Source organism: Hirundo rustica, chromosome 6 (assembly GCF_015227805.2).
Source record: "Hirundo rustica isolate bHirRus1 chromosome 6, bHirRus1.pri.v3, whole genome shotgun sequence".
Lineage (NCBI taxonomy): Eukaryota > Metazoa > Chordata > Aves > Passeriformes > Hirundinidae > Hirundo > Hirundo rustica.
Genome location: NC_053455.1, coordinates 7,946,710 through 8,090,888, shown reverse-complemented (window position 1 = coordinate 8,090,888; position 144,179 = coordinate 7,946,710). Strand labels below are relative to the sequence as shown.

General features: G+C 44.0%; 1 protein-coding gene across 1 annotated transcript; it reads right to left on the bottom strand.

Annotated features, from left to right (window-relative positions):
- Positions 1-58,327: 58,327 nt before the first annotated feature.
- On the bottom strand, positions 58,328-127,201 carry JAG2 (jagged canonical Notch ligand 2). Its single transcript, XM_040067815.1, has 26 exons — positions 126,842-127,201; positions 126,234-126,557; positions 101,297-101,351; positions 94,383-94,637; positions 93,376-93,436; positions 82,482-82,612; positions 81,976-82,095; positions 79,919-80,032; positions 78,971-79,084; positions 78,301-78,414; positions 77,691-77,737; positions 77,241-77,414; positions 74,728-74,878; positions 74,294-74,458; positions 73,620-73,733; positions 72,490-72,603; positions 72,000-72,113; positions 70,941-71,057; positions 70,254-70,281; positions 69,307-69,392; positions 66,999-67,112; positions 66,695-66,810; positions 65,256-65,501; positions 64,688-64,819; positions 63,515-63,671; positions 58,328-60,634 (listed from the first exon to the last, which is right to left on the bottom strand). The coding sequence occupies exons 1-26, from the start codon at positions 127,184-127,186 to the stop codon at positions 60,162-60,164; spliced, it is 3,981 nt and encodes a 1,326-aa protein (XP_039923749.1). The 5' UTR covers positions 127,187-127,201; the 3' UTR covers positions 58,328-60,161.
- Positions 127,202-144,179: the final 16,978 nt, after the last annotated feature.

Genomic DNA, 144,179 nt, shown 5'->3' with positions numbered 1-144,179 from the left:
AGTTTGGAGGTACAGTATTTTCCTCTGGCTCTATTTGGCTCAGCTTGAGTCTGAGTATCCCTGGTTAAAAACAAGCCTGGCATCTGCAGCGATAACTTTGAGCAGAAAGGGGGTGTTGCTCCAAGATGCCTTTGGTGGGAAAAATGATGGTGTCAGTGGAGTTATCTCCTCTCTCACATTCACAGAGCTCTTCCTCAACAGAAGGCAAAGCACCCTGAGCTGTCCTGCAGCACACAACCCAGGGAGCACAGAGGGCCAAAACACCTGCAGCAGACGGGGGGTGGTTTTCCCACTCACAGCACTTCACATTTTGCTCTCTCCAGTGTTAGGAAGGCAGCCACATGCCCAGCAAAGCCTTTGGCTGGGAGGAACGGTGTGGTTGCTCCTAACACAGCTGCACGATGGTTCCAGCCTTGCTGAGAAACCAGGCTGGGGTTAAAAGTGAGGGCTGAAAAAACAGTTCCAGGGAAGGGTTAAGGCAGAAGAGTGGCTGGTCACCAAGGGCAGTTTTGGGTTAAAAATCCCTAACCCAAAAAACTACTTTGCACAGAAAATGCCCATGTCCAAACAAGGCAGCATCCTTACCAGTATTAAAGTCACATTTAGAGCAATAAAACTCCTCACTCTGCCTCTGAAGAAGCAGCAGCAGAAATCTCTGATAAGTGAGAAGGGAGGAGAAGAGCATTTTACATTCTCATGGTTCCTTGGCTCGCTCCAGCACTGTTTGATTAACTGGGAGCAAGATTTATGTGCTATAAAGTGCTCTGGGGAGGTTGCTGATGCCAAACCTCTGCACCTGGGTTTTGAAATCCTCTCTAAAGTTATGAGAATATCTGTGTATTCTCATCTAGGAAAAGAAAGCCCCCCTGAAAACCAAAAGTAACTACTGCTTTTTTGGCAGGACAGCAGAGTGCAATTTCACCTAGGAGGGAGATTTGCAAAGATACTGGCAACCACTAAATGGCCTGGTCCTGCAGAAATTGGATGTGAGTGAGCATTTCATGGCCATTTACCCCTGGGGAGAGGTGTCCCCTTACCCCTGATTAGTTTGGATTCTTCCATACAAGGAAGATTAAAGAAACATCCCATTAAATTATTTCAGGATTGTTATTGTTTTTCAGTCTTAAGTTATTCTACCCAGTATAATCCCATGGAAACTTGCTTCAGAAGACAAAAGAGCTCAGTGTCTCTTAATGGTGAGTGGAGTCACATTCTTGTGTGACATCTGCCTCTAATGTGATTACTTGGGAATGAGCACGCCAGCAGGATGAGCAGTGCAACCAGGGATGTTATCAGCTCTCAACCAACTTGGAAATTGATTTTCATCAACTATTGTTTAAAACTATTGTGCTGAGCATTGAAATTGGCCCATTTTGTGAATAATTATGCTGTGCTGATGATGTTTTCAACTCCTTTTGGAAGCCATCAACAGTCTGCAATATTTGGGTGTTGTGCAGGCTTTGTCTGGAAATGGCATCCAGGCTTCAGCAAGCTCTGACCAGGTGGAAGCTGCTCAAGGGGATGTGATAACACCAATTTCCACCAAGCAAGGTTTCTTTCAGAAATGTGCTGCTGTTTATCACCAGATGGTCGGAGCCCTCATTTGGTTTGATTCTTGTTTCAGGGTTGAACGTCTTGAAATGGGACAAACTTTACAGCCTGCAAGAGCTGTGGTGGCTTCAGAGTGTCCATGAACACAATGGGAGAAGAGAGAAGGTGTCTGCACTTCAACAAAGATGGAGAAGCAGCAGAAGCAAAACAGCCTTGAGGAGGGGAAGTTGAGGTAAACTGGATGCTTAGAGACCAAGATTTTGATAAATCTCAGAGGTGAGTGGCCTTGGGCAGAGAGAAGAAAGGAGTGAGATGATACTTTAAATGGAAAAGAGCCCAAGGAATTTCTTTGTCTCATGCCTCCACACCAGTGTTCAGTGGTACAACCTTAGAGGCCCATGCCTGGATGGCCATGGAGCACAGCTGTCTGCTCACAGGGAGGACAGGGCTCTGACTCTCATCCTCATGCACTCCAGGAGTGAGGGTGACAGACAAGAAGGTGGTGGGTGAGAGGCAAAATACTGGGAGAGAAAGAGAGTTTGAGGTGTGAGAAGATGCCTTGGAAGAAGCTGAAGGTCTTTGAAATCGAAGTGGAAAAAAATTGCTTTTTCAAAATCATTTGGGGTCGCACATCTGGCGCACACTGAGGAACCTGAAGTGTTGGAGGCAGTCCCTGCATCATTACAAGAAAACCTGAATTGCAACCAGCAGGACTTTTATCTTCTAGTTTTTTGTGGCTAGGTGCTGCCATTACTTGCTGCTGATCCCTCAGACAGGCAGGCAGCAGTGCCCTCTGCACCTCCCACCTCTGTACTCACGCCAAGCCCTTCAACCACACAAGGTACAAGAACAAAATTTGCATTTACTCTTTGAAGCAAAAACAGTATCTCCAGGGCTTCACGTGGATTAGGTCATTATTTCCCTCCTGTTGGACAGGAGCTCCCTGCAGGAATGCAAGGAAGTAAGAACTGTTTTGTCTTTGAAAGAAATCAAGAGCCATGGTTTTAACTCCCACTTGATATTTCCAGTTATGCAGCCTGGTTCAGATCTAGAGAAGACTCAAGGAAAAGGGAAGCCATGGATCTGTATGCAATTTGAAGACACTCGCAGTTCCAATTAAGCAGCATTTGGCTCTGACAACAAGCTGGTCTGCAGGCACCCACACTGCCTGGCTTGTTTCTGGGTGTCCAGGCTCCCTGGGACTTAATGTTCATGTGAACAATAAGTGCATAAATTATCCAAATGTCAGGCACTTCCTGGCACTTGCATGTACTGGATGTCTTGTACTCACTGTTCACTGCACAGAGCTCCCTGCTGGATGATGCTGATGCCCTTGGAACTGGCTGCAGCCATCTCCAGCCTGTTATCTAAAGGCCTTGTGGTCACCTCATGTGTCCTCTGAAAGCTTTTCCTGGCCTGCTGGAGGAGAAAGGTAAACCAGGTTTACCTCCATTGTGTCCAGACCTTTGCAAGTTCTCCTCGCAGGAGCAGGGCTCACTGGCAGCAGGATGACGAGTGCTGGTAGATCCCTTGGAAAAATCACCCTTGCTAGCACAGGCATCTGTTCTGTTTTCTTTCCAAAAGGGTGCAGAGCACAGAGTTTGTTCAGAAGGTCTGCAGGCATCAGCTGTCCTCTTTCTGGGGCTGAAGAAAGGCTGATTTTTAAAATGTCTTATGGTCCTGCAGGTATACTTCAAGAAAATTTTTGCAGATAAGTGGCCCATCTAATTTTGAAATGCAAAATGGTAACGGTACATACAGAAGGACTTTTCCAGCTAAACAAGTAACCAGCTGATAAGTTGGAGTGAAACAATCCAACACTCTCCCACAGCCATGAAATGTGAGGAGTTAAATGGGCTTTAAGAGATTAATCTAGAAAAGAGATATTTCAGCTGGTGAGTTGATGGGGCCAGTAGTGCAGTCTGGGCCTGTGACAATCCTGTTAAAATGCTAGCTATAAAATTGCAACCACATCCATAAACACATTTATGCATATGTATCTATATTAATCTCCTAATTGGTCTGTAAATTAGATGTTGGTATTTTCCAAAAATGAGACATAGAGCACAGTAAGAAATGCAAGGATTTTATCTGTGGGCTTATTTGGCAAATGCTGACATTTAAATACAATGCACTTCTAATTTTTGGTAATCTGGATGCCCAGGTGGAGTAAAATTGTGATGGTGTTTCTGATGGAGCTGCAGCAGCACAGCTCAACAGAGGACCCAACCCATGCAGAACAGTAGGAACATCAGTTCCTCCTGTTTCCTTGTGAAAACTGGTGTGATTCCTCTCACTGATGAAGTGGCAAAACCGTCTTCCAGGATTCCAGCTGGCATGGTATAAGTCTGCACACTGTTCTCCATTGATGGTAATTTATGAAATTTTAACAAGAGGGGGTTTAACTGGTGCGAGAGAGCTCGATTTCTTGAACCTCAGGCCGAATGTATGCAGAGAAGTTCGGCTATAAATAATTCCTGTGCTGTTTTATAAACTATTCTAAGTAGCAAATTTCATCTGTTAACCTTATTTGCAATTGGTACATGCAGCTAAAGGAAACAAATGAACTGCTGCTGAATTAATTTGCAGCCCATCCAGAAACTTTTTTGCACTTTGTCTGGAAAGTTTCCAGGCAGCAGAGCATCTGGTATGCAAAAAGTGGGTGGCTTCCTAGGAAAGGGGGTTGGCTTTTATTTTTTTTTTTTTAAATACAATTGGTTTACAAAAATATCCACCTTTCGCCAGATTTAATTCTGCCAACCTGCCTGAAGTAGCTCATTTTAAGGAGAGTGTGTTGGTTCAGACAGGATTTTGTTACTGACAGAAGCTATAAGCCAGTGAGAAGACACAGCCCTCTCCTCTCAATAATCCTTTTAGGGTGAGAAAACCTCTTGGTGGTGTCCACCTCTCTCCTCTGCTGCAGATGGGACTAAAACAACTCCTCTAAATGAAGCACTGAAGTTTTTTGTGATCCCTGGGAGGGCAGGGAGACAGTGTGATGGTTTTGAGGGCTGCCAGTGCCTGAAGGTAAAGGAGCTCTCAGTGTGTGCCTCTCACATGGATTAGCAGGCAGATCTCTGCTGGGCTGCAGGTAGCTTCTGTCTAGGGAAGAGCTTTATAAATAATCCCTCTTTTCTAGGAGCATGCCCAATTTCTTATGTCAGTTGTCCCACTGTGTTTGCAGTGAGAGAGAAACAATAAAAGGAATTTCTAAAAGCTCCTGCTCAAGAAACAAAACAAAACAAAACAAAACACTCATCCCAGAAATGCAGCTACAAAAATTCTCCTTCATCTCTTCTGTACAAGTTTGGTTGTGGTTTTTTTGGTGGTTTTTTTTTTTTTTTTTTTGCATGTCTATGTCAGGCCTCCCATGGTGCGTGCTGCAGGGCGTGCAGGATGTGGCCCGGAGCCCTCTTGTTTCCATGGCCCTGAGCTCACACTTGTTCCAGCACTAATAACAACACAGCTAATAAGGATAATGACTGCGAAGAGTATATCTGATGCTTTCACAGGTGATGTAACTTTTCTTGACATGGAGATGCCTCTCAAACCCCTTCAGCTATACTTTTTATTACACTCCATTTTCTTTTATCTTTTTTTTTTTTCCTCTGAGTACACTTTTGATTCTGGTATAAAACAGCTGATGCGCTCATAGACAGATGAGTTCACACAAGTAATTAAATTTTGGGTGCAGACATTGGTGTCCTATAAATGACATTTCTTTGGAGGGAGGGAAGAAACACAATGGAAACGTAACTATTTTATTTTATAAACAACAACAATAAAAACTTGAAGTAATTTCCTAGAAGAGAAAATAATTAAGAGCCAAATCGCAACTTTAAGTACAATATGAAGCCTTAATCAGTAATAAAATTCTAACGAAATCTCTTGGAAACCCTGCAAGGCTAAAGAGACCATTAGCTGAAAGTGGCACTGGAGGGAATATGGTACACTTGCCATGCCTGGTCCTCTCCCAGTGGCAAAGGACACAGTGGTGTTGCTAGTGAGGTTGTTTGGAGAAGTTTTAAGCCAAAGGGAGATCTCAGTTACTGTGTCTGGAGCAGCTCCACTAACTTCATCTAGAAATGCTACTCCAAACTTTGTCATGCTTGTGGATAGTGGGAGTCTGTTTTCCCTGGAGTCACCCTGCAGGCAATGCCTTTCCCTTTCCTGCAGGAGCACGTCCTGACCCACTGTAATGCATCGCCTGCTGCTGCTACAGAAGCGAGGGGAAGATTGCACTTGTGATTAGTGCCTGAAGTTTTTGTGCATGTTCATAATACATCACTTTCTGTGACCACAGGAATTCAAAGCTAAGTCAAGCTATTAGATCTCAAATATTTTCACTGAGATATTTTGCTTTTGAAAACAGAAACAAAGAAAAATCCTTATGCTTTTATCTGCTCCAAGAAATATACTCCTGAGCATCTACAGGAGGGTGTAAAACAGAGTAGATTCCCTTCCCATCCCAACCCAGGGGCAAAGCTGAAGTTGCCACTCTGGGTTGGCTCCACATCATCCTGGGATGAAGGAGAGACAGTTTGGAGCTGCGGCCTGCCACGATGTCCACTGGGAATGCTGCCCTTGGATACGCACCTCTGAGCCTCCTCGGGGACATGCCACGGAGCTTTCCAGAGCTCCCAGGGGATGGCACCCTCTGCTTGGCTCCATTGTTAGTGCTTACAGGAGACACTGGAGACGGCATGGGAAGCATGGGCTGGCACAGGAGGGAAGGCACGACCACCGTGAGCGGGGCTGGAAGGTGCCCAGCACGCCAGGCCTGGGCACACTGCCAGGCTGGGGCTCACTGGGGGCCATGGGGCTGCCTGGGAAAACCCGTGGGAAGTGCTACAACATCACATGGGGATGGACCAAAGTAGCCCCACATTCAGTCCCCGCCTTGCCTTGGAGGGGGACATTCAACAGCTTCGCTTGGTGCTGTGCCCACCTACCAAAGCCCAGCTCATTCTGCGCAGGGCAGCAATTAAAAGCCAAGAGAGGAAGCCATGACCCTGCCTTGCTGGGGGACCCTGTGGTCCTCCCTTGGCCATCATGCCACCCCTCAGGAGTATGTGGGTGAGCATTGCTTGGATTTCACCCAGAGCAGCCAAATCTGTGCCCTGAGGGAGACCATTCCTGCTGCCCCCTGTACTCCAGCCAGCTGAGTAACCCTGCAGGAATCGGGCACCGCGATGCCGGCGGAGCACCCTGGTGCGCAGGGCCCCTCCCCGTCACCCAGCAGCCGTGGAGAGCGTATTCCTGCCTGGGCCAAGAGTGAATACCAGAGGCATGAATCCTGCCCTAACAGCTCATGGTTTGCAGAGCTAAATTAAAATGATAAAGCAGCGGCAAGGCCAGGCAGGCTCGCTGGCACAGCGCTGGCGGCAGCGGCGGGGCCATCGGCTCCGCTGGGTTCTCGCCGCCTAGGTGTTTGAGCCGGGCAAGGGCTGCTCATGTCCGCTCCTCTGCCGCTCCTGGTGCCTTGGGAAGGTCTCATGTGCCAGGACAGAGAGGGATTCAGCTGGTGCTCAGGTCCCGCCCTTGCCCAGAGCTTGGCTGAACAGCTGTGGTGGGTTGAGCCCTGTTTCTGTACAGACACTCAAGCACACCCTTTCAGAAGACCCATGGTGGTCTGCACCAAGGGACACGGTTGGCATTTTTCTCTTCACCTTGCCTTCCTCTTCAACTTTTGATGCTGAAGGTTCAGGCTGTTGTCGTGAAGGGCAAAACATTTGAGGGATCTGCCCTTTTCCAACACTCACCACTGCGCTGACTGGAGGGGTCCAGCTCATCCTCCCTTGGTTTAGGAAAGCTTCAAGATTCACCTCTTCCCTTCAACCTAACCCAATTTCAACCCATGCAGCGGTCCCATGCAGAAACACATTGTGTTTCTGGTCTACCAGGAGAAACACTTTCCCTTCCCTTGGCTTCCACAGCCAGAGACATTTCCTGTGAAATCTGATGATTTTCCTACACCTCAGCTTAAACTGATAGGTTGCTGCATGTGCAAATACTTGTGTCCACACACAATTTCCTCAAAGTAGTCCCTAGGATAAGAAACCTGTCACAAATCTGGTTGTACCTCACCACCAGCGCTCCTCTTCCATCTTTCCCGCAAGAGCTCCCCTCCCCTCTTGCCATCCACACCCATTTGTGGGTTTGGGTAATCAGGAGTAAATGCCATAGGAAGCATGTTCTTGTGGTTGGAATATCCCAGTGATCCCTGGACAACTTCTCTCTTTGCTGCCTGTCTGTAGGAATAAATGCTATTAAAATGCAAATGGTTTTCAAAGGGCCTGAATTCTTATTTATTTTGTATCAGGATCCTTTGCTCTTCTTAGAAACTTTTTGTCTTTCCAACCTCCAGCAAGATGTCACAGGAACCACAAAAGCCTAAGATAAACACATTTATGTTTCCTGGAACTCGCTGGCTGTTACATTGCCCTGAGACATTCTCGCTGCTCTTCCTCCTCAGGGCCATAGCTGAGCTGCTTCAAGGACAAATATTCCGATTACAGACAAAGCAGGGAGCTCTCAGAGGCAGGTGTTAGCATTCAACTTACTGCTCCAGCTTTTCCAGTGCCTCCTTTGAGGTTTCCAGGTGACAAATGCAATCCCCTCTGCTTCCCTTTCTGTCCACAGCTCTCACTGTTCTCTGAGTTCACATCACTGTCATCTCCTGGTAAGAAGGGAAATGTCTGAACAGCATCTCTGCAATAGGAGAGCAGGGATGGAGACATGACATGTGTGGAGCACCGTGAGTTCATGGGAGAGCATGAGTGGTCACCCCAAAACCCACCACCAGATGAACTAAGGGTAGGGTTGCAAAGCTGATGTCTGAGGAGAGCAGTGGAGGACTCACTCTTCAACCTCACTCAGCTGATGGAGACATCCCTGCATCACCCACCTCCCCTCTGCCACAGATGAGTTGGAATATCATGGATATGTCACTTGTGCCCACAGGACCATAGTAGGATCTGTATCAAGCAATGAACGTCCCATCCTATCTTCTCCTACCCTAAACTACCATTTCTCAGTGGAAGAAGAGAGAAAATAAAAACGGTGTCAAAGAAAACCAACGGGTTTTTTTATGGACCATGGAATCCCAGGGATTATTTCCTCTGTAATAATTATCCTGTAAATAGGTACCAGGTAAAAGCCCCTGTCATTCATTGGTAATATTCTGTTCTGCCATATTTTTCAGTTAACTTTTTCCATCACCAGGGATAGCAGTGTCAGAATTGAATGGACAAAATACCTAACAGGGAATGGGGCATGAGGAGAAACAAATACCAGTTTTAATACTGTGAGCTAGGACAAATCTCTTATTTGCTCCACTGTTACGCTTGCACATTTCATGTGTCTTTTCTGTCCAGACTACAGGTGCTTTGGGACAGACACCATCTCCCAAAATTTGTTTGCAGCAATTTCCCTGGGATGGCAAAGAAAAACATAATAAGTGCTTAGTGTACCATAAAATTATTTAGTAAATAACAGGCAGTTGTGAGTCACTGCCCTGTAACTCCATGTCTGGTTCTTGGTGAGTATTTTTATACACAACTAAGAGATGGGAGGACTGACGCCCTATCTTCAAAAGGAGGAACCTGAGGATTTGACTCACATGGAGTTAAAAATGCAATGGCTGAGGCAGGCAGATGTCCTGCCTCTCTGGATGGGCAACATGAAGAGGACAGCTGAGACCAGTCCCTGACTTCAGCTGTCCCACTCTGTAGTGGCAACCACAACTGAGCTCCCTTTACCTCAATCGTTTTAGTCCCTTCTGAAAACAGCTTCATTTCTTGACACTTAAAAACTTACTGCTCTTTTGGCACTAAAATATCTGTTTATTTTCTTGTGTTTGTTTTGCCTTTGTTATTTTTTCTGGCCTCTGAGCAGGATTTTGTCATCTGTATGATACAGTTCCATGATATAAAAAGATTTCTTGAGGAACAGCTGTGAGTGAGTCTGCAGAGCACTTGCGAAGCAGCCAGCTGTGGGGACAGTTTCATCTGTGGTCACCTTGTGAGTGATGTCTCCCACTACACCCCTTCCTTTCTTCGCCTGTTCAACTTCATTCAGACTTTGTGATAGCTTGGTGAAAATTATTGGGTAATCCTGTCAAATGCACACCACAGGAAGTGAGATTTTTCTACCCAAGAGCCATTTCCACACCTGATAATGTTGGTGGGTCTCAAGCTCATGCTTGCAGGTCTCTTCCACTGGCTGTTTCAGCAGTGCAAGCGTAACTGCTGCCAGGTGAGCTGGTTGCAGCAGGTGGGATAAAGTGTGTTTGTCTTGGTGAACAGGAAGATCTGGTAAGTGTGGCAGCTGGATCAGCCAGATGTTTCACCAGGTTCTGAGGATTGTTTGAAGAGATGAGACGTGGAACCAGCATGTTCTTTCTCTCATCAAACAGCTTTGCATGTATCCCCACGGATAAGGGAGCAATCTTGTGTTTTCCTGTGATAATCTTGTCTGACCAATTAAACCAACCTCTGGATTTTGTGCCCTGTATCGAAATGAGTACGTCTGTGCAGCGGTGCCAGCCAGAGGACAAATCAGAAATTGGAAATGCACAGAAACATATCTTACAGTGAAAAAATGGGGGATACTCAGAAGGGGGCTGTGTCCAAGAGAAAGCAAGTGCTTCCTAGGTCAGACCCATTCCTTATCCTCCACATATCCATGCCATCAAAGCAGCATCACAACCTGACTGGTAGGGCTCTGCTTCTATGTTGCTACCCTGCAAAAACCCTTTGCAGATAAAACTAGAAGTCCCAGGCTATCAAGTGCATTTTATTCTGGCAAAACCCACAGGGCTGTTCATCCTGGGTCCCAGTGCATTCCTCCTGCCACTTCTCCTTAAAAGGCATCGCCCACCTGGCCCGATTACGAACATGAACTCAGCAGCCCCACGCTCACCCTTGCGTAGCAACTGCTGGGTAGTGACAGATTTTCAGGGAATTGGTGGTTATCTGATACATAGTTGAGCAGCCACGTTCAAGGCTATAATTGATCCTTACTCTCTTTTCTTTGCCACAGGCCCACCTGCTAACTGCAGCTCTTTCCATCAGGTTGTCCTCTAAAAAAACCAAGGGATTAATCTCGTGGCATAGCTCAAATTACACCGGAGTTATTTGGCAGAATAATATCTGTACACTGAGCTAAAGAACCAACCTGGGAGTAAAAAAACCAAACAAGGCTGTTCTCTTAATGTTTAAAACCTAGAGAGATGGTGTGACAGGCAACCGAGAGGGCAGATTTGCATTTTTATTTTCATTTTGAGGAGGTTTTCTTGTGCTGTGACATGCGCTCCAGGCTAATGCTGCTTTACCTTAAACTGCTCCCCTTGGGTGAATTCTAACAGCTAACAGCTCTCATGTTATTCCAGCTGTAGGCAGAATGTGTGGCACTGTGCTTTTTTATTTGAAAAAGAAAGTCACACTGGTGCAAATAAATGAGACTGGAATCACTGATGCTGTGGATTATTTGCAGCTTGGGAAGCACATGAGGTTGAAAAAATACCTCATTTATGGGCAGGTCACTATGGAGGTTAAGACCTGAAATGGAGTCATTACCCATGTTCTATAGCTATGTTTGGTAATGTTTCTTAAATTATTCTTTCTACAGAGATAAAATCACTGCTTTCTTTTCTCCCTTTTCTGGTTTTACGATCGCAGAATACATCAACATATATTCATTTTTTTGCACTTTTATAATTGCCTTCACATGTTTATGAACACGAACGAATTTAGCACAGAGGCACTTGGACACAGGCAGCATTTCACCAACTTAAAGGTGAGGAAAAAGACCTGGGGGTAACTAGCAGGGAGGCAGAAAGCAGCTGGAGGCAGCTGAGAATGCCAAGGAGAATCCAACATGCTCCGCAAAACTGCCACCTGGATCTGCTGGTCACCAGCACGCGACCCTGAACTCAGACATCAGCACAAGGGAAATTCCTTAGGGAAGAAAGGACCATGGAAGCATGGCCTGGGAGTTGCAATTACTGCTTGACTTCTAGTTCTGCCAAACACCGATGACCGGACAACACAATGAAGGGGAAAACCCCCACTGTCCCTGCTGGCACTTCGTGCCTCTCTCTCCCCATGTGCAGAATCCCTCTTTTCACAGGTCTCTGTACATCTCAGGGAATTCTCATAAGGGGAACAAGTCTGCAATGATGGTGTCCCATCTACATCACAGGGATAGTGCTTTTATAAAAGTGGTTTTATTCTGACAGCCCTACCCACAAATTCACTGACAAAAGGAGCCATTTGTTGGACAGGAGGTTGCAAACATTAAAGCCTGACCTCAGCCACGATTACACTGCTGCAGTTGATATCACCTCAGTTCACAGCAATTGGGAGCTAAATTAAATCTCTCTTTGCAGAAGAGGCTGTGCATTCATATGCCCCTATAAGCCAGGGACATATTGATTTTCCAGCTGGGGTAATTTCCAGTTTAATGAATTACTACTAAAACAAGAAGAAAGAAGGTGTCTCCCACTTATTGCAATCACACACCAACGTTGGGTCTCAGCTGGCCAGCCAGAATCTGCGAGATGCTGTTAAACAGAGCAGCCCTCCAATTATACAGGGGAGTTCTCCAGATTTTGAGGAGATTTGTTGCAGATCAGGTCTTCTCAGGACAAAGCAGAAAGGTGCATGGCCTGAAACCCCAGTCTGAGCACCTTATCAAACCACCTCCAGTCCACACCTCCCTGCAATGGCACATGAAAATAGCTGTGCACAGAAGTCCTTGGAAGGGCCAGAGTGACTGCATAGGCTCTAGGCAGCAGAGCACTCCCGTGGCGTCAAAATCCACCTGGCATTAGTAACATTTATTCCTTAGCCATCAATTGTGAATTATTTGGGGTTTTATTGAATATTCTCATGTTCTTTCCTTTCCCCCAGCCCCTCCAAGTTTATGAAGTAATTTATGCGTGTGTGGAGACAATGACATGTAATAGGATGTTGGAAAAATGGAATTAAAAATTTCAGGAAAGAAAATCAGTTGGAAAATGACATTTGATCTCTTAATTGAGACAACTAGGGACCAATGAAGAGACGTCAAGGGATGATTTGGGGCTGACAGGGAAGTGTAGATAGAGACACTTAAATATCACATTAAGTTCTGCAGATTTGTTTTACTCTGAAAAAGAATAAAATACTGGAACTTTCTTCAAGTTTTAGGCAATTTTCTAATAAATTTAATACGTGGTTTGGCTTTATGTTTTTTTGTAGACAGTACGCCAGGGCTCCAGATAAAATGTGTTTCTGATCCATGTGTTGGGTTCCCCTGTTGTCATTGCAACATCTGTCAGATCACAGAACACATCTGCTCCCTGGTCAATGACAAATCTGCTCATAGCTGCTACAGGATTGTTCTTGCTTAAAACATTTCATGCTTAAAACCTTTCACATTTTTTCTTGCTCTCATCTTTCATGAAGTATTCAACTACATGATGGAGAGGTTTGGAGAAATAATGTCTACAATTTTTCTTAATCTGGTTTGTACTTTTCTACTTAAAATGCCCTTTTTGCCCTAAGTTTGGAATATACGTGAAAAGTTATGGGTTTTTCTAAACACAGCATTTCATTTAAAAAAATCTCCTTTTTTGGCAAGTGGAGAAGTTTGATTTTCTACACTTTTCCCCCTTCCAAATTACAGCACATCTTTGTTTTATTCCTCCTTTTAAGTCCTTGCAAGCCCAGCACTATGTAGTTATTGGGAAGTCACAGATGACAGGTCTTGTCATCCTCTGTCTCAGATTTAGATGTCCAGTGAAAGCTAAGCTCAGCCTTTTGCCCCTTCCTAGAGAGCGTGGGATAAACTGCCAGCTGGGTCTCCCTCTGCCCACTGTAAAACGAGCCCAGAAGATCAGCCCCAGTGAGTACCTGACCCTCAGATGGCTGAAATTGCGTCAGATGATTTGCACCCAGAGCGACTGGAAGAGAAATGAGACACGGGCAAACAGATGATTGCAAGAAAGCTGAAAAGAAAATGCAGATTATCACAAAATCTATGTGACATTGAGTGACAAGTGAGGAACAAAGGAACTTGGAATGAAGAGTAAAAGGGGAAAGATAAAGAGGAGAATTGCAATTTCAAGTGTTTTAATAGATCAATATCAATAGCTTAAATTATTGATACATTTTGGTAAAAAAAATTCATGATTTCTCACGAGTCTACCTTCATCATTTTAGGATTCTTTTCTGTTTTTTTCCCAGTTTCTGATAGATGTTGCAAAATAAATGAAACCCCAGCATCTACCAAAATAGGTTCTGGCATCACTAACAGCTTCCTCTGTCATTCTCCGTTTCTCCTTTCCAGCTTCAGCTGTTGTCATCTGCCTTCACACACGCTCTGTGCTGCTTTCCCTGGCTCCAGATGGCCAGAGAGAGGACGTTCAGCCAACACAGTGCAGGCACTACTGAGCAGCCCCAGACGCCTGTAGAAGAGAGAATCTATTTTTCCCTTTCTGGGATCATCCTGTTGCATGTTTCCTGACTATGCAGGACATGGTGTAGCTGATGTACTGGCCCTTTTATAAGTGATCATATGGCTAAGCCTGTCCAGCTGCTTGTTCCTGCTGTTCCTGGCCCTTTGCACTTCCATCTTCCCAGAGCTTCTCTCCAGGGCACACAATGCAAACCCTCCATTTTAACCACTCTGACTGGTGACAGGATGGCCTCAGTGCTCCTTTCAGCTGTAATAATAGATGAAAAACTATTCCTGTTGGATGATCACCCCATGGGGCCCAATGAAGACCTGCTCTCAAGTACTATGGAGCATGGACACAGTCAATTTGTGTCATTTGGTGCCCACATCTCATCATTCTCAAGGCCAAGAATTTCTTCCCAATGTCTAATCTAAACCTGCCTTCTATCAGTGTCAAGCCGTTATCTCTTGTCCTATCACAGAACCCTGTAAAAAGTCCCTCTCCAGCTTTCTTGTAGCCCCCTTTAGGCACTGTAAGCTGTGACTGCAATCACTGCTTCACTGGTTCGCATTCTTGGTTTTCCCAAGGTTGTAGTAGATTTTCAGGAAGTTGCATCATTTTAAAGCGTCCCTGGATGGAAGGTTCAACTTGTAGATGCATATTCAAATCTGGAAGACTAAGTGCAAAGCAGACCCCTAGACCTGTAAGGAAAATGTGGGCAATATATACATGATTTCAGGCTGTGCCAACAAAAAAATCAATCCCTGTCAGCATTATGACTTGCCATCCTTCATAGTACTATGAATTTGGAAGCTGAAAGAAAAATAGGGAACTTTGGAAGTCACAAGTAGCTATTACGGGAAGTGGTATAGCTGTAGTCAAATAAATGTGTCCCACTTCCAACATTCTAATATATTTTGTCATTTTTCTGGAAGAGGCGAGAGAATGTAATGGAAATTAGGTTTCATTTTCCATTGTTCGTTTCTAGCAGTTCTAGTAATATCTGCAGAAAACCTGCTAATCCCAGCTACACACCCACAGGGAGACTCATATTAGAAGCACATCTAAAAATATTTCAAACTAACCCACAGGTTGTATTAACATTATGATACCTCCTACAGATTCTAAGATTGGGCACTTTAGGGTAGTCCTTGAATAAGCATATGGTGAGAAATGGTACTTGTGCCACACCACTGACAGACCCAGTCCCAGGAGAGTCTAAAGTTGGGAAAGAATCAAGAAGCAGTGCCCAAGCTGGAGTCAGACTCCTTAGAGTTGAAAATAAAATCCAGTTCTAAATACACTTTTTCTCTGGCGCACTGGGCCGAGTTGCCTACTCTCTTACATTCATAAATGCTTTACGTCAGTCAGCCATAAAGTGCTTCACCCATATCTTCTTCCCTTTGAAATGGATATAAACCCAAACACCAGTGGATCCCTGCAAAGGCTCTTTGGCCATTTCTGCTGGCTTTGTAGCTTCTGATGTCCCGCTGAGATCAGCCATGACCAATTTGATTTGGTGCTAACACGCAGCGTTGCCATGACTCTTCCTTTTGCAAACTCTTTTCTTCTTTTCCCAAAGTCAAATATGGAAAAGCTGTGACAGCAGCATGAGCAAAAGGATATTGGAAATAATCCTCTTCATTCAGCCTGCATGCGAGATTTAGTGGTGCAGTAGCATTGCAAGGATGATTTCCACGCATCTGATAACACTGTGACACCCTATAATAAAACATATACCTTCTGTTTCATTTTATCCATTTAAGCCCTTTGAGCAACCAGCAGTTGTTGAGTTCCCCACTCCTGCTATTAATAGTCGGGGCAGACCACTCTGCCTACTTAGATTTATTACATTTTAACTAATCTTGATTGAAGTCTTCACATGTAAGGGCTCCAGGGCAGTCACTCACCAAGGTTACACACAACACACACACATACAGTTTACCCTGAAATTAGCTCATTAGATGTCACATAATAACCATTTAATGTGAAAAAAAAAAACCCCAAAAAAGTTTGGGTTTGCCCCTTTCCTTATGAAACCTGCACAACTAAACACAAGGATCCCTTCTTTCAGCATGATGGATGTTATTCCGGATTTTACCCGTGCAAAAATCCCTCTGAAGTCTGTGGGGAGATTTCCCTGAACAGGAAACTTGTGCAACTCCACAAGTTTTTCCTATAGTGGGTAGCCATGATTCAAAAGATATCACACACAAGGAAGCAGAGAAATTCCTCCCCATTACTCCATATTCTTTGCTGAATATTTTCTACGATCGATTTTATGTGACATGTGAAAACCTGCTCAGGGGAAAATTTGTGGTGCAGTTTCTCAGCTGCAAGATGAGATCAAACAAGCCCCACGTGCTTATTGCACAAGGATGATGAAAAGGGTGATGCTTTCCCCATGGCAAAGGGGGTTTGGAGGCTGCCATAGCCCTCTGTCACTCCTTCATCCCCCAGGACAGCCCGAGTAAGCTGAGTGCCTGGCTGAGAAAGGACTTCTAAAGACACTCTGAACACTTTGCTTTAAATGCAGCCCTGCAGTTACTGAAGACAAAATATTTTGTTGAATGTTCACGTTTCAGTTTCTATTACTCATGAAGTCATTCATGCTCATTTTCTAGGTGATGTATCAGTGTTAAATGTGTCTCTGAGAAGCATCTGAAACCTTAAAGTAAAATAAAATAAAATAAAATAAAATAAAATAAAATAAAATAAAATAAAAATACCTCCAATTCTGTGCAGGAACATAACCATTCTAAGTTCAACCCACCACAAGTGTTTCTAAGAGCTGAATTTGCTGATGAACAAGCAACACACCAGCAATGCACCCTGACTGCCCACAGCCCTCTCTGGGTGAGCTAGGCATCCTTGGGAGCCCCTGCTCCAGGAGAATAGGCTGCCAGCCTTTAAAAACCCTCAAGATGCAGTTTATTTTGTCTGAAGCTGATTTCCTCTGGATCCCTGCTGCAACTGGTGCTGGGGGAAGGTGTAGATGTGGCGGTATCGAGGCTGGGTTAGTAAATGCTCCTATTGCAAGAATAGGATAAATCTCTTGGGTTCTTAAAGACTGGCTTCAAAGTGCCTGCAGCTGGTGATCTGCAGCTCAGGCAGGGCAGTGGGTTTGTCCCAGCTGAGAACATGCAGGTGTTTGGGCAAGATGCAGTGGGTATGGACTGAGAAATTGCGCAGTGCAGGGAGGTGCAGCAGCAGATGGAGTCAGCTCCTGGAAAAGGCACTGTACAGGAATTCTGATGGGTTCAGAACACATGGAACTTCCTGGCCACAAAAAAACCTCCTCCACCACTGGTGCACAGCAAGTCTGAGGCATTCAGGGTGTATTAAATGCATTCACCAGGTGCTGCATGTACTGCTTGAAGGTGACCAAGGCCGAACTGTGAGATTTGGGGATGCTGTCAGCACTCTGCAGGCCCCTGTGAGAGAGCGCACATGAACTGCAGAGACCTTCCCACGTGTTCCTGGACACTGTGAAGAAACTTGGCTATTGCCAAAACTCTGCATTTCGGGAAGGGGTGGCAAGAAGCTGATAAGAAACTGTTTTCTTGACAGTTCTGCAAAAATCCCTGGGGGAATGATAACCAGGGAGGGGCTTGTTCTGTCTGAGGTTTGGCAATGGGTTTTGGCTCAAAAGGGGACTTTGAACCTATAAAGCCCTCCTACTCTGTTGGCCCAGCACAGAGGTGACAGCTTGTTTCCTCTTTCTTCCTCTGGCACACTGTGATTTCTGGCTTTTCACCGGAAATTTTCGGCGTTGAGCACAACCCTGATCCTGCACTGCATGGTGGTGGCATGCAGAGGCAACACCGGAGAGCTGAGTGATGCTCACAGGATTGGTGGGGCTGGACTGGATGTCCCCAGAGGTCTTCCCATCCTGCTTTGGGTGACATCTTCTGCTTTGAACCACGGATTTGACCCACGAGCTGAAGGGTGGTCATTCGTGCTGCTCTAATGTGGGAAACAGGCAGAAAATTCACCCTTTTACTGATCTTTCTGTGTCCCTGGTTGTGCATCATGCCTCTGCCTGCCTGGTCAGAGAAGGAGCCTTTCATGGACAGCTGGTAACTGGCGGCTTTTGTTGTCAAGAACAAAGGTGAAGGAAGGTGTAGGAGTCAGTGTTAGGTGTGCAAAGGTGATGTGGACGCTGCTTCACTGCTTGCACAGATGCTTTAAATAGAGCAAACTGAGTGTTTCAGTGATGTCTGTCGGGAGTAGCACAGTGTGTTTGGTTTGTGGCACTGGCACACACCAGACACGGCTAAAGGGACCTCTGCACACCCGCTTGAATCGTAAAAACATCAGCTGCAGGGGATTTGCATCTAACGTCTTTCTTGGCACAAACAGGACCTCCCCACCCCCAGCATCCAAATAATCCATCCCCTATCAGCTCTTGCCACAAGATGTAATGCAGATCAGCATTGCCATCAGGGAAACCTGAACGCTTTTATAAGCAATTCCATAAAGAGGTGCTTCCCTGAGCCCTCATAAAGCAGAAGCTGGAGCAAGAGATACAACACAGAGATGAATCCATCCATCACCAGCAATGTTTTTGGGAAATTTTATGTATTTTTCTGTTTCACCTATTGTAAAACTCTGTAGCTTATCTGTTGCTCTAAACGGTGTCCAGATTTCCTTTGTAAATAATTTTAAATTCACAGCCATCACTTTGTGACTGTTAATGACACTGTTCACAAGGCATTTTTACAGTTACCAGCAGATTGATATTTGTATGTATTCCAGTGAAAAAAAAAAAAATTGAGCAGCCAAGCAAAGCACGAAGATTAAAATGTTGTTTTAAGGCTACTGAGGAACAACAGGAATGGAAGAAAGTTTTGATGGGAGAAAGAAAGAAATTTCAGTTGGCATTTTGGAGCAAAGACCTGAAGGCATGACCGTGGTTTCTGCTCTTTTCTGCCAGCTGGGAAACCCTCTCCTTTTCCCTGGATGCAGATTTTCCTTAAACATCGTGGCTGTAATGTGTTTTCCCAGGGTTTTGCATAGAAGGCAGAAGCCCATGGAGCAGTGCTGGGGCAGCAGCCACTGTTGCTGCACCCCTTCCCCTGCTGATGGGGTGCCCTGGTCTGGGATGGAGCACTTATCCCCATCCCAGCCGGCAGGGACTCACCAGCTGTGCTGAACCCACACGAAAACCAGACCTTGCCAAGGGTTGAGTGCAGCAAAAACCCTCCCTGAGGTTCATTCCTGGGCTGACCTCAGCATAAAGTTGGGCCATAGCAAGGAAATGTGTGGGGGGACAGCAGGCAGCAAAGGGAAGCACAGCTGTGAGGAGGGGAGAGGCTGGGATGGAATATCCATGATCATCAAAAGCCCAAAGGAAAAGCTCCAGGGGTAAGCAGTGGGTACTGAGGCTGGATTGAATCCTCCAAATGCTGGGGGAAGGCTTTTGCAATTCAGGAGAAAGAGCAATCAAGACCTGGCAGAAGTTTCTGTTCAAGCCGTGCTTCTTCGATGCTGCTGTGGCCAAAGTACATTGAAAAGAAAATCCCTGTTTAAAAGAAAATAAAGGGCTTAACTGAGCGTATCAATTATATAATGACAATACTTATAAAACCATCTGCTGGTCTCCGATGCCTCACTTAGTCACGAGCAATTACTTGGTGTATTTCACTTCCTAAAGGACAAGAAGGTCCCTGCAGACAGCAAACTCAGAGCTGCTTCTTGGGAGAAGCTGCTGTGAAGTGAAGTAACATTCCAGTTGCTGAAACCCCTGCTCTAAGCCAGCACATCAAGAAAAGAGAGCATTTCACTCAGCTTTTCCTCATGGGAACCATTCTGGAGGAAGTCTTCACCATGAAGACAGAGAATGCCCCCGGCTCTGGCTAACTCTTTTAAACGTCACTCCAGGATTTGCAGCGGGCTCGGGTAGGCTCAGCCAAGTCTGGCATGACAGGAATTCCTTAAAAAATTATCTGCATGTCCCCCTTGAGCCTCCTCATGCTTGTGCTCCCCCCGCTCTGGGGAGGCAAGAGGACTTTGTGGGGCTGCTGTGGTCCAGACAGACTCGAAGCAGCCCCACGGGGGTGATTGATGGGCACTGTGCTGGGGAGAGCACTGAAAATAATCCCAACACATGTTTCCCAGTAGCACCTGGCAGCCAACCAGAAGACAGCTCTAGCATTTCCTAAATACTGGAAAAATGACTGTCACTGCAGATGCCTCGCTAAATATAACCCTGGTGATGTGGCGGCCTGTGAGAGGCTGGAGAGGGCCAGCTACCCAGGACATACCCACAGCTCTGGTCCCATCTGAGCCCTGGCTGCCATCCCTGTGCTGCAAGATCTCCAACACTGCTTGTGGAACCGGCTTTGAAGCCACAGACCTGCTGAGGAAGTGTCACTCAAGGCGTAGGTGACAATAAGACACTGGAAATTAGAAACACAGAGCTATCTGAGCAAAGCAGGCTCTCACTGTCTGTGGGTGGGAGGGATGATTTATGGTGTCTCTCTGTGTTTTGGTCTCTCTGGGAGGGGTTTTTCCTCCAGTGGGACCATGGGGTCCTCCATGGTGCTGCCATGGGGTGCTCCTCTGTGCTGCCCAGGGGTGCAGTTCTGAGCCTTGTATTAAGTGCCAGTCAGCTCTCTTCACAGAGCAGGGAGACAAAACAAATCCTTCTCCTGCTGAAGATCAAGGACAACTTTCAGGCCCAAAAGCGCAAACAACTGTGGATTGAAGGGAGGAACAAGAAGGACAGGACCTCACAACCTCAAGCTGTTTTTCGACAGTTAAACCCCAATATGCAAATGGACCAAAACTTATAAAAGTGTAAGACATTGTGAAGGGTTTGGCATTTTGTGACCATTCTTAGTCCACCTTGGGTGTAGCCCTGGTCAGGCTCTTGTCCTGCCCAAGATGGATCTTGGAGGCCTTTCAATAAGTATCTACTTTATTCTCTAGCTCTGTTCCAGGTCAGCCTTCCCAAGGAATCACCTGCACAGGATGCAGGCAAGACACTACATGAAGCACCCAGCTGAGAGCTGGGCAGCTCTTCATGCCTAAAATTTCCTGGCTCTTGTGAGTGTTTTCACAGGGCAAAGTGCTACCCAGTGCTGGAGCAGTGGAACATGGTGTTTAATTTTTAAAGGAGGTGGGGATTATCCTCCTCAATGTGTCCCTGTCCCCTTTGCCCCCTGGACTCACCACAAGGATTACTTTACCAGCAGAGTCCAGGAGTTCCTCAGGTGCCAGCACAGTCAGGCATCAGTTCTGGGAGCTGCTCTGTATTGTGTTACAGGACAAGCTAAGGGGCAACACTGCCAGTGTTTTCTTTAGCGGCTCCTGGGCCACCAGATGCATCCAAATCTGTGGTTCTGATTCTGACACCTGACTCTCATTTTCCCAAGCTGGGAGGGAGTAGAGTTGAAGGGACCTCTTGGGTCATTAGTGAAATCTGGGCTCTGGGACAAGCCCTGGTCAAAGGTGTTTCATGCTTCTGAGACTCAGAGGTATCACCTTAACAGCCAAAATGTTAAATAACATGCCTAGGTTTGTGCTGCTAAGACAGAAGAGTGTGTTTGCAGAGTTTTCATTTGCCCTCCAGCCTGCTGTCATCCCTCAGCAAGAAGTGTCAGCCCTGGGCTGCTCAGCTGCAGACACAGCCCTAAGTAGCTGTGTCATGAACCCTACCAGGTGAGAGCCAAGGGGCAGAAACCAGAATTTTAAATTAATGGTATTTTTCTTTGCTCTTTCCTCGCTCCATGAGACTCATGAGGGGTGACAAGAAAGGAGAGCCTTGCAGTATGGGAGCACAGAAAGCCCCAGTAAGGAGGAGTTTCCAGCCAAGAGATGAAAGAGGGTGAGGCTGCAGAGCAAGGTGGTGACTGTAAAGTGTCCAATCTGCCTTCATCTAACTCACAATGGGACACTAAAAACATCATGATCCTGCTTTCACCTGACTTACTCAGGTCCCCAGCAGGGTTGTTCTCCTGTTACTTGTGCTTGATTAAGCTCATGTCATGGCATCCTTCTAGAGATGTGCTAGCCATGTTCTAACATGCGGAAAATGCCACAAACAAGGGAAAAAAAATTAAAAGTATTTTCCTGGTTTTGTACTCTAGGAAATTATGGAAATGTCTTTTGGCCTCACTTTCGTTTCAGCAATGCAGAAGGAACATCTCAGTGGGAGATTTGTTTTTCTGGATTTGGCCTTGTCACGGAATCACAGAATCTGAGCTGTGTGAAGCGGCAAGTCGCCTTTTAGCAGCTCTTATTAATGAGAAAAAAAAAAAAAAAAGGAATGAAAATGTAAACTCTGGGCTATTGGACTATGTCCTTTCTATATGTTTGCAGAGTGCCTGCTAGAGCAAGCTCAGGGATCTTGAAAACTTATCATCAGGCAGTTAAGAAAGGAAGGCAACTGCAAAAGTCCATCTCAAATCCATCACCTAATAAACTGGTAGAGGGTAATTTTGGAAATCATCTGAAGCTGCCATCATTTAGATGCAGCTCCTCATATGTAGTTCCAACCATTCTTTGGAAATTCTCACTTGTCCCCTTTTTTAAATGATTCAGGCTTCACCCCATAGAGATGAACAATTAATTTCCAAGCCAAGGGGCACAGGGTTTCAGACTTGCAGGTGTTCTCTCTAACAGGAGCTGTCATAGGAACAGTTCCTACAGCAGAGTAGGTAAACAAACGGATATAGAACACAGTCCTCCAAAGGACAGCTGGTGAGAAAAGCTGTAAGGGCAGAAGTGTCATTTAAACAAAAATAACCAATTTGGGATCTCCTGTACAGGATCCTTCTGAGCTGCCAGTGTTTGACCTTATATGAGCATATGGTTATGGCTGATCCATTTTTGTCTCCAGCGTTATCTCTACAGCCCAGAATGCGGCACGTGAATTTTTTGATACAATGAATTGCAAAAGCAATCTCAATACAGGGATGTGCAGCTTCATAAGCGCCTCCTGAGGTTTTGGGTTTCCTTTTTTGCCATGTACTTCCCTCCAGCCTGGCTGTCTGTGCTCACCTGTTGCCTCTGTTCTTACATTTCGACTGTAAGTTGAAATGGGATGGGAAGAGTTATCTTCATGAGGGGCACTTGGGCAGGGTCTTAAAGCACTGATATTATATGTAGTGGTCTCCTATTGCACCATGGGAAAGTTTAGGAGCTTTCTGGATTGATAAACCTGTAAAACTCTGTCTGCAGGTACATAAAAACCCTGTGCTCACACACAGGCGCAGACTGCCTGGTGTGGCATTTTGTGACCCCTGGAAGATGGGAAGTCTTGGAGTGTGACCAGCAGACACAGAGCTGAATGTGGGGGCAGCTGAGCCACCTGCATTCCAGCTGAGGGCAAGGACACATCCTGTCCACAGTAACACCTCCTGGCTGTCCTGGGGCTCAGCTGTGTGTCCATCCCTGGAGCTTGGTAGGGTGCTCCTGAGCAGGGTCTCGCTGTGTGGGGCAGCAAGGGCTGCTCTATGGAGTCAGCAGCTCCTGATCCAGTGGGGAGAGTAGAGCTTTTGGGAGTGAAGGACTCAGCTGAAGTGTGAGTGATGAAATTCTGTCCTCTTCCCAGCATGTCATAGACCCCCTCAGGGCCTTTCTCCCACACTCACATTTGTCCTGCCATCCTCCACCTCATCTCCTGCCAGTCTGTATCCTGCAGAGCAATTTGTGTTTCACACCCCTCTTTATGGCATGTGGTGGAGTTAAACTCTATCCTTGCAGGTCCCTTTCAGCTCAGGAGATCCTGTGGTGGAGCAATGAGCACAGAAATGGGTCCTTCAGCCCACATTTCTGGTTTCTCCCTGCCTCCTGCACTGCTGTCCTGCAGGCAGTGGGAACAAAGATCTCCTGGCAAACCAGCCAATCTGGGCTCTTTGAGACTTCATTGCTGCAAATCTCATATCCTATCAAGAGATTTCCCAGGATTTCCCCTCCCTCACTTCAGCATATTTAAGGATGCTCTCAGGTGGTTTTGGTGAGCAGCCTTCCATGGCTGAGACTCACAGCTCTGGGTCTCTGCTTCTGCTCCCCTCCAGTGGGATGCTGGCTCCCGAGAGGCATTAAAGGGCATGAAGCAAAATCAGCTGACAAAAAAATTTCCCTTTATCTTCATGCTCATCTTCTTCAGGAAGGCCCATTCTGTGTCTTCCCTTGCATTCAGGCTTTAGCAAAGTTAACAGGCACCTCAGGAGCCATTAGGATTTTAATATTCATACACTTTCCTAATTGTTCGCTTCCCAGTGCCTTCTCTTCCTGCCAGGAGATGGAAATGTTCCTTGCCTAGAGCCAGATTCCTCCAGCTCCCTGACTAATTTTCCTACAAATTTTGCAGCCAAGGCAGTTGGCTGGTAGACCGGTTCAACACTTAAATTGTACCTAGGGTGAAATTCATCTCCCTGGCTCCAGGTACCTCCTTCTATCTGGTTACCATCTAACCTGCTGTTATCTTTTTAGAATCAATGGCTTCAAAAAGGATCTATCTCATGCTGAAATATGTGCCCAAAATTAGTACAGCCATCCTTTAGTCTGTGTTACACGGCTTGGAGGGAGCTCTGATAAGACAGCAGTGGTGTGGACATCTAAAACACTGTGAGGTGAATCCTACTCTCATGACACAAGTGCTGTTCTCTGGTAATTCAAACTGCTTAAAAAGAACATAAGGAATTATGAAAAATCCCCAGCTGCACTGAGAAAAGTCATCAAAAGACCTCTCTTCTTTCTTTTCGCTCTGATTGACGAGTTCCTATTTCCTTCTAAATCCAAACATCCTCTTGAAACTCACAATTCCATTGGCAGCCCCAAGAAATTTATATGGAGTTTCTGTATCCATTTTTCTGCGGGGTATGCACACAGATCGTTATCTATAATGAAGTGTCTCTTTCTCTAGCAGAACTGCAGGTTTGGATGCCTGAAACAGCAGATTTGACATCTGTAGCTGTGAAATCTGGGCAGGCTGATGAGCCGTACCTGTGCTTTGCACAGCCATGTCCACACCAGGACAAACACTGGCAAAAAGGGCATCAAAGAGTCACAGAATGCTTTGGGTTGTAGGGAAGCTTAGAGTTTATCCAGCTCCAACTCCCCTGCCATGGGCAGGGACACCTTCCACCAGACCAGGCCCCATCCAGCCTGGCCTTGGACACTTACAGGGATGGAGCAGCCAAAGCTGCTCTGGGCAACCTGTGCCAGGGCTCCCCATCCTCACAGAGAAGAATTTCTTTCTAATATCTAATATAAACCTGCCCTCTGTCAGCTTAAGGCCATTCTCCCTTGTCTCCCTTTTCCTACCGCTCCATATCCTGGTTTCTCCTGAATGCCTCCAGGTGGCGAGGAGAGAAAACATCACTTTGGTCATGAATCCTGCATTTTCAGTCTTCTCAGTGTCTATAAAACCTCGAGGAGTCTTTAATTTAGTGGGACTTTGGCACATGTTAAAAGACAGCCACTAGTGAACCTCCCTCCTGTATGAGACACTAAACACCAGGGACCTTTGGATGGAGCATTAGTGTTTATTTTAGGTCTTCAGGTTATGGTCTTGCTGCATGGCTGTCCAGTGGACTGGAGACTGCGAGTCTGCAGATGCACATGTGCACAGACACACAACTGGTCCCCAAACTATCAATTACAGCACTAAAAAAGAAAGTTTGATATCTGCTAAGACACTCAGCTGAAGAGGAAAACAATAGAAGGAAAAAAAAAAAATAAGAAAAAAAAAAAAAAAAAGAAAAGAAAAAAAAGAAAGCATAGAAATGGCTAGAGAACCATCCAGAAGTAATAAGTGAAGTTTCTAAGCTAAGTTTGAAGACTAGCTGCAACTTGCCACACAGGAAAAAACAGAAGACAAAAGCACCATTATGCTTTCTTAAAAATGTAAGAGTAGAGCGCACACATTCCCTGACAAGGTCATTAAACATGGGTTCAGAGACCCACAGCAGCATATGCCCAGGCACAATGGGTGTTTACTCTCTGACTGAGCGAGGTGCTGGTATGCATAGGGGTTACTGTCGCCTGAAGAATATCGTTTTTGGCTCCGTGTGGATCATAACCGCTTGGTTTGGTTAGTGCACAGAAGTGCAGCTAAACCCTCCCCTTCAGATATCTAATTTGTTTGGAATGACAGGCATGTCCTGACTAAAAATTAATTCTGCCAGGTGATACAACTTGTTTGAATTTGCAGGAATTTGCCATTTGGAAAAAGGAAAAAGGAAAGACGTTTAATTAGGGATGGAGCTAAGGCAGCTAATTTGATCTTTCTATGGAAAAAAAAAAATAAATTACAGGTTAAATATGAAAACTGTGTGCTCTGGGTGAAGCATGCTCCCTGCTTGCAGGTATGCTTTGATGAGGCTTCTCCTGCTAAGGAACGCAGCGCACGTTTCTGTTGAAGGAATAACTTTATCTTGCTGCTTGTTGTCTTCCTGCCTCTGACTCTGAGCAGATGGCCCAGCCATGCCAGGTGTTTATCCACAGGGCTTCACCCTGGCATTGGGCTGTTCGTGGCATGTGGCACAGCACCCACAGGGAGGGGAAAGAAAGCTGGCTGCTGTGGCAAGAGGAGCCCACCCGCCTCTCCAGAGCTTCCCGCCCTATGCACTGCCTCAGCTCAGCCTGTCCCCTCACCTTTCCAGGGGAAGGAGACTCCCTGCTCCCTTTCCTTTTCCCTTGAGCTGAGCAATCCCTTTTACCCACAGTGTTTGATCACGCCAAAACCCTGTGGCACAGCTCCTGTGACAGAAACGGTGTGGTGGGGAGTTAAAGGCAGGTGGGCACAGTGCCACCATGGTCAGGGCTGGCCTGAGCACGGCCAGGTGACCACTGCCCAGAGCTTTGCTGTGCCCTGGAGAGCCCCAGGGCAGCCTCAAAGGAGCATCTGTGCTCCCCACATCCTCAAGGATGTCTCAGCCCCGGCCCAGACGCAGAATAAGCCTTGCAGATTGGTTTGACCTCCTGCCGACAGAAACACAGGAAAATTTCCTGCCGACTTCCAGCACTGCAGATCATTAACAGCACCAAGGACATATTGCAGAAGCAATGGCTTTTGGGCTTCCTCCTCCTCAGGGAGGTCTAGTACCCCACTGCTCCTCCTGCCTCTCCTGGGACACTCAGTCCAGGAGCATGACTCGAGAGCTTTGTCACATCGGAGTGTTTCTAATGCAGATGGCTTCTGACTCACCCTTCCCCTGGCCATGAGAAGATGGTCTAGACCACTAAAACCACATTTTATGGAAGTAGGTTCTCAGATGGAGTCACTTCCTGACAGGGCTCTTTGTCTTTTATCAGGAGGAGCAAAATCAGAAAGAAAAGCTAATTATTTACTGGAGGGAGATTTTTTAATCTAAATCTTTTCTCTTTTCTTATTAGTGTCCTTCCAGATTATTACTCATCTGTGGCTTTTTTACCAGTTGTCTTTCAGGTGAGGCGCAGTGAAGTGGTGTTACATTCCATACATGTAGGGGCTTAGCTGCAGTTTCATTGTGTATTCAACCCTGTAATTAAGACTCAGATGGAAGACTTTATGCCTCTAAAGCAAAGAAATTCTAGGTTTCTTGGCAAAACATTTGGCTGAGTACATAGAGAGCACCTTAAGTACTTAAATGGTCTCTACGTGAGGAAACCTGATGCCAGAAATGATGTACCTTAAAGGCAGGCTGTTGGGAAAAGGCAAACAAACCAGCGCTAAAACGCTTGATGTCTCAAGATACATTCTTCCTGAGTATTATTTTTCCCTTGGAAGATGCTCTGTGAGAGGAATAGTATTCTCAAAAATGACTTGTTGCTGGCACCGGGTTAATGTGAGCCACATCAGGCGTGGGAGTCAGCAAAAAGCACCCGGCTGGTTCTCAATAAATTATGAGGGGCTCCATTGCCGCCTTTAAGCAAATCCATACAGCGTTGCTGTGGAGTGCCAACAACCAGGAATACTCCGTGGGAGGAAGCCAGAATCTTTCTTAGGGCATGCCCACGCATGGCTGCTGTGCCTGGTCCCTTCAAGGGGGAGGAGGAGGGCCGTGGGATTGCAGGATGAGGTGCATGGCAGGGTGGGCGTTTCAGCGAGTGTGGGGCGTTGGCACAGGAGGGCTTTACCCAGAGAAAACCCCCACAGGAAAAGGGGAAGTGTGTTTCCTTCAGCCTAAAGCTCTGCACCGGGCAGCCAAGGGCTGTGCTCCTGCCTGGGTATGAGCTGGGGAAGTCACAGGGGGGAGGAGATGCTCTGCTCTTGCCAGTGGTGTTTTCCACCATCATATTCCCCTGCCTCTCCTCTCTGCATGCCACCCTGCAGCCTTCCTGCATCCCCCAGGGGCCTGCTGATGTGCAAACCACTGCTGGAAGAAAGGCTTTGGAGATGGGGGTCAGCACAGCAGCCCTGCCACCCACCTCTCCAATAAACCTGCTCTTTTATTTGTTGTCTCCTGCTGGAAGGCAGTGCCCCTCAGTGCAAACTGAGAAGCTGGAATTGTTAGGTAGAAAAAAGGGCACAGACTCAGGAGTATCACCCACCTTGTGCTCAGACTCCTGGGTAGAGCAATATGAGCTCACAGCCTTAGAAGCCACCACTGGGGTAATAAAAGGCAGCAAGAATATTAATGCTAACAGTGATGGTGTCTGGTTCACAGAGATCTTCTTCCAGCTGTTGGTCCCAAAATACTACAAAAAGGGATCAATAACTTTTTTTAATAGATGGAGTGGCACGGAGCAGTGACCTTGACGCTGTCATCCAGCTGGCTGCCAGCAGAGCCAGAAGCAGAATTAAATTCTTAGCCCATGCTTTCCTCAGCCTAAAACCAACTCAGCTTTGCCAAACCAACTTTTCACAGTGCCATTCTAAAATCTGGCAGAGAGAGGACCACGTATCCTCCACTCACCTCCCCTGTGTTTGAAGCCTATCAAATGCTAAATGAAACAGCAAAACCAGAGCAATAAAGATTTCTATCAACAGGGACCTCCCACTGCACGAGGAATGTATTTAGTTTGACCTTCAAAAGTAAGCATTTTGCCAAAAGTCTGCTTGAGTTTTTTAGAGGTATCTGTGCTTCTTTCAAGGAGGTGATCCATGTATCAGATGAGCCAGAATTTTTTGGGATGTGCAAATCACAACAGCTTTTTTTTTTAAAAAAAAAAAATTATTATTATTATTAGGCATCAGAGTAAATAAGTATAAGTCCTACACAGAGCATCTTGTTGGGGCATACAATGTATATGCTCCAGGGCGCAAATATTTTACACACCCTCCCCTTTGATTTTTTTTTTTTTTCTAATGGAATATGCAAATTGTGCATGTTTCAGCTGGGATTGTCTCGCTTTGATCTGACTGTTCTCCATCCTGGAATTCCTCGCGGCAGGGAGAAACTGAACTGAGATATAAAGCTACAGGGCATTTCACCCTGCACTTTCTCCAAGCCTGTGGGAAGCAGCAAACTCACTACAGAGACCTTGGAGGGTGGGAAGAGGTTCAAAATAAAGCCTCTGCAAAGGAATGACCAGAGAGCACTGCTCCAGGTCATTGCAAAGGATGGGAAAGAGGGCTTAGGTACCATCCATTTGAGGGCTCACCAACAAATGGGACAGTTACAGGACAAAAAGCCATGATTTAATTTGAATTGCAATACCTGTTTGCAGCATGAGGTGGTAGAGGCACTGATAGCAGGTCATGATGTGTGCAGCAGGGTGGAGAGCCGCATTTGCCTCTCCTACCCAAGCCAAGACCTACACCAGTCAAATCCCTGTCAGCACCTGCTCTTAGTGCTGTTATATGTGGATGTTAATGGCTCAGTTTGCTGCCTTTGCCCAGCACGCTTGGCTCCACAGGGTCTTAAAAATAATTCATGGTGCTGTGGTAACACCTTGGGGTCTCCTGCTCAGCAGGGCAGGAGCTGCTCCGTCCACAAGTGAGTCACAGGTAAATGGTTTTAGGAAGCATAGCAGGGGGAAAGGCTGGGGTGAGAGCCGCCTGCAGCCAGCCAGGAGGGCAGGAGGGGCCGCAGAGGAGAGGTCAGCCAGAGCAAGGAGCAGTGCCTTGGCTACGCTGCCAAAACAGCTCCTGCCAGGGCTTGAGTTACCGCCTTTGTGCAAACACCCGCGCGGCCACCGCCACCAGCTCCCGGCTTTGATGGAGCAGATAGGGCTGCAGGGAAAACAGAACACGCAGAGAAAGCAATATATGGCCACATGGGAGGATTTGCTGGGTGAAACCTGCTCCTGCTCCCACTGCAGACAGGGGAAGTTCTGCCTCTGACCACGGCGACAGCAAAAGTGGAGCTCAGGGGACAGGACTGCAGGGGTGTTTCGGCACACAGGGAAATGTGTGATGAAGGGACATATCCATGGCCAGGATGATCATCCACCTGTATTCCAGGCAGCAAACCAAGCAGCTTCAGGAATTTAGAAGTTTTCAGAGATAACTATTTGAGTTGTCTGCAGAAAAATCTACTTATAGTGGGGAAAGAAGGGTGGGAGGGAGGGAGGATGCCCTTCCTGAATTTGGAAAGCATTTCTGATTATTTCTGCCTGCCTGTGAGGGAGAGGGAAGCTCAATGAATCATCCCAACCGCATAAAGAGCACAACTAAGGTTTTACCTGAGAGAGGAGAAAGCTTTTTCATGGCTCATAAATGCTTATTGATTTGTCCTTTTCTATTTGTGTGCCTCTGCATTTCCAGGAGCACAAGTGGAAAGAAAACATCCCCGAAAGAAACCTCACAACACACTTAGCAGAGGTCTGACCCTCAGCCCCTTGACAGAGATGTAGCCACTTGCCTCCAGCAATGGGTTTGGTCCATCCTGTGCTGACAAAAACAAACCAGCCCTGTCATGTGGAGTCCCTGGCGAGTGGAGCCCCTGGCCTGCAGCAGTGCCCTCCTGTGCTCCCCACTGCCTCTCCCCTGCACACATTTGCCTTTCAGGCAAGTGCAGGACACTGCCAGGGGTCAGCTGGGGGGTAGCCAGGAGTTTGGCCTGCAGTGTCTTGGGGCTTATCAATGGGCTGTTGTTCAGCTTGGGATTCCTGAGCTCCTTAGTCACATCTTTGCAGGTAACTATAAATCACCCTGTGCAGAACCTGGAGTTTTGCAATACTTGGCCCTCTGCAATTTTGCCTCTTCTGCAAATAACAAGGGTGGCCATTTTTGCTCTCCTTCAGACAGGCCTTCTAGTGACTAGCTGTGGGTTCACAAAAATTAGTTGGGCTGATTCCGCTTCCTTGCTGAAGTCACTAAATTTCATTAAAAGCAGCTAGAAACACTCTATGCTCTTGTTTTTCCATATAAGGAATAGTTGCCAGTGGGCTGGAAAACTGGCAAAAGCATCCATAAAAGCATCACTAAACAAGCTCAGGGAAAGACTGGGATGAGATTGCATAGCTGCCCAGATGTACATGTCTGGTCCAGGCCTTTCCTCTCAGGTGGGCTCAGTGGCGGTTGTTGGTTGAAGCCCTCCTGCTGTTGCTGTGGCACTAATCAGTGGTGCAGAAGCAGGTGAATTCTGGGGTTCTCCCTTTTGCCCCACATCAGATCCCATCCACCTCTAGGGGTGAATTCTAGGGTTCTCCCTTTCACCCCACATCAGTTCCCATCCACCTCTAGGGGTGAATTCTGGGGTTCTCCCTTTCACCCCACATCAGTTCCCATCCACCTCTAGGGGTGAATTCTGGGGTTCTCCCTTTTGCTCCACATCAGATCCCATCCACCTCTAGGGGTGAATTCTGGGGTTCTCCCTTTCACCCCACATCAGATCCCGTCCACCTCTAGGGGTGATGGAGCCCCAGAGGGCACCCCTTGCATCCACACTCTTCCTCTGTGCCTCATGCTGTGCAGTTCCACAGGGCAGCAGTTTGGCTGGGAGCAGGGCTGCACAGCTAAAGGCGTATCCCAGGCGGTTTCACCAGATGGTTTAGGAGTGCTGCGGCCACGGAAGGGCTCTGCCAGGGGCAGAAGCCCTGCCACCCTTCCCACATGTGCTTTGGGACCAAGGGGATGTGCCGACCAGCCGTGGTGTCCAGCAGCCTAGGGTGAAGCAGTGCCACCCCATGTCTGTGGGGTTTGGCTCTGGGGCAGCTCATCCAAGGGCAAAGTATTCCCGCTCCCTCAGCACCCAGCAAATTCGGACAGAAGAAAGTGCGCCGCAGACTTGGACATTTACTGCCATGTTTTTCACACAGGCTCCTTCCCTGTCTACAGGTTGGCTAAAAACCATGGAAAAACCCCACGCCACTGCAGCAAACCATCAGCATGGGTGTCATGTCTTCGTGCCGGGCCTGCTCTGCCCATGGGAGCAGCCGCCGCGCCGGCTGCTGGGGCTGGATTTATTTCTGAATTTATTTATTTATTTGTTTGTTTTATTACGGGGAATAAGCTCTGACTTTTCCACTTTTCAGGTTCACCCACCCTCTCGTGGGTGTCCCTGCCTCTCTCAGCTCACTTAATAATGCATGGCCAGGGCTCGGCCCGCCGCAGCGGCAATAATGCAGCGCGTCCCCGCTCCGTGCGGGCTCGGGTTTCTGCCGCTCGGGAATTCGACAGATGGAAACGCTGGGATTCTTTCCATGGCCCTCCTGCCTCCCAGGCCCCCAGGATAGCAGAAGATTATCGAGGGCATATCCCAGCACAGTCGCAGGCATGGGAGAGGGAGGACCTGTGGCGAGGGTGGTGGGGAGGAAGAGGGGGTATGAGTCATTATTTTAATGAACTGGTGAAGATGAGAACCTTTCCTATGCCTGGGAAGGCAGCGCACTCCTAATCATATTGCTAATTAAATCTGTTTGCCTTCTTTAAACTGATTTTCTTTCACTCTCATGACTCAACTAACTAAAAAACTCAGACACAAGGCCCCGTCACCTCCATCCCCAAAATGATGCTGGTGTTTCCTTTCCTTTGTCTTTCCTTCATCACATCAGAAGCAGTCCTCTGTTCCAAGGGAGTCTGAAGATGATGACCAACGTCTCACCCAGCAGGGATGAGGCTGTTGTGAGAAGCTCCAGTGCTTCTGCAGAACATTTTGCTGCCAACCCTGAGTCACTGCTGCTTTCAGATACCCACTTCTAGGGATGCAGGGACTGGTCCACATGAGCAGGTTCTTCCCCTGTCTATACAGGGGTTGCTGCTTTCACATCAGTCCTTTTTGTGTCAGCTGCCCCAGAGGTGCCAGCCTGATGCAGCAGAGGAGGAAAGAATTTCAGAAGCTGGTGGTAGAGCAATGCGTACCTTATTTCCCTAACCTGTGCTGACTGTGAGAACAGGAGTCTTCAGGTGATAGAATACAGGACAGAAAAAGGCAGATTAGGAAAAGCAAAAATGCACATGAGGTCACTGAAGAGAGGAGCAACTGGGAGGAGATCAAGAAAGACAGCTCACTTGGACAGGTTTGTCATACAAAACCAAAGCACTAATGGTAATTTTCTGTCATATGTCCTTGTTTTTTTACACTGAGAAGTATCAAGGGAGCAGCAGCATGCACAGGCCAGGGATATTGGGATTTAGGGATAAAGTGTCAGCACATGCTTGAGTATGCACAGGTGAGACCATCCTGAAACATGGGTTGAAGCTACACTTACCCTTCAGCCCTGAGGCTGTTTCCCATCACCTCTCACATTCACTGACATTGGGACATGATGGTTTCTGACTTCATCCCCAATCCTTTCTATATGTGGGAAGACTTGGGCTTCTTTTTCCCCAGAATTCCAGACTGAATTCATTCCAGATTGAAGAGTGCTCGTTTCAGCTAGAGTTGCCTGCACAGTAACAAAAATATTCATCTTCATTTTAGAGCAGGAGATGTTGCAAAAGCCAAAGCTGGTTATACTTTTTGGTTATGTCAGCTGGCTGAAGCAGTCTCACAAAAATAATGTTGCTGTCAGAAATGATTGCTGGGATATGGGAACACCAGTGCATCAGACTGTGGAGTTTTGGGGACCATTCCACTGCCTGTGCAGCTGCTTTCAGTGGAGAAAGGGTTGAACAGGAACCCATTAGTCAGTTCCATGCAGCACCAGTGCCTACCTGGGATGCCCAGTTATGGCTAGGGGAGCACAAGGACAGCAGGTTGCTGCCTAGGCTGGGTGCATTCCCTCAGCCTTCTGCAGCTGCAACTCACATTTTACCACCTAATGCTGCCCCACACTGCAACAAAGCTGTTAAACATGGGGCTTAGACACACCCATAGTGTGAATTCATTAATTTTTGTCTTGGCCAAGACAGGCACGATGCTCTGGCAGCTGTGGGAGCTGAGCATGCAGGAGCAGGAGCAGTGATGCTGTGCACAGTGGTGTAGCCCTGGTGCTCCGTGGCCAGCAAAGCTGGGAGGGGAAGGAGGATATGTGCTGAATTTTCACACCCCCAGGTCCCAGTCAGCACTTGAGGTGGCAGGGGGGACGTGATGTATCACAGCAGGGCTGTTTCAGTGCCTCTGGCTGGAGAGGGACAGCTGGCTGCTGGCAGGGACATCAACACAGGGCACGGTGACCCTCCCCTCAGCTCCAGGAGGGTATGACATGGAACATCAAGCAGCCATATCATCTGACTTTATCCCTTCACGAGGCCGCTTTGTGGTCTCTGTCAATCCTGGATGACAAGATATGTAGATGGAAGCCAGCATTTGCTCCATGTCTCAGTTTGCCTGCTCCAGCCAGGCTTAAAGTGCCTTGAGAACAGGGACAGAGACAGGTCCTGCACCGAAATATGTCACTGCTGGCTGACGCAATCCAGGCAAGAGACAAGGGGACTTAAGACAGCTCATGAAAAATATGCCATGAGACTCTCCTTTAAACCTTGCCTTCGGGCTTTTGGACGTAAAAATAACACACGCACCGTTGGGGCCATTTATGTTTAGCTCACTGGGGGCTTTCTTTCCTGCAGGAATGCAAGGATTAGATGGTCTCCTCCACCTGTGCGGTGACTCCAGCAGCGTCCCGCAAGGCGATCATGTTCTTCTCTCCTAAAGCCGGGGCTGGGTTGGCAGCAGCGGTGCAACAGCAGATGCATGAATGAGATTCCAGCGCTCCCAGTCCCATCCCGGCGGGAAGGAGAGCACTGCTGTGCAGGACAGGCTCCGGGGAGGGCTGGAGCAGGGTCTGCGAGCCAAGGGAAGGCTCCAAGAAGAATGGGGGTGACATTCAGATCTGTTTTGTAGGCAACAAACCCCACTGATTGCAACCCCCCGATTTCTGAGGGTCAGACTGGCTGAAATCGGCAACAAGCTGCCAGGAGGTTTCAATGCACTAAAGTGGGAATGAGGGAGGGAAGTGGCTACAGAGTTTTGTTACTCAGGGAAGGGTTAGGTACTTAACAGGATGCAGAAAAATCATCTGAGTAGAGAGTGTAGCGCTGGTTGGAATATTGGCTGTGGCTGGGGGATGTTGCGGGCTCATAAACCTTAGTCTGCCCTCAGAGATGAGCCGTCTTCAATACATCAAAACAGTACGTGAGGTAAAACAAACAACGGGTCCAGTGCTGGCTCAGCTCCAGTTTCCTCGATTAAGCACTTTTTTGGTCATGTGACAATTGTGGGTGGTGGGGAAGATAGAAATAAAGGAGTTTTACTAGGAGAGGCCTATAATGAGCATCCACACAACCCGAGAGCAGGTTTACACCTCAGAGCACACGTGAGATGTGGGCTCTGCATCACAGCAGAAGACAATTTTTTCACAGGAAGACACACTTTTGTCTCCATCCCTTGGGGCACAGATGAGTGATGGAATAGTGTACCAAAGCAAGTCTGTCTTGCCTGGCGATTGTCTTGCAGATAAAGGGAGGCAAATCTTGTTCAGAAGGAATTTCATCATCAGGGACAGTGAGGTTGGGCCAGGTGCTGGCTGCCATGCTAGGTGTTGATGTGCTTTCCCAGCCCTACATCCTCCCTCAGGAGTAATCCAGCCATCCAGCCAGAGGGATGTGGCGGCAGGCAGTGCTGAGCTCTGGGCTGTGCCCCTCAGAAAATAATTCACAGAGGAGCTGGGGAAGTTGCTTAAGCCTGGATAACACAACATTTCCTCATCCCTTCACATCAGCTCAGGGAATCAGTGCTGCCTGTCAGAGGCTGTTCAGATTGCCATGACTTTTTCCTGCAGTTTCAGGCCTTCCTAGTGCCTCCTTCTCGTGTCAGTTCACCCATTTTGGGGTCTAGTCAAAACTCCTTCACGCTAGTGCCTCTTGACACATTTCACCTCCAACAGAGGCAAGAGCTGCTGCTGTTCCTTTGGGTCACAGGCCTCCTAAGGCACTGCTTTTGGAGTCTGTGTCATAGTATCACCCCTACACATGGGGAATAGCCTTCTCCAGCTCACTGGACTGCATTGAGATAAGCAACCTTCCTCCAAACTGCTTCAGCCTCCCATGATCTTTATGGAGCAATTTGTTACGTCAAAATGTAGGACGCAGCACGGGACACCAGGGCCAGTAGTCCTTAAAATGTGCTTGGAGAAGGAACACTTTGCAAAGGTGAACTTGAGGTGAGAGGAACGCATAGCTCACCTGTCAAATGCCATGCTGAAGAAGTGTTTGGTGATAAAATAAAGATCAGTAAACCCTGTTGTGGTGGCTGGTTTGAGAGATCAAGTATTGCCTTTGGGCTAACTGTAAAAATGTGGAGAATCTAAAGGCACATGGAGATGGGGAAAGAGAAAAGTGCTAGATGATCATTCATACCAATCTAATAAGGCTGGAAATAATTTGAAACAAATTAGAGGTGGAAAACAAAGAGTCAAATTTAAAAAAAAAGGAAGGAAGGAGAGAACTGCCTGTAGGTATCGCTAATATTTCTTGTCCTGTATGAGAGAAGAAACTTCCTTGTGGATAATTGGACTCTCCAGCCAAGTAAGAATGTGTAATTGTAATTCATGTGGAGAAGAAATTGTTGGTTGTCATCATTAGTGATAATATATTAGTACTGGATGTTCTGATGAGGGCCCTCTGTGGTCAAGTAAACATGCCTGCAAGGCTTAGCAATAGCCCCTTCCTTTGAGAGAGCACTTAATTACCTCTAGAGAGACCTATTGCACCTTCAAACATGATAAATTACCATTGCTAAGCTTCTGACACTAGAGCTGCCTATCTGCTGAGTAGTGGTAGGGATCAGGAGACTCGGTAGGTGGTTCCTCAGTAAAGTAGAAATCATTGCCACCATCTGAGTCTATCCTTAACGTGTTTTATTCCCACACACCTCCTCGTCTTCTGGGTCTGAGCAAGCCAAAAGACACACATGATTTTCTTCTCTTCTGACCTCCCAGCCCCTTGCCAAGGTGCAATTCCCAAGAGACAAAACATCAGGAGAAGGTCTACCACAATTGTTGACCCAGCTCTCGGGACGAAAGGAGGTAGCTCACCCAGCAGGTGTTCGCAGGACCAAGCAACCCATGAAGTTTCATGAAAAAACCTGTGTTCAACCATTTCACCTCAGGACAGCTGCAGAGGTATTTACTAAAGAACTTTCACTGCTTCTGAGGGGAAGAGATTGTCTCTGCCTCATGAGTCCCTTGCAGAAGTCAGCATGAACGACAGCAGAAACCTCTGGTGATCCCTCTGTATTTATGCAAATCAGCCCTTAATGGGGGCAAAAATAACTTCAGAGTGTTTTTTTCTGGTCACCTTTCTGACTTGCAGAGTTTTACCCAGTGGTTCCTATTAAAACATTCCTGGGGAGCCATTGTGGTGGCACTGTTCAGGCAGGCCAGGGAGAGTTCAGAGGAACAAAGGGGCTCTCCTGATGCAAATGAGCCCTCTGAGATAGCTGGAAAGCTCTTTCTTGTGGGCTTTGCTAAATACCGTGGTCTAACAGGCCCTTGTTTGCTCCTTTGTCCTGGCTGCACGTACAGGATGAACACCCTGGCATGACCTGGTGCTGCTTGTCCAGGCTGCAGGTTGGGCACTCGAATTAAATCAGCATAGACCCACTGAGCCTGTGAAAACCAGAGGTTCATAAACCACTTCCAGCTGCACACCGAGTCACACGGGCATGGGCCTTGTTTGGGCTGCATTTGCCTCAGTTTCATAAAGTCGTAAAATCATTAAAGTTGGCAAAATCTAATTTAAGGTCATCAAGTCCAACCATTAATCCAGCACTGCCAAGGCCACCACAAAAATATTCCCAGCTGCCACATCTGCATGTCTTTTAAATTCCTTCAGGGATGGTGACTCCACTGCTTCCCTGGGCAGCCTGTTCCAGTGCTTGACTGCCTTTTAAGTGAAGAAATTTTCCCTAATATCCAATGTAAACCTTCCGTGTGCAACTTGAGGCCGTGTCTTCTCATCCTATCAATTGCTGAATAGGAGGGGAGACTCTCCCCCCATCTACAACCTTTCAGGTAGTGGTAGAGAGCAATAAGGTCCCCTTTAGCCTTCTTTTCTTCAGGTTGAACAACCCCAGATTCTTCAGCTCCTCCCCATCAGACTGACTTAGGCCTGATGGCTTCACTGCCATATAAACATGATAAGGATCCCATGGTGAGTGTCTGTGTGCTTACATTAGGGCTTGGATATACAACAGTGGCACAGCAGGTCTGCTCCCAAAACCAGATCAGGCACAGTCCTGAGCAGGTCTGGAGCTCTCTGCTTCAGTCTGCTGCTGGGACAGGAGCTAAGGACGCTGTGAAGTACCAGAAACCCTTGGGATCACTTAAAAGGAGAGTGATGATTTCCCACAATGACTCAAGAGAAATCAGGCAGGTGAAACCCTGTGAGTGAAGTCCTAATTCATCAAAGTCTTTCCCCACAGGTCAGCATATGATCTACCCTAAGATACCAATATCAGCCTAATAATATTGTGTCTAATGTTGAGTATTTTCCAAGCTCAGCGCCCATGCAAATGGACAGTCCCATGAGAAAACATCACTGAGAGCTCCCCAGCCTTGCTCGTCCTGAGACAGCAGGGACTGCAGTGACAGAGCTTGATCCAGTTTTCCTGACAGGCTTTTGTTTCCCTGGCAGCCAAGCCAACAAAGCCCACAGCACATGTGCAAACCTGCAGAGAGCTTTTCTGGACTAGGTGGTCAGGCCATAGTGGTTTGGAGCTACTTGGAGTGTGCTGGGGCACCCCAATGGTGCAGTCAGGGCATCCCATGGAGTGAAGGACATTTGGATTGCTGTGAGCCTCAGCTCCCCTGTGGCACCCAGCTGCAAACTGCCACAAGCAGAGAGAAACTGCTGCTGTGTAATCTTAAGTTGTTTTTTGTCATACTTTCCGCGTTGGTTCACATCCTGTTCTCTTTTCTCTGTAGCTCTCCTCTCCCTGTCTCTTTCCAAGCCTGATGCCCTGCCAGGATATTTCCACTGGAAATCTCCCTGCCTGAGTCCCTGGGTCTGCACCCTGCCAGGGATGAGGGTACACCGTGACGTTTGTTTGCCACAGGGCATCAGGGCTCGCGGCTCTGGTTTGCTCCTGCTTGCCTGCGCATTCCCTCCTGGGATAACAGTATTGTCTCAAGGAGCGGCTGGCGTAGGTATGGGATCAGGAAACTTGTTTGGTCATGCTGTAATCAGAACAGGAACTCTCTTATCTGCTCTTATCACGCAGGGCTGCAGTGCAGCTTCCCGAACACAGCGGATCCTCCGGGACCCTGCCAGTGTGGGACCAGGGACTCCGGCACAGCATCCAGAGATGGATCAGGCTGGCCTCCCTGTGCTGACAGCCGTGTTCTGCTTTCCTGAGGATCCCATAAAAGCGTGGAGAGAAGGGAGAAGTGCAGGGGAAAACCCGTGCATTGGTTGCAGCTCCAAATCTGTGGCCAGCTGCTCCCTTCAAACAGTGCTGCATACGAAAACTGGACCTGGTCATGTTGTAAACCCCAGAGAAGCGGGTTTTGGCTACACAGGAGCTTGCCCAGGGTGCATCAAAATAACATGGGGCATTTTGGAGAGCACCCATCAGCCAGGATCTGCCTGTGTTGCCTTATCCTATTGCCAGCCTTCCTGAGCTCATGTCATCTGCTTAAGAGTGAGCTTGGAGAAAGCTGAGCCAAAGTTTTGGTCTGCTTGAGGGATCCAAGATAAGATACAAACTTCACCACAGTGTTTTCTACCCCTCCAAATCCTGCCTGATGCTGCCTGCTCAGTTTCTGATCAGGAGTGAAGGCGAGTGCCAGATCTGCTCTGTACTGCAGCCTTTGGCACAGAGGGTGGCCTGTTCCAGGCAGTGGCAACCAGGAGCAGCTAATTAACCCTGGCCATATTTGAAAAAATTGCTATGCAAAACAGAGGCACACCAGGCTGGTCAATGCATGCCCCTCTCTGTGGTCAGTTGTCCCCTGGTGCTCCTGGGCAGCCAGAGTTTGGTGGTGCTTCATCTGGACCTCTCCTTTTCCATATGGAGGGGTGGTGAAGGTGAAAACTCCCACTCTGAGATATGCCCAACGCTTCCCTGCTGTCAGCTCCACGCACGTGTGACATGATCAGGCAAGAAAATGAAACAGGAGTGGGAATTTCTGATGGCATTTGAGCAGAAGGAGAGCTTGGTCTTTAGAAACTCTGGGTTCAGACTTGTTTCTGCACTGCCTCTTCAGAGGAAATGTTTCCAGATTTTTCCAAGCTTCTTGGAAAAAAAGCTGATGAGTTCAGCAAATATATTTCAGTGTTTTGCCTCAGACCTTGCTCATCCTGAAAATACAGTGATATTCAAAAATACAGGGACAAGCCAGCAGTTGCAAGCTTTGTGCTGGGTTCAAGTTGGGCAAAATGACCTGGGACTGTTGCTGTCATAGCACCAATTGTGTCTTCCTCTCTTTGGTACTCCTGAGGCTGCTGTGGCTGACAGCATCTTTATGGACCTCCCCCAAATCCAAGAACAGAGTTTTCCATCATGTGAGGATGCTGTGATTTATTGCAGAATAGTCTATTGAAAACGGGTGGAAGAACTGTCAGGATGAGGAGAGGTGGTCACAGTGTCCTGGACAGGGACTGAAAACAAAAGGGGCAGGAGGTTTTAGTGCAGAGCTGGGACATTGAAACTGTACAGATGCAAGGACTGAGCCTTAGGTTCAGCAGAGCAAGCTGCTGGCTTCACGTTTGGGCTGCAGGATTGAACCCAGTAAGACAAATAAAATATTGCAAAGGAGCAAGCAAAGGCTGTCACGTAAAGGAAAGCACCAGTGCTTGTTTGCCTTCCTCTCAGTGTACTGCAAGGAGCACCAACAGCTAAGCTGCATCTCACGGGCTGGTCCTGCGTGTGAGGCATTGCCAGCATCCACAGGTCCATCTTGTCTATTATTTTACAAGAAATCACAGCAGCTTTCCCCCTGATGGAAACTCTCTGTTTGCTCTTGGATTTAGGGGCAGAGGAGTGCTGAGGGCTGGTAGGGCCAAGATGGAATGTGTTTGCACATTCCCTCCCCTTGTAGGATTGAATCCCTGTCAGCCCAGTGATGGATGCACTGCTGAGCCAGTGTATCTGATAGCCACAATCATTAACTAAATTGTTGGAGGGTCAGGGGTTGGAGGGCCAAACACCATCCCTGCTCCAGCTTTTATAAGATTCCTTTGTGGCATTTTGTATGAGCACAGGCTGTGTGGGCAGGGAAAGCCACTGCCAGGCCCTGCCATAGTGGCTGAGGGACGTGGTGAGCAAGGGACAAGCTGTTTGCACAAGGATGGGGAGAAAACTGCAGGGCTTGGGTTGCTCAGGCACTGGATCTCTCCTGTCTGTGGGAATGAATGCAGGGTTTCCTCACACTCACATCTTCGTTTGCCTCTCCTCTCTGCAGAAGGAGAAAAGGCACTTTGGTTGAACTGGCTTCCACTCCTCTTATCCGCTGCCCTCCCCCTCCTCCTTCTCTGGAAAAGGTCATCCATGGGCCTCTCTCCTCGTTTCATCAGGGCCTCCCTGCAATGTCTTTCTCTCACACACATGCCCAGGATCTTTTCTGGAGAATTGCCCTCCATTGACTTACATCCGATGCACAAACACGTGCAGATCCCAGGGAGGCAGTCACTTTCCCAGGCAGATGTCTCCAAGTGTTAAAAAAATAATCAGCTGCAAGCTGGGATGCTCCTATTCATCCTGGAGGGAAAACTGCAGCGGAAAGAAAGGGAAGTGACAGTCCCCTGGCTCTTTATGGAGGGTCTGTTTCTTAAGAGGCTATTGAACCAGATTCAATGCACCACTGAGGCATCTAAGAGGGGATTTAGGGACTTAAAATTTGCCTGTGGGCACCAATACGCACTTTGTGAACAAATGACTGGGATCCTGAAAAGGTTATCAGGTTGACAAAAGAGGGGGAAGAAGCAATCAACTCGCACTGGGGCAGGAAAGGGAGAATGAGAATAGGACAATATGGCAGCAGGATGCTCAGGTGGGCCCAAGCCTGAGAGAAAAAAACCCTGTGATGAAATTCCTGAACAGAGACATGTGCTGCCCAGCAGCTTGGGGAAATACGCTGGGAAAAGTGTAGAGGGAAAATGTGTGATATTAAGTACATCCACTTCAGTGACTAAAAATACTTTTGCCCATTCTTCAGTGTCACAAGAAGACATTTTTGTCATAGCTTATTTAGACAGCTGCCTGCAAATAATCAGGTTGAGTCCTATTCCATCAGTAACATAAAAAAGAAAAAGAAAAGAAAATGCCATTCCTTAAATAAATTCAAATTTTCTGTGGGAACATGCAGCTTTCAACCAAAAGTGATTTTGCTAGAAGTTGCACTGGCACTTCCTTGCCAAGGTCAAGATATTCCCTCAGCCTTTTCTAACAGCCTTCTTCCTTTTTTTTCTTTTCTTTTTTTTCTTTTATTTTTTTTTTCTTTTTTTTTTTCTTTTTTTTTTTCCTTCTTTTTTTTAACAAATCTTCATTAATTTTTAATGCATATTCTATTACAAACTGCAGTGTACTTCAGAAAACACTAAGCCTGGAATAAGGAGCATTGATTGTATTGATGGAAAAGGTTCTTCTGTCATCTGAAGTCCCATTTGTACCTTTCCAAGGACATTTCAATTTTTTTTTTTTTTAATTATATTTTGGTTTGGAAACCATATTTCAGACTCAGATAGGCTTAAAAATCACATAAATTTGTGCCCCTCTACATCGTCAGCAAAGGAAATTCTCATCCTGGGTAATTTTATTAATTTCTCTCAGAGACCAGTGTAATTTTACTCATTTCTCTCTTGTCATCACCAGCACTGCTGCTGGGCAGAGGGACAAGGAGTGGCAGAGCTGGCAGAAAGGCACTTGTGGGCCATGAGGAATGGGAAAACCTGAGAGAAAAAAACGAACCCCAGTCATGGACATCCTTAAACTAAAAAGCCACAGGTATCCAAACTGAGGACACAGGGCTCTTGTCCCTGCTGGAAATATATCAATATCCATGTGGCTTATCATCATTATGATTGCAGAGAGAATTCCTTGGGGAACATGTGTGAGAAGAGTGGGAGGCAGCAGCGTGCAGAGACCCTGTGAACATCCCTTGGTGAGGGGGGGTCTGCAGGAAGCACAGTCCCCAAGTTCTCTCCCAACAGTGCCCCAGGCTGTCTGTGGTCTGGGCTCTGGCTCAGGAGGGCTGTGCTACAGAGCTGTGGCTGTATTAACCCTGCTGCTTGGTGACCTTTGACAGGAGACAACCTGGCTGCAGTCCCTGGGGAGGAGCAGGCAGAAATGGAAGTGGAAGATGGCTGGAGAGGGACCCAGGGGATATCAATTTTCATGGCACAGCACAGTAGGGAAAAAAAAAAACTGCTGAAAAGCAGAATATTCAGAGGTACCTTTCTTCAGCTGCTCCTGGAGTGACTCCACTCCCAGAAATGTCAGACTGACACTGGGAAGCCTCACTGCAGGCTGCAGCACAGTCACAGATTGGAAGGAAGGAGGTTCTGCAGAGAGGATAGCAGCTGAAGGACCAGTACAGGGACACAGGGGAGCCCAGATTAGAAGGGATCCAAATTCCTGGGCCATGGAACACTTGCCAGACAGGTTCTCTCATTTGCACCTCCAAAATTTGAGGGCTTGCCATGAATACGGTGCCTGCACACCACAATGTTTGTGGAAAGTGATGCCCGTGCCCAGGGCTGGTCCTCAGCAGCAGCACAGAGCTGGGGTGCTGGGCATGCCCTGAGGCCAAAGGCAGGCTGGCCATCCCTCCCTGACAGCTGTCTCCAGAGCCAAACACGAGCCCAGGCCCAGGGAGCAAGCCTGGGAACATTTCTGTGTATGGGCAGAAGCCAAGCAGGTGCTCTCAGAAGCTCTCATTAATGCTCCATCAAGAACTCAGCTTCTGGATAAAATGGGGAAAGCAGAAGAAAGAAACTGTGCTAAAAGCTGGCCTTATGCAGTAAGTTTTTAACACATGCTCCTCTCCTGTGCCTTTCTGTCCTGCACAAAGAGCCCTTTGGCCCTTACTCAGCAGCTGGATGTTGTCCCAGTCCCACTGCAGATGTGTGGGCTCCAAATCCTCCGCACTTGACTCCTCATTTGGGAAACCACTCTGAGGTCACTTGGGAAACTTGGCACCCGGAGGTTTCAAAACTGTGTCTGAGTCAGAGGCGCAGGAACTGCTGCCATGAGCTGGGTCTGTGAGATGACTGCACACAGCATCTCTGACATGAGAGCTGATTAATGCCACCCAGGCCACTGCTGAAGTGTTTGCTGAATCACCTCTCGCCTTCACCCAAGATGGCTATTTTTGTTATTGTTTATTACTCATAAGGAAGACAAGTTTGTCATGTCTGTAAGCCATGGGCTGCTCTGTGGCACCCAAACAGCTTTGCAGGAGAAGGCTTCTTGATCTTCTGTTCAGACTGAAAGCAAAAAATATTAAATGTTTCTTGTTCTGAAGACCAAAGGATTCACAGCAAGGTAAGTGTGAGTATTCCTGTACAAAGACTTTTTATTTTAAAGGAGGAATGGTTTGCTAACCTAACAGACTCCTGGCAATGCCCCCTTTCTGTGACATTATTTTGTGGATTGGTGGTTGAAATGGTGAAATGTTCCTCACTGGAGTCAGCCAGCTGTGGGCAGAAGATTCTTAAATTGCCACCTGAGACCCAACACCGCACAGAGGGCAACAAAGCACTTCCAGCCAAGCTAATAATTCCCAGGAAGGAATGTGTTTGTTTGGTGAATGTGAGCAAGGTGCCGAAGAATTCCTTGGAGTTATCAACTATGGTCTTGGGTTTTTCCTGGCAAGTTGTGGGTGAAGAAGTGAAGAGGTTTTTTTGGTTGTCTTTGTTTGTTTGTTTGTTTGTTTGGGTGGGTTTTTTGTTTGTTTGTTTGTTTGTTTGGGGTTTTTTGTTTTGTTTTGTTTTTGGTTTTTTTTTTGTTATTGTGAGAATTTCGGGTGCATTCTGATGAGAAATTCAGGATGTTTTGAACTGAATAAAACCTCACACAGGACCTGAATTGAGAATTTGTGTAGCAGGAAGGACAATTCAGTGAAGATCAATAGTTGTGTCCAGGGAATAGAAATGGGAGATGAACTGAGTTGCTAATTTTTCTGTCCTAGTAGATACCAGGCCAGGAAGTAGCTGGCCAGGGAGCAAGGGGGTTTTCTCCCTGTCCCTGGTGCAAACCAACCACCAGTGTTCCTGGTTCTTCTCCACCCCGGGCAAAGCCAAAGGCAGAGCGAGGTGGGCGTAGCACCTGGGTTTTTCTCGGGATGGAAGGGAGCTGGAAGGAGTCTGCCCACTCTGCACACTATACTGAACGCAGAACGAAGGCTGCATGGGGGGATTCCTTTTGGTGTTGAGCTAAGAAACACATGGAAAGGAGGCCTCTTTCTCCAGCGAGCAGCACAGGCTGTCAAGTCCTCCCTCTTGAACTTTCTCACCCCTGTCTTCTCTCAGAGATTTAGGCCCTAAAAGCACTAACATAACTATGCGTAAATAGTCAGATTCTAGATGGCAAGACATTGTTCCTCCAGCATTCAGGTGCTGTTGGTGTTTTTATCCTTTTCCTTTTTAATGGCATTAGAAAACCCCTACACTAACGCTTAGACCCCGCTCCACCTTCAGTGTTGAGGCAATACCTCTCCTTCCAGCGTGGACTCGAAACACCACAGACTGCTCCCCACAGCACTGTCAGCAAACCTGTCCTGGCTGCTCAGGGATAACCTCTGAGATGCCAACACCCATATCCAGAGCAGTACTGGGCCCTGAGTTGTTTCTCTGCCCCCATGTTGTATTTTCATCACATTTATCAACTCATGCCATCTCTGAACAGCACATGGGTATTTTGTCAGGTTCCACATAGATAAAAAAAACTATCTTTTCTTTCCATCATTTAAAACCGGTTGTTTGTTCTTTACTCATTTCCTTTTGCTGATTGAATCTGCTGCAGAAATGAGCCATTGCCTGGTGGCTCCTCCGAGCTCCTGGAGGAACCCTGCACTTGGGCACCATCCCACAGAAACCATCAGCTCCTTGTCCAGGGTGGAAACCTCCCCTGGAGGTAGGTGTTTGTTCAGCACCTGCTGCCCATAGGATCTCAGCCACAGGAGGGTCTTATCCCAAAGTTTGGTCACAGGCCCTTTCCAGAGCCTGAGGAAAGGATGAAACGTCCTGAGTTTTGGAAATCATTCGTGGGAGACCAGGTTTCTGATGCTGATTGGCAGGGATATGTGCTATCCATCACGGATGCAAGAGGCAGGGGAGAAGGGCAGATCTTAGGGCTTAGAGCCTCCTTAATTTTAGCAAAGAGGATTGAGAGACAGCCTGATACATATGCTTTGAAGAGGTGAATATATTCAACTCTTCTGGGATCTGCACTATTACCAGGGCATAGAAGGACAAGGATTTTTGAACCAGAAGGAAAGCACATGAGTGAACAATGATGGTGACCAGTTTCTGGGACAAAGAGAAAGAGGTGCCCCATCTCCCAGTGTCTTCAGAGCAGCATGAGCTTCCAGTGAAACAAGATACTGGGTTCAAGTGACTGAGCTCAGTGATCTCTGTAAATCCAGATTTAGCAATTCCTTCTGGCCATAAACGCTCCGACCCTACTGGTTCTCACAATTTACCAGTGGGAAAGGGCCGAATTTGGTAAACTCAGACATAAATGTCACGTGCTATATTTATAAAAACCAGAGCAGCTCTCTCCTTGTAGGGGAGCAGCCCTGTCCCCATGTGGCAGCAGTCACTCATCAAAGGCTAGCAGCAAGTCTGGGATGGGGGGACAATCCCTGGGAGGGTGGCTGGAAGCTGTCCACAGCTGTCTGGTGGTAGTGGTGGTGCTGGCATCCCAGACTGGCCTCTCCACTCCCAAGGAAGCTCAGAGGAAGAGGGGGAAGATTCTGTGCTCCCAGAAAGGCACTTGCAAGAGGTCCAGAGTTGGCAGCATCCCGAAGCATCCGGCCAGGAGTCTAACACAGAGGGCAGTGCTGTTTCTGAAGACTGTAGATAAACAGAATTCACACAGCTGTGACCAGATCTGATGTTGCTCTGCTTCATCTCACATTCATATAAATGCAGTTCTTAGAAAGCCCAGAGAGACCTAAGCTTCACCAGCCCACTGATCCCTGAAATAACAAAAAAAAACCCTGCAAGAAATATAAACTGTGTAACTCCCTAAACCCACTTTGGTTCCAGACTGTTGCTCTTGCAAGACAGAAGAGAATTTCTGGCTTTTGTCTGGAATTCAGCCTCACCTCCTGTGCAGGAATCCTGGGCAGCAGCCCTCTCTCTGTTCCCTGCAGGTAACACATGTGTGAAGCCAGAAATGCTGCTAACCCACCTGAGTTTCAGCACTAGTTTTTTTGTGAGACTCATGGTATTAACCAGGCCTCCTCTGGAGGGATCTCGAGTGTGGAGGGTAATGCAGGAGCGGTGTGAGACCCATGGGGGAGAGTAACCAGAGCAGCAGCATCGCTATGGCAATGAGATAAGGGGCAGCTCTCACACCACAGCTGATGAGTGACATGGTTTCTAGCCCTTTCAATGCCTTGAAGTGTTTTCCTCCTTGACTCAAACTAGAAGTACCACAACTTAAAAACAATTAATGTCCCCTTGGAGGAAAGAAAAAAAAAAAAAAAGAAAAGAAAAAGTAGCAATTTTTCCTTCTATTTTTAAGTCTCACTTTACCACAATAGCTCCAATATTTCACTCCTGACTCAAAGGCAAAGTCTGAGGGAGCAGGATATGCTGTAGGGTATCTCTCTTGCCACACTATTCGTGTTATTTTCAAGTTCCTCTCTCCAGGGTTGATCTTGGCAGCAGATCACAGCGCCAGCGCAGCACAATGTAAACTGGAGCCATTGTTACTCCATCTCCCACTCCTCATCGCTGCAACAACATTTCCCCACACGCCTCCCTGCAAATTGTTGCGTGTCCCGTCCTGCTTCCCACCCCCTTCCAAAATCCATTAGGCTGCTGCAGTTCAGCTATTCATCTAGCCCCCTCGGAGGCACTGAAATAAAGTGGTTTCTCTTTGCTGGCTGACATCGTGCAGGGTTTTGAGAACGGGTCTCAGTGACAGCAGTTGGTGGCTGTGCTGCTGGGCTGCCCAATGTTCCATGTTATGTGCACCAAGCAGGCAGAAGAGGGTAGTAGGGAAGTGGGCAGCTGTCAAAATGGCCTTAAATGGCTTCATTTTCTTCCATCACCTGGTGAAGGCACAGCTGTGGGTCCAGTACGGGGCCGAGGAGGCGACCCCTCCACATGGGATCAGCCTGTTGTGCTGTCTGAGGAGCCTACCAGGGTTTGGATCAATACAGCCAGGTGGCTTTGGCTGATGGAGCCAGAACCGAGGATGAGTTGCAATACCAACGGAGAGCTCAGGGCCTCAGTCTTCATCCCTGGGACTGGAAAATGGCAGCTGTTGCTGGGACTCTTCCTTACAACTTTGAGGCCCTGATACACATAAATACAGTGTATACACGTGTGTGCTCCCTCTGCCAACAGCACAAAGCCAAAGGGCACTGCACAGAACCAGCACGATGCTGAACCTCAGCTGACCCGCGTGGCTTCACGTGGGTGCTGAGACCCTGGCCCCAGCAGCTGCAGCAGGAGGAGGCTCCACCAGCAAACCCAACCCCACAGACCTCCTCAGGGCCACGCTCTGCCCACACTCTGCCCAGGCTGCTGGTGGATGGCACCCAAGATGGGCTGGGAGCAGCGATAAAAGTGATGTCCGTGGGAGTTCACCGCCAGCTTCAGTGAAAGGGGATCAAGTCTTCAGTCACTTGGCAACCTGCTTTATCAACCTGAACTTGTATCTCTCTCTGCTGTTGTTTTCCCAAGTGCTATTCATGGTTCAAAGCTGTAGACAATGCTGTTCCTTGCTTCACTCACTGCCACCTAGTTATCTCTGGCAGAGTGTGACTCTGGAGAGAAGCAATTTGAGAGAGGAAATACATTGGAGATGGAAATAGCATGGAAGATACAACAAGAGCTTGACTTTCTTGTTTCTATTTTATTCAAGATTATGTTTCCTGACTGAATCCCTGAAGACATTCGAGTTGTTCTAAAAATTATGAAAGGAACAAAAGATTTTTTTTCGTGCACATTGCAGAGAATCCAGAATGATTCTGCTGATTTCCAAAGTGTAGAAGTGGGAAATGGGGGTTGGCACATGGTCCATGGCTAAAGCATGAAATATAGGGAAGGCTCAGGGGCCTGGAGGAAACAAATGTGTGTCCCAGTCAGATACATACATGGGAACATTTCTATCAGCATCCCAGTCCATAGCCCTATGGAAAATTCATCTTGGTCTCTCCATTCCGTAAAAATTCTGTAGGTGGAAAAAAAAAAGTTATAGAAACGGACAATTCTACAAAAAATACCATGACAGGACAGGGTTTTGTTGAAAGAAATGACTGATGAAACCCAAAGCCATAGGTTTCAAACCATGGGTGTGCTCCTGTTCCTTGGAAGCGTGCTGGATCAGCTCATCTGCAGGGTGAGGAAGTTTGTCTTCTCGTCCCGGGCTTACCCCGAGTTTCCTACGTTTACACCAGAATCTGGCTCAGGAGCTCTCACATGCTTCATTCATGGAAAGGAGCAGCAAAACAAGTGCACACAAACGCAACACAATTTTTTTATAGCAAGGGTTTTGCAATCTTGAAAAAACTTTTCTTGTAAGACTAAAGTCACCCTCCCATGGGTGAATCTGATCGGACTGATTTGATATTCTGAAAAAAGGTGTACATAGACATCAGTTATATGATAAGTTTGCAATGAGTTAACAAAACTAATGAAGAATGAACAGAATAAAAAAGAATACAGGAAAATTTTTAAAACAATAACCTTGAGGAAAAAAAAAAACAAAAAATCCTGTTCTTCTGTACTTAGCTGACCTGCAGAAATTAAAGCAAAAATGTCACATATATCCCAGTGGAATGGTCCAGTGGCTCTGCTTGGAGCAGTTCCCTGAGGATGGAGGGTCCTCAGGGAAGCATCCCATGGGCAGAGCTCCTGCCCTGCCCCACCTTCTGAGACATTTGCACCGGCCAGGAGAGTGGGGTACAAAGTGGCACCAGGACATGAACCTCTCTCCTCCATACCACTGGGGCTGTGTGCTGGAAAGCCTCACTGAGAGTAGCTCTGAAGAGATCCAGAGCTGCCAAAATGCCCAAACTGAAATTTTCTGTCTATTTTAATCTAATCCAGCGTGATTGCAAAGCTTTTTCCTGCCTGATCCCAAATGGATTTTCAGGCAGGGAAATTTAAGAGAAGTAAACAGCTAGAGTTAAATAAACACTTGCAGGCCTCTGGTTATCCTGGAAGGCAACAGAAAAAAAAAAAAAAAATAAAAAAAAAAAAAAGAAAAAGAAACTTGACAGCAAATATTAATAACAGATTTTTAACAGGTGGAGGAATTATCGTATGTATCTAGGAAAGAAAACAAAACAGGCACTCCTAAATCACCAGCGCTGATTTAAACATCAGCTTTTAAAATAGTGTGTGAGCAGCAAATGAGTTCTAATTGAGGAAAGCTTGTAAACAAACAACAGCTTTCATCTGCAGCATCACGCGCGATACGGGCGCTGTGCTGGGGCTGGACTCTGCTGCCACAGCCCAGGCCTGGCAGTGGAGATGGGAATGAGCTCTGATCTCCTTAAGGAATGTCAAGGCATCATGGAGCAATGAGGAATAACAAACCTGAGCTCACACTTCTCAGGGTCTGGATGGGCGAAAGGAGCAGTGCCAGGTCAGTGGTCCAAGCATGTGCCAGGATCCTGGGGCTGCTCCTCGTCCCGGTGCTGCAGGGACCCAGAACGTTTGGGAGCAATCAGCCTGACATGAGGGTCACTCACCTTTGAGAGACCTCATTTCTCTTGAAATAAGGGAGGTGAGGGCCCTTTCCAGCACCTGTGTGGGCACCTGATCTGTGCCACAGTCACATCATCTCCTGCTCTGGAGTAAGATCTGCTTCAAGGTCTGTCGAGCACCATGAAGTGTCTGAGGAGCAATGTGGGAGTGAGACAAAGGAGGGAACGTGGCTGGGGAGCAAGCCTGTGAAAGACAGCTGGGGCTGTGGTCAGAAAGGAAAGGTCTGCTGCAGCAAAGCATGCACAGCTCATGCTCAGCCTGTGATGCAAGAGCGGGGGAGATACAGCATGTCAGGAAACATCTACACAGTGCAGATACAATCAGGCTGAAAACACACAGAGCATGCCAAGGAAGTAACCTTGAATGTCTGCTGGTATTTTTCTCTGGAAAGCAACAACAGGATATTACAAAAGGACAGAAGCATGGACATGGTTGCCAGTTTCTTACCAAGATACATAAATTACCTGCCCTGGAAATGAGCATGAAAGGGAAAATTGTTTATGCCCATTCCCAGACCAAGGCTCCTTAAAAGGCCAGCCCCAGGTCCACTTGTAGCCATGCCCCACTGAGCTGTCACAGTCACCTGGAGGTTTTGGTAGTGGGGTGGTCACATCCAGCATTAGAGCTCAGCCTTTCCACTGGGTGTGCAGGGAACACAGGCCTCGGAAAAATGCTCCACTGAAAAAGGGATGTCCTGCACCAGCCACACTGTGTGTGTCAGGCATCTGCTGCTGGGAAGAAGCAGCAAGCCTGTACTCAGATTTTATTTCTAGAAGTTTTAATCTCTCTCTGCTCTGATAAAAGATTAATCTCACAGATGAGTCAAACCAGAAACTGGCAAATCAAAGCCAGCCTTGTTTTGAAAACACGTTGCCCACAAACCCCAGGTTAGCACCATGCCCCACAGCAGGAGAAACACAAACCCCAGCAGAATATAGCACCCGCAGCTCCCAACCTTTAGTACCCAAATTTAGGCATGTAGATGGAGCAGCTTAACCCCGAGGATTGCTAGGACCCATATAGACCACCAGAGTCAATGGAAGCTAGCAGGTGCTTGGAAACACTGCGAATCAAAGCATCCGTTTAGGGCACTAAATATAGAGCAAAATCCAAACACCCGTGCTGGAAAATGTTGGCCATGTGCTCCCTCCACTGCCCTGTGGGTCCCACACATCCAGGCTGCTGCCACACGATGCCCGTAGAAGGTGCTGGGTCTCTGCTCCCACCACCACTGCCCATTAACAGGTTTTTATCCATGGTGCAAAGAGGGTTCCCCCCCTCACCTCTCCAGGGGATATTGCTGCACTTGAGATAACCTCGCTGGTTTATCTGCCCTGGAAGCCAAGTCAGCAGACTGTCGGAGCTCCTCCCTGGGGACCTGCCGTGTCCGTGGGGCCACGAGGGCTGTCTCTGTGCCACCACCCAGGGAGCCTCACCAGGCTGAGGGTGGCATCCAGACACATCCCAGTGCATGCTACAAGAACGTCCTGAGAGAGCAGAGCTCTTTACCGTTGAATTTTTTCTCTTCTTTCATTTTTTAGTTATCATTAAAAAAAAAAAAAAAAAAAAAAAAAAAAAAAAAAAAAAAAGGTTGACAAGAAATAGGGAGGAGAGCCTGTTGATCCACGCTCGCATTTTAACTTGCCCAAGTGTTCAACTCCAGCAGTTTTACCTCCCATTGAGAAGCTGCTGCACTCGCCATTTCCATTTTCTTTTGGGAAGTGGGGATGAGAAAACGCTGCAGCAGTTGAAGCTGCGGTGCTCTGTGGAGGGAACGGCCCTGTCTGGGGGTGTCTGACCCTAGAGAAGGCAGAGCAGGTCAGGGATATCACCTCAGCCAGAAAAAGGGCTGGTTGGCACATTCCCTGCACAGGCTGACTGGGGGATTCAGCACTGAGCAGCCCTTTCTCTCACCCCTTTGCACCTCCTCGTAAGTAACACATGGAGGATTCTGGAGTGGAGCCCAGTCATGCAGACACACATCAGTGGGGGGACCACCAAAGAGGGAAGCACTTAGATAAGCCACATGGCAAAAGGAGAAACAGATATAAACTGTCCCATAATTTCTAACCCATGGAGAGGTCAGGCCCTGGGTCCTCAGCTGAAAAGGGTGCAAAAGGAGGGAACACTACCTTCTCCTCCACATCTACTATACATTATTTTGAAATGGTGCTAGACCTACATGTTTATTTAACACTATAACTCCCAGATACACAAAACTAATTTTGAGCTGCTTTTTTCCAGCACTTGCAGGTATTAGGACCTAGAAAAACCCTGCCAGAGGATTTCTTCTGCTCCTAAAACAACGAGCTGTCTGAAGCAGTTGTCAGACACAGGTAAGTTTTTCACAAGAGGCAGCCCAGTGATGAACCAGAGCTGATGCTCTCTGATAGATAATGGTGGGGAGAAGCCTCCTGGGCTGCTCTCCTCACAGTTTGAGCAGCCACATGTCTGCCCAGGGCTGGGCACAGGGCAATGGCCACCAGCCACCCACCCCTTCCTCCTTCTCCCTTCTTCTTCTCCAGAAGGAAACCACAAGTAGTGGTGGTGCAGCATTAAGGTGGCCCTTTTGGCCTCACCTTGAAGAGTTCAGAGCTGTGGATACACCACTTTTGAGACAGACTGTGCCAGTGTGAATTGTGGCACAGCTCTTCAGCAGCAGAGAAATTGAAGAGGGATGAACCACTGCAATGTGGCTCCTACATAACCTTCCCACCTAGATCTTACTGATGCAGCACTCCCCAAAACACAGTCTTCTTCCACACTCACTGATGCCCACATCCTTTTCAGCCTCCTCACTGCTGGGAAGGCTGCAGGGCTTGTTCCTGTACTGCCCGGTGTGCACAAATCATTGGCATATCCACCCACTCCAACCCTGCCCCAAATAAACAGGATCACAGTGCTCAGGTCCACTGTGGACCCCCACACACCCCAGTGCTGCTCCTTGCAGACACTCATGGTAGAGTGAGCTTCTTGAGGGACCCCAGCACCCAGAACAGTGGGATTCAGACAGCTTTGCTCTAACAAGAACCAGGAGTGTGCAGAGCCAAGGCATGAAAAAACCACCTCTTCTTTCTCATCAGTCTTGGAACCAACATGGGTCAAAAAGAAGTCAGTGCACCAGGGATGGTCAAGAAAGGATCTGAACAGAGTATAGAACAGTGCCCACAAACCAGGATGCTGTTCAGTTTGGTCAGCCTGATTCCAAAGGGACAGAGAACAATTTGGAAAGACACAGAGGTCATATAGGAAAACCAGCTGGAGACCTGGAACAGGTCTGTAAGTGGAAAGAGAAGAGAAGAGACTGTGAATTTGGACTCAGGCTTAGGGAAAAAGTGGTGTCTTCACAGTAAATCCCAGATGTTGTGGAGGTGGAGAGGGAACAACTGCTCACTGCTTTTACATCACCTTATTGAGGAGCAGGTTCACAACAAACAAAGAGCTTTCCCACCCGATCTATGGTGCAGTTGTGGAACTCATTGCCACACGATGTAGTGGAGGCTAAAGCACATAAAGGATGATACGATGCTTCAGAGGAGAGGTGCCTATCAAACATGACCCTAAACTGCTGACTGAAAGAGTTGGATGGGTGCGAGAAGGGCTCATGCTGCAATTTGCTGCTCTCTTGCACTTTCTGTAAGCATCTTCCACCGGCCACTGCAGGACAGAGGATGCTGCAGTAGATGGACCTTTGATCTGCACCAGTACAGCTGTTGGCTGAGCAACTTCCACCCACAGGTGGGGCTCCATTAATGAATAGGTGGGGTTATGCCCAGAGTTATGCCTGCAGGCAGATGGCCAAGCCTTCAAAGGGCCTTCTGTAGGCCTCTGCCACAGCAGTTTCCAAACCTGCTCCACAGCTCCCTGCCCAACCTCCTCTCACAGCCTATCAGCACAGCAAATCTGCCACAGGGAGAAGTCCCCTCCAACCCAAGCCTCCTTCAGATGGGTGGGAGAAAAGATAGGATAGCAGCTGAGAAAGACCCACAAGTTAACAAGTCTCTCCCCACCTAACAGCGCTGAAGGATTTGCATTTGGCTGGCTCTGTGGTTCTTTTATTTGCCAGAACATTGGAAAGTGACAGCTTCTCTTGGGAACCCAAAGGTCAGAAAACATCATGCCTCCGTAATCATGGTCTTGCATCCTTACAGATTGTCACATTTACACTTGCAAAGTGATCCTTCTGCCTTATCCACCACTGGAAACCAAAAAATCTTAGTTTGACTTCAGCAAAGCACGTTTATTCCTTGCGTCTCAGTGGTCATAAAGAGTAACATGGATGGAGTACATTAATATGAGCGAAAACATGACATCTCCTCAATATTGCATAAGTTTTCCAAGATTTTTTTTCCCATCTAGAAAAAAAGTGAAGCAGCTTTGTTGCCAGGGAAAAAAATTAAATGGAGATTTTCTTCTGAGCTTCTAAAGACTGGCTCACTGGTCCCTCAAGGTAGCTGATTTATGTACTCCTTCCACAAAGATAGTGCGAACTATCCTTTGAGAAGGATTTCTACAAAATCATGCTGATTGTCTGCAGAAAAAGCCCAGATCATTAACTTTGAAGCAGGACAGGTGGATCTCTGTTCAGCTCATTTATAATGTACACTGCCCTGTACATTGTCAGTTTCTTCTTGCTCTAGAAATAGTAAGTACAATATAAAAAAGAGATTTGGATAAACCATCCAGATTTCCTAGACAGATGCAATCTATCTTTTCTAAGGGAAAAGGTGACGCAGAGAACCATAAAACTTAATGATTCTCATAAAAAAAACCCCAAAACTTCCTACTTAGGAATATTACCTATGACATTAATTTATAAACTTGATTGCGAGCACATGCTTACTATCAAGTGGTTGAAGAAGAGATATTTTTGCACTTAGACTAAGTCCCTGTCACACTGAAAAATTATACAGAGCGTAATGCATACAGAGCAAAAGCAAAAAGTTCCACATATTCATAGAGAAGCAAGGATGGACTTGGGAAGGATTCAGCCATCTCTCATTCTCAAGGGGACCTTTTGTTCCTTTACTGTTTTATAAGCACATTTTTTATCCCACTACTTGTGACGAAATAAGAACATGGGGCTAATCAGGGACTGCTTTGCAGCACTGAACAGAGCAAATCAGAGAGTCACATAATTTTTTCACAGCAAGAGCAACATTCTAAGCTTGATAAAAGCACCAGCCTTCATGTTGAGAATGGAGGAAGAGCAAAGACAACCTCTACTCCCCTCACCCACAAGAAACCTCCTAAAGGTCACTACAGGACTGCCTAAGGGATGCGAGCTGTCCAGGACAGCTCACAAGCTACTTGAGCTGTTCTTCAGGCTCATCCTTTCTCCAGTGCATCCAAAGCAGTAGGATGGCCCACCAGCACTCAGTAACAATGAGGGAGTTTAATTCAGTCACACACACCATGTGTCTAACAAATTCCTCTGCAAATTTGTTACACACCAACCCCATCCTTTTTGTCCAAGTTTCCTCACAACTAGAACAGCAACTGGTGTCCTCTGCAGCTTTCAAGGCAGTGACTGAAATGCCTCTCAACCCTTAGCTTGGTCTTAAAAAGGTATGGGCAGAGTGAGTTATTTTGCTGGATACATTAACTTTCCATCCAGGCACAGTTTGATCTGAAGAGCAGTAATTACCTGGCCTGCTGGAGAACAAACCAGACAACAGAAAATGGCCAAAAAAACAATTGAGCTCAGCAGGTGTTTCAGGTTAACATCAGGTCTTGGAAAGAGCATTAGGGAAGAAAAATTACCCCAGAACTACTCATTGCTTAGAAAAACCACAAGAGTCTATTTATTAGTTTGCCTCATTATGTAGTTCTTGTAACAGAGAGGATTCTGGCAGCACCATAATGCTTAGCACATGTGCATCAGCAAGAAGTCAAGATGCAGGAGTTCAACATCTCCTGTAAAAATAAATCAAGAGGAAACAAAACTACTGAACAAGGTGAGATGAGGCATGTGGAGACACACAAGTAATTTAAGAGCAGCATAGAAATAAGATCTGTGTAAAATCAAGCAAGGTTAATATGTGCAAGTCAGAAAGTTTACTTTTTGTTTATCCTTCTAACCTTATTCATCTTTTTTGACGTATCTCGGTGTACATTACTCCCTCATCACATGAAGGAGGCATCAAATAATTCTTAGTTTTGGCAGGGAAAGAGCACTACAAAATTGAACATTTGCCTGTGACAGACTTGTGAATCCACAGGGGAACAACTTCTGGACACAGGATCAGTCCCTTTGTTTGGAACAGTGGGTGATGACCGCTGGTGTGCCCCCTTTACTTTATGTGCTGCTTCAGTCTTAGGAAGAAGCAGAATTAGCACCTTTGGGAGCAGTGAGCCAGCTCACGACTACACCACTGAACAGCAGTGACCTTACTCCAAACATATACAAACCTATTGTCTCTCCTTTTGAGAAAGATAACAGAATTAGATTTTGAGAACTGACTCAGCTAAGAGTTGTTTCCTTCACGACAAAGACAAGCAAATATTCCAAGAAAAGCAATGAAGAGTAGCTGTATGATGACCAGAATAAAAGCTCTGCTAGAATATGGAATTCCGCTTCAGATGCTGATAGCTACTAGGAAATATCCAACTTTTACAGGAATGCATCTTTTACTGTGTAAAATATCTATAAAGGAACCGTTACAGAAACAGACCTCAGCTGAGATGGGAGCATGACACGTAAAAGCTCTGAATGGCTGCAGAGTAGAGAAAGGTATTACTTGAAAATCCAGCTCAACAGGGAAAGGACACCTCCTCAGGCCCTTGCATGCTCAGCCAGCCCTCTTCTCACCCCAGAAAGCCAAACTTTGCTCAGACAAGGCTTCACTGAGCAGCCAGGAGGAGCAGCACTGCAAAACAGGCACATGGAAAGCACAGAACATCCCGAGCTCTGTGGGACCCACAGGGATCATCCAGCCCAACTCCTGGCAGCTAAACACAGCCCCAGTGCTTTCCCAGTTTGGGAGCTGGAGGTGGCTCTAAGGCACACGTGGACAGCACCTCCTCTGCAGCACGGGACAGGGTGGCTCAGGAAGCGTCGGTGCTGCATGCTCGGGTTACGGGAAGTACCAGAATTAAACCTGGGCTTTCACTCCTCCTCTGTTCAGCCTGGTCATATCATCCAAGCTCCAAGCGCTTAGAAAGCAAACAACAATCTGAAGTATCTTACACACAATGAGGGAATCATTTTATTAGATTATGGAAGACAGCAGCATTACAGTACAAAAAGTTACAAGAGTAGCAGAAAAAAAGTGGTTTTGGTTTAAATACTCAGGATTATACTGGGGAACATGAGAAGGATAGTACCCTTTTCTAAACTAACTTCTAACCAGGTTATCAAAATAAGTTTTGAATATTTAGCACAAGTAAAAAAGTTACAACAAACATCATTATAAAATGCTTTAATAAATAGTTTCTTTTCTGAAAGGTTTCTTTTTTTTAAAGAACATGTCAAAAAAATGTACTAAAACAGATGATCCTGCAAAGCAAATCCTGCATTCCTGTATAAAATAACTGGTTTCAAAACATTCATGTTTACATTGTCCGTGGGCCAGAGTTTACACTCTCAGACATCTGTTCCTCTCAGTGGTAGGGTTACTAGGTGTATGTAGTGTTATGCTTCTTCAGTAATTAAAATAAACTTATAGTCTGCCCAGTTAACAGCAATAATAAAAGCCTTAAAAAAAAAAAAAAAAAGCATAAGCCTTCCATAATATTTAACCATTTCTACTGAGGTACTCCCATCCTCTCTGAGCTTGCCAGCCTTTTTCCTTTAGAGCGAAAGATGAATAAAGCACAACAGAAACAAGACTGAGGAAAATATTGTTCCCTTCATTAGGCCTGTATTTAAACGCAAAAAAAGTAATACCACATGTAATTAACATATTCACAAAAGAAAAAAACAATGCCTCTCTATGTTGGTACTGTACAGTAGATGCACCCGTTAGTGTTCTTGAGATGGGCTGAACATGGGGATAAACAAACATTTCTGGATCTATTTACACATAAGTGGTTATGTTCCTATGTAAATACAAATGACCAACAGATTTCTAACATTGATTGTATTAACATTTTCTAATCCAGACATAATACCCAAAAAAGTCTTATAAACTGCCATAGAACCTCCTTTTCTGCAACATAAATTAAAAGGAATGACATGTAAAAAAAAAAAAAAAACCCAAAATATTTAACTTATTAAATCAAATATACAGAGTGATTCATTTAATATGTACATATTTACAAAAAAAGCACTTTCACTATTAGAAAATAAACTGTGTCAGTTGGGGAACCTAGAGTTCTCACAATTTTACTATATTGATATGGCAGTCTTTGACAGTTGCTATAGAAAAAGTTTAATCTCAAGGCACTTGTCACATGCTTCAATACTGCAATTCTAAAGTAATTAAACAGAAATAAAAAGGCCACTTTTAAACCACAGTTGAAAGATCTCTATATTTTTTTTGTTCCTATTACAAAGTGTGTAAGGCAAATTTGGAAAAAATCTTACAGAAGCTACTAACGTAACAAGTGCAGTGAGCTGCCATTAATAGAGATTCAAAGTCAAGAAAGCAGTTTAAAGTTCACACAATTTCCTCAACCAGGAGGTTTTAAAGCCACCATTAAATTAGAGCAAGTAATAAAAAGAAATACATTCTGTAAACAGTGTACAGTCTTTTGTAATAAACTTTACACATATTGAAAATACAACCTCTCCTCTGCCACATAGCGAGTGTATTATAAGTAAACTTTACAAAAATAGCAACTATCAAAGATTACTCATTTTTTTTTTTCATCTGACAGTCATTGAATAATTTATACAAGGCTAAAGAAACAAAATAAATTTTATTTATTATTTTTATTTATTTTTTTACGCAAAATAAAGAAACTATGAACATTTGACTCCAGATATTTTTAGTCCTTGATGCAAAGTGGAGATGTCAATTTTTCCCCTCCCCAGCAAGCGCAGGCATGGTCTGCCTACATCCCAAATACAGGTTAGTCTCTACTGCCTTCAAAGTTTGATGCATTCACATTTTTTACAGATCTGTTGTCCATTTTGCCTATTTGATGAGATTTCTTTACTGGACTGCTCTCTGACGTGTCGGACACCTTTGTCGGCAAAGGCTTTGCGAGTTTGTGAGATAGGAATTTGTCCATTTCCTCATCTCTTTCCTCCTCTTCATCCTCCTCTTCCTCATACTCTACATACTCCTCTACCGCATCACAAGTTCTCTTTTGAGGAGATATGAAGTTTTTGCATTCATAACGAATGTCTTTGTTACTGTAAGATCTGTCTATAGGATTTCTTATGGGATTTAAAGGTGCCCACTGGTTATTGGCACCCTCTTCTCTGGGAGGACGGCTTCTCTCTCTCTCTTTTCTTCTCTTCCGAGTCCACCACACGCAGATGATTATACAAGTCAGCCACACAATGCTAAATACTGCACAAAGAATTGGAACCAAATAATCTAGAGGGCAAACAGAAAGAAATAAAGTCTCGTGTTAACAGAACAAGATATATAGCACTGGACATTTGCAAGAGAAGTATCCATACTTAACTACAGTTGATCACCTGCACCATTTTTAGGGGAAAGGAAGTAGGATGTCCTTACAGCACAATAACAACTGCCTAAATGCACCAGGTCCATCTGAAAGCGCTCTTTACTAGTTTAGTTTTACGTGATTAATGATGAGGGAGGAAAGCTCCATTTGAGATTTTTTGTCCCCTCCAACAGACAAACTGGTTGTGTAAAGTGGCATCTTTCTCAAGCATCTATGCAAAGGTGGCCCAGAAAACCAGAAGACCTGAGTAGTCCTGCTAGGACAAGGTTTTTCTTAAGAGAAAAACCTTATCCTGGCAGGAGGCAGGGCAATGGAGTATTGTGCTTTTAAGTTGCTCTAGAAGTACTGGTACCTGCACCTCAAATTTATTCTGCATTTATCAGCAGAAGAACAGTCTTTTACCATCAGTGTCTACAGACTTATGTATCTATGACCTCCAAAAACACATTCAGGGCTATATAACCAAATTGGTCATGCATTCTTCAGCAAGTTTCTGCTCTACCTCAGGATGAAATACCAGAATATTGGCCCTAGAGAGAGGAACCTTCACTGCCCAATGAACAAACAGAAGTTGTTGAGGCAATTGCTTTTCTCCACTTTCCCAATCCAAACCTCACTATAGTGTTCTCCCAGCCACATAGACACAGATTATTTCTCCAGGAAAATATTCCTGAAAAATGTATGTATATTTAGATTTCTTATGCCCCCCTTCCTCAAGAGCTGTACAGCTAGGAGAGAATAACAACTTTTTTTTATTCTTGATAAGCAAAAACTCACTCATGGTAAGGGGCAACAAGAGGTGAGTTGCTTTTACAGAGAGCAACGGGATTGTTCAACACCTGTGAAGACAAATGCTGTCAACCCACCACTCTAATGCCTGATCCAAACACAAATTCCCTCAGCAGTTTTACAACATCTGCTGACAGAATAACCTGGAAATGACTATACAAAAACAACCAACGTTTCAACACCACGGTCATTCAAGTGCCTCCTGAGCACATTCTTACGTGGAATGTGACACATTCTCAAACATTTCCTTTTGGTAAAGGAGGGCAAGTAAATTGCCAACATGGTTGGCCCTCAATGGATCTCAAAATTTTATTTTAACATTTATGGTAAAGACTGCACTCACATGAGTAACTGCTATTATCTCCTGATTTTTCAGAAGCAACCTAACATTAAATCATGAATGGGAGAAATACTTCAAAGAAAAAGGAGCTCTTCGTAACAGCTTCTCCAAGATTAGAACACAAAGTTTGCATTCTCACTGCTATCACATCTATTACTTCATCATACAACCATGGATCCAAGTTTACTTAGTAACAGGTTCTTTATACAGAATTTTTGGCATACTGATTCCAAATCCAGACTACTTTTTCTTAAAGCTAGAGGAAAGTCAATGAAGCATCTAAATGATCATCTCCACCTAGACACTTGATCATCCCACAGATATTAGATTCTCACCACATTTTCTGATAGGTTTACACCCACCTTAACCAATTAAGGAGCAGCAAATAAATAAAATCAAAGAACAAGTTACAGTTTGCTTAGTAACAATTCTACTTAAAGAACTAAGGGCCAATGGTCAATACTGAGCATGCATATTAAAATGAGGAGTCTGAAAACCAATTTGCAAGAGAACCTAAATTAATCTAATATTTTGAGAGACTCTTTAAAAAAAATCTTACTGAGGTGGGAGGCAAAGTAATCTGCAGCCCTTTAGCGCTAGAATTTAATATGCAATCAGAAAAGCCAGAGGCTGAGCTATGTCAAAATCCCAGCTAGATTCCTTATCTTCTACACAACTGCTGTTTAAGGCAAACACAAAGCAGGCACACTCCTTCAGGAGAGCTGAGGAAACAGCACATTTGCCAAGACTTTAACAGATGAAAGGCACTTCCTAGAAGGAAAATGCAAGGGAAGTAGAACCAGGCAATCACCTAATTGTTTGGACTATGGATGGAAGATCTTCCAGAAGATTATGCTGGGGAGGTCTAGGAAAAAGTTGGGAGAGCCTCCTACCATTGTAAGATTTTCACTCTGGGGCTTAGTTGAACTTGAGCCTACCAGCGGTCTTCCACAGGCGTGCCTTCTGCCTCCCCCAGGCAGGAACACGGGCATGCAAAACCTCCAATCATTTTGGCACAGCTCTTGGGAGAGCCAGCATTCAGAGATAAAGGTCTCCAAACACACTAGATCCTCTTGAAGAGGAATGAATGCTACGTTTTAAGCCAGCTGTGCACTAGTGAGAAACACATGTTGAAAAAGAGCAAAGTTTTACATCATGGCCCAGTATTGGAAGAAACTAGACATCTTTAACTCTTGTTAAGGTAAATAAGTAGCACACAAGCACTTCAGAAGAGATGGGTATCGCACCACACCTTCCCTCTCCCCATATTTTCATTTCCTCACAGCCTCAGTGCGGTAGCATCAGGGGCTGAGGTTGGTTTAAGGTTAATGTAAGAGAATTGGACAGGATTGGAACTGCACACAAGAACAGTTCCTGATCTTATGAAAGGTGTGATTGGGCTGGAGAGCCAGGCTGGAAGTCAGAGCCAAAACTGTGGCAAGAGTATCTGGGCACATCACGTTAGGGATGAGGTTAAGTTCAGACTAGCACACAAGCACAGAATCTTGATCTCAAAGCCGCTTTCTCTTTAGTTGGTAACAGCAACTAAAGGCACAACCTAGTGGATCACTTTCTCCAACGTGTAAAGAAAGATAAGAAGTCTGATAGCAGGGGAACAGAAAACACCCCATAGAGGAGGTATGCATTGGAATCTTACCTGATGATGAATTCCCAACAACGATGGTCTCGACTTTGACTTCAGTTACTGCCAACATAACCGTGCTGTTCTGTCGCTTGGTGATGGCATTTACTATTGTATTAGCAGCATTCTGAATGAGGCTGTTATCTTGTTCATCTCGGTGTGGGACAAAGGACTACAGGGAGTGAAGGGGGAAAGCAATAAGTTACTGCAGTTACCTAACCATAGAAATGTACTTTTTAAATCCAGCAACATCTTAATTGAGTTCACTCAGTTGAATTTGCCTGACAGTAGCTACAAACAGTTCTCTAAAAGCTTACCACAGCAACAGCATGGCTGGCTCTACTCAAACTGCAGATGCAGTGTCAGACTTGGTGGGTAGCACACCTACTTGTTAATTTAGCATACCTCAAGGGAAAGGCAGTGACTTCCATGTTACTTAAACTGATGAGCTAAACTTAGTCATAGTTTGGAGCAGTTCAAGACATGTGGATTATCTAGATAGAAGCTTCAACTAATAACAGTCTGCTCTATTAATACCATACACTTTGCTCCCTGCATGGTGGCTCAGCATTTTCTTTACAGTACTTGCAGAGACAGACAAGTCCAGCTTCTGCCTGGATAAACATTTACCATGAAAATTAACTCGTTCATGAAAACTAAGCTATACACAGGTATGGAGTGATTGAGCTGTAAATGCATCTAAAGCAAGTCTTCAGCTCATCAGGGCAACAGTTACTTTTCATCTACTCAACTTGCACCTTCTTCCCCTTCTCACTTAGAACCTTGTGTTTAAAGAACATGCCTGAAGCAGCCATGCACTAAATGCACAGCAGAAACCTCTTCACAAGAACAATGCAGCCACCTGTAACCATATCTCCTTACTGAGAAGGTCAAGAGCCCAAGATCTCTGACAGAACAAGTAGGCACCTGTTCACTAATTTGGGCTGAACTAGTCTTTAGAGTAATTTATCATGAGCTTGTAGTAGCCATCTGTCATTAACAAAACCTGCAGTTTCAGATCTCTGGCAGTGTAGGAAATTGTGAGATCACAAAATTGCTCTGGAGACAAGACCAAGCCACAGATTGCTCCACCTGCATTCAAGTGAAACAAGCTTGAACAACTTCTTTCCCAGAAAAACTAGTAAGAAAACACATTTGTATACATATATACACATGTCTCATACTTACAATAGCAACTTCCACTGCATTCTCTGTGGAATAAGATGGGTCACACAATATTATCAGAGTTCTGTCCCTAGAAACAGTCCTAGTAGCTGGTAAATACCGGATTTCAGAACAAATATTTTCTGTTGTAGTGCCCTGTTAGAAGCAAGGGAGACTGTCATTTTAATTCAAGTAATAAAAAAAACCAGCATGTAAAAATAAGGATCTTCAGAGCTCTTGCAGCTGCTAAGAACTGATGCAGGCAGCAGAGAGGCGAGCAAGAAAGGGCAGAAACGTGAAGAACAGGGTTTTGGAATGAAGTGCAAAAAACTGAGGTTGCATGATTATATTAGCACAGTCTTGAAATGTAAATAGTTCTTCAAGACTCAAGAAGATAAAATATTCAGTACAAACCTGAATTTTGCCTCACCCTTTAGACAAAGCACAATTAAAAGTGACAAGGAGTCGAGTAATAAAATTTGCAAGTTCATACATAGCAAGGAGTCATAGTAGAAACCTTAATCTTGCATGCTGTGACATAGAATAGAACTCTACATATATTGCCACACTTCATTAAGAATTCCATTCTCACCTGGGGGACTTTGTCTCCATTAAAAATTAAAGTAATTCTAGCACAGTCATTGTCCAAGTACCCAGAATTAGGCAGACACTTGATATTGACAGGCAGAGGTTCAGAGGCACTGCATTCTCCCCAGTCTGTGCACGGTGGCTGAAAGCATTTCATATACTTCTCCTGGCATTCTTGACCCATGGGACACTGGTTATTGGAATTATCCCAGTATTTGTGTAACAGACAAGGCTTTTTTCCACACCACACCTAGGAATTAAGAAGAACAAAGCACTGTTACAGGTAGTTGCTCTCATGCATCAAATCCAAATAAGCAATTCACGTAGAGAAATGCCTGTCTTTTGATACTGCTCTAGTTCTAGTAGCAGATGGATCTGCTCTTCCACAAAATGAAGACATTTAGTACAGACACAAGAATAAAAATCTGTGCAAAGATAATCTGAGAAACCACTGACTGGGCATATCTCCTTAGAAGTTTATGGATTTGTCCCACTTAACTGAGTTATACAGAAATGTAAGTATTTATTCAAATCTAGTCCCCTAGGCTTCTACAATATAGAAAAAGAAATATCACCACAAAGATGCATTTCTTCAATATTCATGCTGAGACCCCTTCCAGAGAAAGCTGAGTATCTTAAGAGCTGACAGGCACTGGTGATAAGCACAACCACTCCAACCATGCTCTCAAAAGGTAACAGTTTGCTTATACCCACAAATTACTGGGGTGCAGCAAATTTCCAAACAGAGCTCCATTCCAGGAACAGGACTTGGGTGATCCTTGTGTGTCCCTCCCAATTTAGGATATTCTACATTTCCACATGTACAGATCCTACATAGCACTGTATAGCTTTAGGAACTTAGGGATTTCTTAAAGCACAATTGTCAGCAAGAAAGTGCAAGGATTTCATTACATGGAAGAAACCTAATACTACACATGGACAAGTTAAATTTAAGGCACATGTTCAATCTGCATTTAGGTCTTAATTTCCTCAGTCACAAAACCGCCAGGATCTAGTTCATAATAAATACACAAAGGTTAAAAGCTGTCAATTCATAAAGCTACTAGAGGACAATACAAAAAGGCAATCAATACACAGCGAAAAATTTCTTCCTACATGTCCTCCACCTTGGAACTCACATTTCACAAAATTAAGAATTCTAAAACTGTGTTTGCAAAGCTTCAGCAGTGTGATTTATTTATACTTTATTCAAGCTCATATTTCATTTTCTACAACAAGCAGTCTAAAGAGCCTGTTCTAGCAGGTAGACAGCAGGACAGTAACTTATAATATTAAAGACAATCCGTAACTACTTTTACAGTAAGCCACTTTTTTTTTTTCAAACAAAGGAAATTTAGAGGAGGCAAAGACTAACTTTTGCATGGAAGAACAATGAGTTTGTTTCAGCCATGGGAATTTAAGGAAATAGGCCAAAATGCCTACCTTGGTGCAGTCAATACGTCCATCCAAACAGTGGCAGCTGTTGCACTCCTGTTCCCACCGGCTGCCGTGGGGAAAGGTCATTCCTTTAAGCCAGCAAGGCTTTCCAATTCCAATCACTAAAGAAAAAAACCCAAAAAGCACATTCAGACACTTCATCTCTTCAAGTTATAAATATTATACAAATTTAAATTAAAAATATTAGCTACTGTTCCTTATGTATCAGACCACAGTATATAAACTTCATACTGGCTACATTGTGCCCTACTGTGTTTTGGGTAAAGCTTGATAGCAGATATAAGAATACCTTCTTGGCATCTAGGACCAATTCTTCCAGGGGGACAAGTGCATCGGTATCCATTTATTTCATCTATACAGGTGGCACCATATCCACAAGGAGACGACTGGCATTCATCAATATCTGGACAGAAAACAGGTAAAATTCAGTGACAAGGACACAGGACATTATAATTAATAATTTACTGAGGTGTAATCTAACAGGATCTCCTTTCTTTAAAGCAAAAGATAGTGTGGCTACAGAACTAATCTTGTAATTAAACAGGTCTGCCATTTCAGCAATAACCTGTTACAGATTTCTCATAATTGCAGCCTAATTGAAGTTCTGGTAATCAAAACAGCAGTCATATGCTGACTCATCTCACAGAGCAGAGGTGTTGGACAGCTGAAAGTGTTAATGCCTTGTCCACATTCAGCTACAGAACAAGTCCCACATCCTGTTCTGGCACTAATCTCAGTCATCCAGGCTTCATACAAAAGCATGTGCTTTCATGAAGTTATCACAGTGCATGAGCTGAACAATGGTCCTTCTCAACAATGCTCAAAGAAGTGACTTGCAGCAATACAAGTGTCCATAAGGGAGAAGAGTAACAGCTTAGTTTGTAACACATTTGATGAACGTGAATAACCCTGAAATAGTAAGTAGATTAATTTAATACACAGACACTTAGCATTAAAGCCTCTTTAAAAAATCCTTCAAAGATTCAGAGGCTTAGCCACAGAAACCAACGGAAAAAGGCAGGGAAGCATGGTCCACTCAGATGGACAGCAATGTGTCATCTGTTATGCTGGGGAACAGATCAATACTGATTTATGCAACAGAAACCAACTTGGCAAGTTGTGAGCCAAAGGCACCAGCTGCTTCATTTTCAACCAGAACCTCTCTCTTCCAAACCATCTTTATAAAGGTTTCCTTACATTGAGTATGAATGCCCTTTCCAACCCCAGAGAAAACTGCTTCTACTCCAGTTCTTGTCCGCTATACAGTATCAGCTCATTTTAAAGTACAGGACTTTGAAAGTGAACGTGATTAATGGCAGTAGTGAGACTGTTAAACTTGTAGGCAATGCAAAACAATCCAATGGACATGGAAAGACTTTTGGTCTATTTTAGCTTCCTTCAAAAGTGCACTAAGATCTAAACTTCAACAGGGTTTAACTACTCTTTCCTCATGTTATACAGGTTTAAGATTCTCCAGCCTCTGTATGCTGAAAAAGGTGACTGTTTCTGTATCAGCCATAAAAGGCATTTCTTTCAGAGCTACTCCTTCTACCTATATCGGCCTACACAAGTCAAAAAAAAGTCTGCAGCTCCATTACAAACGCACAGTGTTTGTATTTGTGACATCCTAGCCTCACGTGGAAGAGGAGCAGGCAAGGAGAATTCAATATCCCTTTTAGGGTATTTGGATCTAGACACAAAATGATCTGCCATGCCTAGTTCTGCATCGAGACACCACTAAGCTGATGCTTCCACAAATGCTGCAGCTGCCTTCCAACCAGAAGTGCTGGTTCATTTCCTCTATGCCAGAATGAGGATGAAGTCTCAACTTGAAAGCACATCATCATACTGATGGAGTGGAAGGACCATGCCCAGAAGCCTTGGGGCTACAGAAGATTCAAAGCCTGATCTTCCAAAGCAGAAAGTAAAAATAAGGTATGTATCCATTCAAGTCAAAATGGTAAAATTCCTTAAAAAAGACAAAACCAAAGCAACCCAAAAAAACCCAACCAAACAACACCCCCCCCATCAGCTTGTTCCACAACACTTCAACACTTTTAGGGTCTGTTTTCCTACCTTCTTCTTGGCCTCTACCCTACAGAATAATTGCAGCGTAACAGGTTTGTTTTCTAACTTTGAAAGACCTTTATCCTACTTCTGTTATTCATGTGCCAGCACTACACTGGAGGCTTTTGTTTCCATTTGGAACGTGTCAGTGCATTTTGGCTTCTTACGTTAAGTGCAACACATTCTGATATACGTCATCTTTACCAACAAGATGTTTATCAACAGAGAAACATTTAAAATTTAAGCTTCTATGAAGCCAGCACCCCAGAAGTGTCAGAATTATCCAAGAAAATCCAGAGATCAAGTATTTAAGCATGATTTAAGCCAACTCATTTCAGTGCCATTTAATGAAATGAGTAACAGACCATAACCTGCTATTATTTACAAGGTATCAGTACCCAGCTAACAGGTGGCTTCTGCTTCATTATTTGGAATTCAGCTAAGCTAATATAAAATGGGTCACCAGGTGTTCTTTACCATTTGTGTAGAGTGGTACAACCATCCAGGTCTTTACCCATACAGGTACTTACTAATTCTGCAGTCAGGACCAGCAAAGCCAGGGGCGCATTCACATCGGAACCAGTTCACTCCATCAACGCAGATCCCTCCGTTGTAACTGTAAATTAAAAAGTGTAGTTAACGAGCCATCTACATTGTTTCATTGGCCAATTAAGGCTCTGTTAATTAAAGCTTCTGCTGCTCTTTAGGGGGACAGTTTATTTCTATCAATAGCAAAAGCATAATACTCGATAAACAATATTGCTTAGCAAGTCACGGGTTAAACAGCAACATCCTACAGATGAATGAGGAAGCACATCCACAGAACTCAAGGAGGTGGAACAGCACTTTCAAGTGAATACAAAGAAAGCCCAAGGTTTTCTAAATTTGGTTGTTTTTTTAATACATTAAGCACAGATTATGGCATCAGAGGGAACAACTGAGAAAGAAAGTAGATTTCATCCATGCATCAGTTTTTTCCCCTTCAACCATAAATGTCAGCCTCCACATTTAAAATATTCCCATTTTATCTCCTGAAAACTCAGTGTTTTTTTAAACGTTTATACATAGTAATTGGTTCAAAAGGGCTTTTTTTATTATTTAAAATTATTTACTGTAAACTAACAGGTTTTGATTTCTCATTTTTCACTCTATCCAATTACAAATGCTTCAAGTGTTATCATATGTGATTCACTTCATATCACTGCAATTTACTGGTCAGCTCCACCATGGAGACTACATTAAAATACTTTTATTTGTTCATACATGAATCAACTCAAGATTGTTTTGTCGTCTTTGGTGCTGGCAAGGAATAGATATGGCATAGCAAAAAAAAAAAATTGGTTATAAGACATTTTACAGAGGCTGGCTTCAATTATTTTAGACTAAAATTAGTTCTAATCTGTAATGTAAATCCGTATTGCTGCACTCACTTTTATTTTCACAATAGGTGAAATAGGACTGGAGTTCATGTACTTACCATGGATGAGGGTTGCAGTCATTGGTGTCTAGAAAAAAGAATATTGGCTAGTGTAAACAGCGGCACAATTTATTTTCTAAAATATAGCACTATAGTTCAGAAGACAGTATATTTGATAAAAAAGAATATACTGAACTGAACATTTTCTTCCACTCTCGCAAAAAAGTTTAATTATCATTATATCAACAGTAGGCAGGGTAAAAGCAGAACTCAAATTTAGAGTTTCTCTCCCACTCTCAATGTTACACCTTGGGGGGAAAAAAGTAAAAATCAAAGTTGCAGTCTTTACTCCACCTATCCAATTAATTGTCTTGGTATGTCAAAGTAGTAACTGCTGTCCTCAGAGAAAATGGCTTATACACCACTGCCTGCCTTTCCAGACACTCTTCATTATTAAAAAGATTATTTCTGTGTATTTTTTCCTACTCTGCACACATTTCCAAAAGTTATATTTTTATAGAAGGCTGAGAGTCTTATTTTGGCAGACACTGGATGCAAAAAGCAGCATGACAAACTCCTCATTCATTTCTCGAGCATCATCTTCTTTACCTACCTCCCACTCTGAATGATTCAGATATTTTGGCACATGAACCTCATAAACTTGCTTTGTTTCAGTTAACAGCTCTCTGCCAGACACTCCCAATATCCCAGGGGGATGCAGGGGAAGAAAAGAGAAAAAAGCCTTACTCTGTGTGCATGTGCGTCCTTCCCATCCTTCTTTACAGATGCACGAGAAGGAATCTCCGCTGCCAACACAAGTTCCACCATTCATGCAAGGGTTCAGAATGCAGCTGCTGTTCTTAGCTTTGAAAACAGAAAAAAGTGTATGTTAGCCCAGAAAACAAAGAGTACCTATCATTTGGATATGTCAGTATCACAATCCTAAACAGTATTTAAATCAACACTTAAACTTACAAAAAGGTCAAAAAGCCTCCAAAAACTCAGTCATGTGACAGTCTCTCACTCACCTTCACCACAGTCCCATTTCAATTGTTTAACTGAACCATGAAATTTTATTAAAAAAGAATTACCTTTCTGCCCCATTTGTGTAAGCATTCTTCAAGTACTGCTAAATTATTACTTTGGCAGTGAGTTACCCAGGCTGTGAGGCGTTCTTTGCAATAAAAACACTTGCATTTAAAGCTCAGGTTTTGATTAAAAGCTGCAATTGTATCTATAAAGTAGAAAAACTATACTAAATTATCTTCGTTCAACTTCCCAATCATAATGGAAGTTTCATTTTCAGAAAGATTCACCACAGATACTACATAGAGTCTCCAAAGGGGAAAAAAAAGAAAATCAAGTAGTTCACTACAGCAGGCATTAACTCTGCAAATGCCCCAGGAAGAACCTCTTAATTTCATTTTTCCTGGATATTCCTGCTCATACACCTCATGATCACAAACCTCATGACTTTGCAAGCCAAGCAAGGGACTAAGTTCCCAGGAAAACCTTTACACAGGTCCTCTAAAGACCAATAAAAAAGTCAAGACACAAGCCCAAGTTTTCTAAAACTCATTAGGAGAGAAGCTATGGAAAAGACCGTATAAGCAGCCAGAGGAGAACAGCTTCCCAAAAACCAGTATCATATCAGGTGAGCAGAAGAAATTAAATTTCAGTCACCACCCAACTGGAACAGCTTTGAACTGGCCAGCCAGAACAGTGTGTCTGTTTACTAAGCAGTTGATTATTTAAACACTTCTCTGCTTCTTCTGGCTTCATCTGGAGACAATTTTAAAGGCTTACCAGTGTTGCAAGTACTTCCTATCCACTCTGGAGGACATGAGCAGCGGAATGTGTCTCCATCATCATAGCATGTCCCACCATTACTGCAAGTGTTTGCATCACACTGGTATTCACCTGCACACCACAAACAAAGCAGTTTTAATTTCCATTGGCCTTGCTGAATGTTAGAAACAGGTACTTTTTAATCATAAAATTAAAAAGACTTTGTATTTAAATGTACCAGTATCAGAAACACATTGTCCCATTTGCTGTATTACAATAAACAACCCAAAGAATGGAATCTAAGGACATCTCTCACGAAACTCTTTCACTACATGAAGGAATACATTTTTTTAAAAGTTCCATTTTGTGACTGGGAAACTGGAAGGGGTAATGAAAGTGCACTTATTTTTTCACTGCGATTGTTTTACTTTAAATTTCAGGAACTCCAGTCCCACGAGAAGAAAATAAATCTTTGGGTAATCTAAAGATCAAAGCAAGGACCACTTACGTGAGTGACAAGTTTTGCCTTTCCAGTCATTCTTACACTCACAATAGAAGTCATTTACCAAATCAATGCATCGGCCACCGTTGTGACATGGGTTAGGAGAACAGTCATTGAAATCTAAAAAAAACCAGTTAGTCAAATTAGGTGATCTAGCCCAGCCAAAGCCATGAGAAAACAAAAAATCTCTTTATTAAAAAAAAAAAAATTGTACTACTTAGGAAGACACCAATCCTAATTATTATGAGGTTATATTTATACAAGCAAGGAAAATACACTGATTTAATAGAGAACAAAAAGAATTATGACTTTCTGACAGCTTAGAAGGACCATTCAGTATGGCTTCTCAGTAAAGCACCAAAGTAGCTTTGTTTCTACAAACAGCTGTATTCTGAACTTCAGAAAGAGCTTTCTACTAAGGACCACAATGTCCTGAAAATGAGCCCCAGCCCAGGACATCCTAGGAGACGAGAGACAGTTAAGGCTCCCTTTTTCTGCTCTGTTTTATAACACAGAGTTACACCCATTAGAGGCGGCTTAACCATATACATACATATGGGCACACATTAAACATACTTACACAATCATGGACTTTAGAGAAAGCTCCTTTCACTTGAGACCAACATTTTAATAGGTGGAACGTAAGTATTCCAAAACAAACTTCATCAAGACCACACAAAAGGCTCTTTTGACAGCAGTAGCTGCCAAAAGCTGCTCAGTCTGTATTTCACATCTTAATTGATGCATGTCCTGTAATAAGTCTCAGCAAGTCCTTGCCATCATGTCTTGTTAAGGGCTTCATTCAGAGCAGAAAAAGAAACAACTGTAGTTTCCTCTGAGGTGTGTTAACCATGAACTGGCCTAGCTCACTTCCTGGCCAACAATTTTGCCTATCTCCAGGAGAAAAAGTTTTTTCCTCCTGAGATAAATGCTGAACTATACCAAAGAATCAGATTCTGCTCCTATTAAAGGAGGTGAGGCTTTTAGAACAGCTACCTGAAGTTATTTCTGAAAATACCTCTGCAAACAAGACTTAATTACAGAACAGAGAGACTACCTCATTATTAAGCACATACCCACCCATCTGTTTCTACAGACCTGCATCATTTGGGCCTGCAACACTGAGCAGTACTCACTTGTGTCACACAGCTCTCCTTCCCAGCCACTCGAACAGAAACATCTAAAGGAATCAACTTCATCGATACATGTCCCACCATTCTTGCAAGGTTTCCCAAGACAGTCATTGATATCTGCAACAGAAAGTAAACAATTATTGCTCAAGGCTGTTTTTCACCTACTCAGAGGAGTGATCTACACTTGTGTCTCTAGGAAAAGCAGCACAAACTTATTACTGGCTTTGTCCATGCAAAAGAAAAGCTCAAACATCTGTTTTCAAGTCTGTTTCTGGCTGTACTGTCTCTCATGTAGCAAGTCAAACCAGAGAATTATGTTAACCTGGCAAGAATATCCAGGGGTTTAAAAACACCCAGACCAGCAATACAACTTCTAGTCCCTTCTTTGTCATTCTCATGTTGGAGAAATCTGTGGCTTGCAAGATTGTACATAAAGGTAGTGGGTACAGATGCATATACTGAAGGTGGACTAAAACCAGTTTTCTGTCACAGAGGAAGTGTAAACCACCACAAAGGCTGCTACCAGAAGAAACAATTTCAAGCAATACATCTGAAACAGCACCCTATGCAACTTTACGGAAATCTAAATGTTTAATTTCATGTTGTAAAGCTTCATAACAGTAACTTTAAAATAAATTTAGAGCAGAAAGAATGATCTTCTACAAGCTCCTACTTACTTTCATGACAGTATGTTCCAGTAAAACCTCTGTCACAGGCACAAGTGAAATTCCCTCCTGGCTGACTAATACACCGTCCATGAGGCCCACAAACATTGGATGAAATGAAACGGATTCCTTCTTGTGTAGCATTAGTGAAGACTTCTATTGTACAGCTGTCTATTACTGAAAAAGAAGTGTAGTCTTTAGACTGATGATCCGTATCACCAATCAGATCTTAGTTTTAAAAGAAGTTTTACAAAAACTAATCACAGTTTTTTGTTAGCTGTAAGTTACCATCTACCTCTTCATAAATGAGGAGCATTTCCTCTCACTGCCTTACTATTTTATTAAGTCCAAGTGAGAAGAATAAAAGCATTCCTGCATTATACTATTCCCCCAAATTCCTGATTTTTAATATACCATCATCAAGATTCATGGACAACAGCAGGTACCTTTACAAGAATTGTTCTTGCAGTGGTCCTTGAGATGAGAACAATTTTTTCCATCATAGTCATCAGGGCAGGCACAGTAATAATCTCCTCCTAGATCATAACATTTAGCCCCATTCTGGCAAGGGTTAGGTTCACAGAAATCAATATCCATCTGTAAGAGAGACCACAGTTAGCAGCAGCTGCTTCATTTCCCAGGAGTAAGCAGCATTATCTGCTTTGTCAGAGACACAAATGAAGCTAATGTACAAGGAACCTCAAGTTTTAAGAAGGTTTATGAATCATAAATATTGCATTGTACCCTACAAGACAGAAAAACTTCAGCTTTAGTCTATCCTAACACAAAATATTTCTGACACTGCTAAAAAAATACTCCTTTGGAGGAGGCTGAATAAGCACATTTACAGTAACTCAGTAAATAATTACTTAAGCCATTAGGAGACATCTTACTGCAACTTCTCTGGATCATTTTAAGTCACTACTCTGTCCATCACACCCACGTACCAAGTGCTACAAGGCAAGCTAAATACCAGTGCACTTGTCAGCTTTGTGTCTGCAAGAGACTTAAAATACACAGAACCTCAACAAAATTCCATCCCCTAGAGCAAATTCTCTTCCCATCTCAATTAACACATAGAATTTATTATAAAACCACACAGCTTGGAAGGCACCTCTAGAGGTCAGCTACTCCCCACCTCCTGCTCAAAGTAGGTCTAGCTAGACCCAGCTGCTCAGGGCCTTATTTTAACAAATACCATCACCACGCCAATTTACACAGTTACACGAGATGCATTTTGAACTCTGACCATCTGATCCAGAGAGCAAAATTTAAACCTCGCCTTCATAATACAAACTTTAACACAGACATTGCTGCAGCAAAAGAATTCTGCTGCTTTCTGCTGACACACAAGATCACTGACTCATGATGCCCTAAATTGGTCTCAAAATCCACAAAGCAGCCTCAAAAGGGACATTTTTACATCACAGTATCATTCCTCCAAATTGTTTTTCTTAAGGACTGCTTTTCTCCCCTCAAGTCCGTTTTTCCTTCTTCACATCTCTTGGGAGAAAGATAGCTTTCAACTTTACAGACATTAAATTAAGTTCAATAGTGGTTTTGATCCCTATTTTTAGCAGTTCAGTAGCTAAATAAGAGAAAAATGCAAAACTAGCCAAAGGAGAAGAGACGCAAATGGTGTTAAGTATTTAATTCAGAGGAGCACATACAGTTCCAGTCGCAACAGAAAATTTTTCAGCAAACTGTTTCGTGCTCTCACACAGAACATTCAAAGCAAGCTATAAAAAAATAGCTATGGTCTGAGAAAGATTCTCAGATCTCCTCTATCAGATGTCTCCATTTGTTTCCTTCCATTAGTGTAAATTTCCCCTTCCCAATGCAAGTTCAGTAGCTGGTACTTTAGCATCTGGAATCAATGGTAGATATTTCCTGCAGCACACAAGGCAGGCAGCCAACTCCCCCCTATTATTCAAGCACATTTGCTAAAACTTTAATTACATAGCATTGTATGAATCAGCCCAGAGTAGAGAGCTGAAGTTATGATCCTTATGCAGAAACAGTTCATGAGCTATTAGGTGCTGCACCAGTTTTATTAAACTGGTTGGTATCTGCAGTACTTTTAAATTTTGAATAAAATGAGGGCACTGCTTCTTTAATGATGCAAATAACATAGAATAAAATTACTTCAGTGTTTAAGAGAGATCACTCCAACATCCTCCACAAAAAAAATTCTGGAGCAAATCCAACAAAATTCTACCCTAATGCCTCCAGTTGATACTAAGCATAACACCCGAGATGAATTCAACTATCAGCAAAAGCCAGAAAGTGAATACTTAATACAAAATAATTTTACACTGAAAAGCCCAGTGTCCTTCATAAAAAAAAAAAGGAGTATCTTCTTTACCATGAAATACTTTAGGAATTACCACTATGACTTCAGTATTTCAGATCTGAATCCTTAAGCACTAGAACTCCATGTTCCTGGAATGATCTCAGACAGTTCTGAGAGCCAATACTCGCCTATCTGCCTGCCTTTAGTAATTATGCTAATCATCACTATTATATATAATATAAATAACTGATATATAATTATTCTACTCCTACCAATAGCAGTAGGATCACTTGAAGGGTAATTCAATTATGTACCTCAGAGTTATTAGGATGAGAACCTAAAGAACTCCAGTGTAACAAAAGGATACAGGTCCAGAAAATTGCAAAGGAAAACATTTCAAGCTTAAGGAATACTTGAAGCCTTAAAACCCTTCGGAAGGCCAACACCCATATGCAACAACTTGCAGTTCATCAGGCTGCAAATTCAAGCGTTACAGCTACTATGACAGCGCTGCACAACAAATTTGCTTATTCAGAGTATCAGGTAGCAGCTACGATAGGCAGTGACGCTCCAGCCTTGGGTTACTCCCATTTAAACCCAGAGATATATTTCTTTCAAGAATTCAGTCCATGACAAGCATTGCAGTAATGTCTGTGCCGCCCTCACCTCGCAGAAGACTCCTGAGAATCCCTGGGAACACAGGCAAGTGAATCCATTCACCAGGTCTTTGCAGCGGCCCCCGTTCTGGCAGGGGTTGCTCTCACACTCGTCGGTTTCTATCTCACAGTTTTTTCCCGTGAAACCACGAGGGCATAAGCAGTGGTAACCATTCACTTCATCCTTTGCAGAGCAGGGAAAAGAAGCAAAAGCAGAAGGATTCGTTTATTGATGAAACTTGTACACAAAAACTCAAGTTACTTCTGTATTCTGGATTTACGGACAGCAGTAGCACCACAGAATTTTATTTTGTGAAATGGGTGCAAGATTCTGCAAGTACAGTGTTACATTTTTAACACTTGAACTCATTTAATTTGCACTGTAAGTGCAAACTATAAAACTCATAACCAGTCAGAGAACAATTAATTTTAAACATGGAATACAATGAACAAGAGTTACCTTACAAGTCCCTCCATGCTGGCACTGTCCATGACAGTCATTTATATCTATGGATAAAATATATCAAGCATTAGAATTTAGACTGGAAGACTAAGCTGTAAAGTATAGGCTTAGCATGAAAATGGAGACCAAGTAGTTTTCAAAAAAGTTTAGCATAAAAATGGAGAACAAGTGATTTTCAAAAATGTTTTTTTTCCTAGATGTTTCAATGGAAAGGAAGGATTCTTGATGTCTTAAAATATCCCTATTTTTTAAAAATATCCAATAAAAAAATCACTACAGTGTACTAAAAATTAAATATCAATAGCAGTTAATTTCATATCTAGCATTCCAACTTTAAAGTATTTTAAAGTGAATCAGTATATATCATTCAGACATACATAAGAGTCAAAAGACTTATTAGTTAAGTGTGTATCTAAGCTTTAATAACAATTTACCTTTCAAAATATATTTTTGAACAGTATTTTCAATTTACATTGCTAGAAATTAGAAAAATCCTGACAAAATATATTTTTTTCTTGTTAAAGCATGTATATTATCACTCATCATAATTTTGCTTTTAAAGAATAAAGCATTCTACTATCAACATACATACTAAAGAAATACTAACTGATATGACAATTTACTCCTGTCCATCCTGGAATGCAGTCACAGTAATATCCACCAATGAGATTTTTGCAAGAGTAAGCATTAACACAGGGTTTCCCCTCACACTCATTAGCATCTGTGAAAGAAGAGAAAATAGAGAATAAAGAACAAACCCAGAAACAGATTACCACAGCCCCAAGCAAAGTGTCCATGCAATCCAAGCATCAGAAGCTCATATTAAACATTGGTAGGGCACTGAAACCATTTACAAACCACAGGATTTTAATGCACACTTGCCTATAGTAGCACATGCATGTTATCTTACTCCTCCCTTAACCAAAACTCAAAAATGCAATTTGTTAGTCAGGGCAAATCCCTCCCTAGCCTCCACAAAGCTTAGTCACTGTTCTGCCACCATGGAGAAGGAGCTACCATCACCAATGCTGCATCTTGCAACAGAAAAGTTATGGGGCATTCTAAGAGAACTATTATAAGTAAGCTTAAGTTGGGGCTTAAATAGTCACAGATCCACTTGAAACTTCTGGCTTTGAGATCTACTAAAGAGGAGCTAAGATACCAAAAACAACACACGTATTCCACATTTTCTTCAATAAACACCATGCCAGAAACACACAGTTATTCACTGATTAGGAATAATATCCAGTGGTCTCCAAACCTTTAGGATTACTTACCAAGCTGGCAAGTTGCTCCAATCCACTGCTGTGGACAAATGCACTCAAATGCATTGACACCATCAATGCAGGTCCCTCCTTGAGCACAGGGGTTCGATGCACACTCGTCAATATCTGCAAAGGCAAGGGGGGCCTTCCGTTACACGGCCTAAAGCTTGGCTTAACAGGTTCTGCTTCAAAGTTAGTTCGAGATTAAGGGGGAGAATGTACAAACAAACAAGCTTAGGCACAGACTAACATTTCTAACTTAATTTTTACTTGGGTTTTTCTCGCATCTTTGAGACAGAGCAGAGAAGATCAGCAAACAGCAAAGAAGAATCAGATTACCTAGCTATGATTTGCATGTTCATTGAAAGTCATGCCTCTAGATCATGACAAATTCAGCCAGTTTTGGCCCTATGGTTAGCAGTTTTCAGGGTTTTTTGGTTTGGTTTTTGGGGTTTTCTTTGAGGACAGATACTGTTTGAAAACAAGCCACCTATGCTCCAAATCACAGGCAACATGCAAATCAATTATAGTCCCACAATACATTTCAACCACTTCTATGTCCTCTGAACCAGACTCTTAAGCATTTAAGTGTGCAAATCTACTTTTCTACTATTAAAGAAGGGCAGCACCTTTGACCTTCACATTTATATTTCTCAAAATGAAACCATTCTGCATTTTGCTTCAGGGTGGCTAAGGAGTCAGAAATTATCAAACAAAGTTTGGCAACAGGGCATTTCTTTAAATATGGTCCAGCTATGCTTTTGATAACTGATCTCAGCTGCATCACGTCAATACTGTGGGCTGCACAGAACCCTCCTCTTTTCACTCTGCCAATGCTCAGCTGTTAAAAGACAGAAAAAGTAAAAGACTCCCACCAAATTCCAAACCCCAGATATTGCCAAGTAAGCTGCACCAACCCTTCCAACCCAACAGGTCAGTCACCAGCAAAACCATACCCACCAATAGCACATGTTGGTCCACTCCACCCTGATGGGCAGTGACACTTGAAGCCTGATGAAATTTCGTGACAAATTCCACCATTAGCACAGGGATTAGATACACAAGCATGCTCAGCTGGGGAGAAAGAAGGAAAGAAATCCTTGCTAAATAACCTTCCAGTACCAATTAAGGAGAACTTGCAGTGAAAAGTAGCATTGGCTAAAAGTAACCAAGAGAAATATCAGTGGAGAGATACCAGTACCGAAGTGTGGTGCCTTTCTCTCCCACCTGTAGAGTTAAGACTTCCAGAAGGAAAATGAAGTAGGATATCACTGAAGATGTATCCTTCCCACCTAATGACAAGAAAGCCTAAGCACTGACAGCTCACTATTTCAGTATCCCAGTAAAGTTCCCCATTAACACTCTGCTTCCAGCCCTGCACTTCCACCTCCAGAGCACTCCAGCATTCCTTTCAAATTCAGGGAGACAAAACACATATGCTGTATGCAGAGGTTGGAACAGCTGTAGTAGTTTCAAAAAGTATCAAAAGTCTGTTTAGCTTCATTCTACCATTGTTCCTTGGAAACAGCAAGGAATAGAGGTGATTACAGGCAGTGATGCGCCTTGTCCCTCCATGTAGGGCTGTAACACCGGCAGAGGCTGCACAAAAACAACCATCAGGCTGAGGAGGGACAAGCTTTTTGTAACTTCTTTTGGTAACTTCCCCTCTCAGAAGCCAAGGAAGTTTTTCAGTACCAGTACCTAAAGCAGCTCACACACCAACCCACACACCAACCTACTGTTAAAAAGCACCATAGATCTCAGCAAGTATACAGCTCCCTTCTTCCCTGCCTCCTCACCTGAAAAGACAAGCTACTCCCCCTCACAGCTTCCAGGGCAAGCTATGGCAAGATTTCATCCATTTTAGCCTAAACTTTATACCACGTTTTACTAGCTGAAGCAAAATTCAAGTTTTGATGGTATCTTTGATACCACATAGAGCTTTATGAAGTTCAAAGATCTACGTCCTGATTAACTCTGAAAACCTGCTGATATTAGTTTAGTGAACTTAAGGCCAAGCAGTGAAGTGGAAAAAAAAAGGGGTTCTTTTCACCTAAATTTTTAACTATCAAGGAACAGCAAAATTCATAGTGAGAAGCTGTGAATATCTCATTTCAAAAAAGGGTTTATCAACACATCATGACAAAGAATCATAACATCATACCAACCACTATACAAAGCAAAATATGAAAGAACCGGAAACTGCACACTGCCCATTTACCTCCAAAGCAAGAATAATCAAGAAAAGTCTCCAGAGACCAAAACTGAAGATTTCGGTCTTTGTGTAACACATATATAGATAGAGAAAAGCAACATGCTATCTTTGTACTGTGGTTGAGATAGGAACCAGTTTTTCAAGACACAAATCTGTTGAAGACTCAAGTCAAAGCCATACTTCATCACAAATGCGGTTTAAACACTCTCCTCCATTTTGCCAATAGGCACAAAGAAGACACCTTTTTTTCAGACTGTTCAAGGTGACTCTGTAAGAGGGTTTGAGCACATTTACATAATAGTTAACATTTCATTATTAATCCAATGATATTAAAAATCCCACATTAAAAGATTAAGTTTCAGTTGATTAAAAAGGATAGTCAACACATTCACAGCCAACTAAAAATTGGGCCAAAGCCTCACATCAGAGTACAAACTGAAATGTCCATAATTTCCACCTTTCTTAGTCCCCAGCTTGGAAAAGATGCATGCTTGCCACTAAGACAGAAAACAAGAAAATGGGCAGCAGGGAGTAAGGTAACAGGTAAGGCCACATGTGTAACCTATTTCACGAGACTCCAGCCCAACTGCATATTTGGATTAAGGAAGAGAAGTCAAAGAGAAGAAACAATCTTAGTCTTATCTAAAGGTAAACTAGTGCAGCATTTCTGTTGTCTTTGGTAATTTTTTGAACAGCCAGGCTCAGGCACCAGAAAGGAGAGATGGAGCAAATCCCCACTGAAATGTAGAAGTGCCTAAGTCAGCTGCAGGTCTCCAAGGAGAGATGCAGTATCCCAAAGTACCTATTTCACAGTTTTTTCCCGAGTAGCCGTCAGGGCAGGCACAGCGATACTCATCCGGCTCCGTGTTCATGCAGGTTCCGCCATTCAGGCACGGGTGGTGATTCCCACAGTAATTCAGATCTGCACAGAGAAAAGGCTCAGTCAGCAGGGAACGCAGATCCCACCATTTCAATCCCTAGTCAGACACACAGATGCCTTTCTGGCTTGAACATCCTTCACCCACATCATCCCCATATTCCAGTGGCTAGACTCTGATCGGGTAACTATCCACAGAACAGGGAAGAATGGACAAGAGACAGCTGCAAGAGTTAGAAGAGTCAGGACAATTCCAAGCCTTTTGTCTTGAACTTCCTACACTTCTGATGCCTAGGCACCATCTGCCACACAAGAATTAAGGCACAGAAACACTCAGGTAGTTGCACACTAGCAGGAAAAAAAAAAGGGTTAATGAGTTATCAGTTAATCATGCAACTTAACTTATTTTCCTGTACATTAATGTTAAGTACCTTTGTTACAGAGCAGGCCGCCCCAGTTGGTTTCACAATTACACTGCCATGGTTCATTACAGCTCCCATGAGCACAGCCTGGGTAGCGGACACACTCATCACAGAACTGTCCTTGCCAACCATAATGACACCTAAGATGTAAGTTCACATGTTAAAAGTTAGCAACATGATGCTTCATTATCAGCATTACATGTATTTACAACACTACACTTACCATTCTCAAGAACAAGGTCAACTGTTCAATGTGCAACAGATAACAAAACTTTATCCTGTTTAGAAGGGACACAACTAGTCCTGTTGAACATCCTTACAAGAACTCATCCTGCTCGAATGTGTTACACACCATGGCAACAAACACCACCAAGCACTACATGTTATGAGAACTGGATATGAATTAGTTGTTCTTTCACAAGAAGTCCCATCTTCACATAATCATCTCACACTAGGACAAAACTCGCGATTGATACAAGAAAGCTTAAAATTGATTTTCAGAAGGAGACTGCTGGCTTACTGCATCAAGCAACATAGTGTTTTTCTGTGAAGAGAGACTTCAAGATAACAGCCAATTTGCTCTAGAGTGCTATGGCCTTAAAAGACCAGGGCAGCCAGAAAGGCAACAGTCTTGACAATTTTCTCAAGGCCTGGTTTCTCAAGAAAATGGAATAAATCTGTAAAAAAAGGTTATCTCCTCAGTGTTGTCTACTGGCACTATGGAAAAAGTACTCTCTGGAGAAAGTAGGAGCAAGAACAGAAACAAAAGCCATTAATAATTCATTTGGTTTAGAATCAAATTTTTTCCCCAAGACTTAGCTCCTGAGACCAGTACCTTTACGTTAATCTGTAACAGAACTCTGCTAAAAGAAGCAACTGTTTATGCTACAGGGAAGTATTAAAATCTGAATTTATAAGGGGGGGGAAGGCATAGGCTAATGATGTTTTAAAACATGTATTTATATTTCACACACATTTAAAGTACCAAGAAAAACTAAGCTTGCTCTTTTGGGCCGACAAAAGGAATGTTCTGTCTGTTAAGAGCATATTTCTTATACAGAATTCAAGAGACATACTAGCAACAAAGATGCATAAAATCACAGTGAATGAGAGTCGGGCACACGCACAACAGTGCAACCCTATTGCCTTGAGGAAAAAAAAAAAACCACACTAGAAATGAAACTACATTTTTTGGATTTGACACTACCATTCTATTATCTACATAATCTGAATAGTATAAAAGAGCAGAAAATAAATTAAGTCTTTGGGGAGCACTGAGAGAAGATAAGGAAGAGAAGTATAAACGAGGAGTCTTAGTTCCTTGTGAATCAATCCCCTTCCACTGTTTCAGTAAGCTGGATCAATCCCCAGAGGAACAGAACAAGCTGTGCTGGCAACACACATCCTTACTATTTACACTGGCAGAAAGGAACCTAGCTGCAGATCACTGCAAGACCCTTTTTTCATAGGAAGTTCTAGAACAACTTTGAGCTTTTGTCCCAGTATCTGCTCCTGCCCTGAACAGATCCCAGTTGCAAATCTCCAAGGAGAGCCCCAGCTGAGTACCCAGCCCAGAGGCCTCCACTGCTCCTCTGAACAGGGCTGGCAGAAGCCTGGAGAACACTCGTATTTTAAAACCCTCTTTCTTTGGCTGCAGCAGCAGCAAGAGGAAACAAATACTGCTCCTGCTAAATTTGATCTCTTCCTTCCTCCTCAAGGACAGAAAAATCTCTTCAGAGGATGGTAATAAACAATAAAAAAAGCATTGCAACTCACTTTACTGGCCCCAACCCAAATCTTCATCCATGCCAAACCTGGCACTACTGCCAGTGATTCACCATGACTATCCTAGCCAGAGCCAACTCCCCACCCACATACAACGAGTGTTTTCAAGAGCTGAAAGTCTGCACCACAAAGCAAATAATCACAGTAACTCAATTTATTCTCCACAGCCAATGGATATCAAGTTTCTTTGTTTAACACTGCAGTGGGGTTTAAGAGCACAAAGAAAAATACAGCCACCTTCTAGAACTTAAAGGCATCTTAAGCACCTACTTGAGTTTGTAGGTATGCTTGATGACATTAAAATTACTTCAGCAGGAAAAAAGGTTTCTGCTTTTTCATGATACCCAACACAGGCAAAGTTTACTGTTAAAGTTACCACCAAGCATGAGGGAAACAATTTCTAGAGGCTAAAAGCAGTCCAAAGGAACACGATGTTTACAAGTCAAAAGGTTACTATGTGGTAAGCTGATCAGCCTTCAGTTTACAAGGAAGAGTAAATTAGGATTTCCTCTTGAACAGGAAGTCTGGTCGCATCCTACATTAACAGGTGCTAGAGCAGTGTTAATTCCACTTCCTTCTAAAAAGATAACGCTTACATGGATCTCAGCCCATCCTGAGAGCAAAATGGGATCAATAAGGGGAAACCAACCCAGAAATGGGTATAGGCATGTCATTTATGACAAAAATATCAAGACAAAAAACAAAGATGAAAATGATTAATGATTCACTAATGAGAAGCCCAAATGATACAAACACAAATTCAACATCATTTAGGGAAAAAAAAACCCAAACCAGAAGTCCTTGTCAAGTACCAACCATTTGTGCCAAAGCCAAAAGGAAGCTGCCAGTGCTGCTAGTAGTGGGCTAAAGTTACCTCTTCCCTGCCCTCCCATCCCAGTCAAGAATCAACTAAATTGCAATTCTAAATTTTCACATCTGACAAAATAAGAAAGCCAAATATAGAGAATCTATAAGGATTCTCATTGTTCAACAGACAAAGAAAATTCTTATTGGAATCAAGATTCTACTTCCTTTGTCCTTCCCCTCTGCTGACTTCATCAGCTCAAACTCATCTTCACAATCCAGCACATGCAAAAAAAAAAAAAAAAAAAAAAAAAAAAAAATCAGACCTGGCTTAATCTTAGCCCTTGCTAGGTTATTAGCAGTACAAAGAACCATAAATAGATTGTTACAGTTTAGTAACTTCCTGATGGAAGGCTGAAGCACAGGCATCTGCTCCCACACTAAAGCATCCCTTTGGCTCACAATTAACACAGAGCATAATAGGGACAGAAGAACAATTGTTGGTTATCTTGATACTAATAACTTGGAAAATAGATCTGATAATTCTACAAGGCACACTTCACAGCTTCCATTTTCCTTAGATGAGAGTCTAGTGGCAAGAGAAAAATGACAATTCAAACAAAAGGCTAGAGGTGGGGGTGGCAGGAGTTAACATTAACAAATTCTAGACAACTCGTCAATCGTCAGATTAGAAAAACTGCAACTGTGCAGAAAAAACACTGCTGTCACTGACAAGCAGAAGAAGACAATAATTCAGCTCAGTGGGGCTTCAAACAGCTGAATTTTAGGATACGGACTTGCTACAGTAACTCTCAGGAGTAAATTTAACATCAGGGAACTGTACAAAAGCACTCATCACTACACACAGTTCAAAGGTACATGTGTACTCAGAGGCAGGGAAAAGTGGGGAAAAAAAGCATGAACAAGAACATTTGGGGTTTTTATTTTTTCTGGGATCACTCAAAAACTAAGCTTATCAAGTCCAGAAAAAGATTTTTCTACAGAAATATGCCTTCCTTATGTTCTTCTGAAAGAGATATAATGAAGGAAAAAGCTGACAGTGGCATTCTCTTTCCTCTGAGGAAGTTTGTTATAATTATTTAGTAAGAGCTAGGTTGAAACTAAACAATTCCAAATCAGATGGAACTAACTAGATGGGTCTAACTATCTTTGCCACTTGGGCAAAGAGGTGACTAGATGACCCTGGAAATGCTGCCCAGATTCCATAAGTTTATGTCAAATCCTACAGTGGCAATTATAGAAGTGATGTGGAAAGGTGAAGAGATGTACTTAGATCCTGATGATCTGAACCATGGCCCCTCAGCACCTTGAATAATTAACTCATCCTTATCCAAAAGGAACATGCCTCTCCCAGCACAGCAGGAAGTCAGGGTGCCCTCCCCATGGTCAGCTTAAACTCAGCTCTTTTGTACTGTCTTCACATATGGTTCATTCTCCTGTATTCTGGTTATATGAGAGTCCTGATCCTTCTGTGCAGAAAGTTCAGCTGAGAATTTTCATATTGCACATCTCATCCCATCAATAATCTATGCTGGTTAACCATTAAAAAACCTGTGTAATTCATGAGAATGAGAGGATGCCTAAATAAATTCTGTTCTACACCTGCTTACAGAGCTTTGTCAGCACTTCATGCATAAATACACCTAAACCATCAAACTGAAATCTGTTCCTTAAGTCAATGCAAGAATATGGAGCTTAAAAATAAATTTTAAAGAAATCTTAGGGAGGATGTAGGCAATGTGGTATGAACCTTTAAATATCACGGGTTATACCTTACTGATATATTGCACATCATACAAAGAGTGAAGAGAACATCATTGTGAGGTATTCATACACCTTTTAATAAGCAGACTTTTTGGAAGGAGCCTCTCCCAATCATGTTTCAAGTGGAAGCTGGGGCCAAAACATTCAATACAGGAAAACAAAGCAAAATAATGACATTAGGAGCAGAAGCAAAATGCATCATTCAGGGGCGGGGGAGAAATAACCCTCTTAAATAGAAAAACACTAAATTTTCTAGTGACGTGAACAGGATGATGTTGCATAGGCCAGAACAATAGCTTTAAATTAGTTATTTACTTAAAATAACCATAAGAAAAGTCTGTTTAAACTTTTAGGAGATGACTTGTTACACAGCAGGCAGCAATATTGTCCAGCTGTTAGATCCTACCATTCTGAGCATCTGGTTCAATGTTAATAAGCAGTACAGTACTCATTCACTAATAGCTGTCACAGAAACACTATGCCACTTCCCCGCCTTTGAAACTGGCAAGATAATTTTGTGAATAGCAAAGGAAAACATACTCACTAATGAGCTCAAATAATTTAATTACATGAAAGCTTGTTATCTTTTCCTATCACCTCCAGCGTTCTTATCACACCAAAAAATACAACACTAATAAATAAAGGAAGCTATTGAAAGCTAACAGTCTCACTTCCAGTACTACAAAGAGTTTTCAGAACTAGTTAAAAGAGGGGATGGTTCAAAAGTTTTTAGCCAAAACATTGCTCAGTTAACTTACATAAGTTGCTCTAAGGGTGTGCCTGTATTTGCATTAGTTCACACCAGGAACACACTTTTTATGTGAACTGCCTGATCATTCCTGTTGATGGTGGGTTAGTTCACATCACAGAGCTGTTTTGGAACAAAGGAATTGGATTCCTCTTAGGTTAAACTAAGGTAACATCAGACAATGTATGCCAGGAGCACACCTAATGTGTTCCAGCTGCAAACAGGCATTCAAGGCCTCAATATCAGACTAGAAAGTCTAAAATGTAGAGTCCTGAAGTGTTTGGAGTATGATATTGAGTTTTCTGTGCTGCTTTGATCTACTGTTCTAGTTCAGCTGCACTCCCCACACTCCTGTAGACACAAGTTCAAGCACTACATGTTTTTACTTCCTGCACACCCACTCACATCTCCTGGATGCAGATCCACCTTTAGGATATGTTCTATACCCTCCAACCCACTCAGGCAGAGCATGCCTCAGTTCCTTGACCAATAAAGACACAAAATATGGGATTCTTTGTCTAACTTAAGGTGTCTACTTATGAAATGGTTGCCAACATTCTTAAAGGGCTCACTACAAGGCCTTTAAAAAAAAAAGTATACTGGTTATAACAACAAGCAAGAGAATTCAACATGATGAAAGACACAGCAATAATAAGAATTTTACAAGATCTTTGAGACCTGAGGCTGTAAAGGATCTCTTATACCAAAGAGGATACAGGAAATGTCCCAGTCCTGGTACCAAGTGCATTCCTGTGGGGCCAAACAGCAGCGTCACACTTTTTAGGGACCAAAGGCAGCCCGGAGTTGCTGGAATCGAACTGTTCAGATGCCAAAGCAGCTAAGCACAATGCCCAAACAAGGGTTTTTTTTCTAGTTTGCTGTTCAGAGCAGCCTATGAGATTTCTCATAATTCCATTCTGGAACACCTGTGGAAGATCCCCACCTCTTACTTTCTCCCAATTTTTAGAAGCAGGAATTTTATTTCCTTATTTTTTTCAGTTCTCTATGACCTTTGCTAGTCCTCTACAGTCTTTCAATAACAACCTGTTTTGAAAAGCCTCACCAGATCACGTTATATTCAAGAATGAGTTTACAAGAATCCAGCTGCTAGCTTGTTGTTGTTGGTTTCTTGTTTTTCTTTTTAAATAAAAGTTTAGACAGAGTTCCTCAGTGCTGATGTTAAACATGTTATCCACCCAACCATCATAAAACCACAAGAGAGACATCACTGATACTGGATAGTCTCTAAGAAGTCTAAGATTTAACAAAGACTCTCTAGAACACTCTTTACACCACCAATACTCCAGGCGGTTGTAGCTCATTTTGCAGCTCCAGCTTTTCTGCATCTCTAATGAAAGCAATGGATAACCTTGAGCAGGGTCTGGCCTGTAAAATGACAGATGAAGGGAACAAAACCACTTGGGAGATGTTCATAGAGTTTGCAGGCACTGCAAGAATACTGCCGTGGAACACAGGGACTACAAAAGGCATGGCACTGGACAGAAAGCTTGAAAAAACTTCTTCAATGGGGCAAAGATAAGGTACATGTTTAAACAAAATCAAACAAACAAAATTACCAGAATTGTAAAACTAAAACTGTCGTGTATAGTTCTAGAACAAGTCACTTCAAAGCACACAAACCTTAATTTATTTTAAAAGTTCTTTTAAAACAAGTATGCTTGCTTTGGCTACCTTACACAGATTTCACATTAGAGTACTATTAATGATCCCATTTCTAATTCATTTCAGTTAGTCTGCACATTCTAAAGAAATTTTTGTATCAGTTGTGGAAAGTAAGACTAGTATTTCCCAGGACAAAACCCAGCTCTTCACCATGGATCCAGAATACAAGCTAAGCAGTGTCAGGGGTTCAACTCCTTTTGTTTTGCTTCAGATGAGAACAAAATATTCAAAGGCAATGGGAAAAGTAGAAAGACTTCTGAAAATACCCTCATCCTGGCAGGGCTATGACAATGTAAGCCCGATATGAGGCATATCTGGACCTCAACCAAAGCCATACCACTCTGGATAACAAGGAAGTGAAAGATTGAGCTGTTAAGCCTAGTGACAGTTTATGAGTAGTACCAAACATACCCAAGTCATCAGTTTTAATCAAGGAAAGAGACTTTCACTGGTGGTTTCTCTATATTCAACTTAGCTAATTCCATGAGGTCATTGAACTCAAGCCAGATATGAGCCATTAGATCAAACTTCATTCTCCTCTAAGACAGCTTAATGGAATTTAACAAAGTACTTCAAGCGATGTAAAAACACACAGAAAGTACCAGCATCAAGACTCTGCAATGTTGTGTCTTTGATAATCCCTCCTACTACTCTGGCCTGGTGAAGTCAATAAAAAAAAGACCATTCAGCCTGCCACTGCAGATCAAAGTTTATTGTCTTTCTTTATGCACTGTGGATAAAGACTGGTTTTGTTTTCTCTCTAGGATGGTGGCATGTTTCCATCCTTGCAAGACTCAGCTAAGCTGCTTTTGCTTTCCTCAAGAATGTATTTTCATCTTCATTCAGAAAATTTTTATTTTTTGCTGAATTGCATCTACAACAACAAAAACACATCACCACCTAGACCCAGCCACAACACAAAATCATTTCCTACATCAGATCATTTTGAGACATCTGGTAATCCTTACTTATTTTCTATTTAGATGGAAACTCAGCAGAAAAAAATGAAAAAACATCTCAATACTGTAACATTCTCAAAGCAAATTGGTGCATGAACTTGACCAACAGATGATGCACATCCAGAACCAGTGACATAGCCTTTATTAACAGTCTGAGGTCATTTAGCTACTTCTGATTTACATGTAATTTTTAATCCAAGAACTGCTCTAAATTACACAGGAACATAAAAAATGGAGGATAGGTCTTTTCTTGAGACCTTGATTGAAGCCTTGGAGCCTCTGCCTAAGTTACCTCCACATTCATGGAAGTTAAAGATGTATTTTCCAGCACAGCAAGTTTTGGCAATTAAGTAGCTTTTGGCACCAGCTGGTTCCCAACTACCTCACACCCATATTTTTTCTCACATTTTCATTTTCTTTCTGAATTAAAAAAGGACATTGTTTTCACCTGTTAAATTGCAGTGGCAGCTGTCCAGAAACCAGGATGAAGGAATCTAGATTAAAATTCAAACATAGCACTAAACATAGCAGTTTCTTTTAAATAACAGCTTCCTTTGTACTGCTGAAGATAAAGGTCATGTCTGTAAGCCTTGTTTATTTTTAGGCCAGCATCATTTTTCTACAGAAGGTATTATCCATTTTATGAGCATTTATTTATTTATTTTATGAGCATTTATCCATGTCAAAAGCAACATTTCCAATATAGTCTAAAAACTATGACAGAATACAATTCTAAGACACAATTTAAAGCTTGTGCGTGAACACGCTCAAGCTACCAAATCACCATTAAAGAGATAGCCAAAAGCTTTCTGCAATACTAGAGAGCGGCCACAGAGAGAACAGTCATTGTTCCCCCTCAGCTTGCTGATCACAGATCTGACTTGAGCAGACAGGCATCAAGAAATAAGGTAAACTGCACACAATCCACTATTCCTTCCCTCAGTACTCTCTTTAAGGTGAGAGAATCCACCCATCACAACAGTGAGATATCTAGACAGAGTCCTTCAGTAGACTCAGGGTTATTTTTGTGGGCTCAGTTCAGCTGGGCAGATTGCAAGGATGCAGGGAAGCATCTGGATTTGCAACCCCAGATGCTTCTCCACATCAGTTCCAGGCTGCAAGGAAAGGTTTTGCCATGTGAGATCACCTATGGACAGCCACCTTGCAAAAGGCGACAGCATCCAGCCTCTCAGCTTTCATACTCCCTTCTCGAAACCTCCCCTCCCCATCTCCAGCTTCTGCCTTCTCAGATACAGCTGGTATCACAGAGAAAGGGAAGTTGAAAAGGAAACTGCACCAACCACTCTCACCCACACACCCCCATCCAAAAAAACAAAAAACAAAACAAAAAAAACCACACACACAAAAAAAAAAAAAAAAAAAAAAAAAACCCAACCACCCAACCAAAGGTACTGTTTTGTATTTGTTAAAATCAAAGACTTCTTTGCATTCAAAAAGCAAATATTCACAGGCTCCTAGGATGCTACTTTGACACCTACAGGACACCAGAAACCCTTACATGAATGAAAATTCATTAAAATAAGCTTTCAAGGGAAACAAATGCATTCTTGGAAGGCTCAAGGGAAGGAGTGTTTCTTCTTCAGGCAGAAATGATACTGGCCCAGCTTTCAACCACAATCTCTACTTGTAACAAAAAATGCCCAAGAGGAGTAGAAACACCCAATACTTGAAATCACAAGGAAGATATTTAGTGATATGGAAAAAAAAAAAAAAAATCACAAAAAACTTTTATATAATTTTTTTTTTTTCTTACACAAAAAAAGAAATCCACCATTTAAACATCTTCCTTGAAAAACTCTTTTTAAGGAATTTATAGCTTCAGAAGTGAAACCACACACAAACTGAAGCACTGTTTCAATTTTACTTCAAATTTACAGTTTTCAGTCAGACCAGAGGGCTACAACGCAACAAACCTTCCAAGAAGACAGCAGCACTGATGGAAGTTTCAGGGCAGTAAGAAACCACTCTGTGCTTCAATGACTTAAGGTTTGCTTTGTCATCTGCCATCGCCCTGTGTTAAAAACATGAGGCTCTGCAGCAGGATGGGACTTGTCTGCATGTCACCTACCACAGTTCATGAACTGGCACCTCAACCCCAGCTCAACTCTAAGCCCAGCTAAGCTGGACTATCTGCATCACATTTCTGCTGCTTCTGCGGAGGCTGTAGTAGCCAGAAGGATGAAGCCAAATTGCCTTAAACTGTCACAGCTTGCCACAAAGTGGTATTTGCCAGCTCTCAGGGGTTCTGGCAGCCACAGCTCAGTTTCACATCATTCCAATCAAGCAGGTTCAACACAGCTCAAAAAGGAACCACCATGTGAATCCACCCTTACAATCGTACATATCACTCTGACCACAAATAAACTCAACTTACACAGGATCCCAAACTTGCAAGTAGACCTGTCCCATTTCTTCAACAGCCAGCGTAAAAATAACACTCATTTCCCCTTGACCTACTACATTGAATGCCTGAACCTTTACAGGAAAACAATCAACTGCCCTTGCTATCACAGTCTACTTAAGCTGCATCACAAAGTTAAGGGAACATTTCACTCTGTTCTCTCATATTTAGGGACCAAAAAAATTAACCTGCAGTAGAAAGTAAAGGTTGGGGTTGCTACTGTATCTCTATTGTTGCCAAAAGCTTTTTTTTTCCCCTTGGAACAGCAAAATTTACTATATCTTGGTGATCAAAACATATATTGAGTGCTATAGGACTGTGAGCATTTCCTCATCTAACAGTCCAAAGAGCAAGCTGCCCTTTTCATTTGAGAGAAACAAATATATAGAGATTAAGACTCCTAAAGATTTTGAAAATAGTAATATTAATAAAATATTGACTTTTCTCATTTCATAAAGGCACAGCTTTGAGCTACATGAAGCAAATCTGTTTAGTCCTATATAGGCAAAAAATAAAATAGAATCACAAAACAGTTTAGAGTATATGCAGTTCTTACACACATGACATCTACTTTAAATCCATTTCCATCCATGCTCTTGTACAGAATTTTTCCATTTTAAAGTAGAGTTTTTGAAAGTAGAAATATAGATGGAGGACACTTGAGAGACCAGCACTCACCCAAAAATCAAAAAAAGATACTCAAGCATGCAGACTTACTTGCATTCCCCAGGTACACTGCAACCCCCATGGAGCAAATTACATCCTTGTTTACACACAGCTGTAGACACAAAAAGATTTGGGCATCAGCCTGGGCAGCCAGGTATCCATTAGTACAGCAGCAATCTGGAGCTCCACAGGTAGGGCTCCTGTCATTTAGTCTGTTTGTTGTGTGTGCAAAGCAGATTGCCCTCTGCCATGTTCCAAGTTGCTCCTTCCATAAAGTTATTTCACCGAGCACAGGACCATTACAACCAAAAAGCTTTACAGCAAGAGTGTCAGCACTGAAACTTTTATAAAATTAAGACTGGTATTATGCTGAAAATTTCAAACTTTAAGTGATGCATGACTTTGAATAAGCCCTAAAAATGGTCCCCCCCATCACTGACAAGCTTTTTACTGAAAAGGAACAGAAAACAAAACCAAAAAGCCCTCAGCAAAAAGAAGAGTATATCAAATAATTTTAGCACTAATTACTTACTGAAGGCAAAATCCAGAGAGATTTGACTGAGGGGTAACATTAAAAGAGACTACTACACTTGAATTTCTGTTCCCATTAGGAACTATCAAAAAGCTTTCAGCTTTGCACACTTATCACTTGAAACTGTTTCACTTGCAGAAACAGTATTATGGGTGCATTTTTACAGGATTAAAGTCTACTGTGGAAGTGATGATATCACTTCAATAAAATCTTACATTAACAGATTTAATGCATCATTTTGCTTTGAAAGAACACCACCATTGAGAATAAAGTCAATTAGTAAAAGGATGTATCCCTGAATACTAATTTTGTTTAGGTATGTTCACAGCACACACCAGAAGCAACACTGTATCCTGTGCTCCACTTTTCAGAGAGGATGTTTTATTTAAAGATTTGTATTGAAAGGACAAAGCCTGTAAGTTCCAAAATTAATATGCTAAAGCACTGACACCACAGAAATACCTACTGCAGTTTATGCCTATTCTACATACACCAGGGCTAATTCAAGACAAAGGAAACACATTACCTTGTTTGCATTCTTCTCCCATCCAACCTTCCATGCAGGCTTTGTTTCCATTTTGATCACAAGTGTAGTGACCAACAAAGTCATCTCGAGGGCCACAGAACTTGTTGCACAGGGCACTGTAGTAATTTTCGTCACATTTCACCCTTATTTGCACTTCAAAGTGGGCAACAGGACCATTAATTTGTAGGGTCTTCCATCGATCTTCTGGGTTGATCATGCCAGCATGTGCCACTCGCTCTATTAACAAGTTTTCACCTTTTTGGAAAGAAAGGTAAATTCAACAGGGGGGTTAAGTTTGATAGCACACAAGGACATGGAATCCAATCAGAAGTACTCAACTGGTTAAGGGAAAACTAAGTAAAGAAAATGTTAAGATGATAAAGATCTACTGTATAACTGAATTTTCCTTTGCCTTGCAAAGTTCATTACAGGAAGGCCAATTTAAAAAAGTGTCCCAAAGGAAATATTAAAAAACCCTGGAACATAATCCATAGGAAATAGCATATTTTTCAAGGCAGCCAAACATACCACACCCACATGCTGACAACCAGCAGCTTTATCTTGATCTGAGGCTCTTCTTGCCTCCTTTTTGTTCTTATAAAATTGCAAGAGCTGCATAATCTCATAGCTGAGATAAAGTTCTCATCCGTTAATCTTAAAAAATAAAGCAAAATACAATATATTCAATTTGCTGCAAAGTTAATGAGCAATAGTGAATGCTCCAGTAAGCTTGCATTGTATACATAAATTAGTTTGTTTCCATTTTATCATTCTGTCTAAAACAAAGGAAAGACATCTTTAACAACCATTTCATAGAATGGTGCACAGCTAGTGTTTGACATTTTAAGAAATAAACCAGTGAACCCAGTATTGTCAAGGGCCATTCTCAGCTCTGAATCCTCCTTATCCTCACCCCCAGTGAAACTCCTGATAACTGTGATCCCTGTTGCAGCACACTCTGTGAGCATCCTGCCTTGTCCCCATGGAAAGCAGCAGCTCTGCTACTGCCAGGCTTCACTCACTGAGGCCGGACCTGCACAAAGAATTACATATCCCAGGGGACAAGAGGAGTCTAGGCTGTAACATTATAGAAACTGCCATCATAAAGTACTTTCATTTACATGAACATCCATTTTGTGTCTTTATCCATGTAGTTCTTCATATAGAAGTCTCAATACCAGGAGGCGAGACAATTATAGCCAGTACAATGAAATTATCCAATTGCTCCAGCAAATATTGAGAATAAGCAAAGCTCATTATGGGAGGTAAGGGCAGACAGTGAGCAATCCCAGTGACTAAAGTTTTCTAATGGGTTCACCATTCAAATCTGGTACTACCCTGCTGTACGCCTCTTCTAGGTGTCTGCAAGTTGCATCTGGAACTACAAACACTATTTAAGGATGAGAAAAAGGTACATAAATTTATTTGAACATACTAATTTCATACACATTTATGAAATAGCTATAATATTGCCAGCTTAGAGCTTCAGCATCTGATTTCTTTAAAGATTATGTAAAGTCCATGTTAAAAGAAATGAATAACCAAAAACTTGCACACAGCAAGAGGCTGAGATGACAGTGAGATAAAGCCTGAAGATCATATTATTAATAATACAGAACATGCCAAGCTGGTAGCAAGCAATACTAAGCTACCACCTTTAGCAAATGCATTTTACCTAGCCAGCTGGTTTCTAGAACTCAATAACCTCAAATGTTTAGAAAACAAAACCCAAGGAATGACTGTTTCTCAACCAGAACATTACTGACAATTTAGAGGAATCCTGTGCATCTCTTAGCAAAGTGGCATTTCCCCTTCATCATGTAAAAGGACTAGTGACAATTTTCAGCCCTCCTAATATTAAGAGAAAAGTTACAGAAGTATCAGGCTCTCCAAAGTATCTTGCTCTCTTTGTATCTTTTATCCAAGCTTGCTGCTATGAAAATGTTTCCTCTTGAAATTACAAAATACTAAACTTAAAAAAGAATCCCTTTTATCTAAGCACTGAAAGGTACTCCAGTTAATAAAACCTTACAGTATCTCTCTGCTTTATTATTAAAAGGGTATTGCCATGTATGAACTGCAAGTCATGATTGCTTGGACAAGACTGCACGAAACATTTCATGGCTGGCCAGGACACACTGAAGCCTCTCCCTCTTCTTTAACTCTCATTCCTGTGCATGAGCTCCTCTGTCATCCAGCAGGACATGCAAGATAGAAAAGACTGCCTGTATTTTATTTTTGACCAGCATGATATTTATCACACCATTGAAAGTTTAATGATAGAAACATAGAATTTTTTAGATTGGAAAAGACCTTTAAAGGTCATCAAAAACCAACCATTAACCCTGCACTGCCAAGGCCACCACTAAACCATGTCCCCAAGTGCCACACCTACACACCTTTCAAATACCTCCAGGGATGGTGACACCATCACTTCCCTGGGCAGATGTCAGCATCCTTTAATAATCTTATTTTCCTCCAATGACTATTGATCTGAAAAACTGTACAGGAAAACATGCTGAATCACTGGATGGTCAAGGAAAACTGAACAAATGGCAAATATACATTGCAGAGCTGCTTTCCTGCTATAAACACAGGCTCCTTATAAACAGCTGCAGCAGCCACTGCTGTGAAAGTGTTTCCTCAAAGTGCATCAGATGGACTGAAGAACAGGTCCTGAGATTAAAGGAGTGGCTTATATAATAAAATTCTTATCAGGCATCTTCAGGCTAATGGAGATGCATCAGACCCAGCTAACTGGAACAAGCATTACAGGTACTGCAAATATACCTATGCAGAACAGACCCTCTTGATACCAGGGGTCAAGGACAGGGGAAATAACCCAAGAGTGGTCTTTTTATCTTTTTGAACACTCAAACTTTATCTTCACAAGCTCTTCTAAAAAGGGTCTCAAGGGTTTGTCCTCAAGCTTGTATCAGTATTAAGCAGGGCTTAACAGCCTAAATAAGCAAGCCAAATACTTTACCCTGAGCTACAAAAGGCACGAGGGAAGCAGCTCTAAGCCATTTCATTTCTAAGACTAAATTCTTAAGTACCAGAGTAAGTATGAGAGCTCTGTTTAACTTCAAATTTAACACTAGTCTTAGGTAGAGGGTGGATCTTCCAGAGAGATCTGTAAACACAGGGAGGAACATGTTTGTCAAGGTTTCTCCTTCCTCCCCCACAATACCAAAGTGTGTCTGAAGATATTCAGACTCTCTCACCTGTTTTGATGAGACAAGTTTGCTCCCTGCATCTGACTTTGCCATAGAAGTTCACCTTAGGGATTTACACTTATTACTTTAAGCCCTCAGTAAAGGCACAACTGAATTTGTCTGGTTATTGGTCAAAAAAGCATCACGCATTACTCAAACTTAGATACACACAAACAGCCCCTAAGCAGTTTCCCTGATTAACAGGTTTTATACAAGCTTCTCTAGAAAGGCAGATAGTGGTACAGTGGCACAGTGCTTGCATAAAAGGAGATGATGGCTAAAAGGTAGTTCTCTTTAATGAATGTTCCCAGAGCATCTGATTTTTGGAAGAGAAAGCCTTATCTGAAGAGTATTTAACTGTGCAATATACAAACACGAACACTACCCATCAGCACCCCGACCCTTGGCAGAGGTCAGACATTCCCAACAAGCCAACAGGCTGTACAAAAGGTGATGCTGGTAGGTGTTCATTAGGGAACACAGTGACATCACATGAACTTCACATCCAAAGGAGCAGGAGGTGCCCATCTCAGAAAGCACACTCTCTTCAGCATGTTTTTGAGCACAATGGACAGATTAGTCTCCTACAGAGTAACGGGAAGCGGGAAAGTACCCACTGCATCCCTGCAGTAGACACAGAGTCAAATGGAAAAGTTACTTCACACATGAAGACGCCAGCTTGCTTTGTCAAAGCAGGGCTGGGTTGGGCATTGCCAAGACCTCTGCTGAAGTCTGCCCAGTCAAGTGACTTACCTGGAAAGAGGAACTGCTGTGACAGATGACAGCAAGCAGCCCTTTGCAGTGACTTTGTATCTAAGCCAGTTTCCTCTCCCCCTCTTCCACCCTCGCAAAGCAAACAAGCGGTAACACTACCCTGCCACAAGCTTACCCCCGAGCCAACCCTGCTGCCCACAGAAGGAGAAAAACACAGGAGTAGTTCAGGAATCGGGGCTGAAGGATCCTCTAAGAATTTGTACAGGGCAGACTTGCTCTTCAGATGGAACTTCACAGGTGAACTCTGAGTCCCTCTTCCTTCACTGAGTGCAAGAAAAATCCAGGATGCTTGGACAAAGAGGGAGGGAACAACTGCAAATGTTCTGGAACCTTCAAGTTGTTCACTGGAAGCCTCTCTTTCTAGGTATTAGGGGAGGATTTTTGTTTGCTTGTTGTTTTGTTTGGGTTTTGTTATTTATTTTTGTTGTTATTTTGTTGGGGGGTTGCTTTGTTTTGGATGGGTGGTTTTGGTTTGTTTTGGGTTTTAATACCCATTTGAGAGTCCAAGCTGGAACACAGACCCTACATTTAACTTTCAGCCTTACTCATCCTCATTAAAGGAAAGCAAAACCTGACTCTAGAACTAATTAATCAGCTTATAAACAGACTCTGGCAATTACTTTGATTAATCTATCTTACAGTAGCAACAGAAGACACATGTAACCTGATACCCAGATCAGCACAGCACTCACGATTGACAGGGAGTCACGCTTTCAACAGACATTCACTTCACCTCTCCAGGACCAGATATTGTCTTTTCTCGGGAGGAGCTGCTGAATTCCCTTTCCTCTTCTCTAACAAGTGAATTTTTACTGATCTGTGCCTGTCTGGCAGTTCAGTGGTGCTTGCAAAAATACAAATCTTTGCGTCTTGACAGATTCACAAGGCAAAAACCTACTGGAGGACTCACTGCCAAGATCACTCAAAAAAAAAAAAAAAAGCAAAACCCTTCAGCATTAAGGAATTCTTCCTATGAATCCTCTATGCAAGTCTAAATTGAAGCATGGTAAAGCAACACATGTCTATCACAGAATCAGAAAACAGATTACAGAAACATTTAACCAAGACAAGCACTTAGCTAGTCTTCTGCCAAATTACAGGCCAAGAAAGCCTTCCTAAATTCACCTGACAAGCCTTCAAGGTTTCAGCTGCAATACAGCTTTGCAGTACCTCTCTGGCAGACCAAATTAAAGGGAAGTTCACTTTCCACCAGCAGTTTCTCATAGAACAAAACTGTAATCTGACACTTATATACTCTTCCACAGTTCATAGAAACTGTTAATTTGAGGAGATGGCATGCTGGGCCTCCTGAATACACTATATATTCTGTTTGCCTGAAGTTCAGGGGTAAAAAAAAAATGCAAGTAAAGAGATTTGTTAGAGCTTGTTAAACTAAAAAGCATTAACAAAGACCTAACACAAGTCTGAGGAGACTGTCCCCTTAACAAGTGTATTTAAAAGAAGTCTGGGGTTAAAAGCTACAGATTTGCAAGAGGATTCCACAAATTCAAAGAAATAAACAGAAAATTACAATAATATTATTTATTAAGAAGCTAATTAAAAAGTTAAATCCAGCACTTGAATGCATTCAGATGATCTGCAGAATAGGCTGTCTCTTTATGTTCAATCCTCTCTACACCATCTCACAAGTTGATTTGCCCTCTGTAACTAGGACATGAACACTAGTATTTGCTGTACTAGCTGTCCTTAGATCAATTATTCCCAAGCTGGAAAACATTTAAATTAATTAACATCACATAGTATATTTTAAGCAAAGCATTCAAGAGGATGCCTCCAACCTGTTACTATGTAGGGTATCTAAACTTACTCAAGGTTCAGACTCACTCTTGCTTAGCACACAAGACCTCAGTTGGAATACTATGCCCAGCTTTAGGAACTGCCACTCAAGACGGCTGTGGACAAACTCAGTTGAAGGGTTGCAGCAATGTTAATATCAGAGATATAAAGAAAACACAGCCAACAGAAAAAGGTTAAAGGAGCTGTTAAGCAAGACAAAATAAGCTTAATTCTAACAGAAGAAGGGTTCACAAACTAAAACCTCATCTGATACAGAATCTGACAATGATCTGGGACATATATAATATCTTCACTATCTTAACATTCAAACACTTACCTTCCTCTACATTGATCCCAACCAAAATGAAATAGTCCATCGATAACCACAATTCAAGTCTGAGGTTCATTATTTTCTTGTAGCCAGAAGCATTGGTTATTTTAAGACCTATTTGTACACCATTTACAAAGAGCAGGTTCAAGCTGGAGTCCTGCTTTAGCAGCATTACAGCAATCAGCACCTTGATATGATTTTGAAGTATTTATAAAAAAATCTTGCTTTCGCTTCAGATCAATAACCACGTCCTGTGACATTGAGTATTAGCATTTACAAACTGAAAATGCAAGGTAAGTTCCAGTACTTGAGGAGAAACAGAGAAGGGATCATACCATGATTTAGAACAATTTCATCAAAAACATGAAGTACACTTTCCTTACAGGGAGCAAGAATGTTTAATTGTCCATGAGATCATGGAAATCATTGCATAGCATGATCACAGACAGACTGAGGAGAATTTGAAGTGCAACTCTACAGATTATCTTTTTTTTTTTTTAAAAAGGGGTGTAGCATGATTTGTAAGCATTTTTTAGAGTTAATTATCAGGAGACATATGTTAATTACACCCTTTATTTACAACTGTCCATTCTGTTTCCTACACAGCAATAATTTTTCACAATTCCTAACCCAATACTCACTGTTTGGATTTGTACATGCCCTTTACTCAGACAGGTTTGCCTAGAGCTAATTTAGAGGGATGGCTGATTGCAGCAGGATACAATTTTCCCCCTCCCCAATCTGCAAACATACAGAACAGACCAAATACAAACTCCAAGCTTCAAGTAAATACTCACCAGCTTTTGTATCATTATCCCAATCCCATGCTTCTAATATTAATGTGAACGACCTCTGAAAAAAAACAAGACACCAATTAGACAGTAATAAAAAACTGTTATAACCAGACAAACTGATTTGAAATAAGCAGATATTAATGCTACAAGAAAGCCAAAAATTTCACTTCTCTGTTGTCATGTGAAAGCCCTTGAAGGCATCTTCTCAAAAGCATGAAATATAGCAGCATTAAAAATTGTGGGACAAGCCATGCTAGCAGCAAAACAAAAACATTCCACGCACACACACATCGAGGGCTGAATTATTATTACTCTCCTGCCACTGCATCTAATTCTCAGCTTTGCTTTAGCCACAGAAATCCTTTTCAGAAGCAGCCCTAAAAGGTTTGAATGAAATGAGGTTCAGAACCTTGGGAAACAGCTGGCATATTTAAAACTTAACTAAACCACCTCCCTTAAAAAGGGATGAGAGCCATCTTTTAAGACCGCACATGAAAGCTAAGTCTATACCAGATCTGTTTTACAGAAAAACGCATCTAAAGAATAAATACACAATTCATCCCGCATCTACCAAAAATTCAGACTTTCCCATGAAAGGGCAGCATAAAAAACATATCTACAAAAGACACAGCAGAAACAATTATTACAGTAAGCACACCTGGTACTGTACTTTCCCCTCAGGAAAGAAAAAACCTCATGATTTCAGACAGTTCCTAAATGATTTAGAAAAAACATGAAGGCTTTACTTCACTAAACGAAGGCTTCAGGCATTTTCCTTGGTTTATGATCAAATATGTAGGACAGATGTTGATATTCAAATACTAAACTTATTTAGAAAAACGTTATGCATACAGGTAATTTTTAACTGCTTTGAGTTGAACAAGAATAGCTGTCCAACCATTCAACTTTGATAGTTTCCAAGTGCTGCAAGTAACATTGAGATCCTCACGTACATTCAAAATCAAAGCAAAACCATCAAAAACAGAAGAGTTATTGCACCACTATCCTGAAGTCCTCCTATACACAACTTCATGCAGATTCAAGCACTAATGTGCGCACAGTTCACAGTCTAATAATCTATAAATTCACATGGGTATTGGGACATTCAGCCAAGAAATTGCAAGGACCCTCTTTGGAAGAAGATTATGTAAGAGTCCAGCTACCTTTCACAGGGGCATTAGGACTATTTTACTGTTGCAACAAGAGATGTGTAGTCTTGAGATAGCTCCTTATGCACTTTACACGCCCCTTAACTCCACACCAAGGAGGTTAATTGTAACATTGAGACCTCCCCATTTTAGAACAGCAGCAACAATAGGATCAGTGCAGCACCCTAAGCAGAAGGGCTCTCTGAGGTCTTCCATGACTACAGCAGAGATCATTTTACCCAGAAACGCACTTGAGTGCTTATTTTACTACTGTTCAGTAACATTAACATACAAACCCCAACTCAGCCTTTGAAAATAAGCCTCTCTACTGTGTTTTCAGATAAATACTAGAGAAGATGATATTACATCACTCAAAAATAAACAGGTTTAGTGGTGACTATTTAGATTAGACTAAAGAAAGGAAAGGAAAAGGGATCTCAGCAGTGACCATACTGGACAGAGATATACTTGGGCTTGTACTGCCCTTAGAAGTGGACAACAGAGATCAGTTGAGAAAGCAAAGGGCTCTACCTCTGAAGTATCACAGCACACCTTAACTCCACCCAATTTTTAAAGACAAACATTAGCAGAGCATTTAAGTGGCTTTGCCCTCCAAGTCCCTGCACGCCCCACTCTCAGCACTTAGGGAAGCAGATAGGATTCTACTGTACCCTGAAAACACTTCCTGCAACCCCTCTTCCTAACTGCTACCTGAAAAAAACACCCATACATTGAATACTTGAGAAGCTAAGTTCCGTATAATACTAACCTAACATCATCGTCTGGCAACTTCTGTCTCCTTGCTTTGCACCAAAATTCCGAGTTAATCTAGGCAGAATTCTGCCAATCAGTGCAAAGTCCAAAGTTATAATCCTCCACTTTTAACTACTTACCTTCTAAAATACCCCTTAGTTTTCCTGTGTTTCATTGATTTGTATTAGAAGTACAGACCAGTGCTCAAGTGCTTCCAGATGTCCATTTATTTATGTAGGGGCTGGTCCTTCCTAATGCAAATTGGCTGTTGCATCTGACTGCCCACAAAAGGCAGCAAAAAATTTAAGATGGACTTGCTGTCTTAGGAAACAGATCAGTCATCTATGCTTTCCCATCACACCATTGGAAAGCAGATTTGTATCCATGCTCAGGATGATAAGGAATTTTTGAGGGTAAAGAGGTCCACGCAATGCACTGTTCCAGTGTGATCATGCTGGACACCGTGAATGGGGATAAAGAGGCTTTCTACCCATTCTAAGACGTTTGAAACAGGAAATCCCACAGCTCTGGTGGCAAACCTCATGGTCTAACTTGGAGTAGTCTCTGGAGCAGAAAATATTGCTTTACAACTTATAAAAACTTCACATCCCATTATGAGCAACCACTACTCTGGCACAGAGCTGCTCCTCCGAAAGGTGGAGGAGCACACACAGCTCATGTTGCCTCCTCTTGGCTTTGCAATCCCCAGGTCCCACAGGCCTGGTCTCCAGTGTTTGCTTTGACCATCCGCCCTCTGGTCACCATCAAGAACCACAGCCCACCTGTAGTAAGTTTAAAGAACCTACACAACAAAGACAAGACAAAAGACTTAAATCCTTTCACTTCTCTGCATCTAACTTTTATGGCTGACCAGGCTGGCACTTGACAGCTCACACATGAACAAGCGTTTGGAGTGTAACCTTTCAGGAGGGCTTGCAGTCACACTTGCAGGAGATTAGAGATGTTAATCAAATGGCACTACACAGTATTGATAGACAAATGTGTATTTACTGGATTGTTGGTTTCAGCTGGGACAGTTCTCAGTTGTGCAACTTCTGTTCTCTGCTGAGTTATGCAGTCACCCTTTAAAAACCCCAAACAGACACAGCAAGAATGCAACTGTAAAACTGATTTTGATGGCTATTTTACCTCTAGAGAAGATAGTTAAGGTTACCAACCCAACCTGTCACCCTTCCTATCTCCAGCCGGCCAATAAGTTGAAAGAGGAATTCCTCCCTGTGGTAGTGCAATAGATCATCACAACTACTATACCTCAAAAGAGAAAACTGGTCCTTAGCCTACTTGTTCAAAAAAGTCTTGCTCACTACCACATGTATCAAGTCTTGCACTAGATCTGCTTATAGGTCTTTGAAATTTGTACTTCACTTTAAAACAACAGCAGAAAGCTTACAAAAAAGCATCTGTGTTACTGAATATGTTCCTAATATGCAACATTAAGAGCTTCCCAGTTATAGCTCAGTTATCAGAAACACATTTTACTACCAAAATGATTTATTCATGGAAATTTTAACATCCACTCACCCTGAGTGTAATCTTGCCTAATGATCAGAGTAAGCACTGAAGTTTAATAACACTAACGGATATAAATTTTCAAGGATATTTTCGGCTTCATACTGGCCAAACTCATTTTAGGACAACTCTGCCGTCAGCTGACATTAGTCACACCTGCACTCTTCTACAGAAAGTCAGCACAGACTAACCAACACATCTACTGGCATCAGCTGCAAGTAACTCAGCTATAGCAGAGACATTAATACCAGACATCTTTCTTAAATTGTGCTTGCAGAAAACAGCAACAGAACTTGCATTAACTTAGCTCTTGTCCAGAACCTAAGGACTAGCAATCCAGCAAATCTTTAACCCTCTCACATCTTCCAGCAGTGTCTTGGCTTTTTGATGGATCTTTAATATGAACAGACTCGCTTAAAAGTTATTTGAGAACATGTTCCCCACAGAGACTGCTGATTTAAGTGTGCTCAAGTTCATGCACAAATCTAACAAAAAACACTACACAAGTATCCTAAGAATGCCCCAAAATCATGAGCCTTACATATAATACACAGACACATCACCACACCTGCTTCTTTAACTTGCACACAACTCTTGCTGCAGGCTAATAGAGCAGCAGGACATGCATATTCCAGTCTGCTCTGATACATACAAAAAGCTTTGTGAAGTAGAATCTGTTGTTGATTTCAAACAGTACTAGCAAAATATTTAGAGAATATTGTTAAAGTGATCATGGCAGAGATTTGAGGGGGAGGGGATGGAGGTATGGAACACACAGCACTGGAAACAGACTTGACTCTACTGGCTCTAGTGATTAGGTTCATTTTTTGGAAAGAATTAATCACACAACATCATCATTTGTGCTCATCAAATTAAAACTCAGAAGATGTTAAAGGCTACAAGTCAGAAGAGCATCAGTGAACTTCTGCAGAAGAGCACAGCTTATGCAAGAGTCACATCGTAGGAGTTAACTAAACAGATATGCCAACTAGCTTGGAAAGATACAAATTAAGTCTGTTTATCCTGGTGATGCTGCCTCAGTTGTGTTTTTTTCTTCAGGATTGGTGTTGACACAAGCAACTTCAAAGCATTATTCCACTGTTTACACCAAACAAAACACTCCCCATACTATCCCAGCGACCTCCTTCTGGGGAGGGGGAAACAAGACCTGTAATATTGGTTTGGCACTGTCTTTTCATGAACTGTTACTGTCACCTTGCTATCTGCAAATCAACATTTAAAAGGTAGGGGTTTTTTTGACAAACCAGTCATGTCATAATTTTCATCCCAAGAAGGATGATCAATCTGATGACAGCAGTTTCAGAATATAGAACTTAGATTCTCCAACTCGCAGTCTGAAAAATGCCAAAGGGGAAGTTTGAGCTAAAATCAATACTTGAAGTTTTCTGCATTAATAACATTCTATTGTGACTTCTGCACTAACAGATTAAAAAAAAAATCATTAATTTCACATGAATAGAAGGACTGACTGGATTTTCTACATGCAAAATGTTTTAAGAATCAGCTAGGAAGTAAAAAAACCTTATCTTCCTGTTCTACCATCCCACAGTAAATGCAGGGTCTCATCTTCAGTAAATACTGCCTCTTTTCAAACCTCAATCAAGCACAGGAAACATTTGTACTCAAACATTTCAACTGCCCAAACACTGGATAGCATAGCACTAGTCTTACTGCAGGTTAATTTTTGTAACTTCTGGAACAAGCCACCACTGATATTTCTTACAGCCAAGCCCCCTAAGTCATGATCAGCACAGTCAATTTTCACACTTACTTTCATAAGAAACTTTGAGTCAAGTGAGACAAACACAGGTCTGGGGGCTTGCCCCCCCTTTTTTTGTTTCAGCACCTCCCCCCCTCCCCCAGGCAGCCTACTTGCCATGGAAAAAGCTGACTTCAAGGCAAGCATATTCCATTTCCTTCCCCAGGAACTCTGCCGCAAGTTCATACAACTTCCTCATGAATAACCCAGAGGTGGAAAGCGAATAAGGAAGAAACTAAGATTCTGAGAAGATCCAGGACTCATAGAAAATACAAGTTTAAGGGCAGACAGACAGTCCGCAGGTTTATCTTTTAGAAATAGACATTACAAAGTCATAATAGGGACCTTTACTGAAGAAGTAAATCATCCTCATTTGGGGGGAACATGGGGGAAGGGACAGGGAAGGGGGCTATTTCTGAAACTTGAAGGATATTTCAGCCACTTGCATGCAAGAAGCTTGTCTGCTGAATTCAGAGACCATCCACACCATGCAAAATCACAAAGATGACTATACTCTACATCTTTTCATTTAAGGAGCGAGCACAGTAAGTCCTAAACAAAAGCTTTCCCTTTGGAAACCAGAGCCAAACAACCCCATTTTGTTAGGAGTGGAAGGCTGGGTTAGAACCCTGCAAACATCAGCAACAGAAAGCAGTTGAACAAGTCCAAGTTTTCTAGTTGAGAGCAATTATTGCAGTTATACTCCTCTTGGCCCAGTCACAAAAGCAAGATGATGTTTACAAACTCTGGAGCCCTACTGTTGTGTGAGGGGAACTCTTTGTGAATTAGCCCCACCTGACAATCTTTAGGAAGTCTGCAAAACCAGGGAGGGGTGAGAGGGGCTATTTTTTGCCATGGTTAACAGACAAGAGGCTGATATCTCCACCTACATGAGTCTGAACACTCATTCCACTCCTCCACCAAACTAAGCAAAACCTAGGCTGGAGGGGCGTGTAAGTGTGCGTGGATATGGGGGTGGCAGAGGGAAATCTAGACTATTAAAATAATTTCATTGCAAAAAGAGCACAAATAAAAACAACAGGTGAATAAGAGTCAGTCCTAGAGATAATATATCAAATTTAACACTCAGGTAGAGATTCACTTCATGTAGAGAAAATTACCCAGCAACTAGGTGGAAGAATCTTACCAACAACCAGCTGCATGCATCTGAAAGATAAAACAATTTGAAGGAGGAACTCAAAGGGGTATTGCAACACCTACTTGGCAGCACCTAGTGTTTTATGAAACAGGAGCAGTGTGCTTCTCTCCAGGGTGATCAAACTACTAGGATCCTGACATACCTTACCAGAGAATCCATTTGTGGTAAAATCTTCAGGTGAAAGTCTGAAGATACTCTGATCCTCCTGCAGTGGCAGAATGCAGCAGGAGTTTCTCAGTGTAGAGGGGTGTTTATATACCATGGGACAGAAAACATTTCAGTTGTGGAGTTCTTAAAATCACCTCAAGTCACAAACTAGCTTTAGCTAACGCCTGTAGGAAACACCCATTTTCACAAAAGCCTGAAATGCCATGACAGACTAGAACTCCTCAAGGCAGGACGTTAACACAGTCAACCTCAGACCACATAAAAGCAAAGTGAGAGCCCTCTGGAGATCCATCTACATATGAGAAGCTAAAACCATGGGAATAAAGACTCCAAAACTTTCTTGTAACTTAGCACCCAACACAAACTCAAAGTACATCTCGGCCAAGTCAACCTTGTGACAAATGGCAAGTCAGAGATGGCACATTTGGTTCAGCACTGGCCCTGACCTCTCATAGCACCTGTCAGACAGCTGCTGCAGCCAGGACAGCAGCATCCCTGAGGAAAAAGGAAACAGGCACCCCAGGAACAGTTCTCACAGCACCAGGAGCAGGTCATTAGCTTCTCATTTAAAAATCCTGCAGGAGATGTGACCAGGCAGCAGTCATGTGAGGATTTCATCTGAAAAAGAGCTCAACTGCTCTCAGCTCCTAGAAGATCCCCTCCCTGTTTTAATGCAGTGCCTTGCACCATTACACACATAGCAGTAATGCTAGTCCAAGGGAACAGAAGTAATGCTTGCCTCTGCTTTTTATAGCTGTCTGCTATTCATCCCCACCCTATCCATCCCCCTTCCCCTGATTCCAGCATCTACACATCTCTGCTGTGTTCAGGGAGATTAAGTTCCAACTGTGAAGTCTGAGCTGCCAACTGTGGCCACTTAAATTTCAGCAAATACCATAGGATTGAGTTAGAAATCATCTGTTTTTCCATATACTTTCAGAACCAACAAAAGAAAAAAAAAAAAATCAGTGAAAATTCAGCTATTCAGGACTCCCATGATAATTTGTCTTTCTTGAGATTTTCCAGAAAGAAACAAGAATATCAATGTTTAATACCAATCTGTGCTATAAGCTGTCAGTTTTCTTGAAACACTTATATTTTATTGCAAATGCCTTCTACCTATGCTGTTCCTAGGCACCTCCTCTGTGACACAAGTATCAACAAAAGTATTGCCTTATAAAAATAATCAATACATCAAGGAGGAAAGATTATGTTTACCAACTGAATAAGCAAGTTTAATGCTTATGAAAAAAATAACCAATTTCATCTTAGATGAATGACCAGTAACTTTATTCTAGTTACTAGAACAATGACATTCTAAGTGCTCTTTAAACAACTTTGTCTTATTCTTTTCTCTTTCTGTGGTATCTTTCAGAATTCTTTGTACCAACTTGTTGTAGTAGGAGTACAACATTGCAAATCTCATTTTAACTTCCAACCTTGTTGAATGTAAACTAATTTTCACAGAGCCCGCCACAACCCTGGGTTAATGATACCTGTGACTGTGTTCTTCTGTGCAAATCTGTATTGATAAGCAAGGTTACACTAAATATATCTTTTGATAACCATAACCAGCTATGGTCCTTCAATCCACCAAAGAGCTTCTCCCAGCTAAGCAAGTTCCCTTCACAAACTCAACACAAGTTCTTTGATCACAGTAAGAGATCTGCCTCCCACTCTTACCCATGTCTTGACTATTTAATATTCAGAAGTCTGTTGAAAAGAGCCCCCTGGATAGGAAAAGATGTAATCTTCCAGGAGGGAGACTGTAGAAATCAAAGGTCCATAGAAATGCAAGAAGAAGGAATAAAGAATCAAGTTATTTCCATAAGAGAAATGAAAGAGTTGGCCAAAACTCCTCAGCCTGGAAACTCTCACAACAGGGGTATGTGACAGAAGCCTAAATGCCTCAACAGACCCTGTGGATGGGTACAGTGCAGATCATCTACTTCCATGGTCTTGGCAAGAACTAAATAGTAAGAAAGCAAGCTAACAGGAGTCGTGGCCAGAAGACATGAAGTCAGAGAGGATGGCATTTTCAGCAGAACTTGGCAAAATGCTACAAAGGTGGCCCACGGGAAAAGTGGTTTTAAGAGTTTTGTGGGTCCAAGGGCAAACTGGCACAAATACTTTGGAGAGACCAAACCACAACTGTTTCTGGAGGCTCTCAGGTTGAAAACAAAGCTAGGAACAATGACAAGTAGTTTTCTATATTCTTATCCCTAACCTTCAATGAACATTTGTTTACACTCCCTGAACTCCAGTTCCAGTACAGGCGTTGTTTCTGAAGCAAGTATTTCACTTTTCTTACGGCTGACATTAAAACAAGATAGCGCTAAAGTTAATAAAACAATTATACAGTGGAATCTTGCACACCTGCCTGAGCCATTACCATCTATCCCAGGATAATCAAAATTGTGACCAAGGAGTGTTTGAGGAAGAAAAGGAAGCCAGGAGAAACAAAGCACAATTCTAAATCAGATTTATAATTATATCTCAGAACTCCTCTTTGAAAACCATGACAGAAGACATAATTGAAAAATTTAATCAAGATTCTCCTTTCTGCAACACTGAAATGTCACATGGAATAGAACAAATGCAGAAATCACCAGCCCATGCATGCTATTCAGTCAGGTACCTTTGCAGAAAATGTAACAAATGCTATTCAGATAAAAAAGACAAGTTGAGCTGAAGCTACTAACTGGGAGATATTATTTAGAATAAAGGTTTAGAGGACTGCAGGCTGCTGAAACTTCCCCTGAGGACAAGATAATCCAGACAGACTTTTAATAGTGATTAAGTCAGGTGACACAAAGCAGAACATACTGTCATTCAAGACAAGACAACAGAAATGCTCAAATACAGTAAGCATTTATTTCACTAGAAGATTGACAAGTGTCAAGTGAAATACAAAGCTTAATGATTTCATAGCAATTTTTCACACAAAAATTCATTGGCGCATTTGTGACAAAAATCCTGGTTTAACTATGAGAAAATCACTACTTGTTTTGGAGAAGACTGGTAAACCAAGGTTTACACAGAAAAATAACTGAAATAATTTCACAATTCCTCTCCAAACTTTAGCTATTCTATTTACACTAGCCAAAACCAACTCTTACCGGCCTCTGTGATGAAGGAACAGATGAAGGCTAGTGCTATTCCTAATTAACCTTCCTCCACTAAGAAAGTGATAGTGATTCTGCACCATCTACGTGTGTCACTGAGCCAAGTGTCACACCAGACACACATGTTATTCCATACCAGCTGAAGAGTAAGCAAGAAATACTTCCCCCATTAAAAGCTGGGCCTCTCAGTCACTCAGGAACCAGTCTGAGGAACAAAACAGCTTTCAAAACATCATCTTTACTCTCCAGGGAGAATTAGGGGAAGAATAGAATAGGAAAGGCAAAGATTAGTTTAGCATGACTGGCACAGAAAGCTGTGAAGGCAAAAGCATATGTGACAGTCTGGAAATAACAGCTAAAAAAAGTGCTAGGATTTAAAAGCTGAAAGGGAATAAAAAGTAAAAAACACTCACAGACTTGCTACAGGACTTCCCCTAGTTGATTGAACCACCTTAAACGTAACACTACCCTCCATAAAATACAACTTGAAATCACATAAGGAATCCTTGTCATTACACAAGATCCCAGACACAAACTACTGGAAGAACCTGTCTCTTCAGAGCAAACCAGGTTAATTAGCTAGATTTCCAAAAGATGTTTCTAGATACTCTGCAAGGACCCCTGGGGTACTCCTTATGCATGGAAACAGTAGATACATCCTTTTAGCCATTTGGGTGTGCCTGACACTTGCTACAGGCTCAGCCCAGTCCTCAGACAACACAGATTCAGAATCTGAGCAGAGTTCAGAATCCTTAGTGACCTCAGGAAACATATTTTAGACCAAAATAAACACGAATTAAGACATCACAGGTCTTCTGGAGCCATACCTATACAGAGGTAAACTGACTGCTAGTAATGATTTTGATTTGAACTTCTTCACACTCTCCAGCAAGGAAAAAAAGTCTTCTAAGTTTTTGTCAGTAAGCACAGAAGATCTTCTCCTGCAGGTCTCCAACAAGTCCTGGGAAAAGATTTGCAGAAACTCAATACTCTTTGACAACTCTGTGAAACTGCTTTTCTTCCAGGTAAAGGAAACCCAGCTCACCAATTTTATTCCAATCTGCAACAAAAAACATGGCAAAAGCATCTTGGAGCTGATCCTCAGATCTGCTGGGCAGAGGCCTAGCATTCCATAAAAAGCTTTAGGCATGTGGACAAGAGGTCCCAAAAAAGGACAGCTTCTCTCAGCAACCTGAGCACAGCAATGCTCTACTTACACATGACCACTGTAAAAGATAAAATCCACCTGAAAAGAGTATTAAACCACTCTGCTCATCACTTTGCTCCATTTCAAGTAGGTGATAAGAACTAATGATGAACACAGACTACAAAAGAGTTATAGAAGAACCATTAGTCATCCCTTCTACAGGCACAGCTCTCCTCTGCTAATTTCTAATTTACTCAAGTTATCTGTATACATTAAACGTTTATGTAGTCTGACTAAAAGTTAACAAATATTTGGGTATCCTTCGATATGGGTGTTACCGTCCCAGTGAGGCTTCACAAAAGTATATTGGAATATAAATTAGCATTAGCAAGATATTCTTCTACATCATAGAATAAATTAAGTAGTAGAGAAGCCAGCCAATTACCAACACTACTTTAAGTATAAAAGCTACCAACCAGAGCAGTAGGATTTGGTATGGAACACTACAACCATAAAAAAGGAAGAGGCAACATCCTAGTAGCCTACCTGATAACTGTCAACCAAGTATCTGTTTGTATTCTGCCTCTCCCTCCAACAGGAGAGCCTAGTTAACATCCCTCAGTTACATTTCCCTTTTTGTCAGTTCTAGAGCAAAAGCAGCAGAAAAGAAAATGAAATCAACCCCATGTGCATTAATCCTTAAAACATGCTTGAAACCTTAAATAACAGCCTTCCATCCTATTCAGGGAGAACACAAGGTGTTGATTTTTGAGATTAGAAATTGAAATTAAATCAGAAATTTTATACAAGATCAGAGTAGCAATTCCAGTAGATGTTTCTTTGCTAGTATTCTGTTTTAGTGGACAAAAAGAAAATCAGAATCCACTGGTTTAGACAGAGGATCTTAAGACTCTCAACACACATTTTGCCTAACCATTATGTTACAGGAAATAAACTAGCTACATCTTAAGATACTTTCATGACTTCGCAGCTAATAAGCTCCAGTCCTGTCCACCACAGCTGGAGCTGGCACGAGGAGTTTCCAGAAATCCACCCAGCTAATCCAATAGCAAAGACCAGAAGAAAGTATTGATGAAATTAGAGAACAGAGAAAAAAGACTTTTAGATAAAGAGATATGAACAAGTACAGTACCAGTCAGACAGTGGGGACCATCTGAACATTGCTCTATTAAATTTAAGCAGAAGCTTTCAGCCTTGCTACCACCTTTGAACTGTTTCAGGCAAACTTGATATTAACCAAATATCCTAGTCCTATTCTTTTCCTAAAGTTTTGGATGAAGTCCAAGATAAATTAAGCCCATTATACACACACTTTCTTGTTGCATTAATGAAAGTATAGCTAGATTGTCTCTTTTGAAGTGTATGTAACAACCATGAAGACCCATTAACGGTTAGTGCAAGACTTGTTTTATGCTAATATTTAGAATTCAAAGATGAACTAGTAATTAATACTGCTCTTCCCCTCCCCTCTGAGTTCCATGTGGCATGGATATTAGTGTCCTCTGGGCACTTGAAGCCATGCATCATTATAATTTCAACTTGAAGTCAAGAGGGAATTAAACTAACTATGTAATAACATACTTTAATTATTGCTCTAAACACAGAACACCTGCATGCACTCCCTTTTGTATTGGAAATATGCATACTAAGAAGGTAAGCAAATATAAAAAAAAAAAAAAAAACAGATATGCCCCCAAGTTCTATGTATGCAAAGGCCCTAGGAATACAGAGTAGTGTTTTAATCTTAACCCTTTTAAATAATGTTAGCTGTTGATAGCACTGCAATCTTTCCCTTTGTCTTTGAAAAAGCAATGCCCACAAAACCAATTCCAGCTAATGAGCTCTAGATGCCTTGCCTTAGGAAGAGGAGAGGCCCACACTCAACCACTGTTCCTAAGGGAGCAGAGAGTGTGGCAGTGTTTTTCTAAGTCCAATTCCCTCATCACTTCTACCCAACTGAGTCAGCTCTAGAGCTCCTTGGGCAGCAGCAGCCACAGCTGAAAGGGGACACGAAACAAAGACTCCACTAGCCACAGTGATGGCAGCAGCTGATGGATCAAACTCCTGTGGAACTCCAAACAAAACCCATTCTTTTCCTCCCATGGCTTTGGCTCTGAGCACTGGTATCACCACAGGCCTTTTCAACAATGAGATACATAAATGTCTCGGTTTTATTGCTACATTGAGTCACACAACAGTTTCAGTCACTTTGAACTTCACATTTCCACAAAAGACTTATCAAATAGTGTGTAGACCTGCTCATGGCCAGTAACAGAAGTGTCATTAAACCAAAAGAAAGGGACAACACACCTATGCTGTCCTTCATGTCAGCCCTCAACAAAACACCAGCTCAGTTTTCAATTCTGCACATGCTAAAGAGGCTGGCAGGGAAGCAATTAGAAATAAAACACTTTCTTTTAGGTCTCTGTAAATTTACAGGAATCAGTTGAGCAGAAAAATAAGAGCCACCACTCTAAGAGGGGGTGCAAGTTCTTTCATGCAGATCAACACTCACAAGGAACTTGAATAAAGGATTAAACAGGGATTATGCACACAGTTAAATATACATGGTAGAGTCAGAGTTTAGCTGTGAAAAAACTAAGTTTATAAACACATTCCTGAAACAAATGCTCCAATCGTATTCCAACATCAGGACTGAATCTCCTGAACAGTACTTTGTGGCTACAGTAAACCCTCATCACATCTGCAGCACCAACCACTACACTGGACTTCATTACTATTAAAAATTAATTGCTTACAGCAGCAAAAAAACCACGGCATAAAACAGCATATGTAGCTCAGAATTCCAAGTAATTTGGATATATGACAACGAAGACACGATCAATCCCACTGTAACAAAGCAGCATCAGAACTTCAATATCCAATAATTTCTTTCAGATTCATGTAAACTGAAGGGGATCTGATATAGCTTCACATTATTACAAATCAGACAAAAACCACAAATGGGCACACCTTTGGAAGGAAAACCTCGTAACAAGGGTAGCAGAGTACATGAAGCAGCCTTTGAAAGTAAGCACATGCCCTGTAAATTTACTCTAAGCATGTAAATTCAGAATGCTTCTCTATTTTTTCCCCTTCTCCTCCCACTGACATGGATCTGGAAGCTACAAAAGGGAGATTATGTCAGCAAGTCTTCAAATTCATTTCATTGCTGACCCCCAGTTACTCCTCTGGTGGGTAACAATTCCTGGATTAGCAGCTTTTTAGATTTAGCAGCTTTCCTGGTAATGATGAGTATCAATAGAGAACACAACAAAGCCATGGAAAGTGGGCCAACACTAAAAACAAGCCAGAGTAATTTTGTCAGTCCAAAGCTGAAGCCATAACTCAAAAATATATCCTCGTGACTACTTTACAGTTTCAGCACTTCATTTGCCACCAACTCCCTGCGGTTCCAACTTTCTCCAAATTCCTTGGCAAGCTGAAGGTTCACAGAACACCAAATCTTTACAATCCATCCTAATGGCTTAGGGACAAATGATTGCCGATAGCAAGCTGCCACAAGCCAGGACGATCTTTGCTGTCAGCCAAAGCTTATTTTGTTTACCTTTATTTGCAGTGATCTGGGAGTAGACATGAGCAGCTTGAGAAGCTCTGGTGATAAGCAAGTTTGTACTTCTGCCTAAGCCCTGTGACAAATAATGTTCTGACAGCTCTCAGTCCAAGTACAGGACACACAGTGTTCGACAAAGGGAATCTGGATTCTGTAAATTAACCTCTGAAGAACTGCCACCAGCTGGGTTTGGGCAACCACTTTACCTTCACCTCTTCCAGAACAAGAGGTGTGTGGTTTATAACTTGGTAGTCTCTCCACAACCCTGAAGTTATCACAGCTGAACAGCAAACATCAGAAGGCACTGCAGGAGCACCAAATATTTAACAGCCAATACCTTACATGTCTGTGCAAGTCCAAACACTTCATTTTCCCTACTTCCTTCCCTTCCTCACTTTCTGATAGGAGAAAGCACCAATATGTGTGGATGAATCATGGAAAAACACTCTGTTCTACAAAGGTATCCAACAGCCAAAGACAACACTAAAATATTCTGGGCCTCTGCATAAACACATGATTTAAACAACAGTTAATAACCAACACAGGGGTGCTATCAGGTCATTGTGGTATGCAAAAGCCAGACATAACTGAGGGGCAGCACATGGATATACCTGCCCTTAACAGTCCAAGTAAGCATGGTCTGACTTTTAGACTTTGCTCATTACATGTAATCAATTACAGTAGAAATTCTATGTTGTGATACAAGGAAAAATCATGTCATTGTACCATAAAGGAGTGAGAACTACCAAGATCAGCACTATTTTAAAAAAACCAAAAACATACAAAAGAACAGCAATTAAACCTATTAAGGAGTATCACAGGTTACTAGTGCTGTTAAAATTGTCCTCAGTCAGTAGAAAGAACACTAAGTAGTACCAAAAATTGCACACCCTAAAAAACTTCCACTTCAGTAGATTAATTGAAGATCAATAATGAAGCTATTTAAATATTTCTCAACTTACTGCTTAAAGCATGCGTCAATCAAGTCTTCCAAGTATGAACAAGTTCCCTAATTAGATCTTAAGTTCTCCAGCTGGAATCCAGGACCTATTACATTAAAAGTGTAGATTCTGTCTTAAAGTAGACTGTTGAACTTTGCAATGCTATAAACAGAATCATACATATTCAGTGGGAAAAAAAAAAGGCAGAAAAAAGGAAAGAACCCTGTTTGATGCCTTAGATAACTGTTAGCTCATACAATAATTCTCTCCAATTTGCATTAAGAGGTAAGGTCATTTTTCTACTTACCACAGGATACTGCATCAGTATTAAGATTCACAAAGAGTCTGAAAATTTAAAATTTATCCAGTTTGAACATTATATGCTTAACATTATTTAAGATGGTATGTTCACAGTACTAGAAAGTACTGGAGAGACTAGAGACACAGTGGACTATGTGGAACTAGTAGAGTCACTGCAACAATAATTTAAATGCTATAATAATCAAATCGTAACATGCTAAACAAAACTCACCAGAACACATCCTGCTGGGAGAAAGATATACAATCAGGACTTTCAAGCCCAAAGCAGGATGTAAACAGATTGCAGTTTGTGTACTAATACTCCAGGCCTTATCTCAGATTTAAAAAAATAAACCCAACCAAAAAAAAAAAAAAACAAAAAAAACCCAACAACTTCAGAGAATGAGCACCTGTGCATCTGTCCTAGGGGCATATAATTGGTTACTCAAGGACTATTAGGCTGTTTCTTAGCAACCTCTGCAAGCTCTAATCAAGTAAGACTAAGATTGTCATTTAGCCTTGAAATGCCTTGCCCCTTCCATCTAATGTAGCTTTCCACTGAGGAGCAAACAGTCATTGCAACCACAGATAAAATCCAGGCTCACTACATGATTCAGCTCAGAGTTCTTGCTATCAGAAGATCCTCATGTTAGATATGTTTTTTCCACTTTATTTAGCATCTGAAACAGTAATAATAAAACAAATATTTAATTTTTCTCCTTTATATACAAATTAAAAGCTAGCTGCAACTATGAAGAAAACCCTTGGGAATGGGTTCACAAATGAGCATAAGGTAGAGCTCAACTCTTAAACAACACTTTATAACTCATTTCCCAAATATATTTACAAGAAAAATGGTTAATATCAAAAGCACTGGTAGAGACATTTCAGGTAAATAGCAAGCATTTCTCTCAGAGCTCAGTGGTATTTAAATCTTTGGTGATGCTGAAATGTGTCTACTATGTTGCACACACTGGACTTCTAAAATAAACTATCTTCAAGCAGAGTGTGGCCATCAGACCAGAAGAGAGAGAGAAAAAAAAAAAAGGCAAAAGCGCTGGAGTAATCAAAAAAATAAACTCATCTGTTCAGTCCTAGTCTAGCAGTGCTGCTTGTCTGTAGTATCAATGGGCACGTGACAGACTCTGCTGAAGACAGCACTCAATCATTTATATGGAGTATTTTTTCCTGTACAAAGGCACCAAAAGACTGGATATGTCAGGGCTGGCCACCCCTCCCTGACTCGAGGTGATCTACACCAGAGCCATCACACCATTCTCCTCAGCTCTGTCCCTCCCCTCCCTGGGTGCACAGAGGGGAAGGAGCAGCTCCACCACCCCACGGGAGGCAGAAGGTCAGTGGCGTCCAACATGAGCAGGCAGGGATGCCCTCAGCCAACCACACCGGTTCATTCCCCAGCCCTGGGAGCAGGGGCAGGATGGGGTGGTCAGAATACACTGCACCTCCTGCTCCTGTGAGAGCTGAGCAGCTCAAAAACACTGAATAGACACAGCACATGACTGCCAGCAGTCACCTCTGACCGGAGATTGACCCGTTTTAGACACCCACCATCCAAAGCCAGAGCAGATTTCTAGCAAAAAGCCCATCAAAGGTTTATCACGGTGCAGAGAGGGAGGGAATGGTGGAGTTACTGCCAAGGAACAGCAGCAACTCTCCTTCAGGTAAGCAAATGGATAAGCATCCAGGAGGCAGAAACACCACCAGTATATTCTTATTTCTCACTCCTTGAAGCAGCCTCTCTCCTTCCAAACAGATGCCCTCAAGCTCCTTCCAGATCAGAGGATTACTGCTACTAGAACTGGAGAGGAACAAGGGAAAGCAAACGGGTGCGCTGGCAGAAAAGGCAGGGTCACTTTCTAGTCTCTTCAGCAGGTTGAGCAGCTCTGAAACAGAGCAGGCAAGGCAAGCAGGACCCACACAGAGTTGACAAAACACTGGGCTTGTTTTCAGAAGAGCAGGGAGGGAAGCTTTCTGGCACACAATAACCCAAAGCTCCTGCAGATGACTAAGTATACAATGTGATTATAGCTGCTGTATGAACTTAGGGTAGTTTTTAAAGTATGTTCATAGCATGTATTTCAGAGCCAACACAAAGCAGCACCTAGAGGAAAAACAAGCGAAGGAGTCAGACTGCACAAAAAAGGATGAATTCCACTCATCTCACCTACACAAAGTGACTTGAAGGCATTGCTCAACGAGGGGCCAGACAGCTACTGGCCCACAGGGGACAAGAAAAAAGTAGCTTTTAAGGTTAAGAAACAAAATAATGATTTACCTTACACATCTGTCTCAAATCTCTTTCTCATACAAGAAAAGCTTTGTGGCAAAAACACATATTAACAAAAATTCACTACACCATTTTTGGCATTTTTTAAAATCCGGAAAACGTAGTTGTTCCACACTATTATTTGTTTGACAAAAGCCTAATTTTTTGCAGCTTTTGAGCTGAAAAACCCCCAATAGTTCTCAAAGCCAGCTGCATTTGCACAAGAAATGCAAGCAGTAGCCTTAAACACAGAAAGCAGCTTCTACCACACAACGCTCCTCAACATCTACATTAACACTTGAACCTCACAGGATCACTCAAGCAACCTAAAATACAGTGGGAGCACAGCCTAATTAGGCCAAATAATAAAAGTCTGATATAAAACAAACCAATTACAATGTCACCCCAGCTACATTCAAGATAAACCTGACTGTTTAAAGATTAAAGCTACAAGTGGTCATGTCTCCAGCAAACCCTTCCCATGCAGACTTTTTTATTGAGAAAACAGCATTTGGAACATCTTTAAACAGCCCAGAGACAGTGCTACAAAGCCTCCACTGCAGTGCATCAAACATGCTCTGCTTCTACCTCACATCCTCTCGTGTAAGAGTAATCCTGACTGCTTTAATACCTATTCCATTTTCAGTCAAAGATTTAATGTCCACACCAGCTGTGTGGCTAGGAGTGTAGCATTTCACAGATAGGCTGGCTGGAGCACCTTCTGGAATAAAGATCAGAAAGCTGACAAGAGGTGTACAAGCATATTGTCAGTGGCTGGGAGCTGAGGGAATTTCGTCTGCAAGTTTTGACTTCAGCCTCAGTGTTTCCAATAAATAAGTACACGTTTATTTAAGGAAACTTTCAAGGAGTATAAATAGAAGTGTTCTTTACTATCTGACCATCTCTGTGACATTCAAAAAACCCCCAGAACTTCAAGGTATAAAGTTTAAATAGTTAGCAGAATGCTGTCCTTTGAGGCATATTTATTTCAAAGACATAAGAAATTCTAGATTTAGTGACATGAATGCATGAAAGATTAAGAGTGCAAAGAGGACTTCTGCTTAAAATTAGAAGACAGATTTCCTATAGTTACATGAAACTTAAGTCTTTAGACTTTCTATTCTGGGCAAGCTGCAAATAGTTGCTGGCACACACAGCATGCCAATAATAAATCCCTTTTTCAAAGAGTGGTTCTGAAGTGGTCACCATTAAGGCCTTGGTTCTTTTTTAGAGGTGACACCTGCAGCTGCTATTGAAATCAACTGGAGTTGTCACTTCTCAGCATTGCTTAAGTCACTCTCTAAAACATCATCCCATTATCTTCTTTTAAGAAAGACCAAAACAAATCCTGAAAACAACCCTTTGCATTTGTGTCACTTGAGACCAAAGGGACATCATTTTTATAACAAACCAGTTCCTCAACCTTTCATTTCTGATCAAAAAGGCTTTGAAGCAAATACAGTACTGAGCAGGTGAAAGCATATAAATTCCATCATCTACCTCCCCAAAAGTGAGGAAACATGGATCCATGTTTTCTGATTCACAGCATATTTGTTCATGATTTGCAATAAACAGGGGAAGGCTTTACGAGCGCAGGAGCTGCAGGTGTTTTGGCAAAATAAGAAATATTTTGGTGTGGCAGCTCCACAGGAGTCTCAGAGTCTGCTGATGAGCCCACCAAGCAGAGGCAGTAAGCATGCAACAAGTTCAGGGAAGGAAAGTCAAGCAGAGTCAGCAAAGCCTTCCACCTGGGGAAAATAGGCTACTGTTAAATGAGACATTCAACATTTATGTGGATCATCAATATACCGCTATCAACTAGATTTTTCTTTTCCCCATACTGATTTCCTGCGCTAACAAGGTGTGATGCACGTACATTATAGCCCCTCACTACCAGGTGAATTTTACATTTTGGCATAAGGTCTTGCTATCACTTCCTATTCCATGCCCTCAAGTCTTGCTTGGAACTGTGCTTCTGCAAGCACTTTCCTTAAGAAGGAGTTTCAAAGGAACAAGGAACAACTAATTACAGATAAAGCTTGCTGTGCGTCTCCCCTGATGTTTCATTTGTCAAACTGTAATCTTTTTCATAAGAAAAAACATACCTACTGTTCCTCTAGTACAGCCACACACAAGTTCCTTTTCCAGTGCTAAATGGCCTAACTTTAACCTGCCTAATTTAAGCCTATCTGTCCCAATAGGTTGTCATCCAAGATGACAGGATGCATGTTTACTCTATTAGGGAGCAGAGAGTAATCTAATCCAGGATATTTTCATTACAAAGCCCCAGGATCCTGATCAGAGAGCAGTGATGGCTGTGTTGAGACAGGAGGTAGACCAACTGTGGATCTACCAGCCAAACAAAAATAGACAAGAGCATTTCCTACAGCCAGGCTATCTAGTTCCCTAGAGGCACCAGGGATCCCAGATAATCGGCTTGAAGGCTAGATGTCTTCCAGGGCCCTAACCACGTTCACCTCTCAAATTAAAAGTACGGGGAGAGCTTGGTGCAGAATCCCACAATTAACCAGGCAACGTGTGAAAGTGCCAGGCAGAGTGCTGTACCCATTAAGCAGTAAAAGCTGCGAGGTCAAGTATTTCTGCTCAGGATTTGGCAGGAGAGGGGACACGTTGCTTTCTAAGAAATGTAACATTTATTGCTGCACCCAAGCTATCCTCTCAACAGCTTTACCTATTTGATGGTTCACACTCATGTGCATGTTTTAAATAAAGACTGAACCCCCTCCAGGCATTTGGATGAGACCCACACATGGACTGTATACAGGTGAAACACACACAGCCTGGACACTAAAATTATAGACATTTTTTATCTACCTGAGAGTTAACATTACTTCAGGTTAGAGAGAGGTACTACAATCACACTCTTAAATAGAAAAATCACTCAGTGCCAAAAAAACTCCAAACCCCACCAATTAGTTGCCTAATCCTAGCAGGGAAGGCACCCTTTATCCAAGCAATTTTGCAAGGGCTGCCTGAACCTCTACCACCTCTCCTTCAGACTGGTTACAGAGTCCTAGCCAAGCAGCAAGGAAAAGGAGAGGTGAAAATGCTTGTTTCTGCTACTCATCTCCAAGACCCCGAAAACTGAAGTTCACCTGAGGAGTTCAGAGTATACAGTACCCATAGGTGCACTGTCAGTCACAGCAGGATCTCAAAAACATGGGCTGAGAGCTAATGATGCATACTGTAATACGTGATTTCAACATCCACAACTAGTCAGAACAATTCCTCTATATGACTAATTAACTGAAGTAATGGATGCCATACCAATATTTACAGTGCAGGAAAAACTCTGAATTCCCTGAGGGAAAGAACAGGGTGGGGGGAAAAAACCACACACAACTCCATTTCATGCCATCTTGCAAAGGAGTACAAGAAATGGTTCCACATAACCCACCCCGCAGAACGACTAATTTTAAAACACCATCTTCAAAAGCAACCTTCAATTAACCCCAAATCTAAAATTCTGCCAATAGGTATTGATAAATATGAATGCGCCAGGTATTTGTGAAGCTTCAGTGTCTGAACAAACAGCTTTCTGGTGGAGGGAAAAAAAAAAAAAAAGCTCAAGACTAACAAGCCTGAACTGTAACTGATCAGAATCAATTTCAAAGCTACTTGAATTCTTCTGTCTTCTTTGTTTTAAAGTTGCACATAAATTTTAATTGCATCATTTGTTTGTTAACAATCTCAAACAAGCATTAAGCTTCAAGTTTTACAGCAGGAGGCAAAGTAAAAAAAGTGAGGTAGGTGGGTGAAGAAGACAGCTGTATTGTTCTAGCTGTTCCTCAGCCTCTCCCACTGCCAGATTTTTGTGGATGATGTATCCCAAGGTAGCAATTTTAAGAACTTTCTGGCACTATCCCAAGCTCCCTCTCGCAAATCAGAGATCAGATTAATGCTATCAAGAGGGAAAAAAAAAAAAAAAAAAAAAAGACAGGAAATAAGAATAAGTTGGATAACTGACACTGTTTCAAACACTGGAAGTCACTGAACTCTGGTACTGCAGCTTTATAGAAGGGACAGTTGCTCAAACTGAAAAATTTTACCTCATAAAATTAAAAAGGAAAATCAGTAAAACAAAAACAATCACTTTTCAAGGAATTACTTGCTTTGCAGCTAATGCTAGCTTAGGACACTGCAGTATCACAAAGACTTCAACAACCTCCCCCCCCGCTCCTCCCAGCAATTTATACATTACTGTATTAGTCTCTAAGTGAGGGATGAGGGAACCTCATTCAGATGAGGTTCACCAAGAAGTCTGCATATGCCCTTGCTGGTTTTCATCAGTGTGGAGCTTAAAAATTCAAGCTAGAACTACTGAAATAAATCCTTTGCTCATTGCCAACACCAAAGAAAATTTGTTTCATAAAAGGAGGACACAATTTCCAACACTCTTTACTCTTGCTCCTTCCCATCATATTAAAGAAACAGTAACTTCACTACTGTTGTACAGCAAAAATAGAAGTCATGAAAAGACTACACCCATATTGTTGTTTCTCATTTGCAAACTTAAATAGAGAAAGAATACTATTTAAGAATAATTTTGAAATTACCCCAGGGAGTTGAAACATTACCCAGGAACTCAATCTACTCCAAAAACCCCTCGTGATAAACCAGCACTACAATTAAGCCTCTCCTTGCAAAGCCTACACAGGTTATGCACAGCTCTGACAAAGATGCCGTGCTCCCCATCAATAGACTGAACACACAAAGTTAAAGATCTAACTACAATGTACAGGAGGGACTTCTTTCCATAGGTGCATCCACAGATTGTTATAAGTAAAACTACTCCACAGCTTATTTTTAGAACCCAGGGTGGGCTGGGAGAGCATTCAGTAAACCATCCAAAAATCAGCTAACCACCCACTAGTCTGCAGTGGCACTGTTCAAATAAATTGCAGCCCGCTTTGCGACAGCTGTGGGAAAAAAGAAATACCCTGAGTACTTAAATTCCCTTAAAATGCTGGAGGCAACGGTACAAGAAACAGCAGCAGACAGGGCAGTGTGGGCTGGAGACACTGCATTAATTCACCTGCAAGAGGCAGGTCAAACAGGCCTTACCTAGCACTGGGTGAGCACAGAACAACTATATCCGGCAGCTGCAAAGTAAGAATGCGCTTATTCCAACAGAGAAAAATTCAAAGAAGGCTGGGCTTAGGGACCTGCAGTGCAGGGATTATCAAACGCTCCTTGTGTTTCAAGTAGCAATACTAGAAACTGGCAAAATAAAAGCGTGAGTTAAGTTACCTTTACTTCCTCGTGCAGATAACATACAAAGTTTGAGGTGCTAACGTTACTGAAATCTCCTGCTGAAGAGTTTACTATTTCATCAACTCTGTATTAAACGGCCAATAAAGAGATAGAATCTTAATTTTCACTTTGATCTTATAACTTAAGAACCGAGTTCAAAATACCCTGGGTTTATGGTATCGACTACACTCATTATGAGGAACATTTCCAAGTTCAAGAGGGCACAGGACCAACAAAGGCCATCAAAACACCCCAACCCAGCAACCAGAACTTAAGTGCCTCTGCTTGGAAAAATTTATCAGTTGTACCATTTTTATTTTTAAACATTTAACTGCAGCAAACTCAGTCAGTCCTTAGTTTGTGGGGCACGAGCATCAGGTTTGAGGGTCCCTGGTAGCACAGAAAGTGAAATGATTTATGTAGACTGGCTTCCTTTAAGCTTGATATGCAAATGAAGCATTTTTTTCCCTAACCATTCCTAGCAGGCATTCTCCAAGCAACCAAGATCCCACGAGCTACGGTCTGAGAGGTCAGCAAGGACCATTCCATCTGTTAGTCAGCAGGAGCCAAACGCAATCCGCAGGTATACCGAGGCTGCCGATACGCATCTCCCCGCCAAGCTGGGGCACTGCACCATCCCCATTCCTCAGCACCTCGCAACTTGCCAGCTTCCACCCCGTGGCCCACTTGGAAGGGCTAAAGGCAACAGCTGTGAAACTCCCTGCAGGATCCTACCTGCCTGCAGCCGGGCAGGGAGCCCAGCCTTCCCTCCCTCCCTCCCTCCCGCCGGGCGTCTCCACACCCAGCACCCCCAAAAGCAGAAAGATGCATCCAGTCTCCAAGGACAGGGACTAGCACCAGCCTGCAGCCCCCGCTGATGCTCCATCCCTGGAAGCGTTCAAAGCCAGGCTGGATGGAGCTTTGAGAAACCTGTGGCTAGCGGGAAGCGTCCCCGCGCACGGCAGCGGCGTTGGAACGGGATCGTCTACCTGAGGCCCCTTCTACCCACACCGCTCCCCGCGCGGCGCACAAGGCGGCGGGGGCTGAGGGAGCCGCGCGTCACGGGGACGAAACACCGAAACCCCCGAGCCGCGCAGGGCAGGGCCCACGCACACGGACGCGCAGAAGCCCGGCGGTGTCCGCGGCGCCGAGGCCGGGCTCGGAGGTCGCAGCCCCGGGCCCCGGGGCTGGCGGGCGGTGCCGTGCCGCGGGGCCCGGCCCAGGCGCGGCGGCCCCGCCCCGCCCCGCGCAGGTGCCGGGACCCCCCGGCGCGCGCCCCGCCCCGCCCCCGTCCGCCGCGGCACGCGCCCCCGGCCCGCGCGCTGCGCCCCGCCGCCAGCGCCCCCTGCCGGCCGCAGCCCCGCTCCGAGCCCAGCCGCTGGCCCAGCGCCGTCGGGCTCCGCTGCGCGGGTGGGGACGGGGGGCGGCTCTCTCTCTCCCCGTTACCGTGATTCTCCTGCTCGCAGCTTCTCGCTCCTCCCGCGGCCGCTCCCCGGAGCGGCTCACCGCAGCGCCCCACCGACCGCGCAGCCGCCCCCGGCTCCCCGCGCCGCCGGCCGTGCCCCGCAGCCCCGGGAAGCGGCGGCCGCGCCCAAGGCAGCGCCCCGGCAGCTGGCCTCGCTCAATAACGGGGGAGCGGGAGCGGCACCGACGGGAGCGGGCGCGGGGGGAACACCACGCACACACACACAAAAAAAAAAAGGGTGAGAACGAGAGCGCGATTAAAAACCTACCGGCCACGCGAACTGGAAGGGAATAACAATCCTGCCCGTCTCGGGGGTTCTGCCTTGGTGGGAGTATTTGTTGCTGTTCAAATAGAAAATATTTCCACCGAGAACGGGGGTAGATCCGAATCCGTAGTTGCAGGGTCCGACCGGGGTGATCTTGGCCTGATATTCCTTGAGGCAGACTTTCACGTAAGTGTCGCACTCGTCCCGGGAGCAGTCCAGGTTCTCGGGGCTTTTCATGCCATCGCAGCATTCCCCATTGAACAACTCGCCGTTTACATTCCGCACCGAGTTAAGCTGCAGCTCGAAATAGCCCGTGGAGCGGGACACCTAAAAATAAAAACCGAAGGGGAGACAGCCTTGTTACTACCGCGGCCGGGGGCAGCACCGGCAGCGCGGCGCTGCGAGTCCCCGGCTCCCCAGGACAACTTTCGCCGGCTGCGGGTTTAACCCCGCCGCGGCAATATACATTATGTGCGCGTACATACGCGCGTACGCGCGCAGCGTTACGGACAGAAATATAAATAAGAAACGAGCAAGGTGCAAAGGGAGCAGAGAGAAGGCAGCCGCGGCGCCCCGCGGCCGGAGCGCAGCCCCCCGCGCCCCGTCCCTACCTGCACGCAGGAGGCGAGGAGCAGCGCCAGGCCGAGCGCGGCGGCGCGGGGGGCCCGGCTCGGCCGGCCGGCGCCCCGCATGCCTCCTGCTCCCGCTGCTGCTCCGCGCCGCCGCCTCAGAGGAGCCCGCCGAGCCCACCGGCCACGGACCGGCGGCCGCTCGCGGCATGGGCGGCGGGGGAGCCGCCCGCAGCGCGCCGGGGGGCGCAGGGCATGGGCTGCCGGCGGGGCCGCCCGGAGCGCTCCGCCGCCGCTCCCCTCCCGCGGGCTCCGCTCGCCCTCTGTGCGCCTCGGCTCCGCGGACACCCAACAAGTAGGTGCCGGAGTGACAGCTTCATTACCCATTCGCCGCCGCGGCCGCCGCCTTCATATTAATGAGGGGGACGGCCCGGCCCCGCGGCCGGCGGGTGGGGCCAGCGCCGCTCCCGCCGCGGCTCTTAAAGGGCGGCGGGCGGCTCTCGCTCCGCCCTGCCCTGCCCGCAGCGGGGTCCGGCAGGAGGGGGATGAGAGATGCGGGACACCCGCGGGCGCGGAGGCGGAATAGCCACGGGATGCGCACGGTGGATTGGGGTGTAGGGTGGGTGCGCCTCTGGTTGAGAGGGGGCAGGCGGTGCGTGTGCCCACGCTCGTGTGGAACTGTGTGCAGACAAGCATGGAAGGGCACACACAGCCGGGGAATGCTCGGAGTACCCCGATAATGCAGAATTCGGCACTGCTGTGCAGGAGCGCTCGGGGGAAACCACCTACAGCTGTGCAGGAGTGCTCAGGGTGGGATCACCGATAGCTCTAAAAGGAGTGCTCAAGCAAAGAGCACCTACAGCTGTGGAGGAGGGCTCAGGGGGATCACCTACAGCTGTGGAGGAACACACTGTGCACTCAGCCACGGACAGTGGCCCTGGTTGGCTGTGCCTGCGGCCATGTAGGTGCATGGTATCCATGTAGGTGCATGGTATGTGCAGGTATAGCCATGGAGGAGAACAGAGCATGGGATCATCCATGCTAGTGAAAGAACATGCATAGTGTATGTAGCCACAGCTGTGAAAGAGTGCGTGGGGTGAATGCACCCGTGTCTGGGGACACCCACGGCCCCAGAGAGCACCCACATACGGCTGTGGAATAGTGCATGGGGTGTGCGCACCCGCGGTAGTGGAGGCACAAAGGGTGTGTGAACCCACAGCCCCGCAGGAGCTCACACAGGAGGGCTTGTGGAGTGACATGTGCGGCACACAGAACAGATGGCCAAGTGGTGGATCATGTCCTCCTCCAGTGGTGGCTCAAGCAAATATGAGGGTAACTGCGCGGAGATTTCTCCTTTAGTTTAAGCACTCTGTGATTTTGATCCCCGCTGACAACTATGAAAGCTATACATGCAGACAACTGCATGCAATGGATACAGTATCAAAGCCCAGACCTGCATTTAGGACCTAAGTTTCCCTACGGTTTCCCTCCCTCCCCCCCTCTCCCCATTTAACTCTTTCGTGCTGATCATCCACCGGAGTGGACAATTGGAGAACAAACAGCTCAGAAATCAAAGGGCTGTCAAGTTCCCCTGCGCAGAAAAGCTTTCAGAGAGCTTCCCCCTGCCTTTTCAGCGCCCCGCTGCCCCCGTCCCTCCAGCAGCCAGCCGGCACGCTGCTCCTCTGCTATTCATGGCCAGCGTGCAGCTGCAGCTCCTCTCCTAGGCTGACACAGCAGCAGCTGCTATGTGTGTGCCAGCTGGCTAGCCGCTCTCCAAAATCCTCTTGTCCGCCCCGCTCCCCTTGCTTTCCTGCTTCCCCACCTACAGACCTGCTTCTCCTTCCCCACCACGTCTCCCACTTGCCACAATCTGCTCCAGTTTCCTCTCTTCCCCACTGTCCTGAGCCTACCCCTCTGCTGTCCTGGTTCACCTTACTTGCTCTCCAGGAAGCATCCCTTACTTTCCCTCTCATCCCTCTGGAGCTAAAACAGGAGCTCTCTGAAGTGGAGAGGTGAATATTGCTCTTAATTATTTTATGTGTCCTCTCTTTGAAACCGTGCCTCCCAAGATAACTTAATTCAAGCATTTTTTTGGTTACAATAACCTCCGGGATAACCACCTTTAGAAGGCGGCAGAGGGAAAGTGGGGAGGGCTGGGGGAGGGTTGTTATGGTGGGTTGAGGTCTCATATTAAAGTTTCTACATTTTGTTAATCAGAAACTCCACTGAGCCCAGTTGGGCTGCTCGCTGGCTTCCAAATGGACAGGCAAATGCTTTTTAGTTTTTTAATTACTCTTTCTGGTGGCTGAAGGGAAGGAGTTTCTTAGACGAGCTTTCTGCCTAAAGATTATTTTGTGGTGGATGACAGCCAAAATACTTTGCAAGACAGGTATTTTGCTTGCATCTCTCATGATAAACAAATATAAAACCTCACAATCTACCTTCAGCACTATGCGGTCAATATGCCTGTGGAGGAAGACATATATTTCTATCACCGAGTTAAGCAAATGTAATACAGAAGAAAGATGATCCAGTAGTTACAGCATATGCTCAGTCTCTACAGAGCCAAGCTCGGTTACCTGCTGCATCACAGAATTTCTTTGTTACCTTGAGCACAATGTGTGCTCTTTTTTTTTTTTTTTTTTTTCCTTTGGTTTTGCCTTTGTAAATATTCCACAGTACTCAGAAACTCTGGTGCCATTTTAAAATGCCTTTTCTCAGTGTAACCTGACTTCACAGGAGCAGAGAGGGAAGGTGCAGCTATTTCTGGCCATTCTCTCTGCTTGGGGAAATTTTTATTTTATTCTTCTCGGTGCTGCAGCCCCATTTTCAGCCTGAACTCCATAGTTCTCTCGCTGTGGCTATTATTTTTTGAGTGCTGTGGAATTTCACTGTTCTCCTTCGGGTATGGAAATGTTTCATTCCAGGTACGCACAGATAGTGATGGTTTTCAGGTAATGCAGCAAGATTATTTCTTAGCAAATTAGCTTTGAGCTTTTAAAAAAGCCTAGTAGCCAGATCTACTAGGCAAATGCTGAGCAAGGTTGAGAGGAGACATCCCTTGCAGCTTGGACAATGTGCATCAGATGACCCGTGTGTGACCAGCCCTGAAGGAGGGCAGTCCAGCCTCTGGCACCATCCCTCCCTTCCCACCAGGGCTGCCTCATCTGGCTTTTGGAGAGGGATGAAGTTAAGTGAGATGAAAAGCAAAATGCCCTGTGCAGCCTTTAGGTGCCTCGTTCACTTCCAGCAGGCCACCAGACTCCTGCATCCAGGAGTGCAGTGGCAGGATTTTCCCCCTTTTCCTCCAGCATTTCCCGGGCTCTGGGCCCCGGCTGCAGGACAGCTCTCAGGACCGGGCTTCCCCAGCTCTGAGCAAGCATGCCGGAGGCGGCTGGCTCCATAACTCATTCCCAATCAGCTGCACGCTCCCAGGCCTGCTCTGAGGCCCCGGCTGCCAAGTGCAAGCAAGTGTCTCCTCTTACACCCACACCTGCAGCCCAGGCTGCTGTCACTCAACCCGCCGCCTCCCTCGGCCACCCTGCATCTGGCTGTGCCCTGTGCCAACAGCCATCCTTTTTCCAGTGGGTAAGGCCAAGACCTTTCCTTCCCTTCTGCTGGGTCATTGACCCCTCACCTTCCCCAGAGAAGGGTCCCTGTGCCATGTTTTGGGTCACAGGGCTGTCACTGCAGTCCCATGCGTGCAGACACCTGCCTACTGCTCAGGGGGAGTTGATAGAAATTTCCCTGTGCTGAGCACAAGCTTTGAGGCGCTGTTCTCTTGCTCCCTCCTCACCAAAACGAGGGCTGCCAAGATTCAGGTTAAAAAAACAACATAAATATCCTCCCAATGCTGCTCCCTTGCTTCTTCCTGCTGCTGCTCCTTCTCTTTTCTCTGGCAACTCCTGTGGACGGTAGCAAGTGGGAACCAGAGGCTGTGCATGACAGAGGGGTGAAAGTGTGGCTGAGAAAACTCATGGTTCACTTTAACTGGAGTTTGAGCATGCAGCCAGCAGTTACTCATCCTGCACGTGGGACAGGACTGGAGAACATCGGTCCCTCTGGCAGGGGAGGGATGCACTCACCGCCAGCCCCAGGCAGGGTGGAGTGCCGGCATCCCGCACCTCCTCATTCCCGGCCCTCTGGGACAGGATTTTAGCTTTTGTGCTCTAGATGTGTGCTTATACTAAGGTTATGCCTGCATGCAAATCCTTTGTAAGTGTGCTTATTAAGTCATTTGCATAAAACTTCCCTGGAGGATCTCAGCAGCTAGGAAGTGGTAGGGTTTATCCATTTGCCTTAGAGGCATGAGAATGCCATTTGTCTGTATGCATATGGACATGGACATACATCTCACTTGCCCAGGCCAGAATGAGGCTACTTGGGAAAGTAAAGGCAAGAAGATCACTTTGGATGTTATCCATCTGTAAATTGGCAGAGTAGGAGTTAACCCTCCCTTTGTGGCCAGAAAGGCTACAGCTGCCTGACCTTGAGAATAAGGCATTGCAGGACAGACCCGGCTGTGAAGAATTAATTTCTCTCCTTCTTCCTTCATGTGAAGCCTTGTGGGCCAAGGGTAAGGTTATGGATGGAGAGTACTGCTCAGGAACAGAGGTAGAAGGTAAGCAGCAGAGAAGAATTTTCTTTCTCTCTTCTTTGTGTAACTTGACTGGAGCAAGATGTTTTGAGTTTTGCTCTGGGCTTGGCAGGGTAAAGACATGTCTTGTCCCTTGACTTTGACTGAAGACTCCTGTTGGGTATTTAAGGCTCATGTAATGTCATTAATAAGGGTGTACATGCATCTGCTTGCTCTTTATGGAAGCAAACCAGATCTAAACTGAAAAGATGTTGATTTAAAATATCATCCAGTATAAGACCTGGGAGTGGATTCTCTTAGGATAGAGCTGCTTGTACAGCCCAAGAGAAGACCAGGTGGAGAAGGCATAAGGTGGTGCTTATACTTGTCTTCCTTCCTGACTGCTACTAGGAAAATGAAGTTATGCCTGATGGAAGTTGTGCCAGGAAAGGAGCTGAGATCTTGGCAGCACCCTTTTCTATTTCAGTGGTTGCCCAGTTCTGATCTGGCACTGGTCTCTGTGGGCTTTAGAGCAGAAAAGAGGTGGTTTCCTATCATTTTAACTTTGCAGCCTGGCATGCTTTCTGCTTTTGGGGCCTGGTCTTCTGCCAGCACAAGCATATGCTGAGTCTGGCCCAAGAAGAGAGTTTGTGCAGCTAGGGACTAAAGGCCAGCAACATTGCTATAGTGAAGGAGAACCGCCGAACACAGCCCTGGAGAGTTACTCCCAACTCATCACCACCTGTGTGTGAGCCCTGCTTAAAACAGGAACACCTGGGGTGAGGGTGGAGGTGTTAACTGGTCACTCGGGAAAGGAAAATTAGAAAACCAGCTCAGCTCACTTCTGAGACACCATCTACTCTCTGGAAAGTGAAGTTCTTGCTCTCCTAGTGGTTTATCTTCTTTGTAGGTTTTCAGAAGACAGCCCATCAGAGAAGCCTTTTCAAAACTGGCTGAACCATGCTGTGTCTGCTACCCACACCCAGCCTTTGCTCCTCAGGTTCATTGCAGTCATCCTCAAAGAAACACCTGCCCATGGCTTTCCTGGTGCATGAATCACAGAGAGCAAGGTCAGGAGGAATATCCAGAGATTGTCTAGTTTATTCCATTCCACAAGGAAGGAGGAACAGTGTCTGCTTCTTGCAGAACAGATGATTAATAAGCATCCTTAGATAGAAAATTCTTCGCTGTAATAATGCACTCTAAAGGTTAATCACCAGAAAATGCCTGCTGCTGCATCACTACGTTTTGATCCCGCTTCTTGATTTTTTTGCAATAGATGTGGAGCTCAGCAAATTCCCTTCCTCTCTGCCCCTACCCTTTTGTATTTGAAGACTGGTCTTGTGCCTCTCTCTGATGTTGCTTTTCTACATCTGAAAAAAAAAATTTTGGGGGGGGGGGGGGGTTTACATGATTGTTGACCATATTTTCTAGACTCTTCATCATTTTGCGGTCCTACTTTAGTCTCTCTTCCCCGATTCCTCAATTAACTTAAAATCCAGTGCCCCAGACTGGACACAGAGTACCAGCGAGATCTCTGCAGCGCTGAAGGAGATGAGAGGAACACATCACAGACCAGGAGACCAGGCAGAAATCACTCCTGGCTGCATACACCACATGCTGTTTGCTTAAATAATTTTTTCCTTCGTTTTTTTTCTTCCAACAGCATAGTGTTGTTGGCTTCAGTTTGGTTTGCATCCATTGAGCATGTTTTTAGTCTTGGAGCTTTAGGAAAAAATATCTAGGTGATCTAACAAATTTGTGTTAGGCATTACTCATTTCCTTGTTATTTTCCAGATGTTTAAAGAACATTTCTTTATTCCAATTTTCTCTAGAAATTTCAATGGTGTTGGCTTGTGCCATATTCTAAAGCTCCTCCCTTTTCCAAAAAGGAGTTATGTCTCACTCCTGCAGTATTCTGACACCTTGTTGGTTCTCTGTGGGATCCCAGAGGGCTGTAAACAGCTGTGAGATTGCTTCAACAAGCAGCCTAAGCATATTCTGTGTAATCAAGGCAAGTATTCTTTACTTATTCTATCTTCTTTCTAGACTGACATCTTTTCCTGTCATCCATGGCATCAACTCTGCAAATCATTTGGGCACAAGTGGTCTTTTTACTGAAAGCTCTGGTGAAGAAGGCAGGTGCTTTCCTTCCCTGTTGGATAGTTCTTCTGATAGATGGCCTTTATGTCCCTGATAATGTATTTTATGTTTTCTTGATGTGCTCTTGATCCTGTTGGTTGTGTTTCTTTTTGCATCTTGATTTTTCTTGTTTGGTCCCTACATTTTCAGCCTATATATTTACATTCCTATGCCAGTGAAACTTTTTGCCACTTTCTGAATAAACCACTTCTTTCATTACAGGTCAATGAAGCAGTCATGTTTTAAGAAAATAGTGTGTTTCTTACAAAATTTTCTTTCCCTGCCCTGCTGGGTTTGTTTGAATTGATGCCCTTAGCATTGTTTCTTTAAGGTGCTCCAAATTTTCCTGAATTCTCTTTTCTCTGGGACTCTTTATCAGTACTGTGAGGTTTTTGAAATATGGTTTCTGGAAGTCCATTGTATTTATTTTGCTGTTTTCCTTTTTTCCTTTCCTATGGCTTCTGAACTATGTTGTTTCATGGTCATTTTCACCCAAGCTGCATTCCTCTTGCATGATATAAGTGGTTCCTCTCTTTGGTCAAACTTAGTTCTCATTTTGATTATGTATCAAGACTTTAATCTCTTTTTATTTATTCCTTATGCTGTTTGTATGATTCCATCAGGTGATCCCTTATCCTCTCCAGCAGCCCTCCAATGATTTTCTAATGAGTAATGGTATTTCCCCTCATTTATAATGGCTCGGCCCAAGTACTTGATGCTTGTATTTACCTGCTCACTTCTGAAATCAGTCATTGTGGGTCCTGGTTTCATTAATTCAGCAGGTCAGGGCACAGAGATGCTCTTCCTGTCTTCCACTGAATGCTAGCTCTGATCACCAGCTCTTTTTCTTGGAACATCCATCCAGGTTCAAGCAAGCCAAAACCACCTGCACAGCCATGCATTCATTTCCAGGAATAGAGTTATAAGTAGCTGATGCCACTCGTGACCAAAATAGCTAGTGCTTTATTCATGGAAGGAATTTCCCCTTCCTTCTTTAATCCATGAGTTAGCCTGACCAATGCTAGGAAAACCACTCTGGATATGCTGAGTCTAGACAACTGCCAACACATCAGATCTCTGATTCCCATGGAAAAATCCTAGGAAATTACCCAAGATGCAGTTATCAGTTTCTCTAATTGAAACCTAATCTAGATTTAGACTAAGCCACTGTCATCTTTGATCTGCTGTGGGACCAGGGTGGTCTGACATCCCTCTCCTGTGTCTGGAACTCTTGTCAGAGCAGAAGTTTTTGCTGACCAGAAGGTACTGCTTTCCTGCTAAGAAGTGGTGGCAGAATTCAGGAAAATGCAAAAGAATATTTGTGTCTGTGGAAAGGACATATTTAGTGAGTAGAGAGGAGAGCAGACATCTGTCTATGCAATAAATTGCTATGGTGCAACGTATTGTGGTGTATTTATGTTGATATAATGGTAATTTTCTCTTCATACAAAAGCATTCCTTTTTCTACAATAGCCATGTGGCTGGTTTTGACCAGCTTACACCTTGCTAAACTTAAATGTGAGTAAAATGGAGATTATGGTAGATGAGGGAATAAAAAATATGAGTTATTTAAAATTATGATTCCATCTTCTTTGAGAGCATCCTACTCACTGTCAGTAGAGCAGAGTTCATGCACTCCCCACTGATATTGGGCTCTTTCACAGCAGCTGATAATGTGACTTCTGATGACCTGGAAAAGCAACCCAGCACTGGAGGAGGAATTACTTTTTGCTAGCATCCTCTGTCATGTAGAGACAGCTGTAAGACAATTTGTGGTAGAGCAGCCAGACCTAAGGAAGCGTAGGTCTGTGCCTGCCACTGCTGAACGTGACCTGGTGTGGCCATGGATGGTCACTGGTGTGTCCCAGTGTGAGCATCCTGCCAGTCCAGCCTCAGCACAGAGAGGCGCAAGGGAAGCTCTCCCAGTGCAACGATCTGTCAGTGCACCCACACAGTGACACTGATTTAAAGAAGGAAATTTTAAAAAGCACAATAACTACAACATCCTTATAGGTATTTTTTCTGGTTACTAATGATTTTATTTGAATTGCTCTTCAATGTGCAATTTGATCTGATTACGTGTTCATGCAGTCCTCTGTTTCTCTCAGTGACACCTCCAGCCATTTATGTTTTGCAAAATAAACTTTATAAAAGTTTTCTTTTTGGGCTTGTCTATGGCTGAGATTGTCAGAGAAGTGATTGTCCATATCATAGCTCATAAACTAAAGTACTTGTTCCCCTGTCTCCATTAACACTGGGATCTCAGTCAGTCTCTGTTCCCTTCAGGCAGAGCCTTCCAGCACTTTCCATAAGAAGGTGATGTGTGGGAGCAGACCTCAAGCTTGCAGAAGACAGCTCAACTCATTTGAGATGAGTGGCTGGGAGGCAGAACCATGCCATCCACTGGGATGGATCACATGGACATTCACAATTCATCTATTTATGCCCCAATTAACCATTCAAGTAAAAAATTTTATCACTCCTGGTTAAAAGCACACATAAGTGGAACTTCCTCTTCTGAACAGGAAACTTTGCTCCAAAACAGAATTCCTTCTTCCTGAAGCCAGGCAAAATAACCAAGAGGGGTGAGAGATGATTCATCTACCAGCGCTCTCCATCAAAAACTGTAGCTAAAACAAGATTACTAAGAAGAAGATTGCTATTAAAGGAGGAAACTGCTGCTGTAATTTTGTTAAGGAACATGAGATTATTTAAAAGCCTTTTAAAAAGTGTGTTTGTTCCGGGAGAGGGAGGATTTTAGAGGAAGGGAGAAAGATTATTAGTCTTTCTTGCCTATAAAATTCATGCTGCTTCCCTTGCCCTAGCCAGGGGTTTCAGGAGCCATTGCAAGTCATTACTCCAGTCCTAATGAACAGGGACAACCTGCACTTTAGCTTTGCAGAGGCTGAAAGCATAGGAAAAAAAAGCTTGTGGGCTGTAGAGGGTTTGGTGCACTGTACTGCACGCAATTACAGGTTAAGATTGTGTTTCCAGGAGTATTTGCTTCTGGTGGTGACAGTCCCTGGAATATTCACATGGCAGCAGTCTCATATTTTTCAGGGTTGCTTTACAAAACTCTCAGAACCACGAACAAGTGAGCCCAAAGCCTGTGCCTCGCTTCCCTCACCGATAACCAGGTTTGCACCTGCTCAGCACACACAGCAGTGATGGAGCAGGCAGTGAAGCAGGCTGCCACCACTTGCAGCAGCCCCTGCTGCGCTGTTCACAGCGAACTGCACAGCGCACACATGGCAGTGTAGTGACCCCGTACCAGGGGCTGCAGCGGCAGAGACTGGGGTGGTTCTGTGGGGATGATGTGGTGCTGGCTGCACACCTTAGCCAGGGACTGCTGCTGGATTTGGTCTGTCTGTGGTGCGCAGGATCTGCTACCAAGCAAAGCCAGCACAGCTGTCCCTGGGATTGAGAGCCAAACCTTAGCCTGGGAAGGTGGAGATCCTATTCTGCTTCTGGAAGCGGCTTCTTTGCATGCCAAATGGGCACACTATAAGTATTACTGAGAGAGATAGGAAGAGGATTTGTGTAGATGCAGATCACTGGCCAGGAGTTACATGCAGTCTCTCCAAATGGGATTCTGCATACAGAAAGCTGAGGGACCAAAGGGATCCATTAAACCAGGACTGCAGCCGTACAAAAAGCATTTTGTGTACAGTGTCAACTTGCAGCCAGAGCTGCGCATTTTTATCAGGTTTTCAAGGTCAGTCAGGAACTTGGTGGTGATCTGGTCTGACCTCAACTGGTTTTCAGGCTTTCATTCTGCTTGCTGTTACTAAAAAAGAGTCTGTGCAGCAGGGTTCCCCAGGACTGGATCAGGACAGGCTGCTCGTGGGGCAGAATGTGGCTCAGGGGATACCAAAAATACTGAGAAAGCACTGCTGAGCAGCAGAAAGCTCCAGGAGCCAGTATGGGTTGGGTCAATGCATTTCTCCCAGACAAGGGAAGAGCGCTGTGGAACAGCACTTATACCTGTTTGCTCATTGTGCATTAATGGCATGTTTTAAATGCAGAGCTCCACTGAGTGGAATGGCACAAAACTTTGGCTTTGTGATGTGTCAGAATGGGGGGCTTGGGGGAAGTGCGGTAATACTGTATTTCAAAAAGAGAAATGTTACACAAAGAAACTTAGAAGTTGAGAGAGGTTCCAGTAATGAGCAATTTTGAATAAAAATGATTGAATCTACGCTGGAAAAAAAAGAGGTTCAGGATGTGGCTTGTTTTCTGTGGTTAATCCCTTCTAAATATTTAAGAAAGAAAAAAAAGAGGGAATGGAAATAGTGCTTTGTTTAAAAATAGGATCAGAGGTTCTGCTAAACACATGAAGAAATGCTTCAACATATTGTACCCTGGGATCCCTCCCCTCAAGCAGGGAACTCAATGCATCCTGGAAGAGCCAAAAATGAGCTTGCATTTTTTTAAATCTATATCTAGAATTTGTTAGCCTTCGAATTTGCGTTCAGCCCTCAAAGCATGTGTCTAAAGCATATGTCACACACAGGCCGTGTTGCCCTTATGCAAAGAAATGAGGAATCAGACCTGCTGTCACTGAAATGTGCCAACTGACCTGGGGCTGGAGAGAGACCCTCCAGCTGTGGCATCAGACCCTCCGTACGCCTGGCACAGCCTCTCCTCACTGCCCTGCCTTGTGAAACCTATCTCTGCAGGCCAGCAATGTGCCCAAGGCCTCTGAAACCCTGCATCCATCCAGCGTGGACCAAAGCACGGAGCTGGCTGCACGCCCCAATGCAGGGGGTTGTGGGTGTATTGCGTCCCTGTATACATTTCCAGGGAAAACATATTACACCTAGCTTCAGATGCCAAACTTCTCCAATTGTGAGAGAACGGTAATTCACCAAGGAGTAGGTATTCCTTCGGTTTCCTTTCCTTGGAAATGATACTGAGAATCTGTTCTGAATGGAGGCAGATGAAAAATGCTACATGCTAATGCAGATTCTGGGTTAGCTGTCTTTGTTAAATTAGAATGAATGCTGCTCATTTCCCATCTGGTCCTCTTTGACATTACTTCCAGAATATATTCACAGCTCTTATTTGTACAGTACAAATGGCTGGATGTAGTACCAACTTTACCTTTTATAGGCTGCTAAAATGTTGGTGCCAGATCGCAAAATAACGTTCTACTTCGAGGAAGCATCTGTGGGCATTGCTTGCTCCAACAGCTTTCTTTTTTTCCTTCCTCTTATTTTCTTTAAGTGTAACCATGTATGTGAAGTGAGTTTGTTGTCAAACCAAGTGAAAGTTGACGGCTTGACAGCCCCGGAGCCTGCAATCCTCCTGGAGCAGCGAGGATGCAGCAGGCAGATCAAGCGAAGTGCTATCAGCCCTCTCATCTCTTCTGCACAGCCTTCCCCGAGGGCTGAAAGCACAGATATTTCTCCATCTGCAGCTGCTTGTTGGTGCCTTTGCTGACTGCTGTGCCCAGGGATTTTGTGCTCCCTGCATGCTCCGGGTTGCCCTGAAAAATACCAATGCAACGGCAACTGGGAAGCTCTGAGCCAGCGCAGAATCGGGTGCTGCTGACCCAAGCTGGTTTTCTGATTATTCCTAAATCTTCCCATCCCTGAGTGTTTGTTTCTGGCAGTTTCCTTAGCAGGCTCCCCGTTCCAGCAGCCTCCACCCCTGCCCTCCTATTTCAGAGCTACCTTTGTAAACAGAGTGTTGTGATCCGAAACGCCCACGTTTTTCTGCCTGGAGTGACCAAGGGCTGCAGCGTCGCGCTGGGAATTCTCACCATAGCAACTACCAGCATTGACAGAATTTGGTACTCATTAAATAGGCTGTTTGTTTACCTCTCGGGCAGCGAGAGTAGACTACAACCAGAGCTGAAACACTGCCAGCTGAACAATGCTGGGCTGCCATCATAACTTCATGTGTGGAACACATAATTACTGTGTTCTGTAAGTGAAACAGATATGGAGAGCCTGTGTGGGATGGGAGTGTTGAAGACGTAGGGTGACATGGTATTATTATCAGAGGATCAGCAAGCGTGCTTGTCAGACACTGCTACGTGCTCTCGATGGATCCAGCAAAAAGGGAGTCCTGAGTCACATCCCCTCGACAGATGATCTAAAGGACCGTGTTCACAGAGGTCAGTACCTGGACTTGTCAAGCAGCAAATGCACAGGGCGGGGGAAGAAATTATTGGTACCCCAGCAAAAAAATGCTGAAGCTTGCAGATAGAGGCTCAGTGCTCAGCCTCTCAGGGATCAAATGTGTGGGAGTGGCTTTTAAGACGTTTGTCAATGCCCAAAATGTAGAACCACCTAACAGTGCAAAAGTGACTTTCAGAAAACATCCCATTGTCTGTGCAACCATTTCAGCTCCAGGAGTGTGGCATCTGCCAGCCTCTGGGCAACTCTGTGCTTCCAGTGGGACATCACCTGCTACAGAGCTGCTGCCAGCTCTTCAGAAAGGGATACTGGTGGCAAAAATAAGAGGAAGCACCACAGCTGAACCTCTTCTGGCCACACCAGAGCTGCCCAGCTCTCTTGGGGCGATGGCTTTCAACACCTCCACAGGGGTGCTGCTGGGCACCCACCACTGCTCAGGCAGGAGCATCTCCACATCTCCAAGCTGTGGTGTCCTGTGGGTGCTTCAGGCAGCCCTGTAAAATCAGCTAATGAGTTTAGGGCAGCCAAATCCACACAGAAGGAGCACGTGCAGGCATGGCCAGAGCATGGACTGGGAGCATTGAGCACGGAGCATCTGGCATCCCATGGCACACAGCTGGAGTTTCTGTCCAGCACATGAATGCATTGACCACTCCTCTACACACCCCCTGCGTGCCTCCAATCTGGATAGAATTCCTGCTTGCCCCTGCCTGCTGCCAGAGCATCACTGAGGTTTAGGACGTTTTTGGCAGTGAGGACCCCAGTCCAGACAGCAGCTTCAGTGCATGGCTGTAAGATGCTTAAAGAGGAAAGAGAAGTCCTAGTGTACACTCCTCATTTGGCATTCCCTTTAAAAGGGACCAGGACTGCTGCTCGGGTCCCTGCCCCAGGCGGGGAGGGGGCAGGAGGTGGACTGAAGTCACTTTCTGTAGTCACCTAATTAGAGCATTTCAGAAGAGGGACAGGTCCAAACACCATCCCCTCTGCCCCTTAGGGAGCACAATAGGTGTCCGGTCACAGCTGGCACGCTCAGGACTTCGTGCAGGCAGGGGCTTGTAGGAAGGGAGGGCAAAGGGGAGAAATACCTCTGAGACAAAGGTGAGCCTGGGAGCCAGGCTCCATAGCTCAGCTGACAGCAAAAGGCTGAGGATTCTGCATGCTGTTATTAACACCTTTCCTCAGGTCTTACCTTGAACTAACCTTTCTCCCTTCCTTAGGCAGTAATTTTTTGTCTTTTTTTCACCCTAACCTTATCACCTTGTTATCAGGCCTCCCTTCTATGCAGGTGCTAACTCTTCTTTTCACTTACCTTGAGTAATTAACAAAATTAAAGTCCTTAAGCTGTGCTCAGATATAGCTAGACTGGAACTGCTCCTTCTTTTTCAAACCCGAAGAAGGGATTTTAGAGCTCTAAACACGCCTGCTTTCTCTAACTGTGTAGATTTCTTTGATGAGGGTCACTATACTTCCATACAACCTGGCCTTCCTTAATGGCAGGGAGAAGAGAGCCCTGTGCTCTTGTCCCTGTTCCCCCACATCTTTCCACATCTGTTCAATTTTAGATGAAGAGGGCTTTCCTTTAGGGATGCCTTTGAGTTGTTTTCTCTCCCCACCTCCTGGCACACTTATCTTTGTTTCAGCATCAGTGGGAGAAGGGATGGGGAGCACCACTGCACCCCAGCCCAGTGTGGATGGCCTCCTGGGACTCTCAGTGAGTTTGGCTCCTCATCTGAGGGTGCCACCGTGGCAGCCAGGGAGCCTGATCCCCACAGCTGGCTTTTCCTTGTCCAAAGCAGCAAGGAGAGACCCCAGAAGTGGGGAATAAATTATACTGCAGCAATGGGCTCAGCTACCAGGACACTGGGAAGGTTTGTGCAGGCTGAGCCACCACAGCTTTGCTGCCACCACCCCGGGCACAGCTCTGAGCCCTGCTGATCTCACCCAGACCCAGACCTTGATGTAGCGGGTACCACTGCGATTCAATATTCCCTGCTTCTGGATGCTCGATTTTAGCGGACACAGATCTCATTTTCCGAGGTGCCAGACTCTCCTCACTCCTGCTGCAATGAGGCCACAGCAGAAGCAGTAAACTGAAGCCTCCAGTTTGGACAGAGAATGGGGATAGCAGCAGCAGCATGCCCGGAGGGGAGAGGTTATGGCTCTGCCTTGAGAGGACAGGGATGGAGTGCAGTGAAGGCATGAGGATTAAGCAAATGCTAATGGTGAGCGGGTAAATGGGTGATCAGATTAGAGGGAGAGCTGCAGGCTCTTGCATGTGGGGACAGGCAGAATTGTGGGGCAGCTGCTGGCCACGGGGCTCCTCCTGGGGCTGCTGCTGCCTCTCACAGCGGTGCTGCTGTGCCTCGTTTCCAGGCTGCTCATGGCAGGCTGCTGTGCTGCTCTTGTTCCAGCCCTACCGCTTACCATGAACGGGCACATTTCGCATTTCAAAGTATTATTTTTCTACTGACTGTGATGTAAGCGAGAGTATGACAAAATGTGGTCATGAATATTTCAGGGTGATCATAGGAAGACCCTCAACAGCTAAAATTTCTTCAGTGTCAGACATTTGGTGGGGCTTGAAGATACGGAGGTGTTGAAAGATGGTTCCCTGCCATTCAGTTCTGCAAGGAGAGGGGTGATGGCATGTGTCAGGCTCTGAAGGAATGGTAATTTCCCAGTTTCCCAGGAGACCTTTTAGTCATCCTTGTGTGGAGCTTCCTCAATACGGGGGAAAATTGCAGTCCCTTAGCAATTCATCCCGTGGGCAAAAGGAGACTTGGAAATTATATCTTTGCTCAACAAATAAGCAATATGCAAAATTAATTACATAAAACTGAAAAAGAAAAAAAAAAAAAAAGTGCCATGGTTTAACCCAGGACAATTAGATTTTGTACATTAGTTACTTAGCTAAGAGGGAAGATATTTTTCCACTGGAGTATTTCTTTCTGCTTTCCAGTTTCTATGTTTTCTCATGAGCAGAAATTTTTCAACTGTGTTTCCAAATATTGAGGGGAGAAACTGAGGACACTGAGGAATTGAACACTGGAAAGAAACCAGAAGACTGTTTTTCTCAATCCATAGAGGTGTCCCAACCTGAGTCATTTGCTGAACTCAAACCACCCTCGAACACCAGCAGTTGTTTCTGGTTACTGCTTTGGAATAACATCCGTGGCTTTCCTGGGGCCTTGTTCACAGTAGGGACAGCTTTGTATTTCTTCAAGGGGAGGGAATGATGTGACTTGGTGCACTTTAACCCTGCTAGACCCTTCTTCCCTGGCCCGTGCGCTGGGCTGCCAGACATTGGGAGCTGAGCCTCTCCCCTCCCGTGCTCTGAGCTGTGGGACTGTGGACACATCCACCTGCCTACTTGGAATATGCTCCTTCTCACTGTGAAGCTGCATGTCCATGTTTTGGGGCAAAATTGAAGCTGGGCTTCAGGGGCAGCTAAACCCAAACTAGACCTGAACCCCCAAATTTAGCCTGGTTCACATACCTGGGAGACAACTGCTGTGAATTAGAAAATAAGTTGCTTTGTTTCCCATTTCTGACTCATCTTCTTTTACTGCCTCACATTTTCAGCAATGAATGAGAATGAGTCCAACTGCCAGTTTGGAGAATTATTTTTGTGGCAGAGCATGCCTGATGGAAGAGACAACCATTGCTATCCATTTCCATTAGCAGCCTGTCAATAGAAATTAAATTACATGAATAAGGCACTATCAGTGCCAACATCACTGCAGGAAAACATTAATTAATCCTCATTTACATTAGTCAGTGGTACCATCAAATAGACTCTTCTGTTGCTACCAAAGACATTTCCACAAATGATTGCTGCTGTCTGATAAACAGATTCACAGAACCTCACTGACTCACTTGTTGGGCACTTGCCATCCTATTTGGGGTCTGAAGGAAGCAAATGCTTTGTGGGATCCTATTCAAAACCCAGGTTTGACATTGGGCCTCCCAGTTGTATTCGAACCAACTCAGACCCCAAAGAGGTGGGGCTTTGGGCTGTAGAGAAAATAAACCCCTAACTAACATATAACAGTCATAGCAAATTTATTTTTGTGAGGAGTTCAAGATGTGCCCGTCACCAGTGTATCTAAACATCCCTGAGGGTCTGATGATCTTTCAGAGGGGGCTGTATGATAGAGGGAAAATGGAGGGGACTGATCCTTGCCTTCTGGCTCCTGGAGGAAGAATGAAAAGCTGAACTCTTTTCTGAGAAAACATTTATGTCGACATGCCCCATTTAAACCACATGATGCCTTTACTTTTGACTTTTTGAGCCCTGCTGGAATCCAGATTTGCCAACAGGCTTTGCCTCCATTGCAGGCTGAAGGAACAGACATCTGAACTCCAATCCCCTCTGACGGGCTCGGAGCTTGGCTCTGCAGCCAATCCCCATCTGCCAGCCTTCTGTCCCAGGAAAAGATAGCCAGGAGCAGTGCTGCTGCACCAGGAGAGCTGTCTTTTGCACACACCTTGTGGGAGATAAAGAAAACCATGTACATGG

Bases quoted from the DNA above. Each gene is read 5' to 3' on its own strand.
- JAG2 (XM_040067815.1), bottom strand. From the start codon at position 127,186: ATGGGTAATGAAGCTGTCACTCCGGCACCTACTTGTTGGGTGTCCGCG. The intron at 72,604-73,619 runs GTGAGTACTGCT...GGTTTTTTTTAG, and splicing joins AGGAGAGCTGTGTGACACAA to ATTTCAATGACTGTTCTCCT. The intron at 66,811-66,998 runs GTATTCTTATAT...TTTTTTCTTTAG, and splicing joins TGGTCCTAGATGCCAAGAAG to TGATTGGAATTGGAAAGCCT.